The sequence below is a fragment of the Girardinichthys multiradiatus genome, chromosome 11 (genome assembly GCF_021462225.1).
Source record: "Girardinichthys multiradiatus isolate DD_20200921_A chromosome 11, DD_fGirMul_XY1, whole genome shotgun sequence".
Taxonomy (NCBI): domain Eukaryota; kingdom Metazoa; phylum Chordata; class Actinopteri; order Cyprinodontiformes; family Goodeidae; genus Girardinichthys; species Girardinichthys multiradiatus.
The window spans coordinates 29,785,180-29,912,012 of NC_061804.1; the positions used below are offsets into that span (position 1 = coordinate 29,785,180).

The 126,833-nt window shown below is 39.1% G+C and overlaps 3 protein-coding genes across 5 annotated transcripts; all 3 read right to left on the minus strand.

The window, feature by feature from the left end:
• Positions 1-1,671: 1,671 nt before the first annotated feature.
• On the minus strand, positions 1,672-33,266 carry kcnip1b (Kv channel interacting protein 1 b). Of its 3 annotated transcripts, none has more exons than XM_047378349.1 (9): positions 33,125-33,266; positions 32,650-32,900; positions 5,874-5,998; positions 5,715-5,784; positions 5,550-5,620; positions 4,106-4,213; positions 3,924-4,028; positions 3,132-3,194; positions 1,672-2,416 (listed from the first exon to the last, which is right to left on the minus strand). In XM_047378349.1, exons 2-9 carry the CDS (start codon positions 32,735-32,737, stop codon positions 2,369-2,371), a joined length of 678 nt encoding a protein of 225 aa, XP_047234305.1. In that variant the 5' UTR covers positions 32,738-32,900; positions 33,125-33,266; the 3' UTR covers positions 1,672-2,368. The 3 variants fall into 3 exon arrangements, with proteins under 3 accessions (XP_047234305.1, XP_047234307.1, XP_047234306.1); XM_047378351.1 differs by lacking the exons at positions 32,650-32,900; positions 33,125-33,266 and adding exons at positions 11,212-11,278; positions 13,445-13,793; XM_047378350.1 differs by lacking the exons at positions 32,650-32,900; positions 33,125-33,266 and adding an exon at positions 13,445-13,790.
• A 13,642-nt stretch (positions 33,267-46,908) lies between these two features.
• hrh2b (histamine receptor H2b) lies at positions 46,909-50,170 on the minus strand. The gene is made up of 2 exons (XM_047380094.1): positions 49,526-50,170; positions 46,909-47,906 (listed from the first exon to the last, which is right to left on the minus strand). The coding sequence occupies exons 1-2, from the start codon at positions 50,150-50,152 to the stop codon at positions 47,439-47,441; spliced, it is 1,095 nt and encodes a 364-aa protein (XP_047236050.1). The 5' UTR covers positions 50,153-50,170; the 3' UTR covers positions 46,909-47,438.
• Positions 50,171-102,886: 52,716 nt separating this feature from the next.
• On the minus strand, positions 102,887-119,859 carry LOC124876701. Its single transcript, XM_047379674.1, has 4 exons — positions 119,494-119,859; positions 114,823-118,019; positions 108,640-108,714; positions 102,887-104,486 (listed from the first exon to the last, which is right to left on the minus strand). The coding sequence occupies exons 2-4, from the start codon at positions 117,948-117,950 to the stop codon at positions 104,273-104,275; spliced, it is 3,417 nt and encodes a 1,138-aa protein (XP_047235630.1). The 5' UTR covers positions 117,951-118,019; positions 119,494-119,859; the 3' UTR covers positions 102,887-104,272.
• Positions 119,860-126,833: the final 6,974 nt, after the last annotated feature.

Consider the following 126,833-nt stretch of genomic DNA (forward strand, 5'->3'; position numbering starts at 1 on the left):
CTAATCTGGATATATACTAAATAAAGATTGCTATACAACTAGCATTCAGCTTTAGTCTTGGGAGAAATATTCATAAAGATTTATTCTTAAAGATGCCAAAAGAGTTACCTACAGCAGGTGAAATATTAACTGTTTATGACCCTTTATCACAGATCTGTCTGTCTGTCTGTCATGTAGATAGATATGTATATCTCTCTTATTTTTGTTTTGTTTTGACAGGACCTAACAATAATACTACTAATTAAAATAATTTTACATTTTATGACAATAAGTCTTTGGAAGTTGAACCGCCACCTTAATGTGGTGGAGGGGTTTGAGTGCTCAAATGATTCTAGAGGCTATGTTTTCTGGGGCCTAAATGCCCCTGGTAGGGTCTCCCATGGCAAACAGGCTCTAGGTGATGGGTCAGACAAAGAGCGGTTCAAGAATCCCAGAACCCGGTGGTGGACACCGGCAGTAAGGGATGCTGTCAAGCTGAAGAAGGAGTCCTATCGGCTGTGGTTGGCTTGTGGGACTCCTGAGGCGGCTGATGGGTACCGTGAGGCCAAGCCTGCTGCGGCCCGGGCTGTGGCAGAGGCAAAAACTCGGGCCTGGGAGGAGTTCGGTGAGGCCATGGAGAAGGACTACCGGTTGGCCTCGAAGCGATTCTGGCAAACCGTCCGGCGCCTCAGGAGGGGGAAGCAGTGCTTCGCCAACACTGTTTATAGTGGGGGTGGGAGGTTGCTGACCTCGACTGAGGACATTATCGGGCGGTGGAAGGAGTACTTCGCGGATCTCCTCAATCCTGCCATCACGCATTCCGTGGTGGAAACAGAGGCTGGGGACTCGGGGTTGGACTCTTTCATCACCCAGGCTGAAGTCACAGAGGTGGTTAAAAAGCTCCGCGGTGGCAAGGCTTCGGGGGTGGATGAGATCAGCTCCTCCACGTCCGAGGCCATGGTACTCGACCGGAAAAGGGTGGCTTGTCCTCTTCAGGTTGGAGGGGAGTTCCTGCCTCAATTGGAGGAGTTTAAGTATCTCGGGGTCTTGTTCATGAGTGAGGGAAGAATGGAGTGGGAGATCGACAGACGGATCGGTGCGGCTGCCACAGTAATGGGGGCGCTGTGCCGGTCCGTTGTGGTGAAGAGAGAGCTGAGACGAAAAGCAAATCTCTCAATTTACCGGTCGGTCTACGTTCCTACCCTCACCTATGGCCATGAACTTTGGGTCATGACCGAAAGAACGAGATCCCGGATACAAGCGGCTGAAATGAACTTCCTCCGTAGGGTGGCCGGGCACTCCCTTAGAGATAGGGTGAGGAGCTCGGCCATAAGGGAGGGGCTCGGAGTAGTGCCCCTGCTCCTCCACATCGAGAGTAGCCAGTTGAGGTGGCTCGGGCATCTATACCGGATGCCTCCTGGACGCCTTCCTCGGGAGGTGTTCCAGGCACGTCCCACCGGGAGGAGGCCCAGGGGACGGCCCAGGACACGCTGGAGGGACTATGTCTCTCGGCTGGCCTGGGAACGCCTTGGGGTCCCCCTGGAGGAACTGGAGGAGGTGTCTGGAGAGAGGGACGTCTGGGCGTCTCTGCTGAGTCTGCTGCCCCCGCGACCCGGTCCCGGATAAGCGGAAGACGACAAGTACGAGTACGAGTCTTTGGAAGTATCAAAGTTAGGCACACTGACACCCTCAGCGTGTGAGATCTATATAATTTACAGCCTTAAAATGTTTGAACTCTCTAATACAGGCATTACACAGATGAACAACAAGCATAGGACAGACTTCTGAGCAGCAGTCGAGTTAACACAAATGTACAAAGGTCACTGAATCCAAAAAACGTACAAATGGCATTTTAAATCAGTTGAACCACTGGATATATGAGTCAATAAATGCAGCTGTCCTTATGGCCAATTTTCCAGGAGAAATCAAGCAAATATAGGGAAGTAAAACGTTTTTTCAAACACATGCAGGTACATTTAGGTTGAAATGAACAAATGACACATGGCACAAACATAAACAGGTCCACCTCTGGAATGCATGTTTCTTCGAAGGTCACAGGCATCCTTGAAATGTCAGAGCATCTGGATCTATAAAAGGCCAATCTTTGTGACGGAGCTCAACGCCTGTCACGTTAATCATGTTGCTGTGTGGCCAAACTCGGCAGGAAGGCTGAGGGCATTCCACTCCAGTCCCTTCATTAGTGTCATCACAGGAAGCTCTGGCTGTATCCAGAGCTCAGCTGGTGAGAGCAGGAACAGGAGGAGAGACTGGATGTACTGGACATGTTCACCCCCCCCCCCCAAGCACACACACACACATTCACTCACTCACTCACTCACACAAAGCCCTCTGGTTTGCCATGTTTTTGTCTTCTTTATTTCGACTTGTCCTACATCACGTTTTCAAACAGCTGCATGGACCTCATCATGTTTTCATCCTGCAGGGAGATAGAAGGTGGATTGATTGCTTTAGTCTTTTCTGTTCCAGAAATATTTGTCAGTAATCCATCTGATAAAAAGTTTTCACATGATAAAAAGTTTTCATTCTTTGAACTTTACATTAATGTTTTTGTGATAGATCCAGACAAAGTTTCTTTTTTGATGGTGTTTTTGAGAAAAATCTCTAACTTTTATAGCTGATTCCGGTTAATTTTTCCAACGTATGCATACACATGACAAGCAGCCTCTGTCCCAATACCAAACATGAAATTTTAAGGCAATTCTACTTATAAATTCAAGAGAAAAATGTTAAATGTCAGTTTCTTAAGTGTACTTTCTGTCTTTTTTTCAGGATTTTAAACATTAGCAGAAAATGTAGACAAACTAATTGGCCCTACAAAATATTGGATCTATGACACAAAAAAAGCACTGAAGCATTTCAGAACTGGGTCATTTATAACAGGGACATTTATAACAGCAATTGCAGAACTCCTGATAAACCGATTATGTTTTCTGTAATGCAAAAATTCATGAATTTTCTAAAAGAGATCACAAACTTTAAAGCTGTGTATTTAGACATTTAAACTGGGCTGCATATATGACTATCAGAAGAATACAAATTTGAACTAATAAGACCAGATAACCATATTTGGAATGATACCTTTTTTTGTGTGTTTTTGGATATGCACCACACAGATGTCAGACAATACGTACCTCTTGGCAGGCTACAATAAACTCTTCCAAAGTCACCACTCCATCTTTGTTCTTATCCATTTTCTGTAGGGAAATAAAGTGTAATTTGTGGTAATTTAGGGTTGCAATAATGTTCGCTTACGTAAAATAACTGTACAAAACACTGTAACATTACAACAAAATGCTAAGAATAAACTTGTCTCTGCAATGCAGCAGTTTGGACCACTGTCAAAAAAATAAATAAAAAAATAACTCTGTACAGATCTCATCCTAAAATTATGTTGAATAAGCAGTTTAAAAAGAGGTATATTGAATAAATTCCTCCCTCTAGAACACTGGATTTCCATTAATGTCTCATGGCTGTTTGAGGCTAACAAGTTATTTCTCTTTTTCAACGTAGATCTGAGCCATATTCAGTCCTCAAAAGATATGCAAATGTTTTTTAGATCAGCTGATTTATATAACATTAGTCGAAATAAAGATATTGAAATGAGCTTTGCTTTTGCCCACAAAAAAAAAACAAAACACTTCAGCCATTCCAATCAGTCTTTCTACAGCCAGTCTATAATGGCTAAAAGTGTACTAGAAAAAGTTTATAACTATTGGGTTTTGTTTTGCTCATCTGAAATAGTCAGTTTTAGCTAAAAGTCTGGATTTGTTCAGTCGGTCTAACATCACCCACATAGTAAACAATATGTCTCTCCTATGTTATTAATCTGATGGATTTTACCATTTTCCAACCAAATGTTTCTACATACTTTCACTATCAAAGCTGTCTAAATGCACCAGCTTAAGATGCTGTGTGAAACATACCTGAAAAAAGGCATCCACGTGCTGCTGTGGGACATCTCCCTTTAACACGGGGTAGGTGTACTTGCCCATCATGTCATAAATGGCCCTTACAATCTCTGTCATTTCCTGCATGAGCACAGTTCATGTTGGAAACAAAATGTAACAATAGACACATTGTTTAAAGTGTAACAGATAAATCTCACCTCCCTGTTTATGTATCCATCTCTGTTGATGTCGTAAAGATGAAATGTCCACTCCAGCTTTTCCCTCAGGGTCCCCCTCAGCAGAAGGGATAAGCCCATCACAAAGTCCTGCCAGCAAAAACAACGGAAACTCAGCATAAATGCTCCAGACACCACGAAAGATTTATTTTCACAGGTTTTATTTGGGGTTCAAGCCCAGATAATGTGCCTACTAAGCAGCAGCGTTTTCTGGATCCATTGGAGCATGGAATCCAATAGTAATTGCTCCATTTTTGATTTTAGAGTTCTGTGATAAAATGTATATTGCAGCTGGAAAACAAGTGGATCCTTCCCTTGGAACTCAAGTGCCCTGCTAAAACAAAAAAATCACAAATCCATCAGCAGGTGGTGCTGTTATTAAGGTTGATTGATCAATAACTCCTTAAGCATAAGTTATCTGTACAAAAACTTTCTATGAAAAGATATGTTGGATAATATTCCTTTAAAAGGTTGCCTTTTCTGTATAATTTAGCTAAATTATAAAAATCATCAAGCAACATTTCCTCCTATTATTTAGACAGGAGTAGCTGAAAGATTTGCATACTGTTTATAGAGATGAAGTCAAAAGTGGTAAAGGAGTCTACCCAATTTGGCAAACATCCAACACTAGGGTGCACTAGAATTTCAGGAAGTTTAAAACTCATATATGCATACATTTGCAATGTCCTCAAGCTATAATTATTAATCCAGCCATAATTAAGAATACATTCAGAAATAAATAAAAAGCTTAATTAATGAATTACTTGCCCAATATATAGTTTGACAAATGCCATTAATTGCAACAAAATAACAAAAGTAGTTTTCAATAACTGATCAAAAAATTAAACATAAACTGATATTTTAATTTCACAAACTTTTTGACAGAAGTGAATTTATTAATGTATTTTTTTCTCACCTCTTTAACTTTTTTTTTGTATTCATTCCCTCACCAGTATATTTACAAAAGTTTCACTTAAAACATATGTATTTATTTTTGTATTCTTTTAATTTGTAAACAGATCTAACATTCGCCAACCGATTTCTGCCTTCTTTTTCACTTTTTGGTGGCTTTATTGTCTTTTCGGACTCAACATGCATCTGAAAATGCTAAAACAAAGGGGGTGGCTTCTGGAACAGCGGCACCACCTCAGCTTCCCTCTTATTGGCTGTGGTCAAACCTCAAGGAAGAAGGTGCTGAGGGTCCTTCTGCCTGCCTGATTTTAACTTGTGTCATGTTGTTAAAGAGCTTATGCTCGTTGTAGATTTGGTAGTAGAACGTGCTGTTAGTCAGGATAGTTTACTGTATCCTGTTGACTCGTTGAAAGTAAACTGTCATTCAAGGATGATTTCTGTCCTGATTAAGAGTTCAGTTTGTATAACAAAAGGACATGGGTCTGTTTTATAACTACTTGCAGTTCAGGTTTACCTTGAATTTAATGGAGCCATTGTTTGTAGTGTCAAAAGCGTTGAAAAGATAATGAGCGTACATGCTTGCATCTGCAACAACAACAACATAATCAATGCTTAAACACCCAGTATATAAAAAGCAACACAGAATAATGAATGAAAACAGTAACCATCAATTCCTTACCTCCATGAGGAAAAAACTGTGCATAAATGTGTTTGAAGGTCTCCTCATTTACGACTCCACTGGGACTTTCCTTTGAGAAAAATTACATTCAATAAATGGCTTTTTGTTGGAAGAATACATTATGTAGCACGGAAAAGTGATCTGACAATGTGCAAATACATTCTTAAAGCCACGATAGAGGATCTGCAGCTCCTGCTTGGTGAAGTTAGTTTGGGCTTCCAGTTGCTCGAGACCCTCCGGCCTGTGACACACCATGGTCATCTCAAGCTCATCATCAGCTTTATCTGCAGGAAAGGGAAGAAAAAAAACTCAAAGACACATAAATTACACTCAAAACCGGCGCCCTGCTTGTTTAACATATGGCCCTCTGAGGAACATGAAAACGGTCAGACACACAACATCAGCAAAGTTTGAGAATGTGAAGTTAGCAGAAAAAAATTTGAATTCTGATTAGGCTGCAGAAAAGCATGCTCACGGAGGTGGAGCGAAGCAGAACAGGGAGAAAAACAGCAAAGACGAAGACACAATGAAGAAGAAGACGGATTTGACAAGAGCTGCTTGCCCATAAAAATTCAGGTTGCCCCCACAGGAGCTGAAGCGTTTTATTAATGGGAACATAATGCTCAGTATCGGGTATGCCGGAGATGGATGGTGGTTAATGATGTGAGGAGATGCATGTGCTGTGGGGTCCTGTTTGTTACTGTCCCACTCTCTGGATAGGGGTCAGCGCTCACAGCCAAAGTTCCAGGTGTTGGAGAATCCCATATCTCAGATGAGTTCACAAACACAAGCAAATATCCCAAAGAAAACACTCAATGGCAGACGCAGATCCACTGAGAAAATGGTGAGGAAATAAAATCTAGTCATAGAGATTGTGTTTTCACAGTGCAAAAACAAAGCAATATTAGATGTTGTTGAATCAACAACTACCATATTTTTTTTATAGCCTACACGCACAGTAAATCAACTTTAAACTGGGCCAAAACTAACATGCATATTTTTGGATCTTCATAAAAACTGGGTCACATCTACAGTCAGAGCAATTATTAAGAAGTTTACAACAACTGGAACTCTGACAAAAAAGACTGGACCAGTCCAAGTTTTTCTTTCCAACAGACACAGTGAGCATAATAGTAAAACAATATCCAGGCTATCTGTTAGAGAACTACAGCAAGCTGTGGAATTGTGGGGCCACCTAGTCTCCAAAACAACAATTCAATGCCACATCTACCAGCTAGGGAGCTGTTTGGAAGGCATGCCAGGAAAAAGCCTTTTTTCTAAATGCTAAAGTTGGCTAAACACTGCTGGATCTTTAAATGGAACTGTGTGATTTGATTTGATCAGATGAGAATGTGACATAGATTTATGGTATAATGCTAGGTACAGTAGGTCTGGCATAAAAGAAAGGGTGGATTAAAGAAAAGCACATCATTCCTACTGTTAACATTGGTGAAGGATCTATGATGCTGTGGGCTTGCTTCTCTTCCAGAAGCTCATTAGCCACCAGGCCTTATTAGAGTGAACTGCATCAAGGAACTATAAATACCAGGAGATTTAAAAAAAAAATCTTTTATAATCTGTTAGAAATTTGAAAAATGGTTGTAGGTGGGACTTTTAGACAAGTGATAATATTCATGTGATATTCATTCTATAATGAACCAAATATATGGCCAGATAAATACAGAAGTAATTCACTTGACAAAAACCCAACCATATTCCATGGCCATCTTACTCTCCCAACTTAAATGCTATTAAAACTTTTCAGCTGAGGAGAGAAGAGTTCATGAGAAATGATCCACAACTCTGTTAGAGTAGAGAACTAAGTGTTAAGTTATTCAGAAAAGAAGGGTTGTACAAAGTTTTAACAATAAATAGGTGTGTCAATAATTATGTGGCTTAGTAAATGTGATTTAGTGATTTAGTAAAAACAACCCATCCCTTTTAATGTGGGTTTTTTTTCCCCACTAAAAATGTGCCTAAAACTTTCTATATGAACCTATGATGATGCAACAGTCCCTCCATGTTATCCACAGCTCCAGCGACAGCATCCTAGAGCTTCTTGTTGTCATAGAGATTGCATTAAAGGCAGCGCCTGTGAGTGGGCAGTAAAGCCTCAGTGACCCGTCCCCCCCTTGGATGGGTTGTACTGGAATTCTAATTTCCCCTCGGGGATCAATAAAGTATCTTTGAATTGAATTGAATTGAATTTCATTGCAGCTTGCACATTTGCGTTTATTATGACTGACTGTGCGATATCACAACATAACAAAACAACATGGGTGTCGATGCACCCACTGTCAGGGGTGCTTTGGTTTATGGCACATGAAACAGATGAGATGTAATAGGGGTGTGAAGAGGAAACAGACAGAGGTGCTGATTAGAGGGTGGCTAAAGCACTGTATTGGTAGAGGAGACAGGCGGAGGGTAAGGGATAAAAGATGAGGAGTCAGGGAGAACTACCCATCAAAACAGAAAACATAGTGACTTGCATACGAGTAAATAGATTTATCAAAGAACAAACATTAAGGCAATGATTTCAGAAAAATGGTGCCCAGAGGGGCATGTAAAACTCTAACTCTAACCAGATAAAATCATCATATTCTTATAAGGCTTTACTGCTTATTTTTATAAAATGCAAGCAGAGATCAGGGTAAAATTTTACCAACATTAACTGTGTCGATTTGCAAGAAGGGAATCTATTTTTTTATATTAATAGTGCAACAGCTGCTTGGCACATAAAGCCTCATCAGCATCCACTGAGAAGGAAGTGATGTATGCTGGCAAGATGAAGGTAATTAAAGGTGGATATCAACTCTGTCATGTTGTTAGTGGAAAGCCCTGCTGACATTTCAGCATGGCAGCACATTTTTCCAGAACAGTACAAAAATTATTTAGGTTTAGTCATCATATCTGAGTCAGAAAGAGACAAACATTTCAGGATTAGTGTATTACATGATCAAACAAAATTACTTTGGCAAAATAGAAAACATTTGACCTAAAAAGTTTGGAAACTGCACACCTTTATTTTATTAAGGCAAACATCTGAGACTGTTTTTGGACCTACAATAGTTTGTTCTGTTCTACATTGTTTCATTAAAATATTACATGTTTAATTGATTGCTGGGCAGAAAGAATAAAGAATTCATAACAGAATTATTTTTGAGTTTTTAATTGTAAACTAAATTCTGGGCCTGGAGTGCTTCCAACTTGCTGATTTTGGCCTTTGGTGCCAAAACGTGGTCCCCACTGGTTTAATGTATTCTGATGTGCAACATTTGTCAGAATAGAGCTCTGAGCTACATAAATTGGCATATTGAAACTCCACCAAAACCATGTTGCATCTGTTTCCATTAAAAGGCCTTTAAATAAGAGTGCAAAGGGGACACACAAAATCTTGGGGTAAGCGTATAGGTATATAGAATTCAACCAAAAAGTGATGACAGACTTTGAGCCCTCAAAATACTATGAGGAAAGATAAAATGCTAAAAGAACAAAGTACAGTAATACAGTAATAGTAAGCTATAACGGAGCTATTTTTCATAAGACTGTATTTCACGTACAGGGGTTGGACAATGAAACTGAAACACCGGTCCTTTTAGTGCGGGAGGTTTCATGGCTAAATTGGACCAGTCTGGTAGCCAGTCTTCATTGATTGCACATTACACCAGTAAGAGCAGAGTGTGAAGGTTCAATTAGCAGGGTAAGAGCACAGTTTAGCTCAAAATACAACATTATGGGTGACATACCAGAGTTCAAAAGAGGACAAATTGTTGGTGCATGTCTTGCTGGCGCATCTGTGACCAAGACAGCAAGTCTTTGTGATGTATCAAGAGCCACGGTATCCAGGGTAATGTCAGCTTACCACCAAGAAGGACGAACCACATCCAACAGGATTAGCTGTGGACGCAAGAGGAAGCTGTCTGAAAGGGATGTTCTGGTGCTAACCCGGATTGTATCCAAAAAACATAAAACCACGGCTGCCCAAATCACGGCAGAATTAAATGTGCACCTCAACTCTCCTGTTTCCACCAGAACTGTCCGTTGGGAGCTCCACAGGGTCAATATACACGGCTGGGCTGCTATAGCCAAACCTTTGGTCACTCATGCCAATGCCAAACGTCGGTTTCAATGGTGCAAGGAGCGCAGATCTTGGGCTGTGGACAATGTGAAACATGTATTGTTCTCTGATGAGTCCACCTTTACTGTTTTCCCCACATCCGGGAGAGTTACGGTGTGGAGAAGCCCCAAAGAAGCGTACCACCCAGACTGTTGCATGCCGAGTGAAGCATGGAGGTGGATCTGTGATGGTTTGGGCTGCCATATCATGGCATTCCCTTGGCCCAATACTTGTGCTAGATGGGCCAAGGACTACCGAACCATTCTTGAGGACCATGTGCATCCAATGGTTCAAACATTGTATCCTGAAGGCGGTGCCGTGTATCAGGATGACAATGCACCAATACACACAGCAAGACTGGTGAAAGATTGGTTTGATGAACATGAAAGTGAAGTTGAACATCTCCCATGGCCTGCCCAGTCACCAGATATAAATATTATTGAGCCACTTTGGGGTGTTTTGGAGGAGCGAGTCAGGAAACGTTTTCCTCCACCAGTATCACGTAGTGACCTGGCCACTATCCTGCAAGAAGAATGGCTTAAAATCCCTCTGACCACTGTGTAGGACTTGTATATGTCATTCCCAAGACGAATTGACGCTGTATTGGCCACAAAAGGAGGCCCTACACCATACTAATAAATTATTGTGGTCTAAAACCAGGTGTTTCAGTTTCATTGTCCAACCCCTGTATATTTATAGATAGATAGATAGATAGATAGATAGATAGATAGATAGATAGATAGATAGATAGATAGATAGATAGATAGATAGATAGATAGATAGATAGATAGATAGATAGATAGATAGATAGATAGATAGATAGATAGATAGATAGATAGATAGATAGATAGATAGATAGATAGATAGATAGATAGATAGATAGATAGATAGATAGATAGATAGATAGATAGAAGAATGGCTTAAAATCCCTCTGACCACTGTGCAGGACTTGTATATGTCATTCCCAAGATGAATTGATGCTGTATTGGCCGCAAAAGGAGGCCCTACACCATACTAATAAATTATTGTGGTCTAAAACCAGGTGTTTCAGTTTCATTGTCCAACCCCTGTATATCAGATTGAGATACAGTTGTTCAGCAAATTTAGCTTTTTCAAAGGATATAGATTTGTAATCTGCAAAAAGGCAAAGGCAAAAGATCTGTGTATACAGTAGATGTTAAGAGTGTCTGTTAAAAACCTGATCATGTTTACCCCACCCTAACTTATCATGAGTGCCTGAACTAAACCACCATCTTGTCTTTAATGCTAGACTGAACCAAACACAGACTGAAAGCAGCCACTGTAAAAGCTTCAAAGTAAGAACAATTAGATGTAATTGTTAGATGTAACAATTGGATGTAAGCGGGAATTTCTTCTCACCTTCAAAAAACAAGCTCTCCACTGGAAACTGTGCTCCAGGATTATGAAACTAGGGACCTGTTTATAGCTGAGGCAAAAGGACACAACAGAGTTTGTTTATTAGCTAGCACAGATAGCTTGAGTAGGGAGTCAGCAGCCAGACTACTGAAGCGGTTACATGTGTTTGTTAGCATGTAGATTTTGAGGTATTATGTTTTTTGTTTGTCATCTGTCAGTAGAAAACATCTGCTGAAGACTGCAGATCTCTCCCTAAACGTTTCTCCTCTATGTTTACACACAATAGTTAGCTCACCAGTTTTTTTTTTCCTACTTGTCTGAGTGGTTGTCTGCTTGTATGTCAGCATTTTGACTTCCTTTCCAACCTTCACTTGGATAGCATTAGCTTGAAGTGAGTTTTTAGGGCCAAACTGTTCATGGACTTATAGAGTTTCAGTGGCCTCACTGAGGGTCTCTTCAGAATAATGTTTTGACAGCTACATTATTGTGCTATAGCAAATCCCTCAGGAATAAAACGTATCAATTACATAGACAAAGGTGAGACTTGCACAAGCACCAAGTGGTGTGATAATATAATGTAGATCATACTGGTCTTACAGTTGTTTGGTTAAATTAGATTGATAATGCCTATGGACATCATTAACAATTTTATAAAGCTACAAAAACGGCAATTTCCAACCTAAATGTTGCCACTATTTAGCGTTTCTGTTGTAAATTACAGGTAAACTAAGATTGTCACAGAGAGCTGTTTCATTTCTGGGTCGTTTGTCGGTCAATTAAGTCTCCAACCTACTGCCCTTCTGACTAATCTCCTGACTCCCCCCTCCCACCCTGGATAAATCACAGTATAAATCTCTGCTTTATGAGCTCACACATAAGCAGCAAGCTATTACTACTTTTGTGTTGGGTAGCAATAGTAGGTAGCCATGCACTGATAAACTTCACATTATTATTTGTTGGTAACTTTCAGATGTGTTCTCGGCTGCCTTTAGTTCCCTTTTTTTCATCTACATATTTTTGCATATTTCTCCATTTTTGGCATTAAAATGAATGTTTGACATTAGAATGAATGTTAGGATTGTGAGTAGAGTAGAAAAGAAAAAGTTGAAAAAATCATGTACTGTATGTCCTTTAAATCAGTCAAATATTTTCTTTAAATATGTGTCAAATGTTCTGTTCCAAATTATCTGTCCAGACAATCCACAGCTCATTTTTCCAAACTTGTTTTCTGATTCCTGGCAAACTTAATACCACAGATGTATCCACCAGTTGGACCTAATGTAGACTGGCTTTATTCATGTCAAGTGAGACAAACATCCGTCTGTGCCCTGTTTCCTTTGCTGGCATTAGCCTTTTCTCCTCTGGGGAGTGACGTCTTATCTGTCTAATCTTATCTCCTGAAACTCAGTATAACTAGCACGACACACTTTTTTAATTTGACTACTTTAATCAGAGAAGCAAAAAGAAAATGAGATGACCTGGTGTGGTTAAAGGTTCTTGGAAGTGTCTCAAATCAAGAAGAATGGCTTCATAAACCAAAACCCTCTTCATGTGGGGTCTTACATTTGTTTTTTGTCTTAATGCCCCTTTAATCCTACATATTTTAACCTCGATCAGTGCAGTGAACATTATTATTGGTGCTAGCTTGTGTGTTTGCACTCTCCTTTGTGCCTTTTTACAACCCAGTCTCCATGACAACTGGCTTCTCAAGCATAAGGCCGGGGAGAGGTATGATATGTGAGCTGCCTGTTAATTTGCACGCCTGAACCCACATTTGCTTCGCTGCGTCTTTCTCATTCACTTGCACACACTCGCTGACACGTTTGACTGGCAGGAACACACACAGAATGACAGTTTTTGGGGAGGGGGGGTGTGATTATCAAGGACATCTAGGCATCCTGTAGTCTCATCAGCACCGTCATTACCACAACTCTACATCAGTCAAAGACTTGTCATTTCAACCATTACACTTCTGCAGCCAGTGTTACTCTGTGACTATACCTATTTCTATAAATGAACAACCATTTTAATTGTGCTTTTCCGTGCAAAAAATTAAACTGAATTAAAGTGTTTACAATTTTCACATAAATATTTATAAGCAATTTTTCTGACTGACAACTATGTCCAGTTCTATGACAATCAAAGCAAAAATACATCAAACCCACATGCCTAAATTACTTTTGGTTATCTTAGAGTGTTTTTAGATGCTGTCATCTGTTGACAAGTCTTGACGTACCTCTTGATAGTCTCCTCTGTTTGGTTTGCATGGTCAAAGTGCCCACCACTGCTCCCATGTTGTCACTTTGGAAACCAGCTTGGTCAAACAGCCCCCTCAGAGTTACCAGTCCACTATATTTTATCAGCTTGCCGTCCTGTATCTGTCCTCCTCCACAGGTCTGCTTTCTCTCAGGGTTTTTACCCCACTCACACGTCTTCTCCACTTCTGTCTCTGGTTTGAGCGGACTCTCTTGCCGTTCTGCGCCACTCCCTCTGTGCTGTGCTTCACTCCACTCATCTGTCAGGCTTTTACCCCCTCCTCCCTCTTTTAATGTTTTTTTCTCAAGCTGCCTGCATCTTCATGCCCTCGCATTACTGTAAAGCGATGAACTCCCGATAGCAGCAGCTGACATGCGCGAGGTAGTGGGTGAAAATCTGTCACTTTTGCTTTTAGTAATTAATTTCATCCATCTGGTCCTTTTTTCTGACAGTAATCCATGTATCCTCTGGAAACATGTGCACAAAAGCTTAACCCAGAGATTAATGAAAACCTCCATTCAATACTGGCTGAAATTTACACTGTGCTCTATGGAGCACTTAGTTAACCCTAATGAGGTTGTAGATACACTGTGTTTTCTGTATTGATATGCTTTTGAAAGTTCAAAAACTAATTACTATTACAGGTAGACAGTTGTTTTTAAGAAGTAAATCAATCAAGTCTGAAAAAAAAATCTTGTTTTCTTTTTTAATTTGAAGCATGAAAAGTACATAAAAACCTTTTTTGTACACAATTCAGAAAGTTCAGAAATTCCATATTACCACTGATTAAATAAATTGTTAGAATTTAATACCGATTGCAAGCTGTTTTTAGATGGATTTTATTCACTGGATTGTTATTCTTCACTGTTTCAGATCATAAAACAAAATATTATATTATATTATTATATATATTATATTATATTTAAGGTCGTGAACTGATTTCTAGATATCCTACTTTAGGATTCTTTAGATATTCTTCTTTAGGACTTTCTGGTAGAGGGCAAAATTCAGGGCTCCATCAATTAGGCAAGTCGTTCTGGTCCTAAAGCAGTAAAGCAACCACAGACCATCACACTGCCGCCTCCATGTTTGACTGTCAGTATGATGATCTTTTTATTCTACTTTTGTCAGTCCACAGATTTGGGATTAGTGCCACGCTGGTTTTGAGAGATTTCTTTGACCTTCATAAATGAAATCATAATTTTAAAGCTGCCTTTTGTATTTGTTTCAGAAATAAAATTGTACTAAACTCAAAATTATTCATATGCCACTCAGATTTACATTTTTTTTTCACCAAGAAATTTGTTACTGATAGTAAATAAAACATTGCTTGGAAGATAAAACAATGTAAAAGTATCAATTTTGAAAAAAAATTATTGATGTACATTTTAAGTTTAATAATAAAAACACAAATAAGATAGTCAATATCAACTTAATTCTTAAAATGTACATACTCAATAAAATAAATTATACTGAAATTAACTCCCTGCTCCAAAATTGACCCCTTCAAGATAATTTTACACAAATAATTTAACAATTTAATTAATTACTCAAGTTCTAACTATTTATCATAATTAGGTTTTTTGAAGGACCTAAATTCAGAGACTGGACAAAAAAAATGAGTTATTTAATAAAAACATCGAAAAAACTTACAATTTTATCTTTCACAGTGAGAATGAGGTCATGGAGCAGTATTAGAGCAACAGGCATGAAACTGACAGGGTAACAGACAAGCAAACAGGAGAATCCAGCAGTGAACAATAACAGCCAGTGAGTATAAATACTGAGGCAAGGAAGGAGAAATGGCAAGCAAACCCGGAAAGCAATCAGAGGAGATTTGGAGCAGCTGAAGAAGAGAGAGTAATTAGCCAGGTCAGAGCAGAAACACAAAGAAACTTAAGGAAGTATCTAACAGAAATCTAACAGGATCTACCTCTAGATGTATAAAGAATACTAGATGTATAAAGAATACTAAAACACAAAAGAAGGATATAACAAGGAAAACACCCAACAAAAAATGAGCACAGAGAAATGAACTAAGGAAAGCAAGACCTTAAGAACAAACAAATCGTCAAAATACATACACAAAGGAAAACCAACACCCAAACAGGATTATGACACTATTTACGTTTACAATAACCTCACAAGCCTAGATTTATCAATAACAAAAACATCTGGTTAATAAGGACACATTTTGTCATTATGAATGGAAAGGACCCCCTCTATCAGAACACTAGGTCACCTTTGCTGGGTACTACCTGGCTCTAGAATACTGACTTCATCTGGAAGTCATCTGGATTTCTCTTCATTGTTTAAAAGAAACAAAAGTAAGAATCTTTTTGTATTAAAGCTTACAAACCTTTTAGAATATCTTCTTAGAGGTGGTAATCTTTTGCCTGACAACCATAGCTAAAATGTGCCATTCACTGGCAACAACTGCCTCAGGTTTAAGACATTTAGCTTGTTAGCAAACCTGGCCTTTGGCATTGGTGTTGTTAAGCTAACTAAAGCTGAATAAAAACTTGAATCTAATGCAAACACTTTCACAAATCTTAACTCTAACTGTATTGATATACACAAATCATATATAACATTATGACCAGCTGGCTAATAGTGCAATGTAGGGCTGCAACTAACAATTTTTTGGATAATCGATTAATCTATTGATTAATTTTTCAATTAATTGGTTAATATTTGATGGCAAAAGGTGCTTAAGATGAAAGTTTTTACAGAATTTGAACCAGGTGAAGCTTAAACTATGTCACTTGAAGAGTTCTGGATAGAGCACATTTACCGACAAAGAATGTTTTACATCTTAAATGCAAAACCAATATATTTTTTGTACAATTTTGACTTAATTACTGCTCTGAGTGGGTTGTTCTTTGAGCAAATGGCATGCTTTAGAGCTTGTATACTCCAGTTAACGATTATCCTATTTCTAAATTAGTTGACAATTGTTTAAAAAATTGATTAATCACGATTAATCTGATTATTTGTTTCAGCCTTGGCAATGACAGCAGTACTGCCATTACTGACAGCAAGATGTTAGCAGCGGATCACAGTTTTCATAACAGGGTGAACATGGTCATCACCAGTGCTTCCGTAGATTGTATGTAAAAAGTAAAAAGTAACATCAATTGAAAAAAATTTAAGATAAAACCCATACGGTTGGCAGGATCCAGTGTTTTCTAGCAAAACATTACAAAAAGCATCACGCTTCTTCCACTAGCTTGCTTTCTTCCTTTAGAGCATCCTGGTCTCATCGGAGGACCAAGCAGGAGAACCAAACACATCCAGCCATCCAGGAATGTGATTTATCAAGACAGGCCATCTTTTTCTAATGCTCTGTGGTGCAGTTTTAATACTACCGTGCCACTGTTAGCACATTAACTAGAGCGATTTTAACTACAGTAGATTGTCCCCCTACTGCATCCTCATCTGCATCAGTGAACACCCTGAGCCTGTTATGGTTCACCACTGTTCCTGCCCTTGACCACTTTTTATCGCTACAGACTAGGAAAACCCCAGAAGAGCTGCAGTTTTGGAGATGCTCTGACCCACGTGTCTAGGCATCACAGCTTGGCCCTTGAAAAAACTCACTGAAATTATTATGCTTGGCCAATTTTCCAGCTTCTAACACAGCAAAAAAAAAAAAAAGAAGAAAAATCCCACCCATTATCAGGATCCATGAGGATGAAAAAAATCTGTGATATTCACTTTACACATTAGTAGTCATAATGTTATCGCTGATCGATATATCCACTCATAACACAAGACATAAAAACGTGCCAGCTCGACTGGTTTCTGCCGGACACCACATAAAATGAGATGTCAGAATTGGGATGGCATCTTCAATTGAATTGTATTCAAGTAGACTTTTTTTTGCCTAAAAAGGTATTAATGCTGTTACATTCCAAGCTTTATTGAAGATTACAAATTAACACACTTAAATAAAAATGTTACAATTTTAATGGCTTTTGCATAATAATCTCCATTAATATCAGACAGTAGCTAAATGGATAGCAGAGTATATTGTTCTTGCTCTGTTTAGACAATGGCGCTACCTTCCCTCCAGCTATTCTCTCAGAACCATTTTATTTTGCTCAGGGAGGCTGAAGCTGCACAAATCCACCCTGGTTAAACTGGCAGTCCATCACAGGGCCCAGACATACTACCAACCACATGCACATTTTAATCTACCATGTATGAAAAGCATTTTTGTGTTATACAGTTTGGTCTATGTTATACAATATATCTCTATATGTATATCACTCCCAAACACCATCATTTTAAGACACATTTAAAGGCTGCTGCTTGGAATATGGGAAGTGAAAGCAAAGGTTCAATGTGGAACGAAAACATGAAAGACTGTTAAAATATTCTAAAGGCTGCAGGCTGGAAATGTTAAATCCCTCCATTGTTTCTTTGTGTGAAAGTGCACGTGTGTGTGTGTGTGTGTTTTTGTGTGCATTTGGGTGTACGTGTGTAACAGGGATGGCCTAAAGAAAAAAAAAAAAACTTTTTTTGGTAAAAGATTTATGCAGTGCAGTTTTTTCCAATACTGTCACACCTTTTCCAGTAGTGTGGTTATGTTTAACCATATTTGTGTTGATCAGTAAAAAGTAACAAGGGGTGCAGCGTTTCTAGATACATTTTTAGAAACAATATTATTAGATTGATATTTAAAGCTTAAAATAAAAATTTTCTCACTCTTCCTCTGCAGAAATAGGATTACACTAACTACCAACTACTGCTAGTTGCAGGAGTGGGTTTATTGGGGCCATCCCTTTAAAAACCCAGGTGGAACTGAGGTACAAACTTAGCAAGCCCTCATGAATTAAATATAAAGGTATTCATTATTCAGATATATACCCTTTGCATAGCTCTCACACAGTATCTTCTACTGTCCATACATTATTTTCTAAGCTATATAGCCTCTTCTGCATTTCTGTCATTCAAAAATAAAATATGCAGCTTCACTTTTACTCCTCCTTTATTAACAGTTACAACTACATGCACAGCATTCCATGAATTTCCAGCTAAATATTTATTATACTTTCTGGTAGGGAAAAGGGAAGCGTGACGATTGAGTATAAAATATATGGATTTTTAAACAAATTTCCTCTTCTCTCTATTTATAACAGAATTATAGAAGGCATGAGAAGAAAAAAGTTTTTTGAGAGGCTCTTTTTTCAAGTCTTTGTTTTTAAATTACTTTATTGTGCCATTAGATGTTTCTTTTTTTTTAGTTTGTTTTGTAGCTTTGTTTCTGTTCAGCATCATGTGTGTAAAAATGCAACACAACTGCAAATTTGTTTCCAATCAGCATGGTACTTTAAAATCTCTTGGAACTGACCTCTACTGCAAAGAGTTGTTTAACTTACTTTTTTTCAATTAATTAATATCTTAATACATAAATGTTTGGAAAAACAGTCCTTCCAACAGTATTTATAGCCATAAACGTTTCACATTTTGTCATATTTCAAGTACAAACTTCAATGTATTATATCTTATTGAGGTTTTTATTGTAAAAGGCCAACACCAAGTAGACATTTAGTGTGAAGTGGAAGTAAAAAGGATACATTATTTTTAACATTATGTGCATAACAATATGAAAAGTGGTATGTAATTTAAGTCTTTAAAGATATAAAAGGTGTTTCTAAAGTGTTTTTTTCTGTTCGGGTTTGAATATGCCACATCATTCAATTTGTTATTTGTAAAATAAATTTAAAACATGCATATTTTCCTTTCACTTTGTGATTATGCATTATCCTATATAGTGTTAATAAAATACATTGAACTTTGTGGTTGTGACTTGAAAAATATTTTAGCACATGAATATGCTTTAATCTAAATTATAGCTCTGGCTTTATGTCTATGGCTGGAAGATGAAACTCTGCCTAATCTAAAGTTTTTTTTAGTCTCGAACAGTTTTCTTATAGGACTACCATGTATAAGCTCCTACCATCTTCCCACCAACTCTGACTAGCTCCCCTCTCACTGCTAATAAAAAGTGGCCCCACAGCATGTGGCTGCCACCACCATGTTTCACCATGATGATAGTGCATTTTGTCACTACACGTAGTCTTCAGCATATAATCCTAAACGTTTAATGGAGTTAGAAATTACCATAAACACACTCATAAACCTTGCAGAAAGCCTTCCCAAAACAGCTGTAAAGGGCTAAATTAAATCCATATTAAACCCTATGAAATAAAAGGTCACTCATGTTCATATGTAATTCAAGGCAGATAAGTGAACACTTTTAGGAAAATAGGGTGTGTTTCCTGTACCGAAAATTACTTGAATTAGCGATTTACCCAAAGAACAAAAAGGGAAATCCAACAGATGTAAGGAATTTGCTATTGTTTAACTTAATAAAACTAGTTCTGTTAAAAATGATCAAACCTGAAAACTAAAAGAGACATAAGTGCTGTGGCCACACGGCACAAATTGTGCTAAGGGTTTCTTGGGCTGGGTCTGACTACATGATCTAACAAATTGTACTTGTCCTGTTTTCCTTCAGGTTTTTTATATTTCATCTCCTGTGGTGTTGGTGATTTGTTATGTGGAACACATGCATTGTAGAAAACATGAGAGATTACAGAGCCAGAGTGCAGTGTGGTGTCCATGCAGCTCATCACTCTGCAGTGTGACAGGCTGCAAAAAATCCAGATTCCACACATCTGTCTAGTAGATCACTCTGGCTTATTTACAGAAATCTGAATACTTAATTCCCCTGCAGCAAGTATTTCTATGTGGGTCAGTGTGTCTGTACAGCAGAACCAATTATCACAAAAGCAAATAATTACTCTCAAACAACTTTTTTTTGCTTGCCTTTCAGGGCTTCAGTGAAATTCTGAGTGATGCAAATTGGATCGTTTCTGGGATGTAGTGCTAGTTAATGAACAACAGATGGCAACAGAGTCCACCAACTGCACATGAACCAGCTCTAAATCAAATACACAAATGAGCAAAAATCTGCTAAAAGAAAAAAAACCACTGTGATGGAAATTCTTGCAGTAAGCATTTCACAGTGTATAACCTTTTTTACTCCTCAGAACATCTGTGTTAGAGGAAGAAGCTGTAAAAGCCATTGTCAGAAGTTTAATGGTTCAGACCCATCTTTAGGACAATGTCAGGAAGGGCAGTTAGGTCTGTTCCTAGATAACCTTGTCACTTTTGAACTTAAGAAGGGTTTGGGTCATAAAACACAGACTCTTTGCAGTTGAGATAACACTGTCATGTTCTGGTATAAATACTGTGTGTAAATGTTGATCGGGGCTCTGTTCAACTGACTTGCTTGGTGACAGAGTCATTCAAACGCTGAATGCCTTTGAATAAAACTGATAAAGACAAAGTCCGGATTTTCTCTTGTTATGAGTCAACTTCTACCCACTTTGATAAGAAAATTCCACAACACCACACTTATGCAAAAGTGTTACACGTAACCTGACAATTACTATTCTGTGCATGTAATAAATACACAAAGAGAAACTTTCTACATAAATAATAAGAAAAAAAACAATGATTTTGGAAAGAGCTAAAGTAAAGATTCTGAAACAAAGCCATTCGAACACACACACATGGAGAGGACACAACTCCAAGAGATAAAAATAAATCTTGGTGAGGTTGGTTACATAAAAGCATGTCGTGAGGTGGTGTAAAAAATTAAAAGCAAAGTTGCACAATGTTAGCTCCAATCCACTTCTGTAACAGCCAAGCGAAAAGAGACTGAGAGGATGAAAGAAGATTCTTTCTGGGGGTGGACAGAGTAAGGACTGATAATACTGCTGTAGATTTGGTCAACATAGTCCCCACCGTTGATGGGTTTTTGTGATACATCTGAGTCTGTCCCCGCTGTGTGGGATGATGGGAGTCCTGCTGCAAGGTTATGCACTCAGACAACACGTGTGAATTATAATAGTGAGAGACAGATGCAGCATAAGGCTATAGTGGTTTCCTATGTGACCTGAGTCACACAAAATGCACCACAGATCAGAACACATTAAACTGTACAGAACAGGTTGGCTGCATTTAAAATATAATGTATAACAAAGATAAGGCTCTTTTCCCTCTTTTGAACACAGCACAGGCTGTCATATATGTCTTTTTAATTTTTATGACGTTATCCGAAGTAATTACAATAAAACCTCATATTTGCTTTGAGCATCTAATGTTGCTGAGGCTAGTACTGCTGTCCCAGTGCCAAGTAATGTGTATTTCTCCAAGATACTAGCATGTTTGCCAAAAGTTAGTTCACTAAACCAAGGAGTGAGAACATGATGCGGCAGGTGGTGCATGGGTGAGGGGAGGAAAAGATGTCACATCAAGATATTAAAAGAAAAAATAGCTAATACTCTTGCAGTGGTTAATAAAAAAATACTTATTATCCTATTCACGTAGTTTACTATCATTGTTAATCACAAAAATGTAGGTTATTGCTTTACAAAAATAAGCCTGAATATGGTTTTCCTCTTAAAAACAGTCCTGTCTCTGGATTCCTTTAATCCAGTTGCAAACACAACACAGTGCCCTACAAATATCCACAACCCTTAAACGTGGTGTTACAGGTATATACTTTAGGGCATGTTATTCTGATTATGTTTTGAGATCAATGCATCATGGAGCATCACTGTAGTAGATGGAAACAATGCTGTAAAAAGGTTTCAGATCATCACACTAATTTTAATAGCAAAGACAACCTAAAAAGCTATCCAAACCAACCTCTCCCTGTGTGAAAACAAACCTAATAACTGGTTATCCCACCCTTGGCAGCGACAATTGCCATCAAGCATTTACGATAACTGGCTGTGGGCCCTTTACATCATTACTATATATTGTATCACTTGACCTCCCAAAGGCACAGCAGGGTCAGCTAATAATAACATTAGAAAAAGGTCTTATACATATAGGAAGTCTTACTTTAACATGAGCTGTATGTGTCTTTGTCTGATGCATTTTTGGTTAAAACATTTTTGGTCTTCATTCAGTTAAGTAACTGAAGAAGAGTCTGAAATTGTACTCAAGTGAGCGTAACATTACCTCAAAATAATAATAAAGTAGAAGTTAAAAGCAGGCTGCAGTCAAACTACTCTTAGAAGTACTTTTGTTTCAAAAAGCTCTAACGTTGTGCTAAAACGCAGAAGGAATGTGTTTTCTATGTGTATGAAAAGTCAATCATAACATTTTTTTTTGTTCATCATAAATATTCAATATAACTGCTCTGAATAAACTGGCAGTAACTTTAGAACTGTTCGACTTTCTAGTTAAACCGTTAAATACTTAAAACACACACTACTAATTATCAGCAAGGCACATTCTAAGACACATCCCCAAATTAATCCAGGATCTTTGAGCATAAGTGTTGAAATAATGCTAAGCTTCCATTTTTAAAACTCTTAAAATGCCCTCTGTGGGTTTTTTTACTAGGCAAAAACAGATTTCCCTGTTCTTAGACAGTGCTTTTTATTAATTATGTAGTTTAAATTATTGATAGTACTGAAGTACAACCTATCCACACCTACGAGCAAAAACATTTCAAACAAAAGGGTACAAAGCACAACATATCACAAGGAAGATAACAACAACGTGTGCCAAGTCAGATTCAGGCTGCAGGCATATCATCAGTCTCAGCTCCTAACTCTGGTAAGCTCAGCATGCTGTGTCTAAAGGTCTAAAGATGAATATTCACAAGGGTGAACCTAGAAGCAGTGCTTCTTTTTAAAGACTAAGAGATGACGATTACAGTTCATGAATGGAAGTTTTTTTAGGATGCTAACATGTACCACATGCTAAACTAGATGTCAAAACAGGGGAGGCTTCAATTCTTAAGACTGAATAGAATTCATGTGTGGATGCAAATGTGCATACGTAAGCAGATTTTCTTGTTTCCTCCCATGCATATGTAATCATGTGTTGTTCGTCCCTTGCAGTCCGCAGAGATGAAGCTGTGTGACATTAAAAGGAGTGCAGGCAAATTCTGAGGGAACAACCCAGCCACAGAAAAAAATGAGACAAATTTATTCTGTGCAATATGTCATGAAAGAAGGATCAGCCCTAATTAGATCACAGCCTGAATAAAAAGCAATGACGTTTCAAGCCTGCATGAAGGATTTAATACAAAACATCTATGAATATCTTGCAGTGCCTCTCGCAGTGCAAAGGTATTCATACCCCTTAATTTATTTTCACATCTTGTCCCATTACAACCACAGACTTCTATGATTTATTAGGATTTTATATGATCGACCAACACAAAGTGGTGCATGACTTGGCTTCAGACATCGCCTACTTAGTAAATTTAGTCCACCTGTTTGTGGTTTAATCATGGTAGAAATGTAGCTGATTGGTCCGAGTTTCGTTAGAGACCATTAAGAACCACAGCAGTCAGGCAGGGGTTAAGCTGTTTAGAGTTTAAAGCAGGGTTAGGTTACAGAAATCCTGAAATTTGGAGATCTTACAGAATTGTTCTGCCAAGAACAATTCTGAAGGAGCTGCAGAGATAAACAGCTCGCTTAGGTGGGATAATCTGTTGTCTGGATAACTATTGGTCATGCATTCCATAAATCCACCTTTTATAGAAGAGTGGCAAAAAGAATGATTATAATAAGGCAATGTCTTGCTTGCAGTTTGCCACAATCCACAGAGGATAAAGCCAAGAGGTTAAAGAAGGTGCTCTAGTTAGAAAATACCTAATTGAACTTTATTGCCTACATGTTCTATGTTTGGAGAAAAAATAATATTGAACATCACCCTGAGCACACTCTCATCTCCGTTGAACATGGTGGCAGCACCACCATGTTTTGCTGAGCTGATGGAAGGATGGGTGCAGCTAAATAAAGGGCGATACTAGAAGAAAACCTCTTAGACACTGTAGAGGCTGCAAAAGACTTAAGGCTGGGACAGAGGTTCACCTTCCAACAGGACAACAACCCTAAACATACAACCAGAACCACTTGGAATGGTTTAGATCAAAGTATATTTATGTGTTAGTATATCCAGGTCAAAGTCCAGCCCTAAACCCTAATTGAAAATCTGTGGCAAGACCTAAAAATAGATGTTAACAGATGGTCTTCCTCCAGTCTGACTGAGCTCAAAATGTGGCCATGAAATACAATCTCTACATAGTTTAATGTTGGTAGAGACTTACCCCACAAGATCTACAGCTTTAATTGTAACAATAGGTGGTTCTGCAAAGTATTGACAACAAATGGCATGAATACAAGTGCATGCTGCACTTTTCAAAAAGGACAGAATAACAGAAATCCTTCTGAAAACGTTTTTTTTTATTTTTTTATCTTAGCTATTTTGGATTCCATTCCATTTAATTACTCCTTTCCAGCAGTTTGGATTAGCTCCTTAATGCAAATCCAGGTTTGGAATTAGCTCTGTATATACTGGTCCTTCTCAAAATATTAGCATATTGTGATAAAGTTCATTATTTTCCATAATGTCATGATGAAAATTTAACATTCATATATTTTAGATTCATTGCACACTAACTGAAATATTTTAGGTCTTTTATTGTCTTAATACAGATGATTTTGGCATACAGCTCATGAAAACCCAAAATTCCTATCTCACAAAATTAGCATATTTCATCCGACCAATAAAAGAAAAGTGTTTTTAATACAAAAAACGTCAACCTTCAAATAATCATGTACAGTTATGCACTCAATACTTGGTCGGGAATCCTTTGGCAGAAATTACTGCTTCAATGTGGCGTGGCATGGAGGCAATCAGCCTGTGGCACTGCTGAGGTCTTATGGAGGCCCAGGATGCTTCGATAGCGGCCTTTAGCTCATCCAGAGTGTTGGGTCTTGAGTCTCTCAACGTTCTCTTCACAATATCCCACAGATTCTCTATGGGGTTCAGGTCAGGAGAGTTGGCAGGCCAATTGAGCACAGTGATACCATGGTCAGTAAACCATTTACCAGTGGTTTTGGCACTGTGAGCAGGTGCCAGGTCGTGCTGAAAAATGAAATCTTCATCTCCATAAAGCTTTTCAGCAAATGGAAGCATGAAGTGCTCCAAAATCTTCTGATAGCTAGCTGCATTGACCCTGCCCTTGATAAAACACAGTGGACCAACACCAGCAGCTGACACGGCACTCCAGACCATCACTGACTGTGGGTACTTGACACTGGACTTCTGGCATTTTGGCATTTCCTTCTCCCCAGTCTTCCTCCAGACTCTGGCACCTTGATTTCTGAATGACATGCAGAATTTGCTTTCATCTGAAAAAAGTACTTTGGACCACTGAGCAACAGTCCAGTGCTGCTTCTCTGTAGCCCAGGTCTGGGGAATGCGGCACCTGTAGCCCATTTCCTGCACACGCCTGTGCACGGTGGCTCTGGATGTTTCTACTCCAGACTCAGTCCACTGCTTCCGCAGGTCCCCCAAGGTCTGGAATCGGCCCTTCTCCACAATCTTCCTCAGGGTCCGGTCACCTCTTCTCATTGTGCAGCGTTTTCTGCCACACTTTTTCCTTCCCACAGACTTCCCACTGAGGTGCCTTGATACAGCACTCTGGGAACAGCCTATTCGTACAGAAATGTCTTTCTGTGTCTTACCCTCTTGCTTGAGGGTGTCAATAGTGGCCTTCTGGACAGCAGTCAGGTCGGCAGTCTTACCCATGATTGGGGTTTTGAGTGATGAACCAGGCTGGGAGTTTTAAAGGCCCCAGGAATCTTTTGCAGGTGTTTAGAGTTAACTTGTTGATTCAGATGATTAGGTTCAAAGCTCGTTTAGAGACCCTTTTAATGATATGCTAATTTTGTGAGATAGGAATTTTGGGTTTTCATGAGCTGTATGCCAAAATCATCTGTATTAAGACAATAAAAGACCTGAAATATTTCAGTTACTGTGCAATGAATCTAAAATATATGAATGTTAAATTTTCATCATGACATTATGGAAAATAATGAACTTTATCACAATATGCTAATATTTTGAGAAGGACCCGTATAAAGCTGCATTACCCACATAAACCCTGAAGGTGCGAAGGAGGCTCTATTCTTGCAGAACAGTGCAGTAAGCAAGCCACCAGTATTTTCCCTGCATCTCTTTGTTTTTTAAAAATTGATGCAGGAATTTAATTCCTGCATCAAAAATTAAATATCATGGTTGACAATGCAAAGCAGGATGCAAACATCATAGTCAATGGATTATTTAGAGTGACGTTTGCAAAAGGTTTCCTGTAAGAAAGTGGTTCCATTCAGCGTATACTATTGTTTATGCAAGGAATAATCCCCAAGACACAACTGATTTTAAATAAGCACTGCCTGCAGCTTCCGAAATATATTCTAAGTCAGGTCCTAACAAAGAATTTCCCCCTAAAAGTGGGCAGAGTTGCATGTGTTATTTGTTGATACTGACTCTCTGCCTCAGCATTTATGTATCTCCCACTGATGTGGAAAGAAACGTTTATACTAAAAGAGATAAGAGATGTCATAGGAAGGAAGGGACCCATAGCTTTTAGAGTGTATTACGACTGCCTCAAGGACGTATGCTGATATGACCCCACCATTCAGCCTGTGAATGTCAGAATCAGAATCAGTGTTATTGGCAAGTTCGTACATAAAAACAAGGAATTTGACTCCAGTACACTTTTCTCTCTTTTTTGTTTTTTTTGTTTAATCCGTTATAAAATATATTTATGCATATATCTGTATGTCCTTAAATATACATACAGGGGTTGGACAATGGAACTGAAACACCTGTCATTTTAGTGTGGGAGGTTTCATGGCTAAATTGGACCAGTCTGGTAGCCAGTCTTCATTGATTGCACATTGCACCAGTAAGAGCAGAGTGTGAAGGTTCAATTAGCAGGGTAAGAGCACAGTTTTGCTCAAAATATTGAAATGCACACAACATTATGGATGACATACCAGAGTTCAAAAGAGGACAAATTGTTGGTGCACGTCTTGCTGGCGCATCTGTGACCAAGACAACAAGTCTTTGTGATGTATCAAGAGCCACGGTATCCATGGTAATGTCAGCATACCATCAAGAAGGACAAACCCCATCCAACAGGATTAACTGTGGACGCAAGAGGAAGCTGTCTGAAAGGGATGTTCGGGTGCTAACCCAGATTGTATCCAAAAAACATAAAACCACGGCTGCCCACGGCAGAATTAAATATGCTCCTCAACTCTCCTGTTTCCACCAGGACTGTCCGTTGGGAGCTCCACACGGTCAATATACACGGCCGGGCTGCTATAGCCAAACCTTTGGTCACTTATGCCAATGCCAAACGTCAGTTTCAATGGTGCAAGGAGCGCAAATCTTGGGCTGTGGACAATGTGAAACATGTATTGTTCTCTGATGAGTCCACCTTTACTGTTTTCCCCACATCCGGGAGAGTTACGGTGTGGAGAAGCCCCAAAGAAGCGTACCACCCAGACTGTTGCATGCCCATAGTGAAGCATGGGGGTGGATCATTGATGGTTTGGGCTGCCATTTCATGGCATTCCCTTGGCCCAATACTTGTGCTAGATGGACTGCCAAGGACTACCGAACCATTCTTGAGGACCATGTGCATCCAATGGTTCAAACATTGTATCCTGAAGGCGGTGCCGTGTATCAGGATGGCAATGCACCAATACACACAGCAAGACTGGTGAAAGATTGGTTTAATGAACATGAAAGTGAAGTTGAACATCTCCCATGGCCTGCACAGTCACCAGATCTAAATATCATTGAGCCACTTTAGGGTGTTTTGGAGGAGCGATTCAGGAAACGTTTTCCTCCACCAGTATCACGTAGTGACCTGGCCACTAACCTGCAAGAAGAATGGCTTAAAATCCCCCTGACCACTGTGCAGGACTTGTATATGTCATTCCCAAGACGAATTGATGCTGTATTGGCTGCAAAAGGAGGCCCTACACCATACTAATAAATTATTGTGGTCTAAAACCAGGTGTTACAGTTTCATTGTCCAACCCCTGTATATACAAGGTGCATTTGCAACTTTAGTATGCAGTTGTTTGGTACTCTATTAAATGTTCATCAGAGAACAGCCTGGGGGAAGAAACTGTCTCTGTGGCGGATGGTTTTAGTGAACAGTGCTCTCTAGTGGCGGCCTGAAGGTAAAACTCTAAACAGTTTATGTGCAGGGTGTGTGGGGTCTGCAAAGATTTTAGCAGCACTTTTCCTGAACCTAGACCTGTATAAGTCTTGAATGGAGGGAAGGTCAGCTCTGATTATTCGCTCTGCGGACCTGATTATTCGTTGCAGTCTGGACCTGTCCTGTTTTGTGGATGAGCCACACCACACTGAGATGGATGAAGACAGGGCAGACTGAATGGTGGCAGTGTAGAAGATGACCAGCAGCTCCTGTGGAAGGTCGTACTTCTTGAGTTGCCTCAGGAAGTAAAGTCTCTGCTGGGCCTTTTGAACAGTGTCTATGTGTGAGGACATCTCAGGTCCTCAGAGATGGTGGTTCCTAGGAACCTGAAGTGGGGTTGTATGGGGGTGATGTTCTCCCAAAGTCCACCACCATTTACACAGTCTTGAGTGGGTTCAGTTCAAGGTAGTTCTGACCGCACCAGTGTACCAGCCGATCCACCTTCTGTCTGTATGCAGACTCATCACCGTCCTGGATCAGTCCAATGACAGTGGTGTCATCTGCAAACTTCAGGAGTTTCACGGACGAGTCCACTGAGGTGCAGTCATTTGTGTAGAGGGAGAAGGGGAGTGGGGATAGAACACACCCCTGGGGGGCACCAGTACTTATTGATCTGGATCAGGAGAAGATGCTCCCCAGTCTCACCTGCTGTTGTGGTGCGACTTTTTGGACTTTGTTGTGGTTTGTGTTTTGACTTTAGTTTGTTTAGTTTAGTTTTGTAGTCATGGTTTGTTTTTTTCCTTCTACTGCCTCCTAGTGTTTGTTGTTTTCTCTCCCCTCACTTCTAGTTCCTTTTGTGGTAACTTTCCTATTTCTTGTTATGGTTTTATTATTATTATTATTATTATTATTAGAGTTCTATGTCTCCCTGGATTCTTTAGTTTAATTTCTCATTTAGTATCTCTGTTTATTTATGTTAGGTATTTGTTGTCTTTCTGGGTTTATTCCTCTGTTTTGTTTCTCTAGTTCCAGCCTCCCTTTTTAGGTTGGCTTTAGTTATTGTTTACTTTTGGTTTGCACATTTTCTAGTTCTCATGTTCTCTGTTTCCTTTTCTGTTACTTAGTCAGTATTTGTTTAGGTTTTTTGTATATTCCACGGTCAGGGTTTCTTTATGGCTTCTTTGTTTATTATTAGGTCGTGTTGTTCTTCTATTTTCTCTAGTTCTCTGTTTACTTTCGTTAATGTCTACTTTAGGTTATGTCTTAGTCCAGCTCCTCTCATGTCCACTTTGTTTTCTAGTTAGGTCTTCTTAGCAACTATCTGTCTCTGCAGCCTGGTTCACACCTGTTTTCCATCCTCTTCTGATTTCCTGCCTCTGGTTCTCATTGGTTCATACCTCACTCCCATCTGCTTATAAGCTCTCTGGTTCTCTCTGTTCTTCGCTGGTTCCTTCCATTCTCTATCCACGTCATGTGCTGTTTGTACCATGTTCCAGCTAAGCCAACTTTGTAAGTTGTGGATTTTCGTCTTTGTCAATTGCCTGCAGGGATTTTGCTACTTTCCTGCTACGTTTTGGAAAACCTTTTTGATTTTTCTTAAAATAAAGAAGAAGGCTCCTTTAAACATGCTGCTGCCAGCTCTTGTCTGTGCTTTGGTCACTCTAAACCTCAGAACGCGACACCTGCTGCTATCGGTCCGTCAGGAAGCTGTTGATCCATTGACAAGTGGAGGCTGGGACGTTGAGCTGGGTGAGCTTCTGGTGGAGGATGTTTGGTATGATTGTGTTGAAGGCCGAGCTGAAGTCTACAAACAGGATCCTGGCATACGTCTCTGGACGGTCGAGGTGTTGCAGGATGAAGTGTAGACCTAAGTTAACAGCATCATCTGCTGACCTGTTTGCCCAGTAAGCAAACTGCGGGGGGTCCAGCAGGGGGCCTGTGATGTCTTTCAGGTGCTTCAACACGAGCTGCTCAAAGAATTTCAAAGGATTTCATGACCATAGACGTCAGGGCTACATGCCTGTAGTCATTTAACCCTAGGATGCTGGGTTTCTTGGGCACTGGGATGATGGTGGATTTTTTGAAGCAGGAGGGGACCTCACACGTCTCCAGTGACTTGTTGAAGATCCGGGTGAAGATCAGGGCGAGTCGATTTGCGCAGGCTTTCAGGCATGATGGGGAGACATTATCAGGTCCTCCAGCTTTCTTTGTTTTCATGCACTGAAAGAGCCTATTCACATCTACCTCAGAGATCTTTAGTGCAGGCAGAGGATCTGAAGGTAGGGAGTTGGTTGCTTTATGGGAAGAATTTGTTCCTGAATGGGATATGGAGGAGATGGTTTGAGGAGTGAATGGCTTCCTGTCATGTCTGCAGTAGAAGCCATTCAGATGGTTGGCCATGCGAGGATTCTGTTCAGGATGGGTGGGGGGGCTCCTGTAGGCAGTCAGGTTTCTTAGACCAGTCCATACAGCCAAATCATCACCAGTAGAAAGGCTGTTCTTTAGCTTCTCAGTGTAGCTTCTCTTGGCTGCTTTGATCTCCTTTGTTAGTTTGTTCCTGGCCTGCCTGTAGTGTGCCCAATCTCCACTGCTGTGAGCTTCTTCCTTGTTCTTGCGCAGGTTCCTGAGATGTGGAATAAACCATGGCTTGTTATTCCATGGTTTATGTTTACAGACATCTGAAGACAGATCTCAGGGAGACAAACTTTGTTGGTAGGCAAAGTGTATATTCCAAACACTAAAGCCACAGCATACCAAGGAACGAATGATAATAATAAATGTGGTAACTTCTTTATGATTCTAAAATGGGTATTTATGTTCAGGCCCATAAAATTTATTTCTGAATTACTTTGTTATTTTATTTATTTATTTATTTATTTTTTGCTTTTTTTATTCTCAGAAGAGATTAAAACATCAGTTTTCTCCTGATTTTGTATGTTGTAAAATGTATCATATTCAAGCAAACAAAACCACCAGGCCTTGCAATAAAGAAACTTGACACAACCACATCATCATTCACGAGATACACCAGATTTCTACATCTACACATTTTGCTTTTGCAAAATACATTAAGCACAGTCAGACTGGATGGACATCATCCATGAACATAAATTTTTAATTCCTGCCACAGATTCCTAATTGAATGATGGTCTTTTTAGGATCATCCTGCTGGAAGGAGAACCACAATTCTCATGTCTTTTAGTATCTAGTCTTTTCTAACAGACTTTCTTCTAAGATTGTCCTTTATTTTCACAGGTTTCCTATGTTCCCTAAATGGGTTGTGACAAACTTTGAATGGAACTTCTACTGGCATTATTTCAACGTTTAGATTTTAACTTTTCATGTTTAACTCTAACCTTAACGCAGTTTTCCATACTGTTCAAGATCTTGTTTTTTATTACTAATGTTGTTTCACAAACTGGATTGAATAGCTGGATTTATATTGATTTACTATTCTCACCAAATGTACTCATTCTGTGACTTCTAAAGACACTTGTTCTGGGTTTTATTTCATTCAGGGGTATCAGAATAGAAGGGGCTGGATACTTACCACGCTTTTCAGATGTGTGTGAAACATTCTAAAAACAACATATCCCTATCTTTTATTTCAGTTTTGCACACTTATGCACTACTTTGTATTGGTCTATCAACCCCATTCCAAAACATACACTGAGGTTTGCAAATATGAGAAAACGTGAAAACATTCAAGGTGTATCAGGATTTTAAAATGATAGGAAATTCCATATTTGTGAAAGCTGACACCCTCACAGACTTGCTGTTAAAGCAAAATGTGTTTTTGTTCACTGTAAAGATGCTATTACAGGACACACTGCTGTTAAGGAATAACAGCTCTTCGTGTGGTACGTTGGCACCAAAAACACCATAAGATGTACCAGGGCTGAACTGTGAAATTTAAATTTAACTGGTAGAAAACATCTTAAAAAAAACTCTGTCTTAAGTGATTCCAGCTGATCTAACATAGCATCACCAGCTGCTGCTTGTTCAAAGTGGAATGCTGGGTTTACTCTACGATACACCAGTGCTCCTCATAAGACAGACCAAATCAGAACAAATGTTGACAAATTTGGAAGTACATAAGTGAAAAGCCACAGTACCTTTAGTGAGGGTTCCTGAGACCAGTCTCTGCAGGGACTGAATTAGCTTTTGCACCCCCTGCCTGCAGCGGCTGGTACAGCCAGCCATTATAGGGTTGAGGCAGGGGCAGATAGGGCAGGTTTATTCCAATTTATCTGAAGAAAACAAAAATGACTTCTGTAGTGTGGTATGTGAGCCTTGGTGCAAGAAGAACCTGCGTCACGGAATTTTGGGATGTGACATCATCAGGTGGGTCAATGGACGTGCTGTCCTTTAGGAGAAAAACAGAAACATTAAAATGAAACATATGTAACATCTTGGTAAACTGCTCAGTTAAAATTTACTGACTACCTCACCAAAACAAGAACCACCCATGACACAATCATGTACCTGTGTTCACAGGCAGCTAAATAAAGCAGTTTAAGAGTTGTCAAAACAGCTTAAAAGTTTGTTTGCCAGCAGATAGAAACAGCCACCCCATCTAGTTCCACTCACCTTATCAGCCTCCTTGTGTTGTCTTCTGTTTGAAAACCTTTTGGGCCGTTTCCCCTGCGCAGTTAATATTTCTGTGAGGATTTTCCCTGAACTGCAGAGGCAGCCCTGCAGCTACGGAGGAGCTCTGCTCTGGTGCTCTCAGCAGATCTAAACTGCATAAAGCGCCAGCAGCCACCGCTATACCCTTCCTCCCCTCCCCTCTCTCCTTGGTGGTTCCTCCTCTTGTCTTGCGTTTGTGCTTCCTCAATCTTGAATATTTTTCAAGTGCAAACACAGCTATGTGATCCAGTAAACAGTCTAGGTAAAAAAAGAATTAGATTGGCAGGTTACGTGGTAAAACAGGGGATTTGAAGCTTGTGGAGCATAAAAGGTTGACTTTTTCACATATGGCATTTTCAAAGACGTTACTAGATTTTACAAAAAAGTAGAAATTATACTTTTGAAAACACTAACAATATACTTTTGTTGCAATAACCTTTTGAAAAATCAACAAGAAACATCTTTTTTTTGTCAGCCTGGTGATGAACAAAGAGGCTACCATCCATGAAACAGTACCAAAGTACCACTTGCAGCTAAACACAGCTGTCTACTCTGTGTCGAAGTTGCTCTAAAACATATTATGTAAGTCTGCAGTGTGCTTTTTGGAGACAGAGCTTTTTATTTCTCACTCCAGTGAACTGGGGAAACGCTCCGGGAAAGCATGACGCAGTGCTGCCTCTGTCCATTTCCTCCCCCCTCATCTTGTCTATATTTAATGTTTATAGATTCTATTTATCCGCTCACAGCCACGCTCGTGTTTCAGGAGGCCTCAATCTGTCAGTGTTTCAGCCCTAAATGTCAGACAGTAAATATGCCCTAGAAGAAATAAAAGAAAGTTTTAAAATAATAGTAAAGAAATCATTTTATTTCATGAAATAAACTGCTAAACCTGCAGGGGTAAAAACAATAGAATTTGGGTAATTTTCTTGGGTCATATATAAACTGACTCAGACTCGGGTTAATTTAACCCTGCTGGGTTAAATTAAGCTGAGTCTGATTCAAGTCCAAGTTAGAATCAACCTGAATAACCAAAAAGACTTGGGACTGAACCTAGACATTCACACTAATGACTTGTGACTTCACCCGGACTCGATATCTTTCACTAAACATAAAGTGTGTTACAATGGAACCGGACCAGATGTGCAATCCAGCCCGCTGCGAATCTATGGCCCTTTATCAATATTTTGTCCAGCATGCTTGTTGCTGCAACAAACATGCCGTGTCTACCATTTTGTTTACCTGCTTTTCTTCTGCATCCTACTATGACAGCAATGACACAGATGGCGGTAGAGGGGTTCTCATAATCTGGGATTTTAAGAGGTGTGTGCAAAGTTGGAAAAATACAACAAGAATGCAGCCTAACTCTTTAAAATAATGTTGGGGCACTTTCAATAAGATTTTGAATCCAGACAGAAGCACGCACTTTGTGACTGATTCTTAATTGGAGGCCTGGTGATATTAACAGTGAGGTTAGTGCTGTCAGCGGTTGTATTGGCATTAAGTACAGAATGGCAGAGCAGCCATAATCAAAATGATATGAATACAATTTTAGGAATGAGTAAAAATTATCTTTACTAGTTTGTAGTCTCTTTATAATAACATTCTTATAACCACAGATCTAACACAAGAGGGATAAAAATAAATTACAATTAATAATGAAATGGAGTAAGTAAAACATGTAGCTTTTTTTCATAATTTAAACTTACACAAAAAATAATGATAACTCATCATTCTAAGTTAATAAAGGGAGTAATGTATGGTTAAAGGGATCTTAATTACTAAGTCTGTGCTAATGTAATCATGCAGCCTAAAATGTTTAAAAAAAGATTAGAGATTGGCTTTTAAGTCCTGCAACCTTCTGACATTGCAATGTTAAAGTTACATGATACCATTATTAGTATTTAATTAATTCATTCATCTTCTATACTGCTTCTTCCAAAGTGGGTCACGGGGGAGCTGGTGCCTATCTCCAACAGTCTATGGGCGAGACGCAGGGTATACCCTGGACAGTTAGCCAATTCATCGCAGGGCAACACAGAGACAAACAACCGTGCACACATTCATTAACACCTAAGGGCAATTTAGAGAAACCAATTAACCTAGCAGTCGTGTTTTTGGACTGTGGGAGGAAGCCGGAGTACCTGGTGAGAACCCATGCATGCACGTGGAGAACATGCAAACTCCATGCAGAAAGACCCCTGGCCTTGAGTTGAACCCGGGACTTTCTTGCTGCAAGGCAACAGTGCTACCAACAACCACCATGCAGCCCATTATTAGTATTTCCTTCAGTAACATTGACTTTCTCTGGCTATTATGTGTGGATAGCAGGTCTCTGAGCTTTAGGCCTGAACATAAACAACGTCAGTGCATTCAAGCTGGTTGGCAGCAGGACCATAATCAAGTCAGATAAAATTTGATTTTTTTTTTCTTTTATCATAGATCAGTCTGCTTAGTCTTTTCTTAGTTTATGTCATGATTCTAGGAACGGATTTGGCCTACATGCAGAAATACATTCAGGAGAGGTTCACAGGTTTTAAGAGGTTCATTTACACAGGAATGATTTATGGCAAGAGAACCAGGACCGGTAGATCACCAACTGCACAGAGAAGGGGAGAACAGGTAAGTCCAAAGTGATAATATGAATATTGTTACTAAAGTGATATTGTGTTGCCTACAGGAGGAGATGATTGAACTGCCAGGGGGAAAGTGAGATGTGAAGTCTGGGAGCACAGGACCTGAGAAGACTGAGGAGGTAAGTAATCCAAGCTACGTCAGTCTTTGGAGACCTGAAAGAGGTTTTTGGGAAGTCCTGTCAAGCACAGTCCGCGGTGTGTGAGATGGTGGTGTGGAGCTCCGGGTGGAGGAACTTGCACGAGAGCACGTTGGAGGGTGGACAGGGTTCTCTTATGATTGGGGCCGGTTGATCACGGAGCCAGGAAGCTGCCAGCTTGAAGTTTGTCTGGAGAAGGTAACTGGAGGCTTGAATCTTGATCCAGAAGGTTCTTAACATAAGAATCATGAAACACACTTAATCCAGAAGTCAGGAATCGTACTGGAAACAGAGCCAGGGCTTGAAAGCAACCTGAGGAGGAGGACACACGAAGGTTAGTCGAAGCACTGAGAAAACATGAAGCTTAGTCACAAGAAGCTTAGGTTTGGCGCGAGTCTGTTACCATTGTTGGCTAACAGTCAGGCGGTGAGGTGCTGGCAGCCTCCTGCTTAAATACTCCCAGTAGCAATCAGCAGATAAGGAACACCTGTCACCTCTGCACCCATGAGCTCCAACGTAACCCATGGACTAAACAAAGTAAATAGCAGGCAAAAACAAAACAAATAAAAACTCCCAGACCCCGACAGTTTACTGGTTATTTTATTTGTTTCATTTAAGATTTAATGTAAGATGCAACATCAACACTAACTTTCTGGCGTGTTCGAAGTTTACTTTTTCTTGCTGGTAGTTCTGGAAAACAAAAACACCTTAATTTATGAATTGCAAAATGATTATTTTTATTACTTTGTAATTAAATTATATTTTTGATCAAATGACTTGTTTAAGACTCAAAATTAAAGGTTTAAGATTGGACTCAACACAGACCTTTTATGTCTTGTTGACTCAACCTGGGACTTTTGCGTCTTATTAGGGAGTTGACTCGAGACTTTGGTGAAAAGCGTTAAGACTTGTGTCTTTGGAAACAATGACTTGGTCCCTCCTCTGGTCATTGTCTAATTCAAAATGGCGGTCTGTAATCAGGGTCCTTCGTGTCTCTTATCTAACTCAACAAACTGGGTCACAGTTTCTCACCTGATGTTTTATTAAAACTATCCAACTTCTGCAACAACAGTATAAACATGTTTTGGATTAGAGAAAACCCAGCCGTTTTTATTTTTGCAAATGCAGGACAGGAGACGGAAGGATGCTTACTATATGGGATTAGAAGGATAAAATATTCAACTTACTTATGATAAAAAGTAATTACAGCTTTTTTACTCCTTGGTAATTAAGAACATAAAACAAGACATCCGATTCCCTCCAAACTAGGTCGCTGTATAAACATTTAATTCACAAAATTAAGTTACAGTATCAAAAATGTCTAAAGGAAACTATGTGACCCCAGATTTGACAGAACTTCAATTTTCAAAGAGCTAAACATGTGTGTATGGGGCTGAACATTGACAGGATGTTCCTAACCTGAAGAAATACCAAATTTCAGAAAAATAGGTTTTTTTAACTCCACCAAAATCTTCAATTTATTATATTTTTAATCAGAAGGGTTTCATTTTATTCAGAAATTGTTGATAGTACTGTGTTATATTACACATTTTACACAAATCAAATGTTTTAATTTGTTGAGTGCTGGGGATGCTATTTAGGTTTTGCAATTTGTTTCAATGCTAAGCAAATGATTAATTAAACGTCTCCTTTTACAGCTGACAGATCTGCACAGCAGGCAAGACACTAAAGGACACATACTTGCAACTATGAAGTTTGATCATCGTAGTAATTTGATCTCAATGGGCTTTGTCGTGATTAAATTCTATTGGACCTGACTATGTATTGCAGCTTTTATTACAAAAGCAAAGTGCATCTAAACCCTGTGGAATAATTTGTTGCCAATTTCATTTGCTGCTTGTAATTATGTCTGTTCCAGAGAAACCATTAAACAGCCAAGCCAGGGTCAACGCACAAGCACTAGTAAGTGACTGCTTCATAGTCTGCATCAGCTCCGGGGTCCTCTCTTTGTTACACTCTCAAGGTATTTATGTAGCCTCTCACCCAAAGCCAATATGTGTAATATCAAATCATATCACAAAGAATACAGCACTACAAACAGCTGAGCAAAATAAATCCCTTTAGAAATGCCAGCAAGGGTAGAAATCAAGACAAATAAAGACTTGGTGTCCATGGTGATTTGTGGATATTTTTGTGATAAATATATGTGGTGGTGGAAAATATTGTTGCTATAGTGAAGCACTGTCCTGTAAAGTTAGAAAAAAAAGCTGGGATATATTCACACAATGCATTTAGCTGTCAATCTTTAACAAGACTTAAATACTTTTTCCATTCCTGGTTTTGAAGGATCAGCATTTATTTTTCTTCGGGGTTACCTGTGTAGTATCATCAGTATGAAAAGCAGCTACTGTTAGGTACAGGCGGATTGCTGCAGCAGCACCGCATTGCCTCCCACACTCACATCCTAAGCCTTCAAACCCCTGCACTGAGCATGCTCAGACTACCTTGCTCCTGGATTCTCTACAAATCATCTGACCAGGAAACAGTAAGAGGTGGCAACATCAGAGAAAAGCCATTAAGCCATCTGACCTAGTTAGGTAGAGCCAAAAACACACAGAAATGTACCAAGGACAGAACAGAAACATCTCCTGTAACATGTTTTTTCTTTCAATGGAAAAGTTAAGATCTTAAGTTAGTTTTAATATAAAAACAGATTAATTGTACTTCTTAAATGGATACCATAGATTTTTATTGGTGTCTTGGAAAAGTATCTCCCTTGAACTCTTTCACAGGTTGTCACGATAAAATACCAAACTTCAGTGTTCATTCTTTGGGAGATTTAATGTCATAGGCTAAAAGATGTAGTGCACAATTTGTACTCTGATACTCCTAAACAAAATCCAGTGCAACCAATGGCCTTTAGAGCTCACCTAATTAGAGTCAACCTAAGTACAATTAAATCTCACTGTGCATCAGTGAACAAACAGCACCAGGAAGACCAAGGAACAGAAGTTTAAAGCAGGGTTAGACTACAAACCAATATCCCAATCTGTACTCCAAAAATGAAGTATGACTCAAATGCAAATCTACCAGGACAGGGTCATGCACCTAAACTGAAAGGCCAGGCAAGGAGAGCGTTAATTAAAGAAGCAGTCAAGAGGCCCGTGGTAACACTGGATGTGGTAACTCTAGATGTGGAAAATTGTTAGAGGCATGCCTCTATGGATTTGCAGATGGAATTACAAAATTTGATGGTTGTACAAAGTATTTAATGGCATTGGCTCTGATTCTATGATCAGTTTTGATTTTCTATAAAACCTAAAACACATATTGATGCTCCCGCTGCAGCTGGTTCAATCATTAGTTGAATAAAGAATTGCTGAGAAAACGTAATCCCTTTGAAAGACTTTATTGCAGCAGAGATGAATGTATTTACACAGGTTTACTTTTTCCTATTTAGACCAGATGAGAAAGTGTAGCTCACTCGGCAACTAGCAAAGGAAATTTCTTTTTATCCATGGCAACTGCTCTCCTTTGGGTCCTGTGGGTACAATTAGAATGTGTGAGTTAACAAACACCAACCTGCCCTCCAATCACATCCGTCAGCTCTCTTTAAGCTCATACAATGTGGGCTTGGAAGGCTGTGAAGAAAACAGACACAAAATTATATTTGAAGTTGTGCTTCTCACCACCCACCTTTCATCCTACGCACTTGCACAGTGTATGAGAAATGTAAACACTTTCTGTTTCCCTCTGTGAGAAATACATAGAATGTAATGCCAGTTTGGCAGAGATGATTTATAGCTTCTTTTTTCATATTGAAACATACACACATTTCAAAACTCCATTATAATCAAATGGTTTCTTGTATCATAATTTCTTCTTCCTGCTCTTCTTGATTTTCAAACTGAAAGATCCAGGAGGAACAGACCAAAGACTTCAATTTGTGCTTTCAGTAATTCTAATAAAGATTCTATCTAATATACATTATGATTTCACTCTCAGGGCTAATTTCTTGAGTTTTTTGGACTGTTATAAATTTTATGATTTAAATATCCTCTAAGAGACAACCATGAGATGACTTAAACTTTCAGTCTAACTGCAGTCCTTCTCTAATTGGTCCCAAAAATGATATTTTATTGAGTATCTTAGACCCCAAAGAAAAGAAAAACTTTTACCTAAACAATCCACCATTAACATATTTTTTTTGTCTTTTATAGTGTTTATCAATCATGGAAATACTATTCAGCATCTCTGTCAAACTGGTGAAAATGCTAAACATTGATTCCTACTGCCATCTGCTGGAAGTTCAAAGCTATGCGTCATCCAATATGTGGTATACTGTTGTTTTAGGTTGATTCTAAAGTAATATACTTCCAGATTTATCATGTCTGTTTTCAGAAAATTCACCTCTGGGCTTTGCATTTGTCTAAAACACTTTGTTCTTGTTTATATATGTTGAGCTGAGCTTCAGGCCCCACCCCTTTATGGCTGAGTGCAGATCTGGGTGTCTCTCCCAGCCTGGTGGCAGCAGGCTGTTTGCTCCAGGTGGAGTTGATTAAATAAATTGTTTGGAGGTACTCACTAACACAGGAGCTGCTGACAATGTGTGAGAGAGGTGCTGGGAAATGGACATTGCAGGACTGAGAAAGCTTGTTTCAAGGAAAGGAAGGAGCCGGTGAGCTGCGGGCTGTATTTGAGTTGATGTCAAAATGAGGCTTTTTGAAGCATATAATCATTTTCATCCATTGTGTCATAAAGTGGTTCACTACCGGAAGCTTCACTCAATCCCTACTGGCAGTAGTGATTGTTGCACCAAATGAAGCCCTGTGAATGTGATGCACCTCTTGTGTAAATAATAGCACTTATGTATGTATATATATGTGTTGTACATATGTGTTTTTAGTAACTTATTAAAGATTCTGAGTAATTAACTCATGAAAAAATAATTAAAAAACTATATGAACTGTAGGGGATTACAGATGGAAAAATAGCCATTAGGCTAATTCTGGCTTCTTTAACTTGAATTACCACTGTCCCATTTTAAATAAATAACTAAAGAAAAAATAAATGAAGTGAAATTTTTTGATTTGTCATTCATATTTTCTTTGGGAGTGTGTTTGGTGGGCTACAAGGGCAGTCCCAATGGAATGATTTTGGAGAGGAATGATGTTAATTGGCTGTATAGGTTAGATGCAGGACAACCTTGGGTAAAAAGTAGGGTCTTTATGTATCCTAGATGTATTGCCCACCATTTCAGACCAAATTAAGAGCTGCCCCAATTGGTCCCCTACAAGAAATTAATTGTGAAAACAGACATACTTAGTACCTGTCCAGACTTAGCATAATTAATATAAGGCCTAACGTTGACCTTTGGTTCAAACAGAACCTACTCAAAGGAGTGGTGAAGCAGAGAAAACTTTAAAAACTCACTGGAAAATAAATTATTCCTGACTGAGTTTCAAAGCAAGGGAAATTTGTTAAATGATATGCTCAGTGATTAGACTAACTGCTATCAACGACACGAGCCAATAACAATGTATTTGTCGCCATTTTGCGCTTTCATGTAAGATTTTATATTGTGGTGCTTTTCAGAAGATTTATTGAGAAACAAACTGTCAAAAGTACAAATAAGCTGTTTTCACTGTTTAAAATACAAAGCAATATTAGATTCTGAGACAGGAGCTGCTTAAAACAATCTCTAACTTTACTACTTAGAATTCTGACAATAAAATACTTAGCTGTCTTTGAGTTCTAAAGAAATATATATCCAGACCGTATCCATTAAGCAGTCATACACTGCCAATTAATAATAATGTATTTCTTGATTTTTGGGTTTTATGACATGACCCAACAAACAAAAACAGTCAGAGTCCTTTTGTAAAATTGTTTTTAAATGTATGTCAGTATCGTGATTCTTGCAAACTTGGTATTGTGTTGCAAACATAAAATGTTCCTTTTTACACTCCCTCAGTATGGTTTTCAGGTTTTCAGCTCCCAATGCACATGCCAGAGATCTTTCAGTTTGACACTGAATAAGAAAGAAAAAAGTAATTCAAAGTTTTGAAACCTTTAGCAGTAATCCTTGTTTTAAACTAATCTATTCTGTGCCATAGCAGCTATTCTCCTCCTCCTTGAACCGCCACCTTAACGTGGTGGAGGGGTTTGAGTGCTCAAATGATCCTAGAGGCTATGTTGTCTGGGGCCTAAATGCCCCTGGTAAAGTCTCCCATGGCAAACAGGCTCTAGGTGATGGGTCAGACAAAGAGCGGTTCAAGAATCCCTCATGAGGACAAAAATATCGAGGCACATGACGTCGCCCGGTACGGCAGAGCCGGGGTCCCACCCTGGAGCCAGGCCTGGGGTCAGGACTCGCCGGAGAACGCCTGGTGGCCGGGTTGCTCCTCGCGGGACCCGGCCATGCCAAGCCCGAACGAGAGATGCGAGGCCATCCCCCAGTGGGCCCACCAACTGCAGGGGGAATCGTGAGAGACCGGTGCAAAGAGGATTGGGTGGCGGATGAAGGTGGAGACCTCAGCGGCCCGAACCCCGGATGCTTAGGCTGGCTCTAGGGACGTGGAATGTCACCTCGCTGGGGGGGAAGGAGCCTGAGCTTGTGCGGGAGGTCGAGAGATATCGACCAGAAATAGTCGGGCTCGCCTCCACGCAGGAGGGCTCTGGAACCCATCTCCTTGAGAGGGGTTGGACTCTCTTCTACTCTGGAGTGGCCCACGGGGAGAGGCAGCGGGCTGGTGTGGGTTTGCTTGTTGCCCCACATCTCAGCCGTCTCGTGTTGGGGTTTACCCCAGTGGATGAGAGGGTCATATCCCTGCGCCTTCGGGTTGGGGATAGGTCTCTGACTGTCGTCTCGGCCTATGGGCCGAGCGGTAGTGTGGAGTACCCGGCCTTCTTGATGTCCTTGTCGGGGGTGCTGGATAGTGCCCCTCCCGGGGACTCCATTATTCTGCTGGGGGACTTCAACGCCCACGTGGAAAACAACAGTGACACCTGGAGAGGCGTGATCGGGAGGAATGGCCTCCCCGATCTGAATCCGAGCGGTGTTTTGTTATTGGACTTCTGTGCTAGTCACGGATTGTCCATAATGAACACCATGTTCAAACATAAGGGTGTCCATCAGTGCACTTGGCACCAGGACACCCTAGGCAGGAGGTCGGGGACAGTGCCTCTGGACTGGCAGACTGGGGTGGTGGTCCCCCCGGAGGGTGTGTTCCAACTACAGGGGATCACACTCCACAGCCTCCCTGGTAAGGCCTACGCCAGGGTATTGGAGAGGAGAGTCCGGCCGATAGTCGAATCTCGGCTTCAGGAGGAGCAGTGTGGTTTTCGTCCCGGCCGTGGAACACTGGACCAGCTCTATACCCTCTACAGGGTGCTCGAGGGTTCATGGGAATTTGCCCAACCGGTTTGTATTTTGTGGACCTGGAGAAAGCATTCGACTGTGTCCCTCGTGATGCCCTGTGGGGGTTGCTCCAGGAGTATGGAATCGGGGGCCCTTTATTAGGGGCCATCCGGTCCCAGTACGAGCGGAGCAGGAGTTTGGTCCGCATTGCCGGCACTAAGTCGGACCTGTTTCCGGTGCATGTTGGACTCCGGCAGGGCTGACCTTTGTAACCGGTCCTGTTCATAACTTTTATGGACAGGATTTCTAGACGCAGCCAAGGGCCGGAGGGGGTCTGGTTTGGGGACCAGTGGATTTTGCCTCTTCTTTTTGCAGATGACGTGGTCCTGCTGGCCCCTCCCTAGCCAAGACCTACAGCACGCACTGGGGCGGTTCGCAGCCGAGTGTGAAGCGACTGGGATGAAGATCAGCTCCTCCAAGTCCGAGGCCATGGTACTCAACCGGAAAAGGGTGACCTGTCCTCTTCAGGTTGGAGGGGAGTTCCTGCCTCAAGTGGAGGAGTTTAAGTATCTAGGGGTCTTGTTCACGAGTGGGGGAAAAATGGAGCGGGAGATCGACAGACGGATCGGTGCGGCTGCCGCAGTAATGGGGGCGCTGTGCTGGCTGGCCTGGGAACGCCTTGGGCACAACCCAGAAGAGCTGGAGGAGGTGTCTGGGGAGAGGGATGTCTGGGTGTCTCTGCTGAGTCTGCTGCCCCCGCGACCCGGTCCCGGATAAGCGGAAGACGACGAGTACGAGTACGAGTACGAGCAGCTATTCTCACTTCGGACTTGGTAAAAAAAAAGTCTATTGTAGCATTTCTTTCCTTTATTTTATCCATCTTGAGCCAAACAAGATGGCTCAAGATGTGGGTTCATACTCTAAGTCTTTTAGTGTTTTGCTCACAGGGGTTGACTAAATAGATCCCAAATAGGCAAATTCTGTTGGTACAATATACAGGTCTTATGGGCAATACATGTAGGACCAACATGGGTCCCACTTTTTGCCCAGAGTTGTCATCATCAAACCTACAGGGGTTGGACAATGAAACTGAAACACCTGATTTTAGACCACAATAATTTATTAGTATGCTGTAGGGCCTCCTTTTGCGGCCAATACAACGTCAATTCGTCTTCGGAATGACATATACAAGTCCTGCACAGTAGTCAGAGGGATTTTAAGCCATTCTTCTTGCAGGATAGTGGCCAGGTCACTACATGATACTGGTAGAGGAAAACGTTTCCTGAGTCGCTCCTCCAAAACACCCTAAAGTGGCTCAATAATATTTAGATGGTCATCGGTGTGGAAGAGAGCGATATGTGGGAAGGGTGGGGGTCTTATACGGGCAGTGGCATCACTGGGTAGTCCTCTGCTACCCCCCTTCCCCTTCATAGTAGTGCTTTATTTTGGGTAATGGCGCCATAGGAAGTCCGCAGTTATCCCCTTTCCTGGCTGTGCTGGAAGAAGTTTAATGCACTTCATTTTGAAAAGTTCCAGAAAAGTATGTACCGGAGTTTTAATGTGGAAATCCATGGCTGTAGGTCCCAACATTTTAGAGAACAACCTCACTTGCTGTTTGGTGGAGGGAGGTAACTTGCGCCTTGTTTTGCAAAGTTACCCCAAGGCTGGTCATCTTGTCCTGCAAGGTGTATTTTTTTCCCTTCCATATGAATGGCTCCACCAGTTTCAGAACCATATTCTCCCTAAGCAGCTGACCTTTACTCCATGTTTCCTTCTTTCCTAGATATGGAGCCCCATTCAGAATCTATCTTGATTTGATAACCGCTGCTAGCAAAAACAAATTATTCCCACTTTATCAGTCTTATTTGTCATGCACTGAATAAGTTTGCACCTAGAGAAGCTGCTCATCAATGGTGGTGCTGGTACAGGGCTCATAGTAGGCAATACTACTGTACTTTTTCAAGTACAAAGCAGAGATCAGCACAAACCGACAGTTTTGCACATTGGGTTTCCTTCCTATCAAAACAGACACGTTCCCTTTGAACCTCTTCCTGGAAAGAGTTTCCTTTAAAAACTGGAAGCCCCATTATTCCACTCAGAGACTGTCCAAATCCATATTTTTTTTGTTTCCTGTGCGCCTCAAATATGAAAGAGCCAATGTCCCATGAGCTGTCACTGTAATGCACCTCAGCCACAGTACACTCTTTGATACATAGATGTTCTTTGATATATAGTTGTCAAATTTCCTGTCCTAGCGTTTTATTTTTATGTTGCCCAGAAAAGTCGAAACAGACTATAGCAAAAGTTCCTCTGGCCAAAATGGCCGCATGTGGCTGAAAAGGTAGAAATGATTGTATTTCATTTTGCCTTTGCATACTCAATATAAAATCTATTTTTTCTGAAAAGTTACACGGTTTTAGGAAAACTAAGGGAACAGCAATGGTTTATGTTTTTCTTTGATAAAGTAATTAAACATACAAATTGCACAATAACCACCATGACTGTTCTGGTGTTAAGGTCATACTATAGGGTCTCGATTCAATTTAAGTCCAGACGTTGACTTGGCCACTCCAAAACCTTGATTTTGTTTATGCATTGAGCCATTCAGTTGCTGAAGTGCTTCAGATCCATGTGCTGCTGTATAATTCAAGCAAACTTCAGCTTAAGGTCACAAACTGATGACCAGACTCTGCTTCAGGATTTTTACGGTTTCTCAGTTAAGTTGTTGTCCAGGTCCCACAGCAAAGAGGTATAAGACCATCCAACACCCGCCTCCCCTTGTTTGACTGTTGGTAATATGTTCTTTTTCTGAAATGCTGTGTTAGTTTTACACTAGATGTAAAAGTTCCACTTTTGTCTCATCAGTCTATACAATATTTTTCCAAAAAATATAATATCTCCACCCCTTTTTCTGTCGGTCAGCTTACAAAATAAAGGCCTCTAGTGACACACAAATAAAAAAACAAAAACAAAACAAAAATAATGATGTATTTTTTGACACTGAGATAAAAAGGCTGCTCTTTAAGCTGCAGGTGAGATTTTATTAATCTTTGTGTCATTGAAAGGTATCACAGAAGAACACAATGTACAAGTAAACAAAGATAACCCCACTGAGATGAAGCATTTGTATAAACAGTGAGACGAGTGCTATATTGGTTTTGCACTGCCGACTGGCTTATTTTAAACAATCTTAAAAAAAATCCAATTTTGGTCCCAATAAGGACAGAAGCAACAAAGAGACTGCTTGCAAGATCTTTTTCATAGCTGATAATTTTTGCTTCACTGTTGTTCCTGTTGTTTCTTGTTCCTAGTGCTAAGACTCAAATTTTCATATGCACAAAAACACAAAACCTTTGTTGATACAATGTTAATAGAGTTTGCTTAATAACGTATAATTAATTTTACTCCAAATATTACTTGTTTATTAATCCAGGTTATGGGGTTTCAACATACTCTTTAGTTAAATTAAATTTGTTATTTATTCACTTAAATGCTATACTTTAGGTTGCAAACCTAACAGAGTTTGCAGGGTCAAACACATACATCTTTACTTATACAGAATATTATGAGTACAAACATTTCATTACACAGTGGCTTAACATGTTACCTAAGAAAGCATTCTTTAGAGGGTGACTTGTGTTTTTGCAGCAGCTTTGTTAAAACATCCAGGAAATTCTTTTGGGTCATTTTTCCTGGGTCAGGTGAAACATAAACAGATTACGCATATAAAATCAGCTTGCTGGTTCACATATTCACTATGACTTGCAGGTTTTCAGGGAGAGAAAAACAAACATTTTTTATCATTTAGCTACCTGTGTTTCCATCCTTCTTACTGGAACCTGTACTGGGATATATCACTTCAATAAACTTACCTAAATAGCTTTGTATTGAGTATTACACTAATTTCTAACTAGCACATGTTTACTCTTCAGATACTTCATAAATAAATAGTAGGATGAAAAATACTTGTCAATCAAACCCTTAGACTTTGGATTTGACTTGTGGCTTTACCTATAATCCCCTCATGTAACATTGATAGTTTTGTTTCTTGAAATATAAGCTCTTTGAAAGGATAAACTGAAAATCTGATATGAATAATCAGCTAAGATGGTGCTTTGAGCAATTAAGTAGATTTGAATCTGTAACATTTATACGGTCTGTCAGTTGAATCATCCAAATAATTTTCACCTTGACTTATCAGGGCAATGTCTCTCTTCACGGGATAGGTTCCTCTCACTTTCAATCATAACTGTGGCCGTATTTTTGTTAGACTTTTGGGAGACCATAGATAGATTAAAAAAGGTTAATTGTTTGTGCAAAGTCACACGAGTAAGCAGTGTTCTGTGTGATGGTGCTCGGCAGCGAAGCAGCTCTCCGTAGGCTCGACGGAAATCCCTGTTGAATGCTGGATAGAGGATCGGGTTAAGGGTTGAGTTCAAATATCCGAGCCACAGGACTACCGAATGGAGCGTGTTAGGGGGGGTTGTCTTTTCCTTTACACCCATACAGGTGAAGTAGCTGAAGTATGGAAACCAACAGATAATAAATGCACCAAGTACAGCTGCCAGGGTGACTGTAGCCTTGTGCTCACGGGCTATGGCAGCAGTTGCTGAGCGTGCAAATGAGGGAGTGGTGGCACGGATACGTTTTACCTGAAAAAATAGGTGTGGGGTAGGGATGGAGAGGCAGAGGAAACAAAAAAAATATTTTTTCATTAATCCAAGTGACTGATTTCAACATGCAACAAAAGCAGAAAATAACTGACTTCATTAAATCTGCATCTGCTTTCTTCATGATCAACAATAATGTTAAAAGTTTAATAAAGCAGCACCTGTTATGCATTACTAGATGAAGTCAAAAGCCCAGATTATATAACATGCAAAAGACTGTCCACTATTATATAATTTAAAAATTACCCATTGGAAACAATGTGTAACAGGCCTTAAAATAAATGTAACTTATATTATATCAGCATAACCCTATACAAACAATGAAAAATTACATCCCTTTATTAAATACATTTATTCAGTGTGCCTGTGAGCTTGTGTGTGTGCATGTATATATAACATTGTTTATTTATTTATATTGTGCCAATTCACAACACATGTTGTCTCAAGGTTCTTCACAAAAGTCAGGTACTTGGATTCCAATTAGTCCTAACTATTGAACAGTGCAGTCAGAGTTATTTATTTATTCAAATTGGATGAAAAGTTTTTCTGTCTAAGGAAACCCAGGAGATTGTGTGGACATTTTGCCTGGTCCACACAAGGGAAAATGGGTTTTGTTGGTTAATAGTTAGGTTTAGGACTAAGGTACGAAAAGTACCTTAGAAAATATGTGTGTTTAGGTCAGGAAATGGCTATTAGAAAACATTTACTCAGTTATTACTTAGGCTTTCCCATCTCTATAGCCAGAACAATAATTAAAAAGTTTAAAACAACAATAACTGGATGAAGACTCAAGTTTACCATGTATAGTAAAAATGATGATGAGGAACGTAAACAAAATCTTAAGCTCTTGCTGTTAGAAAACAGCAACAGAGTTGCATCTCTGAGACACCAAGTCTCAGTGGCAACCGTTAGATGGTATCTACATGCTCACCAGATGTTTTTGGGACATGCTAGTCTTCTGTCCTCCCATCAAAAGTGTGAACATGTGCAATTAGCTAAACTCCACAGGGAATTTAACTGGAACTGTTCACTTTGGATGGCTGAGACTAAGATTAAGATTTTGGGCAACAAACACTTAAGGTGGGTCTGACATAAAACAATGGATGAAAATATGGAAATGCAGCTCAAAACCACATGGGCCTATTACTCATCAAAAGAGAAACTTAATAGAGTGCATGGCCTCATGAACTCGTTTAAATATCGAAATGGTTTAAATTAAAATCTGTTGAATATATAAATCTTCTAAAGAGAAGATAGGATAAGAGGGGACCTGGGACCCTGGACAATCGGGACAGAAGCAAACAGCAAACAAGGAATGGTCAAAGATCCTTCTCTCTGCACTGGTGATTTTGTTACAAAGAATTATTCCTTACAAGGGTTTTTTATGTAGTCAGATAAAACTGAGTTTTTGTTTTTTTCTCTTTGTCGGTGTAAAATTATCCTCCTGCAATAAGTAGACATTTATTTATAGGCTTGTTACACTTTTGTTTACACATTTGATGCATTTTAGTGTGGTACAAAGGGCTGTTTGAATTATCTGACTGGTTTCAAAGGGTTTCAGCTTATACATGTTTCAAAATAAATCAGTAATTCACACTGACCTGTTCGCGTGCCACTTTGAAAATGCAAAGATACATTCCACACATAACCAGCAGTGGTAGGTAAAAACTACCAAAGGCATAAATAAGAACATAGTTGTTATTCCATTCGAACTGGCAGTAGCGTCCATTATCAGTGCCCTCATCCCCAAATTCCCAGTCCAAGTTCTGCACCCCGTAGTCTGCTGTGTTCCAGCCAAGGTGGATGGGCGAAAAGGCCACAGCCAATGACAGCACCCAGATGGAGATGATGGCAAGTGTCACCCTTTGAGGGGTGACACTTTGAGAGTGGCTGAGGGGAGACGAGATGGCCAGGTAACGGTTCACACTGATTGCCAAGAGGGTCAGGATGGAGCATGTACAGAGCATGACATCCATTGAGATGTAGATGTTACACAAGGTTCCACCAAAACGCCATTTCATGTTGCGCAGCTCCAGCGTGGCAGATACTGGTAGCACCAACACACCAAGCAGGAGATCTGCAACTGCCAGTGACACCACGAAGCAGTTAGCTCTCCGCCACAATCGGCGGCTGAGCCCCACAGCCAAGCACACCAGTATATTACCGCCAATGGTCAGAATTATAACAGACATGAGGAACAGCCAACGGAGAGCTGTGGTGACAGTCATTTCTGCCACTTTAGTGTCACTTTTAGCTCAAGTGAAAATGTTTCAAATGAATCATCCACTTATCTAAAGGTTCTCCACAATGTCCAGTTCACTTATTCAAAAGATGATTCTCCTTTTGCATCTCAGAAGAAGGGTTATCAGCTTCAAAAGCATGTCACTGCTTGATAAGGCCTTCAAATGCTTGTCTTTTTAAACTTTGATAGTGTTGCTGAAGTCCCTGGGCAAGAAACAATAAAAACTGATTACTTTAAAGTTAATAATTTCCTGCGATTACATAAATGCATTCTTTGATTATATTGTAGTGACCAAAACACAGTAGATCTGACCATTTGAACCCCAGTAACTGTTTTTCTCGTGTCCTTTAAAACATCCTTGATGACATGCTCGATTAGCCAAAAAACCTCTTATCCCACATCAAAGATGTCCTGAATCTTTCCAGTGTATGAATGTTTTTTTTTTACCCTGAAAGCATATCGCTGATATTTCGTCCCTACCAGTGAATGTGCCATAGCTGTTTATCTTATTTATGCTGTTTACTAGCCTGCGCATTCATGGCAGGCTCCATTGTGGAGGGAGGGTGTAGTACAGCAGAGAGCAAGGGTGACGGACCTGTAAGGTATGCTTGTTCTAAAGTCCAGGTTTTCTCAGAACTCCCTACTGCAGCTTTAACTTTAAACACATCAGCTGCTCTCAAGTAATCTCCCTTTCGCTAAAAAGCTAGACCCTGCTTTAAATCAGGTCAGTCACTTTATTGGGGGTGATTTTGTTTTCTTTTGTTATATATTTTGAAATAATCGACAGTAGTTGGCGAAAATCTGTTTTTGTCTAACATTAAATAGTTTTTGTTATAATTGTTGTTGAAAAAGGCCTAATAATATTGACCACTTACAAAATAGCTTGCAGGTTTATATATATATATATATATCTGGCATCATTAGCACATCTAACAGATTTCCTGTTTTTCAGTTTATTAAATGTAACCTTCCATAAAGTGGTTATACATTCAAAGAACATTGTGACAACTTGGCAATAACTGAAGTTAAGCTATGTGATCATTAGTATAAAATGGTAATGGATTTTAAAAGATCCCCAACGCAAGCACTTTTAATAGAAAAAAGTAACTCATAGATAGTGAGGTCAAAGAGTTTGTCTCAAGAGACAGATGTATTAATTAAAGAGAGAATACGTGGTCTAAGCAGTAATTACTCACCAGTAGCGAGGTCATAAGGCAATCTTTTATAAACAATCATAAAACATTTAGTCTCAGGGTTGTATGAATGTGAACTCTTTTAAAATAAATTGACATAAGATAAACAATCTATTGTGCCCTCCCCACACAGTTTTTAAATACACTATGTTGTTTTTTTTCTATAATATTGTTTGACAAATTAAACAAACAAAAGGTACTAAATGTGCTTGTAAATATTTTTTTGCATCATCTTTCAAAGCCACAGCTGTTTTAACTGGTGAGGCCAAGATAATGGTGATGAATGAAATTAATGCCACACACAGATTATTTGACAATCAACAAGCTAAACTAATTTTACAGCAACAGCTAATTTAATTTGATGATGCCAGACAGTGTTTTCTTGGCATCACCACAAGAGTCTCTAATCTCTGAGAGAAGATACATAGAACCTAAGCTAATGCCATTTCTTAAGCAAACAATAGCGAAAAGAAAAGAAGATATAATGTAACTGAGGCAATAATGATTCACAAAGATGGCATTGATGATTATCTAAAAGAATACGTTTCTCAACCATTATAGTTACATTATTTAGATTATTATACTGTGGCTCAGTGAGAAGAGTAGTCATCTTGCGATCCATCATCTTGCAAACCGAACGTAGTGGGTTTAATTCCAGCTTCCTTTGGTCACATGTCAATGTGCCCCTGGGCAAGGCATTTAACCCCAATTTGACCACTGTGTATCAGTGTATGAATGTGTGCATGTTGGTGACTGCAATTGGGGGAATTTGGTTGTAGTGTAAAGTGCTTTGAGTGGTCGGAATGACTGGAAAATTCAGTCCATTAACCTTTTATGTATTCTACTGCATTCTAAAGCATTTTAGTCCATTGTTGACATCAGTGTAGCTCAATTTAATTAACTTTCTTCCAATATAGAAAATAGGCAGCTTCATGTTGGTCTAAAGTTGTACAAATGACAAAATACCAGATCTACTAAGCACAGAAACTATGTTTTTTGTTGCTGGCCATAAAAACAGCTTTGTGCAAAATCTTTACTATTGTGTCTGTAAAATTACCACTCAACACGGTGGCAGAAGCAATATTCCGTGTAGTTCATAAAACACACAGATAAGATATCTGCACCTCGAGATTTATGACGTATGTTTAACTGGATGGACTCATTCATGTTATGTTTGTACAGTAAATTTTCAGTAGCTACAAAAACTGAAAAAAGGAACCACTGTGTTACCCAGACTTCACTTCATTTGTTTTATGGCTGTTCCTTTCAGTTTTCCCAGTAGAAGAAAATTCACAACATATTAGAACATGCTTTATAAATTAATGACAGTGACAACAACAATTTAAAATAAACATCTGAAGACATGATTTATAGAAAATATATAAATGTATTTCAAGTTAATTGGAGCCACAACTATTGTTATTATTTCTAATATAACCACTTAGTATTACAACCATCACAGTATTGTGTATCTTCTTTGCTTTTCCATGGCATGTCAAAATAAGATGCTTTAAGGAAGTATAATTATTTTATCTTCATTCTATGCATCTAATATAGCAACATGCATTTTATAATGGGAGCTAAACCATTTTGTTTGGCTTACAAAAACATTCAGTGGTGTGAGCATTGCAATTTAGAGACACTATGTGTATAAACATCCCTGCTATGAAATATAAAAGTAAAAGTACCATGTGAATGTCCCAGCAATGACATAATAATAACATTTCCTAACATCATGCGATGCTTTGCAGACACTCAGTCGGCACTAATGAAGATTAACTCACGCCACAATTAAAGTGGCTGACATGGCAGCAAACCTGGGACAGTCTTCTGGGCAATTCAACTAATAATTTGATAGTTTGACCACTTGGGGGCACTCATAGACTGTATATAGAGCATTGAATGTTCAACCTAAGATGGTTAAGAGATCATAAAGTATGGTAAATCACAAAATGCTATGATGAGACAATGAAAAAAGCCATTAACTACCAAGAGGAGTAGTTGAAATAAGCGAAGACAGGTGGTGAACACAAATGCATGCCACACTTTTCTGAAGCCTCTCATGTTACAAAATCTTAAGGATTTTAATTAAATGATGCATTTCTGTTTTTTTATTGCAGTCCATAAGACGCCTATTATTTCAAATGTGTATTACACATTTTTTTCTTGCATGTAATCTAAAGAAGTGCTTTACACCTGAGAAAAAGGCCAGAGATTTCAATTAGGCATGAACACTTTCTATCTTTTCCATGGTAACTGAGATTGTTCTGAACTGACAATGTTTGACTTGAGTTGTGCCTTAAGGATCAGGATTTATTTCTCAGAAGCTGTAAACAGTACGATTACTATGACAGTAAACACAGAATTACTACAAAAGCTAAAATAAAGGCAATCACATTTGTCACCATTTTACCATGTCCTGTGGTGACATGCCAAAAACAGAATGGTAAAACACAACACTATCACATAATGAATGATCTGAGATAATTTTTCAGTTCATTATATAAATTATTTTCCTAATTCTAGAACAGTGTCACAGCCTATGAAAATATCTTAGATTAGGGAAATAAATCCTATTCTCTAGGTCTCCGGAATACCATAGGGGCTAAAACATGAAAGGCTACATTTATTACACAGTGTTCTTAAAAGCACTTCATGCATAGTCTCACAGACTGCACTGATGCTTTAACATCAGAAATCAGCTTTAGCCATAGCCTGTGTTAACACTTCATGTATGACTTACTAGATTACACCTCTGAGGGCTAATACCACAAGATTAATACCACAAGATTGTTTTACTGCTTGATACCATGTTCCAAATGAGTAGCACAGCCACGTGCTGATCTGTAAAGCACACAACAGCAGAGGTTCTTATTTCCTGTAATTAAATAATATAGCGTTCCAACAACACATCTACACATGATACACGGCATAATTGAAAATGGTATATGGCTTCACTGCATCCAGACAACAAGAGCCAGGCTGATATCATAAATCACTAAATTAACATATGAAGTGGGAAATTAGTGTCGCAAATCTTTTGAACCATGGAAGTAGCATTCAAGGAAGTTGCATGGTTTTTATTGAGTGGATTTGTTTTGTTGCCTTAAATTATAAATCCAAGCTTTCATGTTTTATTTGTTAAGTTGGCATGGTTGTGGGTATAAAAACATTAAATATGTCTTGTTGTTCTATTTAAAGCACCCTCAATATCACTTTTGAATCTTAATCTAAACTGGCTTCAAAAACAGGCTGGTAATCACAGTTTAAAAACTGAGGAAAGCTAATATATAAAATCTAACCTAAAACAATTAAGTAGGAACAGGATTTGAACTGTTAACTTAAAATACAGTATAAAACCAATAAGAAACAAATAAATGCACCAATTGTTCTTATATGTCTCTTATATGTCAACTCCTTTCTGGTGGCAATTGACAACTTTTCCTGTAGCCTCACCTTATGATTTGTTTTTAATTTGTTTATACTTTTTGAGCCCCTTAGCATGTACCTACATGTAGTCAATTTTTAACCACAAAAAGTTACATTTATATATCACTGTGCAATGCATGCACCACCTTTAAACATAAGGCAAAGTATGTTTATTTGCCTTAGTTTTAAATGTGCACATAAAATCAGCCAAAGAAATCTTATACTTACATTATTTGCTGCTCTTTTCTTTCTTCTGGACCACAACTGTTCTCACGTTCTTCAATCCTGCATCTGAGTAAATTTATTACCCACCCCTTCTCTTTCTTTGTCTCCACCCCCACTCTCCTGCTTTTCTTCCCATTAATATGAAAGTGTCATTAACAAATACAACGTTGAACTCTGTCAGTTTAACTTTTTTCGTTAGTATAATCATTGTATAACAAAAACAATAGAACTACTTGATGCACAAATTATGCAACATGTTGAGCCCATTTCACATTTGCCATACCATAGGAAAGTATTTGCCCCCTTACAAATTTCCTCTCTTTGCAATTTTTTGACACACTTAAGTGTTTCACATCATCAAACAAATTTTGGTAAAGACAAAAAGCAGTTTTCCAATTATTAAAAAAATGTATTGAAACCTACCTTTCTCTGCCTGAAAAAGTGATTGCCCCACTTTTTAAACCCTGAAACAACTGATTAACTACATTTGTTTTTCAGTTTCTCTAGCCACACCAAGGCCCTATTTCTACCAGAACTGTATCATGAAACCTGTTAAACTGAATCTGCATGGCAGCAGGATGTAGGCTAAACTACTAAAGAGTTAATCTGTGACTTATCCAGGAGGTCACAAAGAACCCAGAACATCTAAAGCACTGATGCATCCCTTGTCTCAGTTAATGTCTGTGTTCATGATTCAAAAATATGTAGAGAGTGGGAAAAATGGCGCCCATGGGAGATTTCCAAGGCCAAAACCACAGCTGACCAAAAAGAACAAAAAAGGCTTAACTCATATTTGCGACAAAACCTCTTGATGATTCCTGACTTGACATACGGTGACATGGCCTTATACTGATAATTTAATATGTATTAGGTATGTATTTATATATATATTTCTTGGTTTTCTTTATGTTTATGACTATTTACATTGTACATAATATTTCAAATAAATATTATTAAGGAAATAGTAAAATAATATTTAAGGATTTATTATTTTGAATAAGAACCAAACCTTTCTGGATAAATGGGTCTTAATGGTGTTTAATTAGTTACCACGTTTAGTAAAATAATAATTAGGGAAATATTACTTCTTGATTGGAAACTAACAACCTTTCTGGGCAAATGATCATCAACCGACTTATAAAGTGGGCAAGTATGTGTTCTTAGCCGTTAGCGGTTAGAGCTAACAAATGAAACTTCTAGCTAGTTACCAGAATCAAACGCATACCTGTAAAATACCACTAAGAAATGCATAAGTGTGAACGGCGCGTTATGGCCGATCTTTGTTTAAAAACCACCCTTTAAATAAAGTTTGTCTTAACTTTAAAAACACAGCACAGAAAACATCCTTAGCTGAGTGCTAGCAAACTAGCACTTGCTGTAGTTGAGTTTCTCAACACAAACAAAAACAAACATCATTAAATGAACATAATTTAACTTAAACTAATCTTCTCTGCCCAAACACCACCTCTTACGTGAACCATGTTGAAGATAAGTTCTCCTGGGCGTTGAGGAAAACATCCAAGTGTGGGTAAACCAAGGCTTAACTTGCAGCTAACCTCCATAGCTGTGGGGTGGGGTGGTTCATTCTGCCGTGCCAGCTGAACTGTACGACAAAGGAACGTTCGGCTCCTTGAGTGGCCGTGATGCGACGGGGTAGCTCACGCTACCTGGACGCTACCTGGGGATGCAGTCCCGGCCTTCTTCTCCAGGCTGTGGGGAAATCTGCTTCAATTATGGCTGATTTAGAGGCCTCAGAAGAAAAGCCAAGTCAAGCTTATCTCATTACACCCTTTATATGAATGAATGCCGGATACTCAGCAAATCATTACTTAATTTTGTTGCATGTGATCGTAATTACTCTGGATCCAAGTTGAAGAGTTATGTCTGCTTGCCAGCAAGAAACATACATCTCTTCCTCCATTTCTGGAACTGGGGACCTGTGCGGAAGAGGTCTGTTTGTTGGAACGCGGGGTTTTTATTCAAACAGTGACGTCACGGGAAGTCCGCTGTCCTTCTGTTCCTGGGCTGAGTTAGAAGTAGGTTACTGTGATTTATTTTGAAAATTCCAGAAAAGATCAAACTGGCCTTTAAATGTTGCAATCCATGGCTGGACGCAACACACGAAATGATTTGCAGAAAAACAAATAGAAAAACGGATCAAGACATGTTACAGGAAAGCAAGCAATTTAGATTGCCATCACTTAGCTGAATTTTGATTGTCATGTTGTTTAATGAATTTAAGCCTTTCTGCCATTTTACTTCATCACTGCATTGCCAGATTGTTGCAGTGAGCCTAGTGTTTATAGTTCTTACTGTGTACAGTCTCATTACTGCTTTAGTTTGTCTCCTAAAATAATACTTTCTTAGTCTCTATGGTGGGGGTTGATGGATTGCTGAAATGCTGCTTGTGCACCCACAAATTTCCCCACTCCTGTGTTGTACTAGTTTTAGATACACTCTCTCACTTAATGGGTCTCTTTATTTGTATGACAATTTATGTTGTAGATTCTCACCAAAGTCAACAAAACTGTGAATAAACAGACATGGAATTATGTGGTAAACAAAAACTGTGAGATAACGCTAAACAATTTTTTATTTTAGATTCTTCAAAATGGCCACCCGTTGCTCTGATTACTTCTTTGCTCTATTCTCTCCTCCACGAGCTTCATAAGGCAGTCACCTGAAATAGTTTTCTGTAGTCTTGAAAGAACTTCCCAGAGGTTCATTGAGAGACGGCCAAAGGTTAATTTTTCAGTCATCCAAGCAAAGGGCGGCTACTTTAAGGAAACTTAAATATAAAACTGTTGGGACCCCAGCCATGGATTACAACATTAAAGGCCAATAAGAACTTTTCTGGAACTTTCAAAATAAATCGCATTAACCTACTTCCAGCACAGCCAGGAACAGGAGTAACAGCAGCCTTCCCGTGTAAAACCCAGCGTTCCAACAAACAGACTTCTTCCACACAAGTCCCCAGCAGAACTTGAAGAAGAGATGTATGTCTCTTGCTGGCAAGCAGACATAACTCTTCAACTTGGATCCAGAGTAATTATGATCACATGCAACAAAATTAAGTAATGATTTGCTGTTCAAGTATCTGGCATTCATTCATATAAAGGGTGTAATGAGATAAGCATGACTTGGCTTTTCTCCTGAGGCCTCCAGATCAGCCATAATTGAAGCAGATTTCCCTACGGCCTGGAAAAGAAAGCCGGGACCGCATCCTCAGGTAGCGTCCAGGTAACAAGAGCTACCCTGCCACATAACGGCCACTCAAGGAGCCAAACGTTCCACAGCTATGGAGGTTCGCTGCAAGATAACCCTTGGTTTACCCACATGTGGATGTTTTCCTCAACTCCTAGGACAACTTATCTTCAGCATGGTTCACGTAAGCGGTGGTGTTTGGGCAGAGAAGATTAGTTTAAGCTAAATAATGTTCATTTAATGACGTTTGTTATTGTTTGTGTTGAGAAACTCAACTACAGCAAGTGCTAGCAGACTAGCACTCAGCTGAGGATGTGTTCTGTGTTGTATTTTTTATGTTAAGACAAACTTCATTTAAAGGGTGGTTTTTAAACAAAGATTGACCATAACACGCCATCCACACTTATGCATTTATTAATGGTATTTTAAAGGCAGGTGTCTGATCCTGGTAACAAGCTATAAGCTTCATTTGTTAGCTTCAACTGCTAACGGCTAAGAACACGTGCTCGCCCACTTTATGAGTTGGCTGAAGATCATTTACCCAAGTCAAGTCAAGTTTATTTATATAGCGCTTTTCAGGAACAAGGCACTCAAAGCATTGTACATGAGGAAAAACATTTACAATGATACAGAAAATAAAACAGAAAAACAAATCAAATGACATTAATAATCCTTGGGAGTTTACTGGTAAGAGCTGGTTCTAATCCAATCTTTCTAATAGAGGTAATTAGATCATTAAGTCCTCTGTGGTAAGGAATTCATCCAGTGCTAGAAGAAAGATGATAATATTAATCCTTGAGGTCACTGGTATGCGGCAGTTGTGGTCCCATCATTCAAATAGTAACAGTCACGGGCACTCACTGAAGTCTAAGTAGAGAAGGTATAAAACAGTTTATGTCCAAATATTTAAATACTAATAATGTTTGGCTTTCACTGGTATGAAATTGTTGTAATACAATCCTTCTAAGAAATCTAAAAATCTCTGGTCATTGGTGTAAAAACAGCTTTAGTCCAAATTTTCAAATACTAATAATATTTGGGTTTTGCTAGTAATCCTTGTGAGAAATCTGAAAATCTATGAAAAGTAATGAAATCACACATTTAGATAAAGTAAGATAGGAGGAAAAAAAATCATATTTCAGACTATTCTTAGCGGAATAGAGTCTGTAATAGTACAAAAAACCTCAGCAGGGGTAAGCAACACACATTTAGCAAGGGTACAGTGGAATCTTGAGGGTGCGAATATATAAGTATGACTGTGTTTGCAAGAATTAGACTGTCAACACTGATAGAAGCGCCATTGTCCTTGAGAAGAGAGGAGGAAGTTTTATCAATTGGCCGCATAGTCCTATCAGCACACAGCTAGTAGGGGAGTGCTGGGGAAGAGCGTCGTGTTTATATAACATCCAGGAGACATTTTGTCTCCTGGGGAGACTAACTAGCTTCTGCGATAGCTAGTTAGCAGAAGTTGCCAAGGCCACATTGGGGGACCAGATTTAGAAAAACAATAAATGTTGTGGTTCAGGCAGTTGTGAATTTCCAACTACCTTAAGAGTTTTACTGGTATGTCTCAATTGCGAATCCAAATTGCCAAATTTCTGGTACTTTCCGCAGATCTCAAGCGTACAACTTCTCCAAGATTATATCCTTAAACCTCTGAGTGCAACCGCTGTCAGGCTGCGATTCTGTTCAAAAATCGTATCCAGCTTGCGATTCTGCTCTCTTAACATTTCAGTCTGAGTGTTGATCGCTCTACCGACTCCATCCAACATCGCAGGTACCTTTGGAATGCTTTGAACAGCCGCCCACGTTTTGTGAATCACTCGATAAGCCAGATAACCACCAACTCCAAATAGCAGAAATCCTGTGATCAAAAGTCCAAATATGTACACATTTCTACGCCCTCGACTAAGGTCATAGTCAGGCACACAATCTTCCACTGCTTTCAAGTATTCATTGTGTATCCAGAGAAGAACATCCCGTCTGGACAAGAGGGTTCTCCTTTACCCTGTCTTCCCGTCGAAGATTCTTCAAGATAATCCTTGGTTCTCACACATTAATAACATTGCATGGTAATGTTGCATCACTCTTTTGGTCATGGTTTTCAACCATCTTTGATTCACTTGTTTATATAGTACATAGCCCATTAGTCTTCCTTATTCTTTTATTTTACTTGGTAGTTTAGTTGGGTTGTTTTAGCACAGTAAAGAGTTTGTTGATTGAAAAATGCTTGACTTTGAATTGACTTATTTTTGTTAATACATTATTGTATTTTAGGAAATTGTGTGAATTCATTGTGTGTGTGAACAGAGTTTTGCTGTTCAATAATGCCAGAGCTTAGATCATCCCTTTCAATTTTGTCCTGGTGGCTTATTTTTACACAAATAATTAAATAGATAATAAATAATAAAAAATTAGTACAAAGAGAGATATTGTAAAAGAAAACAGGAAAACTCACAAAAGTGTGATATGAAAAAAGAAATAACTGAAACAGAATTCAGTATAAAGTTACAAAAGATAACTGAGATGAGAGGAAAAAATGAAACTGAAGAGATGGAAAATAACAAGAAATAAAAAGAGACAGCGGGCTTAAAGCCATAAATTGTTGCACAAGATGACAGGTACAATAAGACAATTAAAACCACAAAAACATATATACCACTAAGAGATCTGCATTAACCAAAAATCAAAGACAACATAACATAAAAGAAAAGAAAAGAAAAGAAAAAAACACCACATAATGCAATGATAGTAACTGACATGTCATATCTGTTGTGTTTGAGTTTGATATGTGTCTCTTTGAATGTTCTGAAATACAGCTAAATTAAAAAGATCTAATTTGAGCTCATTCATTTCACACTTTCCAGGCTCTTTACTCCTAAATAAAACAAGTTAACAATTAAAGTCACGTGAGAAATCATGCTTAAATAAAGATTGAACAATAACAGAAGGTATGAAGAATCAGTCACAATACTGGTTGCTGAAACCACCTTTCATTCTTCAGAAAGTTCTAACTTGTTACATGCGTGTGAAAGCGACAAACAATTTTTTACCAAATGAATCATTAAAATATACTGAATTAAATTACCATTTATACAGAAGTTGAAAATAGCAAGAGAACATCAGTGAAATACTTGTTGGGATGATAAACTCCTCAAACCAACAGGGAGCCATAAATCATCCATTTTTTAGTCGGAAAAGAAAGCAGGAGATTCCAGAGGGCAGTTAATCTTTTAACTGAAAATAACAGTGTGCTACGGTTTATGAGCCTTGCTAGCCCTCTATGCATGAATTTCTGTTTTAGAAAAATTATACCTCACCCTTTCATCCTTTAGGAGCTTGGAGGTCCCTGATAATGTATTGATCATAAAATATGCCCTCCTCCAGCTCCCCCACCAAATTTTTGGTTGGTAGTTTCAGGGCAACAAGGTGCGATAAGGGTACTAAAACAGCAAGATTTGCTATATTATATAATAATAGAATGAGAAACAAACAAGTAAGAAATAAATTAGAGGAAGTTTTTCTCTATCACCGAGTAGTTTGGCTTGGTGATGTCACACTGAATGGTATTTAAGTTTGACTGCTCAACAACTACTTCCAGAATGTCTTCAGAAACAAAAATAATAAAACATCTTGGAACATGATACTGTCTGATTTTGGAAGGCAGGCCTGTCATTCTGAGTAATCAGTGATGTTGAAACTGTCTGATGTTCACCACTTACGTCAAGGTGGTACATCTTCCTTTGATAAATTATCATCATCCTCACTTTCCTCTTTATCCACAGTCTCATTATCATCAGACAGTCTATCTGTTTTCGAAAGAACCCAGGAAGCATACAGTTAGAGTAAGTCATACATCTCTTTTCACCTGTTTACACACACACACACACACACACACACACACACACACACACCCACACACACACACACACACACACACACACACACACACACACACACACACACACACACACACACACACACACACATTTCTGCTCAACTGCATTCATGTGTATGTTACTGGTCAAATAAAAGTGGTCTAACTGCACAATGTTGCCCTGAGACAGCAAATGAAAAAAACATTTCTTCATATAGATGAAGGCACAATGTGTAGTTACTCAATCTAATAAGCCTTTGCACATATTCATGCACATCAGAGATGTTTTTTGTACAAAGTTATTTAAATTTGCTGAAAGGTGGAATTCATCTCACCTTCTGCTAGCATCGTTTTCAAGCCAGCAAAGGTAATTTTAAGATATAGACACTGTAGAGGCCAAAATCATTCACTTCTCCCTGCAGATTCTAAGCAATCTTTCAGTTTTGGCAGCATGTTTCTTCTGAAGGTAGGAAAGCTAGAGTCATGACTATAACCTAGCAGAGAATATGTGGAGCAAACTAAAGATAAGGGTGTTGGCAAGGAGGCCTTCCAACCCTCAAAGATTTGGAGCTCATCATGGGCATGAGGAAACACACACACAGCAAGGTTTACATTAATAAGAGAATCTAAATGTATTATAAAGACTGGGGGAAGGGGGTTACATAGTATATCAGTTCTCTTTTGAGTCTTTTCTCCCATCTGCTGGACATTGGTTGGAACTGTTGTAAATACTAAAATATTCAGGAAAAAAAACATAGAACTATACAGCTGTGTGCAATGACATAAATAACTATTCTTTTTGTGTAATATTTGTTAGCATTTACTGTGCTGTATGCCAATATGCTTTAAATGTCAAAGTTAAAAGATTTTTCCCATCATAGAAAACAAGAAAACATTTCTCTGTTTACAGTCTACTGATATTAAAAAGATTTCAGTCATGTTTCCAGATCACTTTTTTTTTTAAATTAGCTGAATATTGTGTATGGAGTCAATTAAGATCATTTCAGCTTTGCAGTTTCACACTTTAATATAGTACTGTTCAGCATCAGTCCACTCTTACATATAAAATATTTAAATGTAAATGTCAGCGAACAGCTCTAGGAGTTGAACCCAAGTCCAGACAGGCAGGAACAGATGGCGTCGAAAAGATTTAATTAAATGAAAGGAAAGCTCACAGCAGACAAGTGGTAACATATGCAGGTATAACAAGGACAGGCTTGGCATGAACAAAAATATACTTGGCATAAAACAGCATAATAATCCAACAAAGAACAAACAGAACTAAGGAGTATACATAGGGCATGGCATAGGTAAGACTGATTACATGGAGTAGGTGGACTAAATGATCCAAAGACATAATCTAACCAAAGGGAAATCTTGCAAATGTAACAGAACAAAATTCACCATAAACAGAAATACAATAAGAAGAAGAACCACAATCAAATGAACTAAAGCACCAACTGGAAAACAATCATCAGAGGAAAAAAAACCCAAAACAAATTCAAATGCCCTCAAAACATGACAGTAAAAGCTTAAACTGAAGAAACATAGCTTTATATTGACGGTGAGAAAAGCATTTTTATGATGCATGCCAATCAAAGAGGCTTGTTTTGCATCCTTATATTTTATGGGTTAAAAAAGTTCTCCAACTCTGCTGTCACTCATCACCAATCACAACACTGTGCTAATGAGATGACCATAAAGTGCTGATTCTAACAAGCTTTTTCTCACTTTTCTTAGGCTTGACCTGCTTTGTGTTGATGCACTTCTAAACTCAGGCTTTTTTCTGTCATTAAAGTAATCCCATAAAAACAATGTGCCTGTAGCTCCTTGGTCCAACTTTTCCAGACATACTTTTAGTCCACTAATGATTTGCTGAAGTTAATATTACTTTAGGCGGTGCTGATGTTTTTATTTGCTTTTAAATATCAGGGGACTTGAACTATATGAGACAAGAGAAATATTTTTAATTAAATGAAAATAACCTGCTGAAAAGAGTCTACACTTGCAGCTCCATGAGAATGCAGTCAGTCAGTTTTTATAGAATTGAGAGCTATTGTAAACTCATACAAATGCCAGCATAAATGCCAATATCTTTAATATTGAGATGTGCTCTAAATGTTAAACACACTTAAGACTCATACACTCATTTAATTATCTTTAGCCAGCAAAATTATATATTGGTTGGACATGCTACACACTTGGTAATGCAATAAGTCTTTGTTGTACTAATTAAAATCCAGATAAAGCCCTAAAATGCAATTCTGACTGTTGTTGAACAGTTAATGTATTGGTTTTGTTGAGTGAAATTAAATGAATAAAGCTGACACAGATAAAGCCACTGGTTGCAGAAATGTATGTATAATGTGCAGGGCCATTTTTTATCCTGATATGCAAATGTTTCAGATCATCAAACTAATTTTTATATCAAAGAGAACCTGATTAAACACAAAATGCAATTTTCTAATGGTGTTCTCATGTATTGATGGAAATAAGTACACAAAACAATCTGACTCTTCTTGAAAAAGTTACCACATCCTTGTTAAATCTCAATTCACCATATTTTTGGAATGCTGAGTCAAAAGCTACACTTAAGTCTGATCACTGCCAGACCTATTTATTCAAGAACCCTCTTAAATAGAACCTGACAACATGAAAAAGGCTAAATGATCTCAAAAAGAAACACAACATTCCCTGATTAAAAGACATTTAAGAGAACATGTTAAGGTTATTTCTAAGGCTTTTGGACTTCAGTGAACTGCAGTGAGAGCCGTTATCCACAAATGGAGAATACAGGGAATAATTGTAGTAATAACGAGTTGAAGGTGCTGAACATCAATTATTTTAGAGAAACAACCAAAATAATCAATAGATGAAGCCTTTTATTTACATAACTAATAACAGTTATGAACATATTACATTTTTTTGCATGTGCTAACATTGAGGGAAAAAAGCCCTGTACCTTTATAGTCTTGAAGAAATTGGGTAATTTATGAATTCTTGAAGGAGCATGTAGTTCATACAAAAATAAAATATAATGAGAGCATGCAGACACCGTATTATTAAAGTATTAAAGTTAACATGTTACATATTTTGAAGTGACTGAATAATTAGCAGATGTATACAGTTTTTGTGATCTTTGCACAATAAATGCCTTAAAAAAGCAGATATACCGTCTTTTATTGACATACTGTAGCTTTCTTTGTGGCCTATAGATGACTGCATTATTGCTAGTAATTACACAATTCACTAAACTGTACAATCATTAATCACTAGGGTTGCACCAATATAAAAATTTGAGTCAACATCAGTATCACTGCTGAAATTGTTTCTCTGCTTCAGTTAAACACCTCCCAATCATGCACTCCATCACTATCACTGTCATATTCCCCAAAAAATAGCATGTGACCAATACCCTTCTCTTCCCCTCTCCAAACACATACACAAAGCAGCAACATGGAAATAAACATTGGTTGTTATTTTTTTGCCCAGTTTTATTTGTCAGACCAATACCTATATGTTAAAAATGACTAACATCAGCCATTGTTAATGCAGATACATTGTTAATTCCTAATAACTTTATTAACTACATATCACGTTGAACCTGATGCTTCAAAGGAAGGAGTTTGTAAAGTAGCATTATTAGAGACATAAATTAGCTATATGCAGATATATCTGCTCTCTCCTTCCTCTACCATTGACCATTATGCTGTCATGCTGCATTTCTGTCCAGGGGGAGTGTGTCTCTCACATCTCAGTGGATTACTGCTCTTGAAAAAGCCCCTCTGGAAGATGCTCAGCCACAGGAGCAGCAGTGAGAGTTAAACCCCACTCTGGTCATTTCTGCCCCATTCATAGACCCCAAAGGAACACTGCCACTGAGTCTCCTCATCAAAAATGAGTCATCAGTTCAGTTTGTTATTCAAACTGGCAACACTGTTTCCATATATAGAGGAGAGTTAGGAAGGAGTGATTATTGTTTTTATTTGGCAAATAAAAAATAAAATATAAGCTTGCAAACACAAACTGAGATGAGGACCAGTTCACTATAAACCTAAACACAAACACCAGGCACTTACATCAGATGCTGCCTTTTATCCTCTTTAATAAGGTCAGAGTGAGAACTTGCTAGCTGAAGCATGTTTAATGAAAAACAGTTATACTCCATGCCTCAGTTCATTATGACCACTGCTGCAATTGAAAACGACCCTCTCACTGCAGCTACATACACGGTGATTCTCTGTTGAACATTATTACAGTAGGAAAGCGGTCCAATATTCAGATTTATATACTTGGCATTCTAAAACTCTTGATGTGTACATGTTTCCCTCTGAGCGCTCAGATAATTATAGTATAACAGAATAATATTGCATGACGATGTCATGTTTGTAGTTTTGGCTCAAACACAGAAATTCTGCTTTATCCTAATTTCTGTTTTTTAACAGATTGTTGCACATCTAGAGTTGCATGTCTTCCATTTATGGAATATTTTTCCTAAAATGGGCTGGCTCATATTAATGTTTTTTTTTGAGAACTCTTTAAATCTCTTACCAGACTCTTTAAATGCCACATTCCTTTTTCTGAAGGCCTCAGACAGCTACTAAGGTAAGATATTTGATCTTTGCAACTGATGGAGTACTGATCTGATATCCATGGTGTTTGTATCACAATATTGTACACATTTTAAAGTTTGACAATAGTTTGAGGTAAGGAAAAGTTGAATGTCTAAATAAACTATATTTGATATTACCATTAGAGAAGCTCACTGACAATACAACATGTACATTTGAAAATATAATTTAATATTTTACTGACAGCTGTTTTACATCCAGCTGTCCTTGCAGTGGAATGATTAGTGTATGTGTCTCACAGGTCATGCCGATAGGAGAGTAAAAACACCTGGAACAATCTTTTTTCTAAAGAATTCCACATATAAAATATATTTTTTCACTTGTTTGAAGATTTGTGATATTTTGCTGAGAGAAGTCCAACAAGGAAAAGCCCTTGTTTATTTCTCTTAGATGATCTGCTGTATGGCTCTGTCACATAATTTGCATATGTTATCCTACAGGATTAAACACAACAGTGAATCACTCCTGTCACATAAAGCTTGTGGTGCTGCAGAAATTCAGAGGTAAAAAATGTAAATCAACATCAATTGCATTTTAAAGGACTGTGCATATTTAAGATGTGCCTCTGTCAGCTTAGAGGGACCAGTTTGTTTGGGATAACCATTTTTTCCACCCTGTTTGTATTTCCAAGCTTTTTTACCCCATAATTACAGTTAACATTTTATTGCTTGATTTGGCAAACCTGTGCCTTGATTCAGTGTTGCCTTGGGAAGTTTTCTACCAACACGATTTTTTCAAACTATATTTAGTGAAAATCTCAAAGATCTGTGAAAATCCAAGTCCGTGTAACCCTATTTTCTATGTTATGGTATTTACAAAGTTAAAATTTACAGGTAACATCAACAAATACATAAATACTTTAAGGGTGTGAAAACATTTTATTCACAAAAAATTCTTTGTTCTTGTTTGTAATTTTTTATATCAGAGAATCCATGGGAGTTATTCAATTAATTTAAATTTGACATTCTACATCAAACTCTTGTAATTCATGTGTCTGCCTCTTTAATATGGAACATTTAGTCTGGGATCAAGTTGCTGCTGAAAGCTTCTTGATGCAGAGGCTGCGTAAAGCACTAAAGCTCAACCTGATGGATCAGTGAACCAAAATAATGAGCTGAAAGCCACTAAGAGGTGCACAGAGTTGCAGACCAGAGTGTTATTTCTCAGCTGAGTAAATATACTCATAAGCAAACATCTCCCTTGCCAAATTGTAGCCCCATTTGTACACAATTCTGCTAATTTGGTCCTTTCTGCTTCAGTTTCCTACCATTGTGCTTAACTAGTGCTTCATCAGTTAATTAGTTAACTTTTTATAAATTATAAAGATAATCGTACAAATGCTCAAATCTAACAGCTAATTTATTGTAAAATATTCATTTCTAAAGACTTTACATTTCATTATCTTTCTATTGTAACGCTGATCCCTGTTTGGGCCAGTCAGCTCTTTAGAAATATGACCTGTGATTAAACCAAAATAACTGAGCGATCTCGAGCTAAAGATTTGCATTTTATGCATTTTATGGATCATTATCATGAGTCAAGCTTCAAAATGCAAAAAGAAGAAACAGGCTTATCATCTGCTGATCATTTTATTTCAGGCATTTAAATTATAGTGACCCCCATGATGGCAAAGGGAAGAAGGCCTTCCGTCTTTTAATGTGGCAGGATTGTTGAGCCACACAAGCAAGCGCTATCACTGCCGAGGTTGGACAGAGTAAGACAGTCATGTTGAATTTCATAATAGATGGTGAGGCTCAAAACAATTTCATCTGCTTTTAGCTGGGGGACCGACCTGGCTGTCCATAAAGACAAAGGCAGATCCTTCACCCAAATTAGGGCCACTACTGATAATAACGACTTAGTAAAATAGTTGACTGTCAGGATCTGGAATGGTTAGGCCTCTTCTCATGATAAAAACATTGCAAAGGAGAGAATCATCATTGAGGGATGGAAGAAAGTTTTATTCCCTGAAGTGAAAACATTTCATCTGGACAGTCCTGATGGTTTCCATCATTACTGGCATGACAAGGAGATCCCAGTGAATGTTTTCTATACATCATAGTTGAAGTGGTGCTTCTTCCTTCATTTGAACAATGGTCCTTCAGATTGTGGTGGGGTGTCAAACTGCAGCTGGCTCTGTCAAAATGCTGCAGCAGATATACCCTCTTGACAGAGGGCTTTCACTTAAGCAGCGATGACAGAGTTTATCAAGAGGACAACAATGCAGTTCACAGTGCCCATCTGTTAAAAAAAATAACATCCTGCGTGTTCGTCTGATCTAATTCCCATCAAAAACATGGTTGGCAAGGGAGGTATAAAAAAATAGATGTAATTTCCAAAGCGTGGATTCCCTTTGTGAAGCAATTTTCTCCACATCGAGAAAAATCCCACCAGCCCACTGAAACCAGTTGCACCAATCATACCTTAAGTAGTGAGGCTCCTCATTAATTGTCCTTTTTTGACACTTTTGCTTTTGTTTTGGGGTTCTTTCAATCATGGTCTGAAATGTTTGATCAGTTGACTTACAGCTTGTTTGAATTTTAATGTCACCTTTAAAAGATTATTCACTCTATTTTTTTTGTCTCTTGCTCCTACTTCTTCTTTTTGCATTTTGATGCTCAATTTACAGTCTAGTTAGGCTACAATTCAGCAGCATGAAATGCAAATGCTTGTAACTTTTTCTTTTGTACAGTAGCCTCTGAGTAAGTTATAGAAAACTATTTTAAATTGCTGGTTGTCCAAGTAGGTGTGAAATGTTCCCAAAGGGGATATGAACTGACACATGGCTGGCACAAAACGTCCCATGGCACTCTGCTCTGTTTTGTACCCGAAAAGGTTTGGTAAAAAAACAACCAAAACAGCAGAAGTGAGAAATGGCAAACTGTTGAAATGAACAGCACCCGACTTTGAGAGATAAAAGACATGGAGACCTGAAATTGTAAAGTCCCTAAAAAGATTCCTCCTTTTTTTTTTTGCATAAACCAAGAGTTTGGGGGTTCATTACTATACATATCGACTTGCAATGCTTGAACACAGAAAGAGTTACTTTGAGAGACAGAAATATATCTATTAGTCCATGAAGATATTCATATATAATTTGTCCAGTGTAAAACGAGAGACAAATGAGTAGGAGGAAGTACAGAGTAGAGACCTTAACTAATATTTATTAGTTTTCCACTATTTCTTAAAATCTTTTGTTGTGTTTTTTATTTCCCCATCGAGTTCTTTCAGTTTTTCTCTTATCTAACTCCATTTCAGCACCCTGCTTCATTCCCCAAGGCTTTTTGCCTTTTCCTAATGGTGATGCTTATTTGTTATGTCCTCTACTGCTTGTTGTAGATCCGTATTTAAGGTAACAGAAATCCTCAGTAGTTTGCATGCTGGAAATGAAAGTCACGTTAGTGTCTTTTGTCCCTGGCAGGGAGCCGGTCCATGCTTACTTCAGCAGACTTTTTTTTTAGGAAAGAGGAAAGTAAAAGATTGGGGACAGAGTGATATAAAGCTACAGAGGCTTTTAAAGAAATGTACAAATATTTATGGCTCCTGAAGTTTTCCACATTTTATCATGCTGCATCCACAAACTTGAATGTGTTTCACTGGGATTTTGTATGATAGACCAACCCAAATATTTCATAAATATGAAGAGGATGTAAAATGTTGAAAAATCTGAAAATTGTGGCATGCGCTTGCAGTCAGCTCCCCTGAGTCAATACTTTCAATTTGTCAAACCACATTTGGCTGCAATAACAACTGCAAGTCTTTTAAGGCATGTCTCTACAAGATTTGCACATCTAGAGCAGGAAACGTATGCCCATTCTTCTTTTGAAAATAGCTCAATCTCAGTCACATTAGATGGATAACATCTGTGAACATCAATTTTTAAGTCTTGCTAGAGATTCTCAATTGTATTTAGGGCTGGACTTTGACTGGGCCTGTCTAACACATGAATATTCTTTGATTTTTGATAAAGCTTATAGTTAGAGTGGCTTAGGTTATCCTGAGCTAGCTCTGTAGTTATGCTGCTATAGGCTTAGGCTGCTGGAGGACATAATGACCACTTCACTCTCTTCGCTACATTCTCACACTACTCTCCAATTTTGCATTATTTGCAGTTATTTCAGCTTTTAACTTTATGTTCTTTCTCTTTTCTCTTCCTAGAAGCTACCCCTGGCCTGGCTCTGTGTCTACCTGTGACACCTTTCTGGAGAGGGGCATTGTCCAAGCTTCTGCTGGCAACAACTTAATTCTCACCCTCTACCGATGATCCACTTGGCCCTGTCTTTCAGTGTTTAACCCTTTCTCTCTCCTAGACATAGCAATTGACTGAGCTTTACTGTAACTAACTCTATGTGCTCTCTTTCAGACTCTAACCTTGAAAACTGGCTCAGAGTTTATCTGTTCTTTCTTTCTAGATGAAACGACTAAAGGAGCTACATCCATTAACATTTACTTTTCCTCCCCATAGAAAGTACTTCTGGATCAGTGCTTCTGTGTTCTTTTTGTGTCTCTGTTCTGTTCTCTCAAACACCCAGTCGGTCGTGGCAGATGGCCGCTCACATGGAGCCTGGTTCTGCTGGAGGTTTCTTCCTGTTGAAAAGGGAGTTTTTCCTCTCCACTGTCGCTACATGCATGCTCAGTATGAGGGATTGCTGCAAAGTTAACGCCAGTGGCTGTCTATTGTCGCTACATGCAGAGTGAATGCTACAAGTCTCTGACTCAATGCAATCTGCTGTGTTTCCTTTGATAGAAAAACGTTTTATCCAATTTCCAACAAATAACTGAATCTGACTGCACTGTTCAATGGTCAGGATTAATTGAAATGTATGTACCTGACTTTGTGAAGTGCCTTGAGACGGCATGTGTTGTGAATTGGCGCTATATAAATAAACTGAATTGAATTGAATTGATGTAAACCATTCCATTACGGGTCTCGGTGCATGCTTAGATTTGCTGTTCTGCTGGAAGGTGATTCTCTTTTTTTTTTGCAACCTCCACCATTTTTCCTTTCAGGATAACCCTGTATTTTGCTTCATCCATCTTCCATTAACTCTGACCAGATGCTGCTAACACAATGTTTTGGAGTATTTTTGGAATCAAAACTTCCAAGTCAAGGTATGATTGTTAATAACACTGCATTTTAACAAATACGATTTGAATCAATAAAACATTAAAATAGGCACATAAGAAGATGACAGAAAGAAAATGTTAAAAATGTCTTAGCAAAAGTAGACGGCTCTAATGCTGGTAGGAGATAGGTAGATCCAGACATTTTAAATAAGTAACAAACACGGTAATACAATAGATACAGGTCATCCCATGATCAGGTTCATAGAAAGTGAAGCCAGAACTAAAACTGATTGCTGGCATTGTAAATGAACACACTGGACCTGGTAGTGAAAAAAATATATATTTTGGCTGTAAGCAGTGAGGAAATAAACTAAAGACTAATGAAGGTGCAGTGGATTGTTACAAAGACTTGGACTGGGTTTGCTGGGAAAGACGAAAAAGACATTGACCGAACAGGATTCACAAAATAATGATAATAATATTACCATGATGTAATGTAACAAGAAGAAATTAAAGACAAAAAAAAAAAAAACATTGAAAAACATAAATTGATTAAAAGATAAAAATGGAGCTAAAAGTCCCAACATACTAAAAGATACTGCTCCCTTGAAGGAATGATTTATTTGTTGGGCTCCATTGAGTATTACTGAAAAGGCTGCTTAAGCGCACCCTTCAAGCAGTCTAATTTCTCATGTCTCATTCATTCCTAACTATTCCCTGCAGCACAATACATAGTGTTATTGATTAGATCATTATACTTAATATTTGTCTGCAGCTCTATCTAACTGGTTCACCTCAAGGGAAGCAACACTATTTCACTTTTGCGATGATTGCATAACCAAAATCCAGCATGCTGATTTTTATATGAACAGTAAGTCACAGAGAAAAGTCACAACTGATGTCTTAGGAGGGCGTATCTGACCATTCTCTAAAAATATATTAAATACATTTCGTATTTACTGTGAAATGATCTATTGTGAAAAATATTGAAAGTACAATATGTCGGCCTGTTTATGCTTTGGTTTACCAGTAGATCAATTTTTTTTATGAACCAAATTGTATTTGAGCTTGCGACTCAAGGCTTACTGTCGCTGTAGAAGATATTAGAATATTACATTTCTTTTCAGAAAACGGAATAATCCTGGCACAACAATAAATACACTGACTAATATATTTCAAATATTTATTTTTGTTAACTTTGATGGTATTTCTTACAGCTAAGAAAAAATCTGTTTCTTAGACAATTAGAAAAAGAAAATTTGTCTAAAAACTGTATTGTACAGTATATGCACTCAATACCTGGTTGGGCTTGTTTTGCACGAATCGTTGCATTAGTGCAGTGTCGCATTGAGGAGATTAGCCTTTGCAAATTTTGCTGAGGTCTTAAAGAAATCCAGATTGATGGGCCGGGGCTGGTGGTGTATGGGTTTAAGCGTGCGACCCATGTACAAGAGGATTTGGTTCTTGATGTGGTGGTCCAGGGTTTGAGTCCCGGCACTGGCGACCTTTGACACGTGTCTTCCCCTCTCCCTCCACCCCCATTTCTTGTCTAGCCACTGTCGAAAAAATTCTGGAAAAAAAAAGGCCACTAGTCCTACCAAAAGAAAATCTTAAAAAAAAAGAAAAAATCCAGATTGATGTAAAAGTTGCTTTTAGCTTATCTGTATTGTTGGCTTCAGTGTCTCCAATCCTTCTTCTTCATGATACCCCATACATGTCGTGGTGCAACATTTTGGACTTTGCTTTTGTGTTTTTGTTTACCTTTTAGATAGATGTTTCTTACTTGTGTTTTGTATTCATGTTAGTTGTGGTTTTCTGTTTTGGGTTATCTTCTGTCCCCCAGTGAGCTCTCCTTGTTCCCTTGGCGTTGCTTTCCTGTTTATTTTCTTAGAATGGTTTCCTTATGATTATTATTATTATTTCTCATAGTTCTCTGGTTCCCTTGCACTCTCATTTATTAGTTTATTTTCTTGTCATTTGTTTTCCCCTTTTAGTTATTACTCGGTTTAAGTTCCCTTTATTCTCCAGTTCTTCTTAGCTTTGTTCCTCTAGTTCATCTTTGTTTTCCACCCTCTCCTTTATAGGTTAGCTTTTGTTATTGTTTACTTAGTTTTCTTTACTTTTGTAGTCAGGGTTTCCTTATGGTTTCTGTTTTGCTAAGTGCTTAGGTTGTTGTGTTCCCTTCAGTTTCCTTCAGTTCATGTTTATCCTTGATTCTTATGCTTTATTTTTATCTTGGTTTATAGTTTCATTTAGGTCTGTTCACTGTCTTGTCTTTAGTCCCTTTCCTCATGCTTTGGTTTTATTAGGTTCACCTGCTCCCTCTGCCTCCCAGCCTCCTTGTCTCACCTGTTCTTAGTTCCTTTGATTACCTGCCTTTGTTCTCCCTCTGTATATTAGTTGGTTTTGTTTCATTGTTCTTTTGCTGGTTCCTTCGCTCACACTTTCTACCCTCGTTCATGCCATGTTCCTGCAGTGTCGCAACTTTGTAAGTTTTTGGATTCCGTTTCTGTGTTGTACCTGCAGTGATTTTGTTACGTTTTTGATCCTTCAAATAAAATAAGGATTATTTAAGATGGTGCTTCCAAGCTCTTGTCTGCGCTTCAGTCCACCCCAAAACCCCACTGTGACAATACATTGTGAGATTTAGGTCAGGTGAGTTTGTTGGCCAGTCAACTAGGTGATACCATAATCATTAAATTAAGTATTGGTAGTTCTGGCAGTATGAAAAGGTGCAAAGTTCTACTGGGAATTGAAATTAGCATCTTTATAGAACTTGTCAGCAGTGGGAAACATGAAGTGCTCTGACATTTCCTGGTAAATGGTGGCGCTGACTTTGGTATTGTTAAAATACATTGGACCAACACGAACAGATGACATTGCACCCAAAGTCACCACTAACTGTGGACATGTCACACTGGTCTTTGGCAGAAACAGGGATTGTGTGGGTCTTTACTTTTTCTAAGAGATTCTGGGACTTTGGCTTCAAAGTTAAATACAAAATTTACTGAAATTTGAAAAGATGACTTGGCACCATATGCCATATGGAAGCAAATCGTTACCATATTTCAAATGAAAAAGCATTTTCAGAAATGCTTTTTCATTTTAACAATGTGGCTGCATTGTTTGATTCATAAATGAAATTCGTAATCAATAATCCTATTTGCATTTTAATTTTCTTCTTCAAGACTGCTCATTCCTTCACTAAATTAAAATGAAAAAGAAAAAGACATTTGAGATTTATTTCTGGAAATGCTTTTTCATTTTCAAATTTTACATTTCAAATTGAATTTTGGTATCTATTTGCTGGGGCATATTTTGAAAAATAAATCTCAAATGTCTTTTTCTTTTTCATTTTAATTTAGTGAAGGAATGAGCAGTCTTGAAGAAGAAAATGCAAATGCAAATAGGATGATTGATTACTAATTTCATTTATGAGTCAAACAATGCAGCCACATTCTTAAAATGAAAAAGCATTTCTGAAAATGCTTTTTCATTTGGAATATGGTAACGATTTGCTTCCATAAAGCCACGCCATATGAATCTTCTTCAAATTCTTAAAGGGGCTTCACAATCCTCTCAGTGATGTGGTTATCCATGCAGCTTGTATACCCTTTTCAGCCACACTTTTTGTTTCAACTCAACTTTCTATTAAAGACCCATATATGCCCCTTTTTATGTTTGGAAATTGGTCTGCCTGTTTCTAACATTGCAAAGCTTCTCAGGCCTCATGCTTGTATTGAGTTTTATTAAGTTGGCTTTGTTGTTAGACAAGGTAGCCACTAGAGGGCATTCTCAGAAAAACAAAAAAACAAAAAGAGGTATAGCAGTAGATGGAGGTGGCCTGTGCAGCCATTAAATATATTTTGGCATGTGAATGGAGAAGTTCCACTATTTCTCTCATATTCTTCTTCTACTATGTTTCTTCGGCTGATTGCACCTGAGCTACAATGTGCCACACTCCCACCATGAGTACTGATGGTATTGCTCTGTTTATTGCATTTTAGAACTCATCTGAAAGCTTCCTCACAAAGTCTCCATCTATATGCGTCTGCGTATTTAACGTTGAGGCTAAAATGGGGCTTCATAGGGCTTAATACAGCAATCTGTGAACAGCTGGCTACTTTAGCTGTGAACATTTGTGGCTTGCCCTTGTGTAGGGGCATCAGTGACTGTCTGCTGTGCAACTGAGATGATTGTGGCTCAGTTGGAAGAGTGCTTGTCTTGCAATCCGAAAGTTGTGGGTTTGCTTCTAGTGTCCTTCTGCCACATGCCGATGTGCCCCTGGGCAAGGCATTTCATTGTATGAATATGAGTGCAACTGAGTAACTGAAGCTGTAGTGTGAAGTGCTTTGAGTGGTCAGTATGACTGGAAAAGCACTATATAAATTCAGTCCATTTACCATAACTGTCAAGTCATCAGCAGTCTTCCCCATGATTTTTTTTCTTTGTCTTATCTAATGTACTAAATTTCTGAGAAACTAAATAGTTGGTTTTCATTAGGTATAAGTCATAATCATCACAATTAACATGAATAAATGCATGATCTGTGAAATGAATCTTTATCATTCATTTTATACAATACACATGCTCCAGCAACTTGCTAACCTAGCCCAAGATTCCTTAGGGTCACCTATGATTCTCTGGGGACATCCACGTGCAGCACAGATTATTGTGACTTCTTTCGCTATGGTTATAGGCAGAGATGATACTCTCAGTCAGAGGGTGGCATCAAAAACATAGCAGATAAAGAAAAGGACAGGTCAGATCATGACCCAAAGACACAAAAAAAACAGTGAAGCTTTTCTGTAAGAAATACAGCTAGGAGAGATCTACTGTTTTTCCAATGTGGATAACTTATCTCTTTGGAACATCCTCTAGAGTATTCTGGCAATAAATTACCTAAGTTTTTCTTTTCATTACTGTCCTTCTACTCTCTTGACCAGACAATGTAGAAACTATCGCCTTATCGCCTAAAGAGCAATGCACATCAGCGGCATCAGCCCCTATTATTTTCTATGAAACCGCAGTAGCTGAAACTGGTCAGCGGATGACACGCCATCCTCTTTTAACCTGTTCTGTTCTGAGGCTTTGGCAGTTCTGATTAAACTATTTGTGACTGGAGTGCAATAATTTGTTGTGTCTCGGCACACTCCAGTATGACACATCTCAGGTGTGTTAAGGGTGACAGCTGATGCCTGTAATTTCAATAGAAAGTAAAAAAAACCTATCCAATCCAACCTGTCCCAATGTTAAAACATATTCCGCCCCTAAATTTAATGACACGTATGGCAGCAACAACTGCCATGAAGTATTTGCAGTAACTGACTAAAAGGCTTTTCTTTCAGCTTTAATATTTTGAAATTTGTTTCTTTTCCAGGAAACTCCTCCCTCTAGCTTTGTATTAACGAACATAATTCATTTTTATCAGTAAATATTAAACTAATTAATTTTGTGTGGGACTGATTGATTTCTCGTACTTTAAAATACTTTAGTGGAGGTTATCAGTCTTTAACATTTTCTTTTATTGTGCTTTGTAGCAGACAAGTAATAACTGCTGAAGACTTTTATGATCACTATGAGCCCATATTTCCCTCTTGTGCCGTTGATGCAGAAACTCATTTTTACTCAGTTATATTTCTTCCTTGGCATGCTTTAATTAAAGACCAAGGCACGCTTTAGGAGCTCAAGAGGTAATATCACATTTGTTGTTTTCCTCTGTGTGCATGTGTTTGTTACAAGTTTTCATGCCAATTTCTCTAACAATGCTGCTTTAGTTTGAATATGTCCACACTACTGTTCATGAGCATGTTCTCATGCACATGACCATGCACCATTCTGTGACTCATGCTTCACTGCAACCTTTTGTTGTTTCATTGTTTTCCTCCAAAACCCTTTAAGAACTTCAGATTGTTTGGGGATTTTGAGACCATCGCACAATTGACAAAGACATAATGGAGATCTCTCTATTTTCTGCTCCCATGTGTAAGGATTATGCTTATTGATTAAGTAATATTCATCAAGAATTATAATTTAAAATCATAATTAGAAAAAAAAAAATTTCGTAACCAAAAATCATTACTTACGAATAGAAATCAGAGATATCCTCTGGTGTTGTGATTATGGGCTTAAAGCGCTTTTATAATTACAAATTATTAACCAAAACCACCAACTGTCACTGTTTATTCAACCACTTCACTGAAGGTGGGGGAACTTCGACCTTGTTTTGACAGATAAATCACTCTTGCACAAAATTAACACAAACGCTTCTCTTAATTATATATATGAAGATTTTTTGAAGTCAAATAATCCTGATATACCATTATTCTGGTCCAAAAACTTTCACCTAACCTAGAAGCACCGTTCTACACAAAGGGAATAAAAATGTCTACCTAACAATAATAATAGAAGAAAAATATATATGTGCATTTAGTGTCTATGAAGATCAGTTTTATGGACAAAATGTGTAATTTGGGTTAAATGGAAAGAAATCCTCCTGTCGTGTTGATGTCTCGATTGCAGCGATCAGCTGATAAAACGCTGGGGCCACGCCCCTTTAGCCACAACCAGCTGACCGCCCCAAATCTTGACAAAGGGTCATAAACTCTGAGGCGGGAGCTCAGTGGAAAATCTCCAGCAATAAAACTGGAACAAAGAGTGGTCAGGCGAGGCCCAGGCCGAAGTTGCCTTGAATGAAAAACTTTAAAAGTCCAACTTCTAACTCCTGGCTGATTTGAGATCAGCCGAACAAAACATGAACCACGCACGATTCAGCAGCGCTTGCGCACTAAATCAAAACACAGCTCAGCATAAAACACTTCAATCAGTATTGCATGCAACAAGTTAATACCTTAGATTAACTACTGGTGATCCTACATCACCTTAACTGCCTCATCCTGCCCAGACCTCTAAATGCACCTATCCGGTTTAATATGAAAATAACAAAATTACTTTGAAGTTAATCTTAATTACCTGCTCTTCATCTGTTCTTTCTCACGACATCCGGACTGGGTGAGGTTGAGGCCGCAAGGATATCAGTGATAGCATTATTTTACCTCAACAATTTGGTGCCGTGACCTGGATGTCGTGGGCATAACCGAAGGAGATCACATCACCAGCGGGGACGAAGGTAAGTGGTTTTTACTTGGCGTTTTCCCCGCTGTATGATGTGATGAACCTGAGGTGTATTTAAAGGGCCGCGCGGAGGCGGTTTAGAAGAGCGGTTAGGATAAAAAACTCTGTGCCGCTAGGTCGCTGGCCTAGCCTCCCTTCTTCTAGACGCGGAGTTGCGGATCGTGCTGAGAGTTCCACACTCGGGATGTGGCTCACCCAAAACGTGGATATAGTTTAGTTGGGGACATTTGGACTTAGGAACGGGTTGGCTCACCCGGGGGTTTGCGATCACCCCAAACAGGACACAGTCATTGGAACGGTTTGCCCCGCCGTGGTCAAAAGCGACCAAAAAGTGTGGCCGTTGAGGTCAGGAGTAACTTCCCTGGTCAGGACCTAAATGTTACACTCAGTTAACTGAGAACCATTCTCTTTGTTGCCGGCAACCGTAGGGGTTTCAACCGTCTGCTCTGCTTTCTTTTTATTTCCCTTTTCTCTCCTTGCTGTGCACGGCGTGTGGATGCGTGAGTGTGTATGTGTGTGACTGTGTGTGTTTGGCTGCGAGTGGTGACATCATCGCAGGAGTTGTGTGAAATTTTGAGGAAACAAGCACTGTGATTCGAACACTGGTTGGTTTTGTACTACAGTTGTCAAATATTAATATGTATGGTGAGATTTACAGGAAGTTTGAGGATGTTGAATAAAGACAAAATAGATTAATTGCAGCATATTTGGATTGCTCATATAGATTCACACGACGTTAATAAAGTAAAAGAATGTCTGGAAAATGCTGTCAAAGTGAAGGGAAATACGTATAACCAGGCGTGTAGTTAAACCTGGGCGGGCTTCTTGATAAAAGACATTTAGAAATATTAAAAAGATGCAGCCACAAAATGGTATTGGACTTCACATTTTTATTTAAAAACAATCAGCTTTTTAAATTGTGCTCCGTATACTCACGTCCCTCTCCACAATAACCTGACAATGAGGTAAAAGGAGAAGACAAAAAATAGTTATTTGCGCACTCGCGGCTCATTTCAGAGCAACCGCGGAGCCAACCAGAGAGTGAAGGGCTGGTGTGTTCAGGAACAGGTGGAAGCAGAGCGGTATAACCCAGACGAAGATAAAGTAAAGTAAAACCTAAATGCTAACTCGGAATGGGCTAAAACTTTTGTCAGCAAAATTCAGATTAAGTTCTTTTCTAAATACCTCAAAATGTGTCATTATTTGCTTCAGTTATTCATTATTTTTCTTCAGTCCTAAACTCTGTTTCTCATTGTCCTTCATTCAGCTTCTAACAAAAATAAACAGTACAATTAATGCAAACCTTTTTTTTGTTTGATTCACAATAATTTCCATTCAGTCTAAAACCAGCTGAGACAGAGAACTGGTACAATATGTCCTATATTATTTTAATGTTAAATTACCTATAAATTGTCAGAGGGTGTGTTGAATAAGGGCAAATATGCACGAAATGTGGAGGACAAGGCAGAGAGAAAACGGAAGCGTTTAATGCAGCTGCTTGCGTGACAAGGAACTAAACACAGACACCGAGGTGTCACCTTCACCACCGCACATCCACCCTAATAATCCGTTTACTGAGGCCATGGTTAGAAGAGTTAGATTATTAGCTGGTATAACTTTAGCATTGGGAGATTTCAGACAACTTTTGGGTCGCAGCACTACACATAGTAATCTCTAGGTTATTGAGAATGCGGCCCGCACCTCTTCTCAATGCAACGCAACACCTTATTTTGCTGTGGCTGGAGGAATGGGAGACGCGCTGTGTGACCTGTTCCCATCTAAAAATCAGACACCGTGCTTTAATTTTTCTGAGACGGGCGAACGCATGTTGTTTCTTTATGAGGCAGTAGACACTGTAGACAGTGACCCGATGGAGTTCAATATTTTAGACTAACTGTGATGGATGGAATACCTGAAGGAAAATAATGCAAGGAAACCCAGATTTAGGAAGGGGTGGTCACGCTAGGTGGGAGAGACATTTGTTACACCACATGCAGAGATATTTGCAGGAAAAAAAGAACAAATAGAACACGAAATCCGCAGTAAGATAGAAGAGGAATAGTAAAAAGCCTGATAAGAAAATTATCACTGCAGAGGCTGTAAGAGGAGCAAATTGGATAATGGCTCTCCGCCCACTTCAGTAAAACCCCCTAGCTCCTACCAATGTATATCAACTGGCTCCACCTATCCAGTGGGAGTCACACCCATATAGTCCTTGTGGCCGGGCCAGGGGTGGACCATTTGGAAAGAGGGCCGGACGAAGGGGTGGACAGGGAGGAGCTGGTTCCTCCTCCTACCTAGTATGTGGACAGACGGATCATGGGGCCTGCAGCTATGGGCACGCCCAGAAGGAGCTCCTCCATCTTTGTATCAACCTCTGGCACAACAAGCTCCTGTCACTGCACAATGCAGCACTCATACCACAGTGACACACCCCACAGAGAGGTCCAGACAATGGGAAAAAGGCAGAACCCATTGTTCCAATGGAATTAAAGGGACACATTGCTATTTCTTGTGAACACTGAAGCCACCTTTTCCACGTTGAATATTCCTCCATCTAATAAAATGTCTTCCCTGATGGGGTGAAACAGACTCTGCCTGTGTCTACACCTCTTCACACTATGGTTGGAAAACAAAAACTGTTGCATTCATTTGTTGTTCTGCCTGACACACCTGTGAATCTACTCGACAGAGACATTTTGATTGCATTGGGAGCTCCAATACTTTGTTCCATGCATGGGTTGGTTGTGACTTTTCCAGATGGAACCACACTGCATGCGGCAGATGGCCCTGAAGCACATCAGTATTTACTGCAGTCTGTAGAGGAGCCTTGTGTGGACATTTATCAGGGCTTCATTGAGCCTGAAACCCCTTCTAGTGCTGGGGTGAGGTCCAGTTTCCTTATCTGGAAACCCTGGATTCGGGCCCTGGCTAGAGAATTTAAGTACACCCTTTCATCAAACTTTTTGACAGGTGGGTGGGACTTCCGGTGAGGGTGGGATTTCCGGTTGGCGCCATGTGGGTGCCATGTGGGCAGGAGGTCACGTGGTCAAGCAGGTGGTGTGTCCAAGGGGGCGTAACCGTGGATGCTGATTGCTTGTCGTCATTAGGGGCGATACCTTAAATGAGTCAATTAAAACACAGGGGTGTGTTTAAGGGTGTTACGGGGAAGGCCTTAAATGAGCCAATTAAAACACACAGGGGTGTGTTTAAGGGTGATATTAATAATCTGTATGTTTTTTCAGGCATTAATACATCTAAAAACAAAAAAAGACATGCATCATTTTATATTTTAAAGGTATAATCAACTTAATGTTGACCTATCACATGAAATCCTAATAAAATGAACTGTGTAACCTGACAGAAATTGTAAGTTCATTTTGCTTTTATAGCAGGAACCATTTTGTTGAATATATGAGCCAGTCTAAATCAGTTCAAAATAGAAAAGACCTAAAAAGTAAATTAAAAGATTGTGCTTCACTACATCAATGGAACGAGAAAAAACCTTCAGCTTCTGCGTCAACATACTGGAAAAGCAGCTGAAAGAGGTAAGACGAATATGAGATTAACAGAAAAAAAAAAAGAACTTCAGTATACTGTTTCCAAGTTACAAATTGACTCTAGCAATGATGTGTTTGTTTTTGAATCATGAGAGACTCCATTTTAGGAAAAAGGAATGATAATTTTAGTTACCTGTAGCTTTTCTAAAACATTTACTTTTTCATCTTAGAGTAAAAGGTTATTCAGGGGGGTTACAGTAATACTATATCCAACTGTAAGGGGCAATGTCAGGAATGGCAGTTAGGTCTGTTCCTTAGATAACTATATCACCATTGAACTCAAGAAAGGGTTTTGGTCTTAAAACATAGAGTCTTTGCAGTTGAGATAACACTGTCATGTTCTGGTATAAATACTGTGTGTAAATGTTGTCCGGGGGCTCTGTTTCATTGGCTAACCTCAGCATCAGGGTCTTCAAATGCTGAATGTCTTTGAACCATAACACTTGTTACATTGAAAATACCAGTACTGACAAGAAAAAATGTCGGTAAATATTTCAGGAAACCCGGAAATTGTGGAATCTACTTCTGATAATAATTCACAAAAGTACAATGACATCTTTAAAAGTAAGTAAGTAAGTAAGTATTCATCTTTAAGAAATCATTAAATGCATGTGAATGTTCTCTAATTTTGTTTATATATATTGTTTATATATATATATATATATATATTTGTTTCTTTTTTTTTTCAGCTTTAATGTGATTATTTCAATATATATATATACATATTTTTATTTATTTATTTTTTTGTTCATTCTCCTTACAGAGGTAACGTTGATGGTAGGACAGATTGGCCACAGAAACGGACAACGCAGGAAGACAGTCTCTACAGCCTCACGGGATCTTCGTAATAAGGCCTCATCGTTAACGCTTCTGGCAGCATGTCAGATTCTGTTAAAGAAGCATTTTGGTGACATCAAGGTGATTTTAAACTGAACTGATCACTGTGTTTTGTTTTTTTCTGTAGGTTAGTTTTATTTTATTTCTTTCTTTCTTATGTTCATAGAAATGGATAACCGAATCAGACTTGCCCTGGATGAAATAAGAAATTTAGTTAATGAACTTAACGAAATTCCCGTTAATGCAGAAGTAGCAGATAACATCGTTTTAAATGCATCTCCTGCTAACAGTGAAAATGTAATAAATGAAGATCAGCACGGTGACTTTTTAAACGTAATCAATCAGGCTCTTGAAGATTTAAATAGAGCACTGTATCCACTCAGCATTGAGCAAAACGATCCACCTGACACTCATCAGAATCCTTCTACGTCACACGCCGCAGATCGGCACGGTGACGTTTTAAACGTAATGAATCAGGCTCTTGAAGATTTAAATAGAGCATCGTCTCCACACAGCATTGAGGAAAATGATTCACCTGACAGTCATCAGAATCCTTCTACGTCACACGCCACAGATCGGCACGGTGACCTTTTAAACGTAATCAATCAGGCTCTAGAAGATTTAAATAGAGCACCGTCTCCACACAGCAGCATTGTGGAAAATGATTCACCTGACAGTCATCAGAATCCTTCTACGTCACACGCCACAGATCAGCACGGGGGTCATTTCAATACGGAAGTAGCAGTTAGTTCTGATCAAATAGAACGAAACCCTCAAGCCGTGGTTGAACGTGAACATTTTAATAACCATGAAATAAGGAGACCTTTTACCATACCGCCGACCTGTCCAAGTAACGTTCCAGATTTAGCCGCATTCTATACAGACATCATGCGTATTGTCATTGAATTAGCCGACGCTGCGAGATCTTTAACCAGACGTAACGACGTTGTGCAGCTGGAATTAGTGAGTGAAAATCTCAATCGTCACATCACATTTACTGTTACAGATGATGGAAATATGATCCTGCCTGCTTTCGAAAACTTTCTAGACGATTTAGTACAATCGAATGCAAATATACCTGTAGATAATAACATGGAATTTGTTCTTCAGGTTGTTAATGACCCAGCAGGAGGTTCTAAGCGTAAAGCTGCAGGAACGTTAGACTGTGAACTGTTTAATAAGAAAATGCGTCATTTGTATATTATAAACAATACCGGTAATCAGTTATGTTTTGCAATCAGCCTCGCACACGTCTCTGATCCTGAGCTCACGGATCACCGTGCTGTAGAACTGGGGAGGAGATGGCAGCATCAGGCAGGCCTCGACGAGCAAACAGCAGTTACTTTTAGTGATATTGGTAAATTTGAAACCATTCTGAAGAGAAAAATTGTAGTGTTTCACAGAACTACGGGCTCTACTGCTCTGTGTAAATTTGAGACCAGTTTCCCTGATCGTTCAAACCCTGTGTTTTCGCTGTTATTTCAGGGTCATTACTATGGGATAAAAAATCTCAAAGGTTTTATGGGGTGCAGATATATTTGTAATTACTGTTACGCCAACTATGAGAATGCAAACACACACCATTGTGAAGGTTATTGTCCAGTGTGTCGAACATATAAATGTATGCAAGAAATTAGCAATCCTGTAAGCTGTGCAGGCTGTCAAAGAATCTGTCGTAATTCCTCATGTTTCAGTAGACACAGGGAACCGCGCATCAGAAATAGTGCTGAAAGGCCTATGAGTTACTGTGAGTTGGTAAAACTGTGTAAAGTATGCAAACGGATATACGTTATTCCAATCAGTAAACCGAATAAACCACACGTGTGTAATGTAAAATGCAGTATTTGCGGTGAAAATGTACCTCCCAGCCTAGACATTACATGCGATGATCATAAGTGTTACATTCAGCCTTGCAGTGCAATTAATCAGCTTGATGATAAACTGATTTTTTATGATTTCGAATGCCTCGTCAATGAGAGCGGCGTGCATACCCCCTTTCTGGTCTGTGCTAAAACGTTGAAAGGTGATGAATGGTACGCTTATGGACTGAATTGCACCCAAAAATTTCTCCCGCATTTCAGGAGGCCGAAGTACAGAGGCTTCACCTTTAATAGCGCACAATGCACAGGGGTATGATGGTTACCTGATCCTCAATGCAATGCTGCAGATAGGGATTAAACCTCATCTCGTCATGGTAGGAAGTAAACTTCTCTGTTTAACCGACCCTGATTACAGGTTAAAATACATTGATAGCCTGTCCTTCATGTGCATGAAGCTTAGTGCCATGCCGAAAGCGTTAGGCTTTACCGATCAAAGCAAGGGTTTTTTTCCCCACTTATTTTCCTCTGAACAACGTCTCCAGTATGTGGGGCCTTTTCCTCCTCCATCCTGCTACGCTGTAGAACGCATGAGTCTTCAAGAACAACAGGTGTTTAGCAGCTGGTACAGAGAAGCGAGCAAAGAGGTCTTTGACTTTAAGAAAGAAGCTATTCGTTATTGTAAAAATGACGTTGAAATTCTTTTTCAAGGATGCTTAAAATTCAGAGACGAGTTCTTTAAGGAGACAAGTGTGGATCCGTTTAAAAGTATCACAATAGCATCAGCCTGCATGAAGGTTTTTGTAACCAATTTCCTTCCTCCTCAAACCTTAGCCATTCCATCACCTCTGGACTACAGACGTAGCAGTAAAACGTTCTCCAGCGCGTCCATTCAATGGCTCGGCTGGATTGCAGACAGCAGAGCCATATTTATCGAGCATGCATTAAATAGGGGTGAAAAGAAAATCGGCCTATATTCAGTGGATGGGTATGCAGAGATTAACGGTGTCAAAGTTGCGTTTGAATTTTACGGCTGTTTTTTCCACGGCTGTAAAAAGTGTTAAATGCCTCATGACAAGTGTCCGTTGAGAGGGGTCGCATTTGAACAGTTTTACGCAGCCACTGTTGAGAGAAGCAAGGTGTTACAAACTGTGTACGGCCTTCGTCTCGAAGTCATATGGGAGCATGAGTGGATTGAAATGAAAAAATCAGACCCAGGGGTGATCAGCTTTCTTGAGAAAGTTAATGCACCCGAACCGCTATCCCCCGCACCTGTCCTATGAGGTTGAGGTACACAGCGGAACCGGATGAAACTGTACACTATGTGGATTACACATCTCTGTACCCTTATGTAAACACCAACTGCGTTTTTCCCCTCGGACACCCCACCATCATTTACAAAGATTTTGATGACCCCAGCAGCTACTTCAGTATAATCAAAGCTGTGGTCTACCCACCACGTAACCTGTTGTTCCCTGTTTTACCTTACAGAACATCCCAAGGTAAACTTGTGTTCACTCTCTGCCGCACATGCGCTGAAATAAATAATCAGTCAGGTCCCTGCATGCATAATGATGAGGACAGAGCTCTGACGGGTGTTTGGGTGAGTGTAGAACTCTGTAAAGCATTGGAGTGTAGTTATTGTCTTGCTAAAATCACAGAGGTGTGGCATTTTGAAAAGAGAAGTGATACAATTTTTAAAGGTTACATTCATTGCTTTTTAAAGGGTAAGCAGGAGGCTTCAGGCTATCCGTCTGAAGCAGTGGATCAGGAGAGTAAGTCAAAGTATATAAGCGACTACAAACTGCATCAGGGCATCCAATTAGCAACGGGTTTCTGAAGCGCATTTCCAATCTTAAATTTCCACTGGAAACTGGAGATAGAGCATCTGTGTCCTCGCCTGGGTTAAGATTAAATGTGAATAGAGAGTATTCTTGATTAAATTCCTGACATGTTATACTCAGTGGAAGATCTTTTAGATGTCGTCCTGTAGCCGTAAACAAGTTGTAATACTCTCTCACTGAATGACCTTGGTTAAAATTGGGCTGGAAGGCTTTAGCAGGAATTTGTCTGCCATCCTTACACAAAGCTAAATATTCCATATCAAAATGATTAAAGTCAAACGGATTGAGATTGCGTGTTCCTGTAAAAGCATCATGATCCAATCACCACATACTTGGGAAAGACGCCTAAGAAAAGATTCTCTTGGTTGCATACCCTTGAATTTTCAGGGATGGAATATGTTTTTACATTCACACGTGAAAGTGGATTCAGAGCATTTGCCTTCATTAAAGCTGAAGCGTGCCCCAGTCGTACAGCTGGAGAGACAGTAACTGTTTTGATAAAAAGAGATCAGAATCAGAATCAGAATCAGAAAAGCTTTATTGCCAAGTACGTTTTTGGACATACAAGGAATTTGTTTTGGCGTAGTCGGTGCAATACAGTACAAATTAAACAGTATAAACATATCTACAATATAATATAAATATATGTGCACAGTTTTAAGTGAGTGAGAGTAAATATAGAGCAGTATAAGATGCAAGAGCAATACAACAGTGCAGGTGATCATTGTGCAAGTAAAGCAGTGCAAGTAAAGCAGGAGTCCAAGCTGAGCGTTAATGTAACACATAGAGTTACAAGTTACAAGTGTCCTGTCAGCAAAAAAAGGGGGGGTGTGGGGGAAAGGGACAGTGTCAGGGTGGTTTCCGGGCTTTGTTAACCAGGCTGGTGGCAGATGGGAAAAAACTGTTCTTGTGGCGTGAGGTTTTGGTCCGGATGGACCGCAGCCTCCTGCCAGAGGGGAGAGTCTCAAAGAGTCTGTGACCAGGGTGGGAGGGATCAGCCAGAATCTTCCCTGCCCGCTTCAGGGTCCTGGAGGTGTACAGTTCCTGGAGCGACAGTAGACTGCAGCCAATCACCTTCTCAGCAGACCGAATGACACGCTGCAGCCTGCCCTTATCCTTGGCTGTAGCAGCGGCGTACCAGATGGTGATGGAGGAGGTGAGGATGGACTCAATGATGGCTGTGTAGAAGTGCACCATCATAGTCTTTGGCAGGTTGAATTTCTTCAGCTGCCGCAGGAAGAACATCCTCTGCTGGGCTTTCTTGATGAGGGAGCTGATGTTTGGCTCCCACTTGAGATCCTGGGAGATGATGGTTCCCAGGAAGCGGAAAGATTCCACAGTGTCAATTGTGGAGTCACAGAGGGTGATGGGGGCAGGTGGGGCTGGGTTCTGCCTGAAGTTCACAACCATCTCCACTGTCTTTAGAGCGTTGAGCTCAAGGTTGTTCTGGCTGCACCAGTCCAACAGATGGTCCACCTCCCATCTGTACGCAGACTCATCACCATCAGAGATGAGTCCGATCAGGGTGGTGTCGTCCGCAAACTTCAGAAGCTTGACAGACTGGTGACTGGAGGTGCAGCTGTTGGTGTACAGGGAGAAGAGCAGAGGAGAGAGAACACAGCCTTGGGGGGAACCGGTGCTGATGGTCAGGGAGACGTGCTTCCCCAGCCTCACGCGCTGCTTCCTGTCAGACAGGAAGTCAGTGATCCACCTGCAGGTGGAGTCGGGCACACTCAGCTGGGAGAGCTTCTCCTGTAGCAGAACTGGGACGATGGTGTTGAAGGCAGAGCTGAAATCCACAAACATGCTCCTAATATCCTGAGTTTGTAAGTGGAGTCTTTTGCTGCCATGAGACAAAAGGCATCGTGGGCTCTTGTAAGTTTAATTTTGAGGTCAACAGAGTTTAAAAGAAGTCTCTCACAGAAAAATGTCTGCATGCAGGGGACCTAGGAGATGTACCTCCCTGGAATTTGCCGTAAAGCCTGCTCTGCTGTTAAGACCTTGGTTAGGGCCGTTAGTTGTAACAATAGAGTTCAGAGCACCTGCAGTGTCTTTATAAAAAAGACCAGAGCTAAACTGGCTTTTTAAAGAATCCTCAGAAAAGTTTAACAATGTCTCAATCATGGCTCTATATGGATGTGTAGCGCTGGATTGTGAAATCATTCGATCTCCGAGAGTGACATCACACTGACTGAAGATGGTGTTTAACGGGTAGTTGATGAGCCCTACAGGTGCATCATCTGGCAGGTTTGTTCCATCCTCGTTAGTAATTTTCACTCTGAGATGCAACAGCGTATCGTTGAGATCTAGATACTTTTCTCCGTCTCCCAGAATGAAAAACTCGATTGGGCCTCCATCAGTGATTGCTGATAAAGGCTGGATCTCGGTGTAAATTTTATCTTCGATCGATAGGTGCGTCATCGGGGCAGAAAATAAGTCCAACTCTGCCAGCGTGCACTCTGATGATTTGTTATGTAAAAGAGCCATTATTTAAATATATCAAAACTTGCGGATGACTTCCTTCCTCTTCGTTTGTCAGCTGCGACTGATCTCCTTTTTCGTGTTTGTCGTTGTTTTTTAACCGTCCTTAAACGATCACCAGGGGGTCTTGTTCTGGGTCTTTTGGATAAAACCATAATTCCTGAACCTTCTTGACCGTCGGTGTGTGTAGAACCACTCATTTTACTCACGGCTCTACCGATGACATCCGAAGTGATATTTGATGCAGCCGTTTTGAGATGGGGTTTTGCAATTGCAAATCCTTTTTTAACCAGAGGGGATACGAAGCAGAATAATTTTGAAAATAATGATCCAATTCCGCGTCCGTACATGACCAGGACCCCATAAAACCCTGGCAGATTACCGTCTGATTGACTTACATAGTAATTTACAAAGCGATTTGGATCACGTCTCAGACTTAGCTGTGCCATGTTCTCTCTTGCCTGCTTGATGCAGTGTTGAATGACCAGCGTAATATGAATGATAACCAATCAGTCTTAGAGGTTATATACATATCTCTGGAATAGTTTATACAAATAAAAGTTATCTCAGGCTACGTTGTGATATCACCGGTCTGAAGTGTAGTCTTATGACGGTCTTTCCATAGACGAAATTTACAGGAACGTTTTGGTCCAATTTAATTTCTATATTGATATTTTCAATATGTCTTCTGGAGACTGGAAGGTAGTGGGCTGGGTTAAACGTCTGAGTAATCATATCACTGAAATTGCCTTGTACTTTGACGGTCCGCAGTAAAGGTGCAAAAGTGTCGCCTACTATTTGTGGGCTGACCACGTCGCTGTAACAGTATAGGTCATAGAAACCAGCCTTTATATCCGCCGGAATAGGAGCCACTTTTGGTTCAGAAACATGAATCCATTCCCCTGGTTTCACGCCCATCATATAAGCTAGAGTGCTGAAGAAGCGTATTTCATACGGACTGTTTGCTTGAAATGCAAATCTCTTTTGAACTTTGCTGAATTTAATGCGTAAACCCGATTTCAATTTTTTGAAAAACATTTCCATCTCTGTCTCGATTTGAATAACGCTGTTATAGTAGCCACTTCTGATCCTTTGCATATTGATCTCCACATCACCAACCTTCCTCCATTCAAAGTAGGCATCATAATCCGGTAAATTATGCCATGTATGAGGATATGAAATCTCTGCTGATGCAACCATCCATTGGCCTTCTAAATCAATATGTTGAGCTAAATTTACACGGAAACTTGAACTGGTATTATTTTTAAACACTTCCATGCTAGCATTAGATGGAAGAGTAACGTAAAAGCCATCATCCTCTACCTGACGGTTCATGATGCTGTGTCAACTGTGAGGTTTAGTGCAAACCTTTTTTATACGTTTCGAAGTTCATCAAACTTGATCCAACTGTTGAATTTCTCAGGCCAGTTTTTCCAACTTACAAAAACCTGTTTGACTCCCTTGACCGTACGTCGTTTTAATATTTTTTCCACTTGATACATCTTGTCGTTAAATATTTTTACTTTTTGAAGTTCCTCAGCGTAAAAGGAACCCTCGATAGGTTCTCCATCCAAATCTTTGAGTTTGTATACAGGAGGAGAACGGGGTATCCGCTCATACACTGTAAACACTTCATCCGTAAAACTCTGTTCGTATTTTTTGTCAAACACTCCACGGACCTTGGATATTCTGACAAGATCCCCTTGTTTAAACGTTGTCACTGAGTCCTTGCAATATCTGTTGGACTTGACATCATACAGATTCTGAAACACTTGAAAGGCATTTTCTGGGGTCACTTCCATAGGGCTCATTTTAATGCTGGAGTGGTAGGAATGGTTGTAGCTTCTAGCTAGGTTTTGCAGTACATCGACGTACCGCCGGGTATTGTTAGCTGTAAAATATCTCCACATCCTTGTTTTTAATATGCGGTTAAATCTCTCGACCACTGAAGCTTTTGCTTCACTCGCTGTGGCAAAATGTTCAATACTGTGTTTCTCCATTAAAACCTTAAATTTCTTGTTAAAAAATTCTTTACCGGCATCAGTCTGAAGTTTTTGGGGGATCTGACTTTCTGTAAAAACTGATTCAAAAGCCTTTACCACCTCAGCGGCTGTTTTCCTCTTCAAAACTCGTACATACGCCCTTTTTGAAAAGATGTCAATGACTGTTAATAAATAATTATAACCATCATTTTCCATGGCCAGAGCTTGCATGTCACAGAGATCAGCCTGGAACTGCCTCAATGGTCTGGTGACAAAAACTCTGTCTCTCGGGAACTTTATTCTTGCAGGTTTATGTAGAGTATAGGTATCTTCTCCTGATAAAAAATCTTTAACTTTTTCAACCGCAACCTTCTTTCCCGTTTCATCTTGCATAACCCTCCTCAGCCTATCTACACCCCCAAAACTTCCCGGATTTGAAGGGCTATAATATACTTTCTTCATCAGCCGTCTTCCTGCCATCTCTGCCTTATGCTCACTCATTGATTACTTGTTAAATAATGAGAAAAAACACACAGGAGGGTAGATTTATCCTTATTTTTTTATTTTTGTATTTAATATTAAAAACAAAACAACCAAAAAACAAAATCAGATAAAATGCAGATTAATGCAGATGAATTCAAACACTACTAGCTTTTAAACAACACTTTTGGAAAAGGTTACTATGTTCCTACTTTAATTGTATTTAATAGTAAAAAGAAAAAAGAAGAAAAATCATATAATGCCGATTAATTAAAGTACTGGAATACTAAGAAAAAAAAGAAAACAATGATACAACAAGTCATCAAACATGTGAGATCAGTTTGTCAGTCCATAGCACTCTGAAACAGAGTTAAGTTGTTTGAGATGTTTCTCATCGACCATGCGATCATAAACGTGCGCTATTGCATTGTGGATGCCTTGTACCGATTTCAGTTCATATAAAACCGTCTTGGCAATCGTCTTCACTCTGAAGTCATCCGCTTGTATGCGTCGAAGTACCAGAAGATTCTGAATAGCAAGAACGAGTTTGGGGGTTACGAGTTGTCGTACGATGCGTTGAAAGTTGACTTGGTAATAATCCTCCCCCAGTACCTCTAGGCAATGGTGTTGACGCTGGCTCGGGTGGTTCGTTATACATCCATAGCAGGTTTCTCTGAGATAGTTCAAAGAGGTTATGTTGAATAAATGAAGTATCGCTGTTTTCACCGTATTGATGAGGGTGGTTGAGAACCAACCGTCAATTTCGTCCTCCTGGTTACTCTCATCCTCTGCTGAAGGCTGGGGGTCCTCCATCGGTTCCAGGGTGTGTGTAGGGGCTTCAGTAGAGGGTGAGTAGCCGGTGGCTACCTCCTCCTCCACGACCACCTTCATGTCTTCAGGCAGGACATTCGCGTCTACAGACTCAGCCATGAATAGCGGTGATGGTGAGCAGAGGTCTGGAGAAAGTGGTAGATATTTCATGTTGTATCCTGTAGGTGATGCAGGACTGAAGTGGTTCTCTGAGAATGAGGATGTTGAGGTGGATGGTGAGAAGAGGTCAGGGGAAGGCGGATGATATGGTCCAATGTTGAAGCTTTCATCGTGCTCAGGAGAGAAGTGGATCTCTGCTCGGTGGTTGTAGAGATCCCTGTATGGTGTTGGTCCACTCATTCTCATGATACGATTCTCAGTGTCTGTGAGCTTGCAGTTATCCTCCCCCCCCCGTATATATATCATAGGAAGGGGCGTGTCCTCAGAAGAGGGTTCATTCTAAACGTAAAACAGGAAACGTCGGGTTTTTTTCACTGACATGACATCGATCCAACTTCGTGACATGTGGAAAAGGTCGGAAAGATGATGTCCAATTTCACTCATCTTCTCTGCCCAAGCTTCATACGGCAGAGCCAGCATTGTCTTGAATACGCCGCAGTCCTGATTGAAAGCCTCCAACACAAACAGATCTGAGGGACTCGTCCGGTTGTTCCTGCGTCTGCTTGCCCGAAAAGACCAGCGGCCATTTGCTGTGGTTTTTGACCCCCACACTGCGCTAAAGAGAGGTTCTCTTTCAGCTATTTCAACATTGGATGGTATATGAAACATTCTCGCCCGTTTTACAGGTCAAGGAGACAGTTCATTTTTTTCTTCTTCTTCCTCCCTCTCCTGCCTTGAGACTGTTTCAGGGCTATCATTAAGGTGCGGGATTGCAAGCCTTAACACAGCCCAGTCACTGTGGGTGAGAGTACACAGAGCCAGTGATCCATTAAAATGACTCAAATATCGGATATATGCATTAAAAGACATGGAAGTACTGAATTAGATCATATACTTGGCTCAGACACCACATTTCAATTTGATCTCTGTTCTGTGTTTACATATGAGGGCAGTGAGCTAGCCTGGACTAAATTTAATGTGTATCTGAGTATCTATCAGAAAGGTGCGGTGGATGGCATGGAGAACATCGGCATGCCGGCCCAGGGTTTTGTCAATTGGGACACTAAACAGGGACGAATACTGTCAGATAATCCATATGCAGAAACATTTCAGCATTTGGTGACCTTGGCTAGAGGACAAGCTAAGGGTAAATTGACAACTGGAGGTATTAATCCAATATTACTCAGCATTGGAAGAATACAGAGCAACCCCTACCAAAACCCTAATATTACAATAAGGCCACCTACTTTCAGATGTGGAAATATGAATTTTATATGTATTTAGGAGTAGATTTGTATTTAGGAGTAGATTTGCCAGGATGGCTCGCACGAGATCAGGGTAGAATTGTAAGAATTAATCTTGTTTCTGTTATGGCCAAAGGTGGTGAAATGAAAACCCCTGTGGTTCAGATAGACTATAACACCTTAACCCCGGAAGATGTTATCCAAGGGGCTCTGGGATTTACAGAGTCCAATTTGTGGTTGACGTGGATGTCTCAGACAGCACGTGAGTCGGCCATGAGCAATTGTATAGCATGTGCGGCTGCTAGACCAACTCTGGTCACTGTACCTGCCCTCATATATGAGAACGCGGATCCACTAGGATTTAAATGCATGATTCTTTTAACTCATGGTAATGAAAACCCTGCATGTCATACCTTAGCAAAGGTGTTTCCGGTAATTAGCAATAGCTCACTGGTAGGCCCTTTTTTCTCCTCGGAGTGAGGGATATGATTATCCCTGTTTCAATTTTACAGGGGTTACTGAAAAACCACAGTTAAAACTGGGAACTGTCTCTCCATCATGGTGTAACAAAACCTACCTAGCTGGCACTGTAGAACACTGGGCCTGAGAAGGTTTATATTACTATTGTGGTGGAAGTGTTTTATTAGCCCAAATTTCCCTAAGGCAGTAGGAAGCTGTGCAATGGTGAGGAAGACCAGATCCTTTGATCTTATGGACAGCTCGTTAACTTATATTGATGCAATTGGTATTCCACGTGGATTTCCAGAACAGTTTAAATTAGTTGATCAAGTAGCAGCTGGGTTTGAAAATTTACCGGTAATTTCAACAGTTTTTCCTGTAACCCCAAATTAAAATGTAGACAGGATCAATTACATACATTACAATGTCTTAAGGTTGGCAAATCTGACACGAGATGCGGTTGAAGGATTGGCAGAACAGTTGGCGACTACTTCTCTTATGGCTGTGCAGAATAGACTGGCTCTGGACATGTTGTTGGCTGAAAAGGGGGGTGTGTATACAATGTTTGGTGACATGTGCTGTACTTTTATCCCAAATAATACTGCCCCCAATGGTTCAGTGACTCGAGCTTTAGAAGGCTTGTGTATGTTAAGTAAAGAAATGCATGAATATTCTGGAATTGGCGGGGGACTGGAGGTGTGGTTCACCAACACCTTTGGTAAGTGGAAGAATATAATCATCTCATTGCTGATTTCATTGTCTGTATTTGTTGGTATTCTAGTAACATGTAGATGGTTTGTGTGCCATGTATTTGCTCCCTTACAGTACGACTCATAACGTCAACTATTGAAAAAGGGGCACTCACTCATCAGCCACCTCCATATAATATGATGCAAAATGTTGTTACTGAAGGTTGGGAATTAATGGCCCAGTTGTAATTCATGGCTTTCCTTTGTCACTTCGTAGAGTACTAATCTTTTGGTGTGCATTTGTTACTTGTAATTCCTACATTTTTGAATATTGACCCTTTCAAAAGGGGGAATTGTTGAGAATTAAAATTATGTACTTTCATGCTATTAGTTTAGTTTGCATGTGGGAACATTAAACTAAGATTTAACATGAGTGAGCCTTGAGGAGGAATCACAGATCACAGCAGGAGCCAGGATGGAACAAGGGTGAAACAGAGGTTAGGAAGTTCTCTACAACTGCTAGCAGTAAATGCTGGCTGTATGGACAACAAAGCAATAAATGTCGACTTTTGGGCACGGTATAGATACCACAAGGGAGCTTGGCTGATTTACAGCACCAGACTGCATAAGGGTGAGGCACAGTCAGTAAGCTTTGAAGTTGAGGGTATAAGATGGGCTGGCATTTGTAATGAAGGCCGCAAGGATATCAGTGATAGAATTATTATTACCTCAACAAGTTGATTTCTTCTCTCCACTGGTTGAGGATGGGTGAGGTCTGAAGAAAAGGAGGGGAGGGGGATCATGCGTCCGTGATCGAATTAAGGAGAAAAAAAAAAACGGTAACTTCTCATCCGTCCAGGAGGGGAAAAGATGATATACTGTTTAGTCGACTGAATCAACAAAGAGGGAAACTCATCTCCTTGGACATAGAACCTCTGTGGGTTTCACCTGCGCTGAGTGTGGCATTGTCTTCGATCGGCAAATAAATCCTCTGATCTTCTCTATCAGACAGATTTTCAGCTTTCAAGCTCTTCCAGGAATGGCCTTGTGGAGCAAAAGTTCGCCTGCGAGCTTTTGTCTCTCCAGATATGCGCCTCCGTTACGCTGTCCTGTGAGACGGGCTGGAAATGGCACCGAAACTTCATCTCCTCTGGGTTTTACACCCTTGGTGACATCAGAGCTGCGACGTCTGTTGAGCTGCGTGTGTCAAAATGTGCGACCAAAATGGATGGCCCCAACACATGCAGCCTTTTTACATCTGCGAAAATGGTTGGATGAGCTGAGTATGTTATGGTGGCCAGGGGGGCAAACCAACATTACAAAATCTAAAACACTTTTACAAACTTAAAGACAAATTAACATTTCAGAAAACAATTTAACAAGATGCAAAACACTTTTAGAAGTTCTTAAACAAATTTACATTTCAGAAAACAAATTAATATTTCAGAAAAATATTTAACAAGATGCAAAACACTTTTACAAGTACTGAAACAAATTTACATTTGACAAAATCAACCGGAAAGGGAATGTACCAACGCCGAGGCTGACCCGGAAGTCAGCCTCAGGGGCTGCATCGTTGTCTACGTGGGCTGGGTCCTTCGTTGACCACTAAAACCAGTGCCATAGAAAGAGAAAGGGTCCTTCGGCGCTGGCTAAAACCCCGGAGGCCGGAAGTGAGCAGCTGCGGATTGGGACGGTCTAGCCTTTACCAGCTGTTCCCGCCCTCACGTCAGCGTAACAGCTGTCGCCTAGCAACCGTAGCTGCGAGGAGAAAAAAACAGTTAACGCAGAATGGAGCCAAACTTCTGGTAGTTTTATTTAAAATTTTTGAGGAACTTCAGCAGTTTTATTGTCGTCGCAGACATCTCCTTTACTTTATCTCCGGCTGAGAGACAATCATGTTCAGGTAAAAATGATGTTTGATTTAACTTAAAGCTTCTAGCCAATAAACAAAGAGATAGCATCTTCATGGCTAATGTATGTCGACATATTATATATATATATGTATATATATATATATATATATATATATATATATATATATATATATATATATATATATATATATATAAAAACAACAACTTTCAATTTTAAGATAGATGGTAATTATAAAGTATTTGATCCCCTCTGGCTGGTCTTAGATAATTATATAATAATGAAGTGTTTTTGGCGTATTAGTATCTACTTGCTTTGACCACTTAAAATATCCAGAAGCATGCCTTAAAAATAATGTTTTTCCATCTCCATTCTTCCCTTTTCTAGACCAGACTCCTGTACTGCAGGATCAACCTGAGTGTCCCAGTCCTGATCGCTTCTTCAACCAGGAGGAGACCAGGCCTGATTTTTGGCTGAGCAGGGAGTCTCTGGCACTGCTGCTTAATTTTTTGCACCAGGATAGGTAACATGTTTGGGTGCTACTATTGAGACCTTGGTTTTTCTTTTCTGGCTGGCAAGTGGCACATCCTACAGAGTGGTCTGCAGGGTGTTTGGGATGCCTCGCTCTACTGTCCATTGCATCGTCCAGAGTTACAGAGGAGATCGTTGCTATTCGTCACCAGGTCATCTACCTTCTAAAGACCCCTGAGGACTTGAAGGCAGTGTCCCGTGAGTTTGCAGGGCTGGCACGCCACAGAGCTTTTCTGAAAGCTGTGGGTGCAATTGACGGCTGCCATATCTGCATCAGGTGTCCAAGCAGCCCTGGTGGTCAGTGCTACAGGAAAGGGAAACTCTTCCCTTCCATAATCCTGCAAGCAGTTTCTGACCATCGGAGCCATTTTATTGACACGTATGTGGGCTGGCCTAGGTCAGTGCATGACTCTAGGGTGCTCCGCCACAGCCCACTGTACAGTTTATCCTCCTCCAGGGCATTTTATCCTTGCTGATGGAGGGTACCCATGCCTCCAATATCCACTCCCCCTCATCACTCCCTACAAGAGGACAAGACAAGGTGTGGGAGCCCAGCGCTTTAACAGCCATCATTCCAAGAACACGCTCTATAATAGAGCGTGTTTTTGGAATGATGAAAACCAGATTCAGGGCCATTTTCCTGCAAGCGCTGGAGGTGCATGACACCTTTGTACCTCACGTAAGTCTTGACCTAGATCCATTTATATATATACATTATACATAATATATACACATACACATACAGGTCCTTCTCAAAAAATTAGCATATTGTGATAAAGTTCATTATTTTCCATAATGTCATGATGAAAATTTAACATTCATATATTTTAGATTCATTGCACACTAACTGAAATATTTCAGGTCTTTTATTGTCTTAATACGGATGATTTTGGCATACAGTTCATGAAAACCCAAAATTCCTATCTCACAAAATTAGCATATCATTAAAAGGGTCTCTAAACGAGCTATGAACCTAATCATCTGAATCAACGAGTTAACTCTAAACACCTGCAAAAGATTCCTGAGGCCTTTAAAACTCCCAGCCTGGTTCATCACTCAAAACCCCAATCAAGGGTAAGACTGCCGACCTGACTGCTGTCCAGAAGGCCACTATTGACACCCTCAAGCAAGAGGGTAAGACACAGAAAGAAATTTCTGAATGAATAGGCTGTTCCCAGAGTGCTGTATCAAGGCACCTCAGTGGGAAGTCCGTGGGAAGGAAAATGTGTGGCAGAAAACGCTGCACAATGAGAAGAGGTGACCGGACCCTGAGGAAGATTGTGGAGAAGGGCCGATTCCAGACCTTGGGGGACCTGCGGAACCAGTGGACTGAGTCTGGAGTAGAAACATCCAGAGCCACCGTGCACAGGCGTGTGCAGGAAATAGGCTACAGGTGCCGCATTCCCCAGACCTGGGCTACAGAGAAGCAGCACTGGACTGTTGCTCAGTGGTCCAAAGTACTTTTTTCGGATGAAAGCAAATTCTGCATGTCATTCGGAAATCAAGGTGCCAGAGTCTGGAGGAAGACTGGGGAGAAGGAAATGCCAAAATGCCAGAAGTCCAGTGTCAAGTACCCACAGTCAGTGATGGTCTGGGGTGCCGTGTCAGCTGCTGGTGTTGGTCCACTGTGTTTTATCAAGGGCAGGGTCAATGCAGCTAGCTATCAGGAGATTTTGGAGCACTTCATGCTTCCATCTGCTGAAAAGCTTTATGGAGATGAAGATTTCATTTTTCAGCATGACCTGGCACCTGCTCACAGTGCCAAAACCACTGGTAAATGATTTACTGACCATGGTATCACTGTGCTCAATTGGCCTGCCAACTCTCCTGACCTGAACCCCATAGAGAATCTGTGCGATACTGTGAAGAGAACGTTGAGAGACTCAAGACCCAACACTCTGGATGAGCTAAAGGCCGCTATCGAAGCATCCTGGGCCTCCATAAGACCTCAGTGCCACAGGCTGATTGCCTCCATGCCACACCGCATTGAAGCAGTCATTTCTGCAAAAGGATTCCCGACCAAGTATTGAGTGCATAACTGTACATGATTATTTGAAGGTTGACGATTTTTGTATTAAAAACACTTTTCTTTTATTGGTCGGATGAAATATGCTAATTTTGTGAGATAGGAATTTTGGGTTTTCATGAGCTGTATGCCAAAATAATCCGTATTAAGACAATAAAATACCTGAAATATTTCAGTTAGTGTGCAATGAATCTAAAATATATGAATGTTAAATTTTCATCATTACATTATAGAAAATAATGAACTTTATCACAATATGCTAATTTTTTGAGAAGGACCTGTATATGCACCCTCTATTAAATTGTTTTCAGGTCACAACAGCATGCGCCATCCTCCACAACATCTGCCTTGGTGCTGGGGATGTCATGGCCCCAGAGGATGACCCGGAGGAGGCTGTAGAAGAGGATGAGTGTGAGGTCGGGACTGAGGCAGTCAGCGGTGCTCTCTGGCGGGACCAGCTTTCAACTGAGGTGGTCCGCCCTGCAGGAGGTACCACCAGAGCATGACTACTGTGTCCAGTCAAGTATAATATTATAGATGTGATTAATTTTTGAGGGGTATAACTAAATTGTAATATTTTGTGAGGTCCATCTTCTAATTCTGCATTTTTCCGATTACCTCTTAGTGATGTGGCAGCCGTCAATTCAGCCAGCCCTTTAAACCCACTTGATGGACGATGACGTGGACAGCGGAGAGAGGCATCACAAACATTTGCAGACCACCTGTGTGATGCTTCGCTCACCATCCAGAAAGACTAACCAAAGGTCTCAGTTGCAGCATCCCATCCAAGTCTCTGACCTTGTGAAATATTTAGCCACACTGCCAGACTTTCTGTTCAGACATCTGCCTTTCTGTTCTGTTGAAGAGGTGTTCCAGGAACCGGTCACTCAAGTTGATCCTGCTGTCGCCATTGTAAATACTTGTACATAGTTTTATTTTATGCCTTTTGTCTTGTAATCTTGATCTGTTTGAATGTTTTCTTCCCCCATTCTGTTTAAAGTGCTGTTTGTATTTTTCATAATAAATTCTGTTTATAACTTTAAATGAAGTTGATGTATTGTTAGATCAAATGTAAATAACATTAGTGACAAAAACAATTTTGAAATTTATTAGAACACCTTAAAACTTTAAGAAACATTCTGAACAAAACTTAATATTTCTTATGTAGCACCTTATTTTGGTGCCAATCTTTGGAAAACAGTCTGTCCATTCTCTGTGCCCTCTTCTCCTCTGCTTCTCTCTGTGCCCTCATGTCCTCCCTGATCAACTCCATCATCTCATCTCTGTCCCTCTTTCTTTTCTGACCCCTTCCTGCTGGCTCACTGCCTTCCTTCTCCATCTGGTTGACCACCGCTCCGCTTGGCCCTGGAGTGTCCTCAGGGATGGAGGCAATTAGGACAGGAGGTGTTGTGGAAGGCCTCTGTCCCAACACCTCATCCATAAAGACAAACCAGGGCCAAGTAGCAGCAGTGGGCTTTTTACTGACTCCCTCTCCTGACCCTGGATACTTACAATCCTAAAGTTAGATGGAATTTTAAAAAAAATCGACTAAACAGAGAAACCAACAAGACTTTTAGAAATATTTTTTTTATTTGTGTGTGACATGAGAACTTCTGAACATACTCTAAATTCTTTTTTTTTTTTCAAATTGCCCCACATTGTTTTGGCCTGCAAAGGGGGTGACTTTCCCCTGTTGGTCCATCTGCTCCAGAATTGTCCTAAACCGAAAGAAGTATTTTAATCACTGGATGGATATTTATGAAAGTCAGAAAGATAGGAGTTATTGAAACTGGACAGAAACTGACTGCAAAGAATGTTGTTATTGTACCTCCAAGCCACGGTGGCTAAGTTTTTAGCTCTAGTAAAAAGGTGGTGGTACCAAAAAAAACCCATCTTGCTTAGTATCAGAGCAAAAATAAAGTCTTTTTTAATTTTACATTTGTCTTAATTTGAAGAAAATATAAAAATATTTCTATGCAAATGCCTAAAACAAGCTCTTTCAAACTTTTTAACTTCTTTACTGAGATTCACTTACATTTGGAGGTGTATTCCTCGTCGGTTTACCTGGAAATTATAATGCTAGCTGAATTATAAATAAACTTTTAAAACATATAGCACATTTCTTCATCAAAAATGAATATTGGAAAGCTTATTTATTCTCAATCACACTCTCCTGCGATACAGTTGGATTACATAAAACTGTCCATTTATTCTGGTTAACCTTAATATCACCTGAAATGTTAAATCGATTTTCAGTAACAATTAAAATAATAACATAAACTGTTGGAAATCACTTGTGTTTAACGTTCACTGTGATGACTGCCAGCGGGAGCTTAGTGCCGGGAGTCCGGTCAGATATCTCCAAGTACAGCTCGCCTCACTGCCGGGAAGGCTGGCGAGGCAAGCCGGGAGTTACTACACCGGGAACGGAAAACTTGGAACACGTCAGAGCACGTTTGAAATTAAGCGATGTCTAGATAAATCAAGCAGATATTTCACGTCTACACAATTATATCCCCACACTAAAAACATTGTAGAAGTTAATTTGTGTCACAGAAAGTATAATTTTCCACAATTTACTCACAGCTTTTGCTGCTATAGTCTGCCATGGCTTCCCCTGCTTGACCAATCCGCTTCGACCCGCAATGAATGATGGGAAATGATGGGCCGCGAAGGATACTCACGACCCATCCTTCAAATCGAGCAAAAGAAGGACACATTTGTCGGCCGCATTTGAGGGAGTCTTGGAATGATTCATGAATTGGGACAGCCTTCGTCGCCGCGCTGTGACGTAATTGGCCTACAAATACGGGCTTCGAAGGATGCAGCCCCTGAAGGACACAATGAGTGCAACTGTTATCATTCCGGGTCAGCCTCGGCGTTGGTACATTCCCTTTCCGGTTGATTTTGTCAAATGTAAATTTGTTTTGGTACTTGTAAAAATGTTTCGCATCTGTGTGAAATTATTTTCTGAAATATTAATTTGTTTTCTGAAATGTAAATTTGTTTCAGTACTTGTAAAAGTGTTTTGCATCTTGTTAAATTGTTTTCTGGAATGTTAATTTGTCTTTAGGTTTGTAAAAGTGTTTTAGATTTTGTAATGTTGGTTTTCACCCCGTGCCACCGTAATATGTATTAGAAATCAGAATTACACAACACAAGGGAGAAATCAACAGTCAGTAAAACAAAGCTTGTACTCCTGACATTTATTTTTAGGGGAACAAGACAAAAGGTCAACCATCAGTCAGCTCCACAGTGCAAATAGGACAGAGTTGTATATAGAAAATTACATATAGAAATCTGTGGCTGCAGTTAGTCATCAAATACAAGCAGGGATATTGACATATGTAACAATAAAAAAATCAAACAAAGATCCGTATAGATTACAAAGTAGCTAAACTACACCTCAAAATGAAGTGCATAATACTGTTTTGTTGATATCATACATCAAGCAGGGATGGATTGGGTAAAAAAATGTCTAACAACATATTTTTAGTGCAGACAACTTACTACTGCAATATATAAAAATGTGTCCAGCTGTACACCACTCATACTGGAAACAATTCCTTGCCAAAGTATTCATACCCCTTAGGTTTTCTTCCCATTATGACGAGTTACAACCAGAAACTTTACTGTATTTTATTAAAATTCTAAGTGATAGACTTATACAACATAGCACATAATTGTTAAGGAAAAGGATCCGTAACTGGATTTATTTTCCAAATAAAAATGTGAAAGGTGCAGGGTGCGTTTGCATTAGGTGCCCCTGAGCCAATGCTTCTAGAAATTATTTGTTTTGCAATTACAGCTGCAATAGTTTTGGGGAATATCAGGTTGGCTTTGAACGTGTTTTAAGCTATTTGATTTTTCTACATTACATGTATGCTATTTTATCTAATCTTTTATGTTTTTATTCCTGACCTCCCTGCTGTGTACATTGGTCTTTATGGGGCTGTTTGTTCTTTAATGTTTTCTAATAAACCTTAGAGGCCTTCATAAAACAGCCTTATTTGTACTTAGAATAAATTACATGCAGGTAGGGTCTATTTTACCAGTTAGGATTTGTTAAGGCAGTTGGTTGCTGTGGACTTTATATAGGGTTGTCAGAGGGGTTTGGATTTTTGTACAAAAGTAAACTAAAAGAAGGCCCAATTTTATGTTGATTTATCACATACAATCCAAATAACATACACTTGTGTTTGTGGCTGTAATTTGACAGAATATGTACAAGTTAAAGCAGTATGAAAACTTTTAAAAGATACTGTATATACGCTCTGGATATGTACACTCAGTATATACAATTTGCCACAGCTCCTAAAACAACTTTTTGGCATTTAACAACAATCCACTTCATACTTTGTCAGTTTTTGCCACAAGAAAACTTGAAGAAAGAAGCTATGGGATACTTTATCTTGTAACCAGTGGTAACATATGACTGGTTGATTAGAACCACTCGATTACTGTCTCTGCATGTTGAGCAGCTGACAGTTGTTTTTTCTTGTTTGTTTTTAAAGAGATTTTTCCAGGCTGTAGTATAGTGAAGACTATTTTTGAAACATTCATGCTGGTCACATATAACAGAGATCTACAGCTAATGAATTTTTCTTGGAATCCACTTAAGCAGAGTCTTGCACAGCTTTTTGCTCTTTAACTTTGTCTTTGAGAATTTCTTGAAGATCACATTTCGCAGCAGGCCGAGGTTTAAGGGCTCCACTAGATGTTCAGGGAAAACGTTGCTGCCACTCAGTGAGTGATTCAGAACCTCCAAGAAGTGTTTCTCCTGCTGCCTGAAGTCATACTCAACACTGGATAGAGACAGCAAAAATATAGAATGACTAAACTACAACCCAAGAGATCAAATGTAACATACATGAAATTGATTGATTTATCCAAACGAAAGCTCAGACATGAGTTAAGGATTTCCAGATAATTTGTATGGGATTAAAGCTTTTTCTTGCCACCAGGTACTTCAAAGCTGCTCCAGACAATTTGTGTTGTGTGATCATACTCCTTTTGTGCAACTTCTTTCCTTGTCGGACTTAAGAAGTGAGTAATTACAGGAATACATTTTCCAGCATGGCATCCAAATCCTTTTAAAAGACACTTCTCTTCTTTAAATTTACTCATCTCTGACTTAGCCTTTCAGGACCGGATGCCAACATGCAGCATTCAGCACTTCAGCATCTCTCTGACACACAAAAGCAGATTTGAAAGTAAGTAGATGAAGAGACGTGTTTTCAATATTTCAAGACAGAGACAGTTTTAGGTTTTACTTAGACAGTATGAGGCTTTTGTCAGAATGATGATGAACTTTTAGATTTAACAACCGCACTTAACCTCCATGCTTTGAATATTTCTGGGGCAATTATTTTAAACGTTTTATCTTTTCTGCTGCCTACGCATGATGCAACATTTCTGCAAATGAGTGCAAACCAAGACACAGCACAGATATGAGAACTACAAGAAAATTTGTGATGAATCCTAAAATCTTACATGAGCAACAACAGGGTCAACATACACCAAAATCGTATGTTGTGTTGAAATCTAAGATCAAAGACAAGCAATGCCGCTCATTAATTGAGTATAACTTAATGTTTATTATTTGCAATGATTCATTGAGGAAATTTACAGAAGTAGAGAAATGCCCTTACAGCTCAATGAAGCAATCAAATCAACTCAAATCAAATTTATTTATATAGGACATTTAAGAACAAGGGCCTTTGGCCAAACTGCTGCACACAAAAAACAATAAATAATAATTCAATACAAACACTATACAAGATAGAAGAAAAAAACACTCAAACTATATTCAAAGTGAGTATAAATGTGTTTTAAGAAGAGATTTAAAAACACCAAGGGTTGAAGGCTATCTAATACGAAGGGGCAGCTGGTTCCTGCCCATCCAGGGCCTTATAGGTCAACAATAACACTTTAAAATCAATTCTAAAATTAACGGGAAGCCAGTGAAGGGAAGCAAGCACTGGTGAGATATGTTCACGCTTTTGTGTTCGTGTTAAGAGATGAGCTGCAGCGTTCTGAACCAGCTGCAACCGTGAGAGGCTGGCCTGGCTTACACCAACATACAGAATTGCAGTAATCAAGTTGGGATCTGATGAAAGCGTGAATCACCCGTTCAAAATAATTAAAAGATAAAAATTATTTTACTTTGGATAAAAGTCTTGATTTAAAAAATGATAATTTTACAAGAACTAATCTGTTTCTCAAAATTAAGACTAGAATCAAGAATTACTCCAAATTGTTTTTACATGAGATTTAACAAATTGCTCGAGGCTACCGAGATCAGAAGATGACGCACTATGATTTCCACTGGGACCAAAAATCATAACTTCAGTTTTATTTTCATTGAAGTTTAGAAAATTTGAAGCCATCCAAGCTTTTACTTCACTAAGGCAGTCAAACAGTGGTTGAAGTGAGAAAGGATGATTGTGCTTCAACTGGAAATAAAGTCATCTGCATATGAATGAAATGAAATATAAAATTTCTATAAAAGGAAGCATATAAATGGAAAATAAAATAGCTCCAACAATGGATCCTTGAGGAACTCCACATGTAAGGGGAGCTGATGGAGAAGCAGATTCTCCAATACTTACAGAGAAACTCCTATCTGACAAATAAGACCTGAGTCCAGTGCAGAGCCTTTGATACCACATAGATCAAGTCTGGAGAGCAAAATACTGTAGTCAACGGTATCACAGGCGGCTGTCAGATCTAAAAGGAGGGGAATAACTGAGTCTCCTACATCTGTATAAAAGGTCACTAAAGACATTTAAAAGTGCAGTTTCAGTGCTGTGAAGGGTTTTAAAACCTGATTGAAATTTTGGAGTATGCTGTGAGTATGCTGTCAGACTACAAAAATTTAACTAGGTAACTATTGAACAGTAAACCCTTTTTCTTTTTTATTCCAAGTCTTTTACTTAAAAAGACTGCAGCTGAATAAAAACTATCCTTTTTAAAATCTTTGATAGAAAGGAAGCTAAAATTTGAAAGAACAGAAGAATCAAGACTGAGTGTCTTCAGCAACGGTTGCACAACTGCATGTTTAACACAGACTGGAGCAACACCTGAGCTGAGACTGCTGTTAAAAATCTGTAAAATGTCTGACCCAACATAAGTTGGAATAACATCATGTGGACAGGAAGAAGTCTTCATTTTAATAACTATTTTCTCCAACTGACTGAAGCACACAAGTTCGAATGGTTGAAAGACAGCGGGACTTGTAATAAAGGTGAAGGGTTTGTGTGAAGGCTGAGGGATTAGTGATCTAATGTTTTGTATTGTATTGATGAAAAACTGTTGAAACTTTTCACAACTTTCAGAGGAGTTCTCAGTACATGAATATGGAGGAGTATTTAGGACAGAGTTAATGGTGGAGAAAAGAACCTGTGGATTGTGAGAATTATTCACAATAATACCAGAAACAAATTTGACTTTTTCAGCCTTAACAATGTTTTGATACCTCCTCAGGCTCTCTCTTAACACAACAAGAGACACTTGTAATTTAGCTTTTTTCCATTTTCATTCAGCTTTCCTACACTCTTGCCTAGCTGAGCAAGTAACGTCATTTAACCAAGGTTCAGACTTTGGTTTAGGTCTCACAGTCTTAAAAGGTGAGACCACATCAAGAACCATTTGACACTTATGATAAAAATTTAAGGTGATCTCTTCAGTAGTTAAACCACCAGGAGACTCTAAAGTCTCATTAAAAGCAGCAGTGGCCTCTTCAACAGCTGATAAGTTAACAACGTATAGGAATCGAGGGTTTAGCATCACAAACGTGAAAAAGGTTTTCAAACAAAACAGGACAGTGATCAGAAAACACAGCCTCACATACAAAACACAACACAAGGTCCAGGGTGTGACCATGTTCTTGTGTTGAACCTGACACAGACTGAACAAGATTAAAAGAGTCTAAAAGATTAAGAAAATCTTTGACCAACAGCTTGGTAAGGTAGCACACATGAATGTTAAAATCACCAACAATTAAAATATGATCATATTTTGGCATAATCCCAGCCAAGAAGTCCGAAAAATCCCAGATAAAATGTTTGACAGATCAGTTCCAGACCCTAGATGCCCTTCATGGATTCATCTTCACCATGTGGAGCATCATTCCCATTAGCCTTTTAGAAACACTCATATCAGACATGCATAAGTAAATGTTTGAAGTCATGAACAAGAACAGTTTGGCTACTCACAACTCTGTCCTTTTTTTTGGCACTGTTATTTTTGTTTGGTTTTGTTTTGGGCTATATTTTTTTAATTTTTTATCAGCTGAGCAACAGCTAGTTTAGGGTTAACGTTGTCTTTAATACATTTCATTGTATTTTTTTACAACAACAAAAAATCAAAACCTTATCCTATTCATATTCTAATGTTTTGTTTACAAATATTCATAGGAGAGCAGCGGGTGCAAAATGTGGAGAACGAATTGGCAAAGGAGCTCTCTTAGCCACAAAGAGTTACTGTTTGCATATAACTTTCACCTTGCATTTCACTAATTTCAAAAGATTTGTGGTGTGCATAAAGATGAAAATGTATTCTCCTTCTGTATTCTGAGCTGAAACAAAGGAGCAGGGTTGAGCTTTTCATTAGGTGAGATGCAACTACATCAACTCAGTCAATTAATTTTCAGAGAAATTAAAAACAACAACAGGGTTATCCGTAAATTAAATCTCAAGCCAATTCCTTTCAACAAAATCCGTATGTTAAAATTCACCGTAAATAATTGGAGAGATACTGTGTCCAAGTTGCCGCCTTCTTCTTCCCAATCATCTTTACACTGACTTGATCAAATGAAAGTTTCTCACATTCAATACCAAGACGCAGCACTTATGTTGCAAATATGCAATATATTCGTTGTACACCAAAACAGAGTTGTCTTTGTCACAGGAAACCTGTAAAACACTGGTCAGGTCAAAGATTTCACTATTGTCTCACCTGTACACAATACAAGCAGTCTTCTGGCAGGTCGAGCAGTTTTTCAGTTCGAGTCCACTTTTACAACATCTCCGACTGAAACAAACAAAAGCAAATCACTTTCATGTCTTTCATCTTCTTAAATTAATTTAATAATGTTTGCACTTATCTCCTCCTGATTTTAGAATATTTTTGGCAGAGCTGAGCTGTCTAGCATGCATTCTGTTAGACATCCATATCTTATTAGGAGACAGTTATTCTATAGGATGACCTTAGAGGTAGTCACAACTTATTAGCAGACAGCAGCGAGTGAGAATGACTGACAGAGACATTTTGCCAGAAGGCCGCTTTAATTCCCCTTTTTTTCCCAGAAGAGCTTTGTGGCTAAATAAATCTCTATGAGACGTGGCCCCTTGAATTGCCCAAGTAGGTTTCTGTCACACTCAGCCACACAGTCACTGACCTGTTTGCAGGCTTTTAATGATGTTGCAGCACCACATCACTGCAATAAGAAACCATGACTTGTACCATATTTGTCACCTAAAGTCACCTCCAAAACACATTTGTGTGCCCTGTTACATCATTGTGTTTGTAACAACAACTACAAATGCCTTTCTTTGGTTTCTGTTTATGGTAATTTATGAAAACGAGTTACAAATGTCTTGTATTTAAAGAAATCCAATTGGATATTGGGACCACAGCCATGGTTACAACATGAATTCCAGTACAGACTTTTCTGGAACTTTCAAAATAAATTGCATTAACCTACTTCCGGCACATGTAGGGAAAGAGGTACTTCCCATGATGCCACTGTCTGTATAAAAGCACCCCCTTTCCAAGGAATCTATCTCTTCCCTTGGTTCCTCCAATGGGTCCGGACATAGAGACACACATGCTAATGTGTCTTGCAGGCATAAAGACATAACTCTTCAAACTGGATCCAAGAGTGTACGATCATCGATCATATGCACTAAGTTAAGTACGAATGAATTACTGTTCATGTATCCGCTAGATTCATTCATGAATGGGATAATTAAGGTACAAGCGTAGCTTGATTTTTCTCTCTGAGTTCTACAGATAAAACTGTGTTACAGAGAGTTCCAGCAGAGACCTTATCTCTACAACACCGAGTGAAGCAGTTTTCCTGATTGGAAGGAAGGTGGAAGCTAACCCTTTTGTTCACAGAGCTTTCTTCAAACTGTCATCGCCCGGACAACTTTTCTTCAGCACGGTTCAAACAAGGTTAGGGTTTGGGCAGAGAGAAGTTATTTAGGATGAAATCCTCTAAATGTTTTTCATTTCATGAAGTTTGGTTTTGTTTGTGAAACTCTACTATCTTGGTGCTAGCAGGCTATTTGCTCAGCACCACGTGCTCAGTTTTGTGTTCTGTGTTTGTGTGTTTTTAAAGTTAAGACAAACTTTATTTAAAGGGTGATTTTAAACACAGAAGATTGATCATAATGCGCCATATACATGATTCTGGTGCTACGCTATCAGCTTCTTTTGTTAGCTTTAACTGCTAACAGCTAAGAACATGTGCTTGCCTGCTAAAGAATATTTACCCAGAAAGGTTGTTAGTTTTCAATCCAGTAAATAATATTTCCCTAACATTATTTTACTAAACTTGATAACTAAGTAAACACCATTAAGCCCCATTTCTCCAGAAAGATTTGTCTCTTTTCCAAAATGTTTCCTTAAATATTTTACCATTTCTTTAATAATATTTCTTTAAATATTATTTTAATAAATAAAGGCAGCTAATGAGACACCGTTGAGAATTAGTCATCCAGAAGGTTGGTTTTGTTCAGCAGATCATTCTTTAAAACACCATTTTATTAAAATAATATTTATCTGATCTTGCATTGTGAATGGTTGTCTAAAGGTGTACTTATTATTGCCTAAGTTGGTTCTAAGACTAACTTAACTTCATTTCCAGATTTCTCAAGATAATCCTTGGTTCTCAAACATAAACATTGTATGGAAATGTTGCATCACTCTTTCGGTCATGGTTTCAACCATCTTTAATCCACTTGTTTATATTGTATATAGCCCATTAGTCTTCCCTATTCTTTAATTCTGTTTGGTAGTTAGTTGGATTGTTTTAGCATAGTGAAGAGTTTGTTGACTGAAATATGTTTGACTTTGAGTTGACTTATTTTTGTTAATCAATTCTTGTATTTTAAGAAATTGTGTGAATTCATTCCAAGTGTGTGCAGAGTTTGCTGTTCAATAATGTCAGAGCTTGGCTCACCCTTTTCAATTTTGTCCTAATGCCGCTGCCTTACTGGGCTGGTATTCACAGGACAACCCTTAACACACCGAGATATTATTTAATAAAATATTAAAGTATTAATATTAAATATTAAATAATATATTCAGATTCATAGTCACAACATATTTATGGCGTCCCTGTGTGGGCATTATTATGAACAGCTTGCACTGTACTTAAATGCAAATGAAAAAACTACAACTGCACATTATTGATGCACCAAGTGATGAGCTTAAAGCACTGGTCACTGGTCACAATAGGACTCAAAACATCAGTTCTATCATCAGATGTCACCGATTATATTTAAGAGAAGGGTATAACTCGTGACATTCCAGGAATTTACAATTTTAGACTTTCGTCAAATTAATAACTCAATTAATATCTCCGTGCTAGTAACAATCATCTCAACTACATAGGCAAAATGTCAGATGTTCTGACTCAGTCTGGTTTCTTCTGTGTAAGCAATAACTTGAGACTTGGTTTAACTTCAGTTAACCTCACCTCCTTTTCGATTTTGTCCTAATGCCACCGCCTTACTGGGCTGGTATTCACAGAACAACCCTTAACAGACCGAAATATTATTTGATAAAATATTAAAGTATTAATATTAAATATTAATTAATATATTCAGATTCATAATCACAACAGATGTGTGGTTTGTCTTCAATGCATCATCAAGTTTGGGGCACGAGAAAGAAAGCTGGAATGTAGAGGCTTAGAGAAATAGTCTAAACTTTGGCTTTCTGCAGCAAACTATGCCTACAAGGTAATCAGTTTGTTCCCATTACAATTAAAGTGTTTATGCACTTACCTAAACAAATACACCAATATTTTTTAAGAATAAAACAGAACAAATATTGTCATTGCTTCAAAAACATCCAACAGATTGACAGTAGTGGTGTTTGATTTGGCCCACCCCCCAGGGCATAATGTTGTCAGGACTTTGTGTGAACATTAGAACATAAAAAGCTGTCTGTTCATTGCACTTTGAAAGAGTTTTGTTTTGCTTGTTTGAATGACAAATCAGTGGCAAGTCAAATACAGGCTCATCCAGGAGGAGAGAACGCTGCAAGTCACTAATTTGATACAATCTGCTAGGTTTCCTTAGATAGAAAAACCTTTTAATCAATTTGAATAATAAACTGAATTTGATTAATAGGAATGTATGTACCTGACTTGAAATCTAAAGTGAAGTGAAGTAAAATCTGGAAATGTAAAGTGCCTTCAGTTGACATTGTTTTGAATTGGCACCATATAAATAAAACTGATTTGAATTGAATTGAATAAGTGGTAAATCCTCATTGTTTTGTAATTACTTTGAAAACCTAAAACCAAACATCATAACTGCTAATGAGGTGAAGTTAGTTTATCCTGAGCTAAATTAAAATGATATTTCACGTAATTTTAAGGAATATGGACTGCGTACTGTAAGTGTTAAAACTCCATGATTTAGATGGTATAAACCTAATCTGAATTAACCTACATGGATTACTGTTTGATTCCTAAAATGTTTACCTAATTTATGAAAACTGGGGATGAGGGCTGGTCAATTCCTACGTTCAATCATAAGACAATATTCTAACTATTCCTTTTTTCTACCTGATGTTTCATTCTGTTTTAAATTCACAATGACTTCTCATCATGAGGCTTCAATGTTTAAATCTTTGATAAACTTAAAGACATAGTTTAGAATTTTTTAACTGGACTTCTGGTGAAAAGTCATGAGCCGTTATTGTTTAACCTGTAGTAGATAACAGTTTTGGCATCTTCATTTAGTGTAAATGCACAGTAGTTATTCTTAGAGGCTGAAGCTGAGTCCAAAACTAAAGTGAACTTCAAATGGTTTAAAACAACTCCAAATGAGTAAAATGCTATAGTGGTTAATGAAAACAATATTTTAAAACCCTTTAAATCATCATTTACTATTCATCATTTGCATTGGGTGCATATTTACTCAGAAGGCGATGATTAGTTACACGGGAAACAGCTATGGAAGGTGGTGCTCCACCAATAACCTTCCTGTGGGATGGAGGGACTGAGAATGGAACATGTGAATTCAGTTCATTCAATCCATTTCACTTCAAACCTATTGCTGTTTTACCACAAACATTGCATAGTGGAAAACACAGTAAACAAGTAACCATTTCCAGGATCAAAGAAATGTGAAAAGATCTATATAAAGAAATAAAATACCTATAACAAAACTTAGCAGGAAAAATATTACGAGGCTAATCCTGAAAGTGGATCAGGACACCTTAATATTTAAGTAATATTTAAAATACATTTGATGTACCCCGCCTCTCGCCCATAGACTGCTGGAGATAGGCACCAGCTCCCCCACGACCCACTATGGAATAAGGGGTAGAAAATGACTGACTGATTTAAAAATAATTAAATATAAAAATGACCTATTTACATAGGCAAAAATATTACAGCAGTTTAAATAATGTTATTTTATAAACTTTCTCACTGCCTTACTTTTCTATCAGGCAGTTACTCTCACCCAAAACACTTTATGCCTGGTTCTCAAGGCAAGATTTTTATGCCGATTTTTGATCCAATCTTCCCCTTCTGACATGCCCCGATTATTATGATAGCTCTAAAGATATTCTTATGAGATATTTTTGCTGTGTGTGGTGTGGTAATAGTGATCTAGTTTGCCTCGGAATGACGTTGGGGCCGCTACAACCTCAAATTGGGGATATTCAACATGTTGGATTATGTTGGCCTGACATCCTACCATGTGGGGTGTGCCCTGAGGAAAAATGAGCATGCACACTGTTGAACGTGGCGTATATCCAATCTGAAAGCGAGGTGACGGAAACACGGAGGGGAATTACTCTCAACTCACGTTTGATCTCGAGTGTTTGCAAGGTTCCTACCTTACCTATGGGCATGAACTTTGGGTCATGACCGAAAGAATGAGATACCGGATACAAGCGGCTGAAATGATCTTCCTCCACAGGGTGGCAAGGCACTCCCTCAGGGATAGGGTGAGGAGCTTGGCCATCCGGGAGAAGCGCAGAGTAGAGCTGCTGCACCTCCACATCGAGGAGTCAGTTGAGGTGGCTCGGGTATCTGTATCGGATGCCTCCTGAATGCCTCCCCAGAGAAGTGTTCCAAGCATGTCCCACCGGGAGGAGGCCCAGGGGACTGCCCAGGACATGCTGGAGGGACTATATCTCTCAGCTAGCCTGGAGACTGGGAATGCCTTGGGCTCCCCTTGGAGGAGCTGGAGGAGGTGTCTGGGGAAAGGGAAGTCTGGGTGTCTCTACTAAGTGTGCTGCCCCCGCAACCCGATAAAGCAGGAGACGACGAGTATGAGTATGAGGGTTTGCGAGACTTCCTGTCTGATATCTGAATGTTTGTGAGTTGAATCTGTTTGTGTGTGATGTGTTGTGCTTGCCGTGAAGCAGTACACAACACACTGTAGAACCAAACCTGTTATATCTACGGTTTTTATTGTCAAGTGTGGGGTCTCTGAAGTTTTGAAAATCAAACCACAATTTTAAAATGTTGCTGTGTGAACCAGGCATTACATGTTCCAATCTTGGCACATTTCATATAGGAAGATCATTAGTGGTAGACTTCTTCCAACCTTGATTTTCTGTGTAAATATTAAACAGCTTCTATGACAACAGTTTAATGCTTCATAAAATAACTTTGACACAAACAGCTATTACATTTTTGAGCTTGAAGTTGTTTTAAGGTGGTAGAAGTCTCAGATTACCCCTTAAATTTAGAATCTAGAACAAACTAATCTGAATTTATACTAAAAGAACACACCAAGTTAAAATCTCACTAGAAAAATCCTGAACTATATCTTATTGGTTATGAATTTAACATGAGTCAGAGAATAAGTATGTTGCATCATATATGTTGCACAAGTTATTTACCCAGCTGCCAAATGTCCACAGTGAGGCACACAGACTTACAGGCTGTTGGGAGCATTGCATGTCTCCAGGTCCTGAATGATGTTAAGCAGGGTGGTGATCCTGTCCTTGTTGGCTGCCAGGCTGGCCTCCACAGTCTTGAGCCTCTGCTCCAGGCCTACAGATCTGCAACATTGCCGGGAAGGGGGCAGCAATAGGGCTGCATCAGACGGGTGGGAGTGAGACAGCCTGGTGCCCCCTGGGACTGACTGAGGAGCAGCTGGGCTAACCTTTAAATATGGTCTGCTGATTGCCTCCACCTCTCTGGAATGGAGGGGGGGACTTGATTTAGAGAGCAATGCAGACGGCTGTAGTACAAAATCCCATTCAGGGCCTGTGTGCGCTGGGAGCCCTCCTTCACCGGTGAATGATGCTGGAACACTGACACAATGTTCTGGACTTGTGTGTGTTTGCCTTCGTAATGTAATATCAAAATGGGAATATTGGCAGCCAGTAGACGGGGTGACGGGATTCACCTGTGTGTTTGTTTGTGAGAAAGTGGATTCACAGTTAGTTTGTGTTGCAACTGGAGGCGATGAATAACTGGGATGCTTCTGCCCATCTGCATTTGACTCACACTTACTATTTGCATGACTGGCTGCTGCACCCAAGGCAAACTGTTGTGTATCTGAATCTGAGTGGCTGTGTGTTTTCCCTGGTGGGCTTGCTGTGCAGTGTCCCTGATGGTCTGTTTGCATGTATCCTTGATAATGTTTAAGCCTTTGTTGTTCTCTGTTCAGACAACCATGCAGATGAAAGGTGCTTGACTTAATTGGGGAAAAGCAATTCTGAAGGTTAGTGACCTGTGAACACTTTGAGTTTTCGTGCTCTTCTGACTCGCGCACCACTAATTCATTGATGACAATATCACTAGATTTGTTTTTATCACTTTGCAATTCCCCAGTGGGACTAATGATTGGATTAGTGTGGTGGCTTTTAGCATCACTACCTATGTTAACAGTTTCTGACATATTTTGCAGCTTGGATGTGAGCGGAGTTGTTACGGAGTTGCTCTGTTGACTTGGAATGACAACCTGAATATAATGTTTATTACTGTCTTGACTTCTGATGTCTGGTGCTTGTTTGTGATGAGCTTTGTTTTTATCATGGACCTCATTGTTCCTTAGTACTTCGGTTGTCTCTGTTAACTGAAGCAAACACGTATTGAATGCAGCAACATTAGCTTGTCTCTCGGTTGATGGAGCTGGTAAAGAACCAGCCAGGGATGTTGCTTTTTTCAGCTCAGTTTTGATGGACCTGCATGTCGTATTTTTATATAATGTGCAATCACTTGCAATCTTAGAGCAGGGAGCTGCGGGCGATTCACCACTGGGGTCTGAAGATTTAGATACACCAGATATTGTGTGTGTGGAGGATGCAGGAATATGCAGTGCAGATTCAGAGTTTGTTGAGTTAGGTCGAGCTGAGTGGATTTGTGGAGCCACAGCTTTATCTGTGTTCCTTCTACATGTAATTTGATCTGGATTAACTTTATAATTCAAAGTGATCTTTGGGACAACGGTGCTAAGGAGTGAATGTGGTGCCGGTTTCTGAGGCGGATTAGCAGAGGCAGGGAATTGAGCTGCATTGTCCATAAAAGACATTTTAGCTGGTGATATGTCGGCAGTACTTGACAGGGCCTTTTCCTGGCATTTATATAAATCAGGTTGAGAGCTTACCAGTTTGAGATTCGAAGAATGTTCTGATTTAACAATTTGTGCTTTGTCGGTTGAGTGCAATATTTCTTGTGATACAAAATTACTATGTCTGGACATCGTCTCCAAATTAAACGTTTTCTCTGTGAGTGTACTGGATGTTATTTGAGTCCCCATAGCTACAGTATACAAAGGTGGACTCTCAGGTGCAGCATGCACAGAGACACATACATTTCTCAGAATATTATCTCTGAGATAGTTGTGGGATGATGTCTTAAGGTGCTTAGAGGAGGTTTGAAAGGTTTTGATTGCTGTGGCCATTTGAGGTGTCAAACGAAGACTTTCAAGGAGGTGGGGTTTATTGTCCTGCATAGGTTTGGTTAAGCTGTTTATGGTGGAATTTTTCTGTCTGCTTTCAATTGCGGTTTTAGTAACTGTAGCAGTTTCAGTATGGAGGATGGTTTCAGGTTTGATGGATGTTACTTCACTTGAGGCATGTGTATGAAATAGTGTTGCCAGACTACCTCTTGAGTGTACTGGACATGCAGGGTGGGGTGTTCGTCTATATCTTATCTCTTCATTAAGATACAATAAATATGGATTACCTGCAATCTGTGTCTTTTTAACTCGGCTGCTCTGAGAGTTTAGCTGGTTTTGATTTAGTGTGTGAGTGAGCTGTAAATGTGTGTCAGTAAACTGAGATGTGAGGGCTGGCTTTGATGGTTTCTCTTCAAAGACTGCATCGGAAATGGGCCTATTCTCCCCCAGGATGGTGCCTCTGGACGTTATAGACTGCTTCCCACCACAGTGGTTGCAGATTTTTCTTGCCATAGCCAACGATAATGACAGCGGCTTTCCTGACTGACCTGCATAAGGATGGTGCAGGGCTCTTCCGTGAGAGGTTGCAGCCTTCGCGGGCTCAGCATCGTCATTAGCTTCGCTAATTCCACCAATCGCCTCTGCATCAACCACGCTCCCGTTGATGTAACGGGTGGAACGTTTCAATCTGGGTCTACTGCTGTTGGTAGTCCCCGCAATGAGGGGCTTGGTTTTAATTGCCATGGCATAGCAGTAAGTCCCACCACTTCTCTTCTGACAGCCAGCAACATCCTTTGAGGCAACATCTCCAAGTGCTTTGAAAGTCACTTCCTTTTTGATCTTGGTTTCCTCAGTTTTCTGCCTTAGAATAGCCCTTTTCTCATTGTCATTCTTTGTGTGAAGTGATATAGTCTCGGTTTCCTTGGTGATACAGCTGTTGGATGTTTGAGTAACGCTGTTTGAGAGGCGGTCAGGTAGCTGAATGGGTGGTCTGCTAATCCCAGGAGAGGTCTGAACGCCGATGTTGCACTGTCCCCATGTCTGCAGCAGGGCTCCTCCGCTTCTGTCTCCTGTTGACTTCCAGCTCTGCAACCCTACTGAGGCGGGGACGCCTAACACAGGAACTGGAGTCGTCAGGTCTGCCGCTCGCCTCCCCATCCCTTTTTTGGCTGACTCAAAAGCCTAAAAACTCAGAAGAGGAGTACTGTTTTTCACAGTTACTTCTGTCTGAAAGTATAAGAGGAACAAGTTTACAGTCAGAGGTACTTGAGATGGTGCTGCAAACAAAAGGCACAAGGAAGAAGGATTATCTGTAGCAATGCAAAGAGTTAGAACGGTGATAAATAAAACAACAGTACTGCAGAAATGATGGAAAGATTAAGCTGTCAATAAATCAATTGCAGACCTGAGATAAGATAGATAAGTCTGCACCGCGTTTTTCGTGACAAGTAGAACACAAATATGATTGAAAATAATTTAAAGCCTATAAAAAGGAGTGCAGATGTAAGTAAGCAAACAGATGTACCAATTATACATTTCTTTTAACCAATTTCTGATCACTAATTTTGTTAACGTTTGACCTGCCGATACAGTTTTTTTCATTCAATTCAAATGCCCCTTAACTTCACAACATATAAAATAAGAAAATATAATAAGAAGAAGAATAAGAAGAATAAGAATAATTAGAATAATAATGATCACTCAACTATAAATACCATTAAAATAAATTATTTTCTTAATTAGCACCTTCCTTTGCTTTTTTTGCATTTATTTAAATAATTGTATCTGATGTCCTGAAGTAGCCTGTTTGATAATGGGTAAGTTTTATTGCGTTTTGAAGAACAGCATTTGCGTTTTATGGAATGTCAAATGCAATGACCGTCAGTCAAACCATCTATTGCCAAAAAAAAGACTGTTTAATTTTTTAACAACTTAATATGATTTATTTAATTTATATTTCTAACTAGAGGATCAGAGCTGGTCAAACAAAATCCAGGTCACCAGTGCATTTCTTGGGACATCATTAATATTGTGTTATCGTTACAAACCCACACTGCAGATTTCATTGAGACCCAAATTCCCACTATACTTATAGGAAAAGACTATAATGCCTGCTGCTGCCACAGTACATGCTCATCTAAATTTAATACACAAATAGATGCAATCCCTTTCACATGTTATCGTATCCATGTGCCAGTTTTCTTCTGTCATTTCTGATCTACCCCACAGTTCAGCAAGAAGGCAGGCATGTCTGAATCTTAGCAGCCAAGCAGGCTTTTTATTTATCTATGAAAAGGCATCAAGTCTAAAAGTGAGTGTGTACGAGTGTGTTTTGCTTGCAAGTGATGATTTATGACAAATATTTCATGCAAACACATTCTGACATCCCTGTCCTCCTCTTCTTTCCCCTTGACGACTTTCATCCACACGTCTAAACTGCAAGGAGAGCATTTTTTCAGATATACCAGGCGGGACTATTATTTTGGATTGTTGTGTTAATGTTACTTAAGCTAAGTCAGGTGACCTATGCCTGCTTTTACTGTCTAATGATAAGTGACAACTGTCATGCTCTGTTAATACTTTATTAAATCCCCCTTTGCAAAGCTAAATAAAACAGGCAACTGAAAAAGCCACAGGACATTTTATAACAACAGAAAACTGTTTGCTACAAGTTTAAGGTTATTATGACTTCCACCCTTACCTGAACTTATATAATCAAGCTGTAAGTTTTCATTACTCCAAAATTTTGTAGGTTCCCAATGGTTTGAAGAGACTTGCTCCTTGTATTGTCAATCTTAGCGATTCCAAACTCAGGAGTCCATATGCAGTCAGCCCTGCAAAGCAATGCTTCTTAATAAGGTCTCCACTCCATCGATTAAAGTCTGAACTCATCTACCATTTATTGATCCAACATACAGCTGAGCTCTGTTGTCCTGTTTTGGTTCTGCTGCTCCATGCTCACTCCATTGCCAGAACATGGCAATCTGCTACAGTGGGCTGCAGCCCCTCTCTGTCCTACTCTGTCTTGTCTTTTGTCACCCCCTTGACTCTCTCCTTCTCTTACCCCTTTTTCCTGCCACTGTCCTCCTTCCCAGCATGCGTGCGTTCTGATCTGCAACTGGGTGAAGAGAAGGCTAAGGGAGAGAGCGAAAAACAGACAAGAGAGAGAGGAAGTGACTTGCATCAGCAGAGTAGGGAGCGTCTATAAATTACCATGCTATGTAAATGAAGCATAAAATTGAAGCAGCACCAGTAAAATAAATGAAATATGAAAAAAGTAACATTGGATCATCACTATATAGCAGGTTTTTTTTTTTACATGTATACAGAAAAGGCTCATTTTCCTATTATCAATGGGTTAAACAGTGTTGTCAGGTCAGTCTTCTCAATTGGCGGCATTTGCAGTTACATTTCATTAACTTTTTATTAACTTTATTTTGTGCACTCTATATCACAAATATAGCATCAAACTGTGAGACTACATTGATTAGACCATAAAACATAAGAACGCATGATCAGTTACCAAGCAATTTTTTTAACATACTTTTCAAATATGAGCATGTTCATTCACATGAACTGAACATTTCTCTTTACTCTGCAGGTCCAAAACTGAATACCGTTGACTGTTTTTAAAACACATGTTTAAAGGTATTAAAGTGAAATTTATTTCAGAAATCCAAATCAGGTTTTTTAAGATATTCAGGTTACAGTCAGAATGAACTGAGCTGTGCAGACCTGAATTTAAATGGATTCAATTAGACTTGGATTCTGTGTAGTGGGAAAAACTGGTTCTGTTGGCCTTTCTCTGCACACTCCCTTCAGATGGCATTTGCTGTGAACTGATGCACTAATTTGATTGTATATATGAAATAAACCTGTGCATAATAGACAATTCTATTTAGGATACTTAACATTGTTAAAGCAGAGTTAGGTTATAAAACACCATCCTAAGCTTTGAACATCTCACAGAGGACTGTTCAAGCTATCATGTGAAAATGGAAAGAGGATGGCACAATTACAAACCTACCAAGACCTGGCTCCTCCACCTTAACTGACAGCCTGGGCAAGTAGAGCATTAATCAGTGAAGCAGCCAAGAGAGTCATGGCAACTCTGGAGGAGCTGTGGAGATCGAAAGCACAAGTGGCAAAATGGTTTTGGTTGCGTTCTACTTAAGCACTTAATATAATTTAATAAAACACAAAGGTAGAAGCATTATAATGTAGTGATGCATTTCTTCAGCAGGAACAATAAACCTGGTCAAAGTTGATTGGCAGATCGATGGAGCTAAATAAAGGACAATCCTGGGACAAAACCTGCGAAAGGCTGGGACAGAATGTAACCTTCCAGGCATACAACAATCCTAATCGTACAGTCAGATCTCAGAATTGTGAAAAGTACATATAATTTTATTTTCTTCAATTATGTGCCATTATATGTTAGTCTATCACATACAATATTAGTAAAATACAATGAAATCTGTGGTTGTTTCAAAAAGTGAAAAAAATTCAAAAGAAAAACGTTTGCAAGGCACTTCATGTAGGTGCAGATACACATCTAATAATACAATAAATCTAAATCAGTAATAAATACAATTTTAGGCCATTAGTAAACAATGCTGAAAAATAAACATAAAATGCCAGAAAAGCAGATAATAAATCTTGGGGAACTTACGTACCTGTTTACTGATTTTGAAAGGAAACCCAAATACAGTGAGCAAATCTACAGAAAATAAGGGATAAATGCAAATTCCAAACAGAAATGCCCTCTGCAAACATCAAAAGCATGTCCAGTATTTTCAGCTTCGCTTGACAAATGATTTCAAACGTCATGGCAGAAACATGGGCTCACTGCAACACTTCCATTTTGAAGAGCGACTGTTAATATGTTGCTTTAACAGTTTTGTTAGCTTTAGCTGTAACTTCCTTCTGAGATCCCATAAGGAAGCAGGATATTTGTTTTAATCGGTGCAGTATAAATGACATGAACTGAAATTGTATAGAACTGCTATATAGAGCTAAGCAACCTGCTCTCACTATGAAGAGAAGAGGATGTAACACCTTGAAATCCCAGATAAACTGTACATGTCATGCAGTGCTCTCTGGGCCTAATATTGTGACTAGTAAAACTGCAGCATTTATATAATATACTCAAATAACATCAGTTTACTCATACTGCTATTAAATAGGTCTGTGAGCTGACTGATTGTGCTGTGTTTAGTAGGCTGCTCTTAAATTCCATTCCTGGATCCCTGGGGAGGATAAGGCTGACGTTCTGGGAAGAATATCACCTCAAAGCTGCTGGGATGTGGGTTACATAAAATAAAATCAGCAGAAATGCCTTGAATGCTGCTTTATGGCTCTGCAGAAGTTTTCTACGTCTGCTGTGTATTCATGATTTCTTCATGCATTTCCTGAACAGTCTTCTTCTTTTTCAGTCTTTGTTTTTTTTCGTTCAGTAAAGTTTTGGAGTGTGTGGCTTCTTGTGAAGACTGATGCTTTGTAGCTGCAGTTAGTGGCAGTAGTCTGCAAACTAAGGACCCAGGTGGCGCTAAGAGCAGCGGTTTTTCAGGTTAATTATGGAACACAGGTCAGTTCAGACCTGCACACCAGCACCAGTGGACATGGTCACACAGCACCAGCTTTACATCTGGTGACGGTCTGTTGTTTTACAGACTTACTGTATTCCATTATTTATATGTACATGTGAAATCAAATAAATCAATTAATGATATGTAGTAAAAACAAGACTGCATTATTAATTACACTGTATTAATTCAAGCATTCTTCTTGCTAAACCTTCCTTACACACGTGTCAACTCAGGTGCTTTAGAAAATAGTCATAACTTTCTAGTATGTTCCACTGACGTTTCCTCTAGCCTTGACACACATTGGAATTCTCTCTGGATCCACAATAAGCTTTTTCATACAAACAGAATTTCTCTGAGTGTAGACTGCTACCTAAAGTGCACACACCACTGTTAAAAGTCATAGCCTAATTTTTCCATCTTTATGTGATGTACATGCAGTAAAATTCACAGGAATGACAAGCAAATATGTAAGAGCGAAAACAGGAAGATAGTAAAAAAGAAATAAAGGTGTGATGGGTACATGTGCACGCGGTATTGAGATACCTTTAAATTTATTGTAGCATCCAGCTTTTTCGAGATAACACTTTCTGTCATTTATAATTAATCAGATCAACATGAAATAAAGTTCTTGTATTTGTTTTACAGTCTAATTGTACAGCTGGGAAAAGTTTGAAAATAATGAATATACATTGTTTCAGGTTTTCAAGTCTCAAAAACCTTTTCTACAGGGAGGTGTGCACATTTAACACTCACTTTATCTGCAATAAAAAATAAGAAAAGTATGATAAATTTGTAAGGGCTAACAGTGCTCTGTAACTGCATTGGTTTGGTAATCATTGCACAGAAATCGAGGCTCTAGGAATTACATTATATCAACCACATACCCTGGTGGACTTCATAATTACTAGAACGAAACATATCTTTTTGTCTGCCTAAAAGGCTTCTTCTGCCACAGTTTTTTTTTAAATAACATGGAAGAGCAGGAGTTTACGTATTCAAGATTGCAATTTAACAAAGCAGCCACTAAGGGGCAGAGCAGCATCAGCAAGTCTTGTCAGGGTCTCTTGCTTCCATGCTGTCATTTAGCTGTCTTAATATTATGTGCCAGGATCCTTACATTTGATTTGTTGTCTAATTGAAAAATGTTTAAGTTGAAAACTGCAAACTGTTATTCAATGATAGACATTAATACTTTGTTTACCTGCATGTTAGAAAAAAAGAAATACAGTGTCTTGCAAAAGTTTTCATGCCCCTTAAATCTTTTGACATTTCATCATGTTACAACCACATGCTTAAATGTATTTTGGTAGCAGATAAATAATAGTTAAAGAAAAATGATGCAAGATTTTAACTATTTTGTTTCCAAATAAAACTTCAAAAAGTGTGATGCACATTTTAATGCAGTCCCCTTTATTCTGATACTTTTTAATAAAATCCAGCACAACGAGCTGTCAGAGAGCATATAACGTAATTACAGTGTAAATTTGGCTGCTCTATGAAGGCCTCAAGGTTTTGTTAGAGAACATTAGTGAACGAACAGCACCATGAAGACCAAGAAACACAGCAGACCGGTCAGAAATAAAGTTGTGGAGAAGTTTAAAGCAGCGTTAGGTTATAAAAAAATATCTCAAGCTTTAGACATCCTACAGAGTACTGTTCAATCCATCATGTGATTGTAAAGAGTATGGGACAACTGCAAAACTACCAAGATGCGATCGTCCACCTAGGCCAGAAGGGAAGAGCAATAACTATAGTAGCAGCCAAGAGCCCTATGACCACCCTGGAGGAGCTGTAGAGATGCGCAACCTGGGTGGGATAATCTGTCAACAGCTATTAGTTGTGCATTCCAAAAAGCTGACCTTTCTTGAAAGTGTGGCAGTATTGTGGAAATAAATAAAAAGCCATGTTTGCAGCTTACCAAAAGACATGTAGGAGACACTGTAAAGATGTGGAAGAAGGTGCTCTGGTCAGAATGGAACAAGCTTTTACTCTACATGCAAACTGCATAATACCCTGAACACAACATCCACATGGTAAAACATGCTGGGGGCAGGATCATGCTGTGGGGATGCTTTTCTTTAGTGGGCACAAGGAAGCTTCTCAAATGTATGGTAAAGTAGATGGAGCTAAATACAGGTCAATGCAGAATGAAAACCTGTTAGAGGTTGTTAGAGTTTATTTATTTATTTTTTGTTTGTGATGCTCGGGTTTTGTTTTTATAATCAAACTCAAAAAAGCAGTCAACAAGAGGTTGTTAGAGTTGAGATCAGGATGGAGGTTCTTCTTCAAACTCCAAAATCTAGTCCTAAATTTTGCTGAGACTGTTGCCAGACTTAGAAATTCCTATTTACTAACAATTCAGCATAAATTCTTGGAATTACCATACAAATCCCAATTTGTATGGGATTTGTAACATTTAAATAAGTTCAAGGGTTATGCATTTCCTTGCAAGGCACTGTACATGCGTTGTTTTTGTGTTTGGCTATTACTAGCAAGCCATACAGTAGATTTAAACATTTTTCATCAGCAGGTGTCACTGTTGGAGAGATGGACAAGCCAGGCATTTCTCAAACATTTCTTAAGTTTGAAGACAGATGGAGCCCCTGCTATAGGCTCCTTTGTAGACAACAATACGTAGTTTTTTGCCATAGCAGAATATAAATATTATTTTCCCATATCACAGTATTTAACCTTGCTTCAATTCCTCCAAACTTTGAAAACTGTGCATATGTTATGCACTTGTGTTATTTCATCACTTGAGAAAACAAGGAAAGTAAACTATTTCATTGGGCAAAACTGAAAGAATTGATGAATAGTGTATGCACTCTTCAGAAAAACTTGTTCATGTGCATATTTTATATGATGAAGGAGATGACAGTGAGGAAGTGAGCAATAAAAGAAATACAAAATGCCTCTGACTTCAGACAAATGACTATTTACTGTTCACATTTTAAACCACAGTTTGGAATGAGTCACAGCTAAAAGGGAAAGTCTGTTTTCATTCTTAGTTGTCAGTTACATAGTTACAAGTGCTTGATTTGTCTTCATGCCAAGTATTTGTTTGGAACTTCGCTCTGTTTTACCCGGATTTCTTGGGAAATCTGGAAGGGAAATGATTATGCAACAACAGAAAGCTTCAGGTTTCATTACCAGATTTAAATGTTCTGTTCAGAAAGATCTGGCCTGGTTACTACTTATGCATGTTTTTTCTGTAGCTTTAGCACTTTAAAATATTTTATGGAAATTATATAAGGTAATTAATTTAGGTAATATTTTCTTTATTCTAGTACATGTTTTCCTATAAAAAGTATTTAAGTTAACTGAATTAAAATAAGATAAAGCTTTTAAAGAAACCAGGAGGAGAAACTAATTTAAAACTGAAACTGACTGTGATGCAACATGATGGATGGATGGATGGATGGATGGATGGATGGATGGATGGATGGGTGAAATAAAATTATCCAAAACAATGTTAAATATTAAACTCCTTGGTAAAGCATGAACTAACTGTAAATAGCCACAACATCACATTGACAGTCTAATATGGTAGTGGTACCACGATGGTCTGGAGCTTGTTTGCTGCTTCAAGACAACTTAACATACCTAATGGAAACTTGGTTTCTGCTATCTACCTGAAAAGCCTGAAGCACAACCTGCAACCTGTTTCTCACCTGGATTCTTTCTTTTTTTTTTTACATCAGTGGGGGCTCCAGTTGATTTTTTAAACTAGAACTCACAGATTATGACTTTCAAGGACAAATTTGACATGGCATAAGTGTCATTAGCTGTAACCATGCTAATATAAATGGTCCTGGAAACTAACTGCAGTGAAAAGAACATTTACTGTTGGCAAATCTGGCAAAAAGATTTGCTATTTCCTTATCCTTTCTTCTCTTCTACATCACTCACTAGCATTTGTTCTTAAATCCATGGCTATATTATTCAGTCTAATATTCTAATAGAAAAGTGGTATTTTAGCTATTGTAGTAGCCCCCCTTTAAACAACATATATCTCAGCATTGTTGTCCACTTCAATCTAAGTTGTGGTCTATGTTAGACCAGCATTAGCTCCACATTGTGCCTTTGATTGGTAAGCCTGGCATCTGTGGCACAGGACCATCAAATAATGACATTTAGATAATTAAGCTCAAGGTAAGGCAATTAATATCTTAATTAAAGACACACTTGTATTAAATACGCTATATATGTATTTATTCCCCATTTAAATTGTTTAGGACATCTGGAAATAATTTTTAGATGACGTGTTTATTTATTAGAATGTGGCCCTTCTGATTTCCTGCATTATCTTGTCATCTGATCCATTGAGGATAATGTGCCACATCTTTCGTGAACCAAGGTTAACAGAGTAATTTTTTCTGGCAAATTACATCAGACCTAAATATATTCTACAGCTTTGTGTTTTTAAGAGACTGCTTTTCATTGCTTTAAATAG

Bases quoted from the DNA above. Each gene is read 5' to 3' on its own strand.
- LOC124876701 (XM_047379674.1), bottom strand. From the start codon at position 117,950: ATGGGGAGGCGAGCGGCAGACCTGACGACTCCAGTTCCTGTGTTAGGC. The intron at 108,715-114,822 runs GTAAGTCTGTGT...TGTTTGTTTCAG, and splicing joins TGCAATGCTCCCAACAGCCT to TCGGAGATGTTGTAAAAGTG. The intron at 104,487-108,639 runs GTGAGACAATAG...GTCTCTATCCAG, and splicing joins ACTGCTTGTATTGTGTACAG to TGTTGAGTATGACTTCAGGC.
- kcnip1b (XM_047378349.1), bottom strand. From the start codon at position 32,737: ATGGCTGGCTGTACCAGCCGCTGCAGGCAGGGGGTGCAAAAGCTAATT. The intron at 4,214-5,549 runs GTAAACCTGAAC...TTTTGCTGGCAG, and splicing joins ATGGCTCCATTAAATTCAAG to GACTTTGTGATGGGCTTATC. The intron at 4,029-4,105 runs GTGAGATTTATC...GTGCTCATGCAG, and splicing joins ATGGATACATAAACAGGGAG to GAAATGACAGAGATTGTAAG.
- hrh2b (XM_047380094.1), bottom strand. From the start codon at position 50,152: ATGACTGTCACCACAGCTCTCCGTTGGCTGTTCCTCATGTCTGTTATA. The intron at 47,907-49,525 runs GTCAGTGTGAAT...CTATTTTTTCAG, and splicing joins TCAAAGTGGCACGCGAACAG to GTAAAACGTATCCGTGCCAC.